This window comes from Podarcis erhardii, assembly GCF_964252035.2.
Source record: "Podarcis erhardii genome assembly, chromosome: 6".
Taxonomy (NCBI): Eukaryota; Metazoa; Chordata; class Lepidosauria; order Squamata; family Lacertidae; genus Podarcis; species Podarcis erhardii.
The window spans coordinates 95,971,990-96,101,868 of NC_138510.1; the positions used below are offsets into that span (position 1 = coordinate 95,971,990).

Genomic DNA, 129,879 nt, shown 5'->3' on the forward strand with positions numbered 1-129,879 from the left:
CACACGCCAACCGACACCAAAGATCTCATGCAAGGGTTCACCCCACTCGCCTTCCCTCTCTTGTAAGCACCTCTCAAAGGCAGTTTATTCACTTAGCAGAATCAAATGGTAAATATCTTCCAGGATTATACCACTTCATGCTGCATGTGAGCACTCGGCGTAATTACAAGATGGATCCATAGCTAGAGGCAGATTTAGAGGAGTGCAACCGGTTTGGTTGCACTGAGTGCAGAGTCTCGGGGTGGCACTGGGGGCGCCACAACTATGATTTACAATGGAGCGAGAGAGATGCAGGGGTGCCGAATTTTGGCATCCCACAGGGTGCTGCTGAAATTTGAGACCCCAAGATCTGCCACTGCCACAACACATTCATAGTCAGGACCCAAAGAGTGGCTTTAGATGTGTTCAGTGCGGTTTTTGGCACTGCTCTGTTCTTGGAACTGCAATCCCCTCTGTCCTGTGCCATCTCACAAGTTGCACTTCAAACTCCCATAGGTTTCACATGGCGGTGATGTTTGTATGTGTGTATATATTGTGTATAGATAAATAAACACCTGCCCAAACCTCCCTTAGACTTGTGATCCTGAACAACATATTTTCCCACTTGCCGCATAACAACCTGCCTATGCAGCCGTTGCCTGTTTTGGCATGTGCCCAACACACGCCAGGAGTTCTCTTAATAGGGAAAGAGACTTGCATGCTACCACATCAATTAATTTTCCATCCTGCCTTTCAGACTCAAGAAAAACCCCTCCCCACAAGGCAGCTTGTACAGCCATAAAACCTGCTAATGTTCAAAAACATAAAATAACAATAAGCAAAATAACCAAATAAGAAATAAAATGTAATGGCAATAGCACAAATGCCTAACAAAATGAAAACATGCTGTTGTAATTCTAGAGGCCATCTGGGAAAGAGCTTGGCAGGCTTGCCTGAACAAGGAAATGTCCCAAAAAAGCCCTGCCACTCTTCACCTTTTAGAAAACTGGGGGTCAGACAACTCATGGTGGTTAACGCATCACTTGCAGTTGTGCGAATCTCTTTAAAACATTATGCAGGTGTGGGAAGTATCAGGACCATCTGGGTAATAATAGTCCCTTTTCTCCACCATGCATAATATGACGGTTTGTGCGGTTATTTATTTTCTTTTTCTAAAAATAAACCACTTCAAATTGCACCCAGAAGCAAAATGGGGAACCAGTCGAAGTCTCCTTGAATCACTACAACAGGTTATCCGCAATGCATTGCAGTCAACAGTACTATGAATTGATCATTAACAATCTATCTAAATCCATCCTCTATATGTGAGTGAAACAGCAGCACAGATATTGTAGAGTGGCTTAGTGTGAGGAGCATGTATGTATGATATCTAAACATGCAAAAAATGCTGACTGACAGCCTCCCTTTCCCACTGCTGCTTGAACTCGTCTGTCTTTTCAAAATTAAAAGCGAACAGCTGCCAGGCTTCTCCTTGCTTTCTACAGGCACAATCTAAAGCTTTAAGCATAGCAGAAGCCTGTCTTATTGACACTGAACATCCACAGGGCCTAGCTGAACTGAAGACTGATTAAGCCAGGGTCACTCCTGGAACAGAGGAATCTGTTCCAGATCAAAAAGATCTGAGCGTCTCTCTCATTCACCCTGAGAAGAATTTCCCATTGGTGTGCAGGCTTTTGTGAAGCTCTTTGCAGTCAATATTGTAAGAACCTGCATTAACATAATATGAAATAACAACCTGGGGAATTTGTACTGAAGTGGTTAGTTCAAGCTCACTGCCACAGAGGAAAACACAGAGATTAGAGTTCATCTTTCCATAAAGCTGCTCTTACGCTGGGGAGAAAGCAACTTTGGCTGACAATGCTCAACAGAATAATTACTTAGCAAAGGGCTTGGTGCATAGTCTAAAAATATCACGCTAGTGGCAAAGACCACATATCTAAATGCCAGGTGTGTTCTGCATCAACAGCCAGGTTGGTTTGCCCATTGGAGAGAAGCTACAGGCATGGTGTTGATCATTTTTGCAAGGCAGTGAACAGGCCTATGATTCTCTGCCCTATGTGTAACGTAGCACAGGAGGCAATGTTCCATGTTGGCACATGATCCATGTAAACCCCATTGGCTTTTGCAAAAACAAGTCCTGCCTCTCTACCATCCTTAGAATTCTTGGAGACCTTGATCACATTTTGTATACTAGGGTGATCCTGTCAATGTTATGCACAGTATGCTATGTTTCCTCTGCACAAATGTGGGATGGGGCAGAACACAACTTGCTTAGTACAGGAACCCCCAGTTACCCACATGCCAACGACATCAACAGCAGTAACTGGTTAGGAACATAACATGCTGGGAATCTGACACAAGGAAGACTTGTGCCAGTAGATACCTTGTGTTTTTAATGCTGCTGTGATGGGCACAGACCTTGATACGTTTATTTATTTTGGCAAGGGCTGGGTTGGTGTGGCAGGTTTCGTTCACCCTCCATGCTCTGCCCCTGGTCCCTCCCGGTGGGCATATGTGCATTTGCGCACATGTGTGTCTGCATGTGCCGCAGGCGCTGGCAAAGGACACAACATTATTGTATGGTGTGCAGCCTGGTTCTAAGCCTAGGCTTCTTGCTTCCATACCAGAAGTCTTGTCCATGTTTGATTTCAGGAATTCTGGTTTCTGGGTTGGGCTGGGAGTGCGTTCTGGGGCAATGCATGGAAAAGTGAGCATGAAACCAATCCATGCTGCTAGTGTGTTACTTAGTGCTAGACTTTGGATACCCTGCCTTCCTTGACACAGTGAAACCTGTGTAGGGAACTGCATGTACAATGGTAGTGAATGCAGTGATCTGGTACCTGAGATACAAGGTTCAAGCATGCGCACTATATGAGCAGCGGCGGAGGAATCCGCTTGGGCACCTGGGGCAGCGTGCCCAGGGGTGGGGTGAGCTGCCCATAGGGGCAAGGCGCACCGTGGAGCCTCTGGGGTCCTCCTCCCTCCTCCCACTCAGCCAGTGGCGTAGCGTGGGTTGTTAGCACCCGGGGCAAGGCAAGTAATTTGCGCCCCCTAACCCGTGGATTTTAGCAGGGGGCAGAGAGCTGCGAGTGCGAGCGCGCCCCCCCCAGATGTTGCGCCCGGTGCCGCCGGCCCCCCTGCACCCCCACGCTAGGCCACTGCACTCAGCCACCATACAGCTGGGGGGAGGCAACGGGTGGACCATTTGGACAGCGTGGAGCCTCTGTGTGCCCGAGCCACTGCGTCTCTCCCACGAGAGATGTGTGTCTCGGGAGCACTGCAGGCGCAGTAGTGAGTGCCGGTCGGCATTCTGTCACCCCCCCCCCAGTGGTGACACCCAGGGAGGCTTGCACTCACCACACACCCCTTCCCTTGCCCCTATATATGAGCATGCTCCTGGCTGTTTTTTTTTTTTTTTTAATAATATTTATTAAAGATTTTCAAATATAGCAAAAAAAGAAAAACATCCAAATTTAAAACCTTATTTTCAATGGCATCTTTCCAGGACTTCCCCTCCCCTCCCCCCCCCTTGTATTCCAATTCTTTCAAATAAATTCAACGAATTCTTACCCCAAGTTTTAAAGTTATTATCATTGTCCCAATTTAAAAATATTTTCCCATCCCCTAAAATCGACCTGTTCCCTTCCACGAGTTCCCCTCTTTAGTATGCAATACAGATTAGAATAAAAAAAATAGAAAAAAGAATAAAATGTAATTTAACACCCTTTGGATTCCAAATTTCCCTCCCCCCTTTCCCGGTTGCGTTCCCAATGTCCATCAATGTCTACTGTCATCCTGGAGCTCCCACATCTAAGCCATAATCTTTCACCAGTCCACTTTGCCGTCTTTTTAATAGTCTTTGCCGTCTTTTGGTCATCTTTAATTTCGAATGTCCAATCTTGGAAGGAGTCTGTCTCAAAAGGTCCATTTTTTCCATCCAGATCTTGTTCCCACTTCCAACTTTGTCCAGTTCTTGTTATTCTTGTTGTTCTTGTTGATCTCTCTCCTTTTTTTTTTCCCCTGCTCTCCTGCACAAATGTTCTAATTCCAAAAGCTTCTAATTCCTCTGCAGAGGCTTTGTTATTCAGGAACGAAACATTACGTCAAGTCCCTTCCATTCTTCAATAGATAAATCTATTGTCTCCTTTAGTGTATAGACCTCTGTAGACAAAATAGTGTTCCATTTCTGCAGTTTCCCAGGAGATAAAAAGTCCTATTCAAATTCCATGCCAGCAATACTTGTAGTGTCCCACAGCTCCCCTAGAGGGATTGTAGTAACTCAGTTTCCTTCCTGATCACACCCAACAGTCAAAGTAACTTATTATTCCTTGTTTTAAACAATTTATATCCAATTTGTAAGAAATGTAACCAGCAAAGTCCTCGTAACAAAGTTCTCTTTTTGTTCTTCCGCTTTGACAGCTCCTTTGACAGCTGTCAAAACCTCTATTTCTCCTCTCCCGGTGCTCTCACGGCTCGCTCCCGGGGTTTGGGGGGGGTCGCATTTTAATTCACATTCCACTTTTCTCCTCCAGCCCAGTCTTGTAATTTTCCATCGCGAAATTAACGACTTTATCAAAATAAGGTTGCACTCGATCTTAGTTATCAAATCCTTTGCTTTAACTCCTCTACAACAGGGGGGAGGCTGACTTCCTTTTTGCACCTCCCCCGCTCGCTCCGAATTTTTTTTAAAAAAAATTCCCCTTTTTAATCCAAGTTCCAATTACTCACGGGTTATTCTTTTAAGTCCAAATTTTCAATGGAAGAAGCCAGCGCTCTCCATCGAATGGCATGCGGCTTCGCTCGGCAGGGAAAGCGGAGGACTCATAGCACCACCCCCCCCGTCACCCGCTCCGTAGCCTTTAAAAAGGCTCCTTCGTGGGTCGGGGGGGCGCAAACGGTGCCCATGGTTTTTAAGGGTCCCCGCGTCGCCGGCGCGGTAGGACCCAGCCCCTGCCGAGCAGGCTCCCTCCGGAGCTCGGAGGGAGTCCGCCATTCGGCGATGGCGCCAACCCGGAAGTCCCGGTTTTTACTCTATGACACACACATGCTAGCTAAAATAGTGATTTCCCTTTGCTGGTCAGTTTTGAAGCCTACATGCGACAGGGGCAGTAGGTGAATCTAGATAAAGCAGCAACCAGACATTAGACACCCCTCTCACCTCTGGCCCTGAGTTCTGCTGTGGTACAGTCCAGCAACAGTTACCTCACACAGGAACCAGCTGATGGTGTGCTTTATCTCAGTCCCATTGCAGAGCCGTGCTGAGGATTTGTGAAAATCTGGGAAAGGGGGAGAAAAACCTGCCTCTAAGCCACAGAGCACAAATTTCTCTCATACTAAAAATGCCACCGGCAATCTCCAAGAGAATCCAAAAGACCGGGAGAAAGAATTTCTCATGACTTGGAGGGTGGCAGAAAATAGAACAAATGTAGGCCAGCAAGAGGTTAAGGAATGGCTCCGCTGGAGACAACATAAGAGCAGGAAGAAGGAAATACTAATGCATCAAACTGTGTGTGATCCACTATGCGTCTCTTGCCATTAAACAGTCTTCAACAGGAAAACAAAACACAAATTGCACGATTTTGATGAAGGAAGTTGCTGCAATAATCTTGTGGCTGGCAAGCGGGGGTTGGTTGCCAAGCGATTCCAATTCCAATTCCTTTATTTGTTTCTAGTCCCAAGACCATTGCAAAACAGTATAGAAGTAACAGTACAGAAGTAAGACAAGGTAGCAGAAATAATAATGAATAATTAACCTGGGCACAAATGAGTTATAACATGAACAGTGCTGAATTTCCTTGGCCTATTGTCATAAAAATCAATGACAGGAGATTCTTTTAGGTCAGAGCGTTTTCAAGAAAGACAGAATGACACAAATCTCTTCAGAATGTTGTTGTTTTGTTGTTGTTTAGTTGTTTAAAGGTAAAGGTAAAGGTACCCCTGCCCGTACGGGGTTTAGTTGTTTAGTCATGTCCAACTCTTCATGACCCCCTGGACCAGAGCACGCCAGGCACTCCTGTCTTCCACTGCCTCCCGCAGTTTGGTCAAACTCATGGTAGTAGCTTTGAGAACACTGTCCAACCATCTCGTCCTCTGTCGTCCCCTTCTCCTTGTGCCCTCCATCTTTCCCAGCATCAGGGTCTTTTCCAGGGAGTCTTCTCTTCTCATGAGGTGGCCAAAGTCTTGGAGCCTCAGCTTCAGGATCTGTCCTTCCAGTGAGCACTCAGGGCTGATTTCCTTCAGAATGGATAGGTTTGATCTTCTTGCAGTCCGTGGGGCTCTTCAGAATACAACCATTTATTAATTAACAGGTAATAGCTAATAAGGACTTATTCACTCATTTCATTCATACATACCAGATGTCCATACCAGACCCACTAAGAAAGGTGATCAGTCCTTCTTAAGAGTCTGTTGGGCGGCTACCTCTGCAGCAGGTGAGCAACGCAACTGTGCCAGGGACTTCCCAGCCATGATATAGTTTCAGGTTCGATCCCCGTATTGTCTTGTATTGAAGGGGGTTGGACTAGATGATAGCTGTCGTCATGCTGATTCCCCAAATAGTTATGAATAGTTATTTGTCCCAACATGTCTTTTGAGAACAGTGGCTGCTGTCTGCTGGGCCAGGCACACACATTAAAAACAAAACAAAACCAGCCCAGCTCTTCCTCTGGGTCAACCCAGAGGTGACTTGTCTCAGCATGTCCTCTACATGTCCTGTGACTCATCCAAGCATCTGACACATCCTGTTGTCCATCCTATTTTGTCCATTCTATTAACTAGTTCAACAGTCCATCTTTCCTGTTTTCTTCAGAATCAAGCAGTCCCTATGCCATTCATACCATTAGGCATACTAAATATATCTTCAGTTATACCATGAGGTCACTTTTTAGGCCCTTCACTATCACACATTGTCCTGTAAAAGGGGAGGAAGTTATTAAAAAGATTAAAATGAAATAAAGCATAAGTGATGCAAATCTGAATCTAAGTATGTAAAACCAGAATATACTCGAAATTCTGTATCTCCCTGACAGCATTATCTCTTAAGAATTCCGTCTCTTCTCAATTTCTGCCTATAGAAAACACACGTTTTTCATGGCTTTATATTTCTCTTGTCCACCCAGAATATGAAACTCAACTTTCCTGAAAATCTGCCTCAGATTTCACTCTCTTGCAGGCATGGCCAAAGTCCATTTGGGGGGATTAATCCGGCCCTCTGATCAGTTTAATCTGGCCCCCACAGGCAGTTCCTTCTCCGGGTTCTAAAAAAAGGAAAAAGGTCAAGAACTTCAATCCTAAAAAAAGCTCAACACCTTTGGTTGGCCCTCATGAATGTGTTCACTTCATCAAATCTGTCCCTCTTTGAAAAAAAGTTTGGGCACCCCTGCTCTCTCGAAACATTATATAAAGGGCAGTATAGAATCCCACATGGAAGGTCTTCAGCTTGGTCTAAACCACAAGGATTTAAGGCTCTGGCATATTTCTGTACCTTCCTTCTAAGCCAGCTGAAGGTGACAGATCTAAGGAGGCTTTAGCTAAAGCCACCCTATCCCCCATTTTGTTTTTGCAATATGACTCTTACATTCATACGTTTATCAGCTTTTTGGAATTGCAATATTTCAGAAAGGGGGAGGATTTTTGTTAGATTGACACTCCAATCTACAAGTTGTACTGACCACTTGTTTTGTCTATCTGTTGCAGTTTGCCAAGTGAATAGTACCCTTTTGTTACCTGGTAGTTACACTGCCAACAGATCTCCTGCCCCCTTCCTCCTTTGTTTTGACAGATCGGGAGAGACTCGGAAGTCAAGGGCGGGCAGGCGTTGTCCAGGAGGGCCACAAGACATGGGGTTTCTCTGCTGGGCAAGGTGCAATGCCCTTATTTCACACCCTGTGAAATATAAATGTGCAGAGTTTTTTTAAAACTGGGCAACTGCACACCGCCTGCCCGTGGCGCCCGAGCCTCCCCCAATCTCCTTCCCCCTTTGTTTTGACTGATCAGGGAGGCTCGGGAGTCACGGACCGGTGGCCATTGCCCAGTTTTTTATTCCTATTTGTAGCATTTCAAAGGGCATCTGTTTAACTATCTGTTTAGGGGCAGGGTGCTGGACCAGACCATTTTTTTTAATCTGGTTCAGCAGTGACACTCTTACGAGAAGTGCTGTGCTCTTGGGGAAGTGGGTTGTTTTCCAGTCCTGGTCTTGGAACCTTGACCTCAGTACCCTCTGAAGCTGATCCTCACAAAATATTCACTCTTGGGTTGCTTCCAAACAACCCAGTTATGGAGCATCCAACCTGATTTATCTACTCAAAGTTTGCAGGTAGGTTATAAAATGTTGGCTGTTTTTTGAGGTTCATTCTTCTTGACTTGCAGGGGTGCTACACAATATTGTGTTAAGCAATTGCTACCCCATACTTCGCAGTGCATTTCTATATCACTTTTCTGACTGCCAAAAGCGAAGGAGGGTGTTGAGGTGTTGTTGTTGCACAATAGTGTGGGAAATTGCCGTCAGACATAACTATGCATGAGTGCTAGTTAGTGCATGAAGGGGTTAATACAATAGAGCTGGATTCCAGGACTCAGCTGGTTCATGCTTTCTCCTCTGATGAGGGAGGAAATGAAGCCCTCACTTCCTGTTCTGTCTCTTTCCATGTCATGGAACATGCCCAAGTGAGCTCCAAACTTAGAGCACGTGTTTGAAGCTATCTTTCCATAATTTCTATCCAAGAGTATTCTGCCTTTGTTCTTCTTGCTGCTTGGATAGATGCATGACTGTGACATTTGGAACATTTTGTAAGTAAAGCATTTTAAACTAACAGTGTGTGGTCTGTTCATTGAAAAAGGGGTAGAAATAGAGGAGCGCTGTTTTTGGATTAAATGAGATTATAGAGGTTAACAACCTATATTCCCAGCGCCATACTGCTTCTTGACTTTTATGTGTTTAAACTCTGCTACTGGGGAATCTCTCCTGCTGGAGAGTAAGTTTAGCCCAAGGGTAGGCAAACTAAGGCCCGGGGGCTGGATCAGGCCCAATCGCCTTCTAAATCTAGCCCGCAGGTGGTCCAGGAATCAGCATGTTTTTACATGAGTAGAATGTGTCCTTTTATTTAAAGTGCCTCTCTGGGTTATTTGTGGGGCCTGCCTGGTGTTTTTACATGAGCAGAATATGTGCTTTTATTTAAAATGCATCTCTGGGTTATTTGTGGGGCATAGGAATTCATTCTTTTTTTCCTTTCGAAATATAGCCTGCCCCCCCCCAAGGTCTGAGTGACAGTGGACCGGCCCCCTGATGAAAAAGTTTGCTGACCCCTGGTTTAGCCCCATGTTTTGAATCCAAACACCCAGCCGATCCTTTTGTTATTCACCCCACATGTGGGACACAGGGATCCATATTCCGCTGTCTGACCCCCGTACAAATAGCATCAAATCACTTCAATTGTGCAACCTGAACTTGCCATTATGCAGCTGAATCCCGTAAAAGAGCCTAGAAGGAGTAGGCATCAATGCATGTTCAAATATTTATCGGCCCAGGAGATTTGTTAAAAATACCCTGAGGTTAGACTACCAGATCCCTCGCAAACCATGGATTGTGCTACACTTTAAAATTCAGTGTTTAATCAGAGGGAAGACAGCTGTTCCCCTTCATCCTCTTCCTCTTCCTCACCCCACCCAGCTGCCACCTCAAGTCCTTCTGTCTACTGGCTCCTGGGTAGAAGGAGCAGAGAGAGAATAGGTGGGGTGGGGAGCTGTGTCTGCCTCCGTCTCCCAATTCAGAGGTTAATTGTAAAGGTACAGTCAGAATCTCTGCGTTGTGATCTGGCAATGCTGTGCTAAGGGTGTCTCTCCTTCTCCCTGCAGAGTCTTGAGTCAAAGGTGTTTCTTCGCATGTGGCCATCAGCCTGCCTTGGTAAGCGGCTTCTCCTCGCTTGGATGTTGGGGCAGCTGCCATCAGAGAGGCAGGGCAGAGAGCCGAAGCAAGTATAAATAGAACCACTCAAGCTTCGTAACAAGCACTTCTTAACATTCCAGTCAGGTTCTGAGACCTACAACAACAGCCGCAAAAGAGATGGGGAGGTGAAGAAATAGCAGAAACTCTCCAAGCGCTCTAGCAAGCTGTCAGCTGGCAGGTTTCTTCTATTGACAGTGCTGTCAAGACCCCCTCCTGGGAGAGAGGGGTGGCTAATCCGCCTTCCCAGCCTCTCCTCCCTCTCACTCCACAGCCTGTCAGGCGCACGGCTCAGCTAATCAGCCAGTCACTTCCCTCAAAAGTTGCTTTTGATTCCTGTCCACCTCAAGTGGGATGGAAACGTGGATGGCTAAATGGTTATGGTGCCCCTGGGCGTTGGGTTGCCAGCTCTTTTGCAGTGGCCCAGCTCCTGTGGCCTTAACAAGCAGCCTGAGTGGCGGGTGGGGATCTCTCAGAGAAGCTTTCCCACTGCTTTGCATGGCATCTGACTACATCCTACTCAGAGCAGGCCTACTGAAACTTCCCATCCCAAGAAAAGCGTCACCTGCTAAATTCCTGCATCTCAGAAATTTGTAGAGCAGGTAGACACCTTTCTGTTACAGTGAAGGGCGAAATGCCTTATGAGGAACTGGGCATGTTTAGCCTGGAGAAGAGGAGGTTAAGGGGTGATATGATAGCCATGTTCAAATATATAAAAGGATGTCACATAGAGGAGGGAGAAAGGTTGTTTTCTGCTGCTCCAGAGAAGTGGACACGGAGAAATGGATCCAAACTACAAGAAAGAAGATTCCACCTAAACATTAGGAAGAACTTCCTGACAGTAAGAGCTGTTCGACAGTGGAATTTGCTGCCAAGGAGTGTGGTGGAGTCTCCTTCTTTGGAGGTTTTTAAGCAGAGGCTTGACAACCATATGTCAGGAGTGCTCTGATGGTGTTTCCTGCTTGGCAGGGGGTTGGACTCGATGGCCCTTGTGGTCTCTTCCAACTCTATGATTCTATGATTCTATGATTTTGTTCTTCCAGACCTATCAGTGCAATGCACAGATCTTTTCCTAGGTCTCTGCACCTCATTGTGCTGAGCACAGGGAGGCTTATTTCTGAGCAAACATATACAACGCCATGTGTTTTGTAAATTTGTGTTTTGTAAACTGTCGGCAAGCACATATATTGCACATAAAATCTGTAATTAAAACATGTTTTCAGCATGAACTGATTTTGCATTAACAGCTATATATAATTCACGAGGAAAGGAAAATGTTGCTTGGGTTACCTTCAATACCATGTCGGGGGGAAATGGCGTATAACTTTTACATTTACCCATTAAACTAGCTGATGTTAAAATATGCCTTAAACATATTTTTATACATATAAACAGGTAACATCCTGTTTTGACTGCCTTGAACCCTCCCCTCTCCCTTAAAAAATACTTCCTGGATGAGGTGGCAGTCTTGCTCTGTGGTCTGTACCACTTCAGACGGTAGGAGTGCATATTACCTGTTACCTTCCCCGTTCAAAAAGAAAGAGAACATCTTGGTGCATCAAAAGCTAGAAGGTCATGGAGAAGTTGCAGAGTCTGGGGCCAGCCCTCCCATGAGGCAGACTGAAGCAGCTCCTGGGGGCAGCAGAATCCCTGAGGGCACCTCACCTGCCGAAGAAGCGAGACATGGCGGCAGGGGCTTCAGGTGAGCTCCCGTGAGAGTCCCCCGAAATCTCGTGAGATCTTGTGGGGCTTTGTGTGAGATCTTGCCGCTGTGCTGTTTCTCATTCCTCTGGTGAGATAAGTGACACTTTGGCAGGTGGGTGGGTGGAGCTGGGGGTGGCACCTTAACATTTTGCCTCAGGCAGTGAAATGGGATGGGCTGCCCTTGCCAGGCATAGTTTTACCCAGTGATTATTTTTTTTAAAAATGTGCCAGTACTCACCATGAAATTGTTACAGTGCCACATTTGTTGTCATGAATTCAGCCTACACACGAGTAGGACGTTGGGGGGAGGGGAGGTGTCAGTACTGTGTACACTTGAGTACCCCCAGGAAAAAGCACTGGTTTTACCACCTCATCTGCTGCTGGTAAGAATCAGGCCTGAGAGATGCTGCCAATCTCTGGAAGCAGGTAGACTTTTTATTCTGTGGCTCAGAGGTCAGCGTTGTTGTTTTTTAACTTCTCACAGCAGCGGTCTGACCCCAGCAGCCACCTAGTGCAATTTCTAAATAATCGCTTTTAGAGAACAGCCAAATAATGTTTGCTGAGAACGAATTGCCTGCCTTTGCTGCTTTGATATTATTTCAAAGAAATGAAGAAGCAACATTAAACGCATTCTTTGAGGAGAAGAGCCTTGCAGCCATCAGGGGGCCATCTCTAGCAGTTTCAGTAGTTACCAGTTTCTGCCTCAGTGCAGAAGTTACGTATCATTGTGTCTGTCTCTCCCCCCCCCCCCCCGAATAAGAAACAAAGCATGAAGGGTAACTTTTTACTGTACCAGCTTTTGTTAAGAATATCTTTTTTCTTGAATGGAAATAAATCCAAGCATTCCAAAGATCGCAATGGTATTTACTTTGTTGGTCACTGCAATGGCACATTCTTCCCAGCAAAATGTCCATCAGTAAATGAGGGACTGAGGCCGAGGAAGAGACAGAATTGTTTGTCTAAGGCTACTGATGGCACAATCCTGGGCACGTCTATCCAGGAGTCCCTCTGAGTTGTATGAGACGTTATCTGTAATAAGCATGTTCAGGATTGCAGCCTCAAGGACTTCATGCACCAAGTCCCTTCCACCTCTTAAATTCCATGATCCTATGAAAACCCACCATAGATAAAGATTGTGGGGATGTTTTACTTCGCCAACATGGGACATGTCAGAGAAAAATTCTCCTGCCCCCTTTCTATGAATGGGTACTGCACAAAGGTGCTGGAATGGGGCGGTTGTCCAAAAGAACTTTCCTCACGAGCCAGTGCTCCTCAAATCCTGTTTTGCTGCCCTAAAAGGCATGCAAAATTGACTCCCTGAGTCCATAATATCCCACCATAAAATTTATTCTCTGGATAGTGACGCCGACAGCAGCAGCAGCTCTGACAGTCATCAAGAGATGTATCATATCAGCTGGCAGCAGATGTTGGTGCTCTGGCTGGCTTAGCATGTTAAAACATACAGCACAAGAGCTGGGCTAAGTGGATGAATAATAACCCCCGCTGGTCAAAGCCAGCACACAGGAGCCCGCAAGCTCACAGGCAGACTTAAAAGGGTCTCCTGGATTGGCTGGGTCAGACGGCGCCCGGGGAAGGAGGATTTTTGCAGGTCATGAAGCAACTTTAAAGTTCAGACAAATTTTCCTGCACAGATTTACAGTTCCCTCTCGCAAAGGAAGGTGGGCACTCCCCACCCAGCCTTGCAATCTCGATCAGTTCTCTTCCCCTCCCCACACATGCCAAAAGTAGGGACGGGATTCAGTGGTGACAGAACACCTCTCTGTGCTTGTTTGTATTTTACAATTCGAGTTTTAGCTCAAGGTGACATACAAAGCTAAAATTGTGTTGGTGTTCAATAAAAGAACTAGGATGAAAATTTGACTGAAGTGTTGAGTTGCTTTTTTGCAGGGGGCATGTTCGGCTATTGTGCCAGCTTCAGGTTGCTCAGTTCATGAATAGCTGTATTCCACGTCTAGGATTGTTTTCCCAGCCACTACCTGGGTTCCACTTGTGTCTTAGAGACTTGCAGATGAAACTTTTCCTAACATAACATAAAGGAGAAGGAAAATTTCTGCACATCAGGCCGTTGTTAAAAGGACAAGAGCAGAATCAATGCTATCTACAGATTCTACACCAGCAGTGAGGCATCTGTGGCCTTCCAGATGTTGCTGGAGCACAGCTCTTATTGCCCATAGTAGCTGGAGATGAGAGTTGGAGTCCAACAACATCTGGATAGCTACAAGTTCCCCACCACTGATCTATCTACATCAGGGAAATGGTGTTGTCCCACCAGCCCCAACCACCATAACCAGTAGTCAGGACTGATAGGAGCCATAGTCCATCAACCTCCACAGGTTTCCCATCAACAGTCTATCTAAACCATCCTTTCTGTGGGATAACTAGTCTCATGTAGCCAACAAGCTTAAGTCTAATTAAGGCATGAAGGGGTTAATATCACAAAGTAAGCTGTCCTGCCAGGCTTAGCTATGTTCCACCTTGGGAGGAACTAGTCTTTGTCCTCCTCTCTCCCCCAGGAATCTGAGAAGCTCTGTGTGCGAAGAGGTTCTGAGCTGGTTGTTGCAGCTTAAGCCACATGGCTCTAACAGGCCATTCTTAAATTCCTATACTAATAATGTAGGAACTTTCATCATCACTTTGTAACAGCTAAGTTTAATCGCCTGTGCAACCTATTATGAAGCACATTAATTTGACCTTTGAAGGGTTTGCAAGTAAACCATTTTATAAACTTACAAAATGTGTGGCTTCTTTCAAACAGAAACTTTGGAAGGAACTTAGAAGGGAATATTTTAAAGATCTAACAGCCTATATTCCGACTCTTTACTGCTGCATATTTTGTGATTTTAAATCTCTGCTGGGATTCTCTCACCAAAAAGGACTTGCCCCAAACTTGGATCTTGGCATCCAGAAATTCTCCTTTTATGCCTGTTTTTTTTTTCCCCCTCTTCAACCAACACTTTGCTTGCGAGTATGTCTCAGCTGTATGCTTATTGATCGCGTTTCTCGAAACAGGGAACATGAAAACACTGTTTATATCTCCCAACTAAAGAAGCTGGTTTCAGGTAGCACCAGTGTGTTAAAGGGTCATGGTGCAGCCTTGCATTTTAAGATGCCGGACTTCTGAATACAGTTTAACAGCATAGCACTTATTTCTCTCTTCCATAGATTCACATTGGCCTCTTCCTGCTGTATTCAGTCAACAAAAGGAGGCTGTAAAAGTCATTCAGATGGAAAAGCATTTAGTCCAAAGCCTTTAGACAACCATTCATTTGCAACCACCTACAACTTAGAATTAGCAAAAAGCTGGGCAATTAGGGTACTTTAAGGACTTAGACTTAAGGGCCATCACAAAGCCTTCCTGTGCTTGAATTGCCACGCTCTCCGTTTTGTCCAGAAAGACATGGAAGTTGGTGCCTCTTTTCTGAAGGATAAGTCTTCCTTCTTTTTGCCTTCAAGCATGGCAACGGTGGAATACCTTCATCGTAGACTTGTGGAGCTGCAATGCTTTTGCTTTTTGATCTATCTTTAAGAAGGTAATGTCCAATGATCTTAAAGTGCTTACCATACTTACTTAACCCAACTTTTTACGTTTGATAACTTATGAGAGGTAAATTTTAAATGCAATCAAATAAAAAGGCAAAACATGTGCTTCACCTTTGCTCAACCAATGGTAGGGCTGCCTCCTTGAGATACTTTACTTTGAAGCCATTTTGTTGTAGAGCTGTAGGGCTTGATGAATGAATCTCTTTCTATTTCCTTTTCCTGTATGTTTGCCCATAAATCTGTTCTCTTCCATTTGCACATTACATTAAGCTGAAATTTTTTTTAATCTGCACCAAAACTGACATTAAATACATATACTGTGAATGAATGAATGAATGAATGAATGAATGAATGAATGATTTGGGACCTGGCTAGCTGAACAATCGTCTCCTTGAACATGATGAACCTATTTCCATGATGTGGCCATCTGAAGAGGGCCCTTTGAGGTGCAGATAACAGGAATATAAACTCACGAGTTTCTTGGCTGTCCAAAGGAGCGCTGGGCCACCTCTTCCCTGAGCCTTCAGTTGTCAGGTGAAATCTGTTCTTTGTGAACATGCTGTTCAATAGGCTGCTGGGTGATTTCTAAGCTTTTTGCTGTGTTGGCTCTGGTACTCAATTGCTTTTGTGATTTTTTCTTCTTCAGGTGGGTTGTGAGCCACTCTGAGGACTTCATTTTGGTTAGATGGCATGGGGTAAAAATTAGTTTATGAATAAATAAATCTCTGTGTACTGTGTCATTTTGCCCCTAGGGTAGGGTGTAGGGTTGTAGATATAGCTGGTGCTGTTGTGTTTTTAGGTGCTCTCTGAAAGGCTGAGGTATTCAAAATTGTTAATGACATTCTGGGTCTCTCTCTGTGTGTGCGCTGGCAGGAAACACTCAAAGCCTAGTTCTCACAGAGGCAGTAAAACCTGTGTCTCGGTTATACCACTTCAAACTGCAGGTTGAGGCTGGCATGACTGAACGTTACTCCTTGCACAAATAAGTAAATAAATCCCTCCACACAAATAGTAGGTTTATCTGGGAAATCGTTAGAACTCCCCCACCCCACCAAGATATACTAGCTCTCTATGCAAATGTCTTTTTATTGATTTGGTTTTATGAAAGAACATTCCACCACCTGAGTGCCTACCTATACTCTGAAATGGTGCAGCTCAGGGATCTTCTACTGAAGTGAGAACCTGGCAGGCGGAAGAGCCCAAATATATATATTCCACAGAGGACATTATCCTGCAATATGCACTTGGGTGGGTGCTACCACCGTATTTTGTGGGCATAAAGGTAAAGGGACCCCTGACCATTAGGTCCAGTTGTGACCGACTCTGGGGTTGCAGCGCTCATCTCGCTTTATTGGCCAAGGGAGCCGGCGTACAGCTTCTGGGTCATGTGGCCAGCATGACTAAGCCGCTTCTGGCGAACCAGAACAGTGCACAGAAACACCGTTTACCTTCCCGCCGGAGCGGTACCTATTTATCTACTTGCACTTTGACATGCTTTTGAACTGCTAGGTGGGCAGGAGCAGGGACCGAGCAAGGGGAGCTCACTCCGTCGCGGGGATTCGAACCGCCTAACTTCTGATTGGCAAGTCCTAGGCTCTGTGGTTTAACCCACAGCGCCACCCGCTCCATAAAAATACATAGGTCATCCTGTAAATAGAATTGCGTGGCCTGTTTCCCATCAGTGGTTAAAAATTTCTGCTGTGATCTTATTCATTAATTATTTTTATCTGTGACCCTGAAATATTAAAGTCAAACTGAGGGAAGAGAGTAAAAGAAACTGAAATGGGGGGGGGGTGTCTCACATTCCGCCCTGTCGCTAAAACGGCAGGTTTCTTTCCCAGCCAGAATATGGTACGCTTGCAAGGCTCCAGCATGTGTTTAAGCTAGGATCTGTCTGGCTTAGGCTCATGGGTCATGGGTAGGCAAACTAAGGCCTGGGGGCTGGATCTGGCCCAGTCGCCTTCTCAGTCTGGCCTGTGGACAGTCCAGGAATAAGTGTGTTTTACATGAGTAGAAGGTGTCCTTTTCATCTCTGGGTTATTTGTGGGGCCTGCCTGGTGTTTTCACATGAGTAGAATATGTGCTTTTATTTAAAATGCATCTCTGGGTTATTTGTGGGGCATAAGAATTCGTTCATCCCTCCCCCGCAAAAAATATAGTCCAGCCCCCCACAAGGTCTGAGGGACGGTGGACCGGCCCCCTGCTGAAAAAGTTTGCTGACCCCTGTCCTAGATGACTGGTGCAGATTTAATCTTCCTTCTGCAGCAAAAGGGACTGCTGCTTTCTGTCCCCTTAACTGGACAGATGAGTTCTTATAGTGGAAGGAGGAAAGTCGTTTCTGAGACCTTGGCCAATCAGAGTGCTTTCCAAAACCTTCCTCACAAACAACCCCAGGTGCCCTGACTGCTTAGCCTGCTTGCTGTTGCTGGACATATTTATTTTATTTCCCTACCTGGATCAATAAACGCAAGTCATCTTTCCGGCCCTCCAGTTTAATTGCAAGTGATGATTAAAGGCCTATTTGCTGAGGTTTAACTGCTTCTCCATTCAGAGTCCTTAAACCTTCACTAGGGGCCTCACGCTTCAGCTGCCATGATCTGCTAAACACACTGTCATTTACCATTGTGCTACCAAGCTAGATCACCCAGGTGGCTGCAGTAACACACGGCTTGCACCCTTGTTCTTGCACCCAACTACAGGATAGATGCACAGAACATTTAAGCTGGTCAAGCTTTTTCTGGCACAAAAATAAGTAATGGGGAAAGTATAACCTGCCCTTTGTTTTAAGCTACTGTTAAAGTAACAGCTTAAAGGGGGGAAACCCCGTATGGTTAAGTCTAAAGGCGACTATGGGGTACAGTGCTCATCTCACTTTTCAGGCCAAGGGAGCCAGCATTTGTCCACAGACAGCTTTCCGGGTCATGTGGTCAGCAGGACTAAGCCACTTCTGGTGCTGAACACTGTACACCATTTACCTTCCTGCCACAGTGGTACCTACTTATTTACTTGCACTGGTATGCTTTTGAATTGCTAGGTTGGCAGGAGCTGGAACAGAGCAACGGGAGCTCACCCCGTCATGGGGATTCGAACCACCAACCTTCTGATCGACAAGCCCCAGAGGCTCAGTGGTTTAGACCACAGCACCACCCACATCCTGTTCAAGTCATAGGGCCAGCTAGAAATAAAATCAAGGGGGAAAGAGGGGGAATTCTGTGTTACTGGAGGAAAAATGTTGCCTTAGGAGGTGCTTCTAATATTTACCCAAAGCTGCATGTGAACATAGAAAAGGACGCTGTTATTCCTCTTATACCTAGAGCTACTTGAATTCTGAATGTTTATATATGCAGAGTTAGATGTAGTACAACATTTGGATTCACACACAAATCTTCTTTCATATGTATACAGTAGGTTTATAGTCCTCATGATTTCAGGTGCATTTAAAAATACTTCTCACTATTGCACAGCTATTATCCCACATTTTGGAGGGGGATCTTAAAAAGCTGCTTATAAAGAATTTTAAAACTATATTTTTCTGCACATTTTATATCATTTACTCTAGTGGCAACGTAACTTTGTCTAGTAAAAGTGGTAAGTTACATTGTGGGTTTTTTTCCCATTTCTGAAGATGCACAGGCTGTTCTGTGGCTTAGCCAGAGCTATCTATGCTGCGATTCTGGGAGAGTGCAGAACCGCCCCCCCCCCCCCAATGTAATATTGGATACAGGATTCAGCTTCCTTGAAGTTCAGCTTAAAATTTTCAAAACAGCACATTTGTAGCCTTTATGCCTGTAAAAATGTATGTAATGCCTGCTGAAATTTCAGAAGTGCAAAGTCTATTGTAGTAAGATTTTCTGTGATTGGGCAGTTGTTTAGCTCCTTATCAACAAGTAAAAATATAATAAACAATAATGCAAATTATAGTACAAACTGCAGATAAAATTAAGCAAAATATAAGTTATGCAAATGTGTTTTATTTGCTTAATTTATACAAGTTGCAGGATTCAATTTTCTTGGAACAAAATGTCAATTAGCTGGCTGAGAAATTTTAGCGTACCTCTACTATGAGCTTATTTTATATAACATAGTACAATGGTAGCTCTGTTTTTGAACATAATCCATTCCAGAAGTCCGATCATGTTCCAAAATGTTTGAGAACCAAAAACTGAAAGCGGAAGCCTCAATATGGAAAACTCAAAATGAGAGCCGCGTTTTCTGTTCTGTTTCTGAAGCACATTCGAAAACTGAGGCATTTACTTCCAGGTTTTCGGTGTTCAAGTTCCAAAATGTTCGATTATGGAGGTGTTTGAAAACTTGAGGTACCACTGTACACAGTGGTAACTCGGGTTAAGAATTTAATTCATTCTGGAGGTCTGTTCTTAACCTGAAACTGTTCTTAACCTGAAGCACCACTTTAGCTAATGGGGCCTCCTGCTGCCACTGCACCAGAGCACAATTTCTGTTCTCATCCTGAAGCAAAGTCCTTAACCCGAGGTACTATTTCTGGGTTAGCGGAGTCTGTAACCTGAAGCGTCTGTAACCCGAGGTACCACTGTATAGGCTGTGAGGTGAACTGGAATCCAAGTAAGGGATGCACAATCTCTCTCTCTCTCTCTCTCTCTCTCTGTGTGTGTGTGTGTGTGTAAACAGTTGGTCCTGGCAAGTATTAACCACTCTCAATTCCAACCTGATAATTGCCACCTGCCCAGATTTTAACTTGCTTGAATTAATTTTAAGATGTATTTTAAATAATTGATGTCTGTTTTTATGTATATTGTGTATTATATTATGTATATATTATGTATGTATTATTATGTATATTATGTTGTTTTTATGTTGTTAGCTGCTCTGAGCCCGGCCTCGGCTGGGGAGGGCGGGATACAAATAAATTATTATTATTATTATTATTATTATTATTATTATGGTGGTGGTGGTGGTGGCAGGTTTTTTTTAAAGACAATAACCCCCAGATTCTGAATTATTATTATTATTATTATTATTATTATTATTATGGCGGCAGGTTTTTTTTAAAAGACAATAACCCCCAGATTCTGAATTAACAGAGCTCTGCTAAATTTCCTGCAGATTTGGGGTTTTTTGGTAGAATACATTTAAAGCAATGAAACTGTACCCTTCTGGTGCAAGAGTTTGAGATGCTAACTTTCACACTTTTTATCCTATGTGGGCCCAATGACTGGAAGAGATCCACAGTGTATTGAAATAATTTGTTGGAACATCATGGAGAAGATGCAGAATATGTGTGCAATAAAGCTTAGGGTTTCAAAATCAATCAATCAAACTTGGTTTAAGGGTGGGGTCCAAGGGTGAGCACGGTTTGAATTTTGCATAGTTTCTGATAGCAGGCTAAACAGAGACCATTTTGATGTATAATGTGCAGTTGAAAGCTGACACCCTGAGGCGTTAGGATTTTTTAATTATTAAGTGAAATATGAAAAATAAAAGTTATTCCACTAGTTAATATACATTTTGCATTGTCTGTCCTACATATTTTCCACGATGCTCCCACAGATTATCCTTACTGGGCAAAAGGGTACTAACTTCTATTTTAATAATAATTATTGAAATTATTATTATTAAAATTATTCTTATTCTTATTCTTATTCTTATTTTAGAGCTGTTCATTTCAATGTACCCTTGCAAAAAAAAGAAAGAAAATGGAATTTTGTATGAAGAATTTAAAGTAACGTTCTAGAGCAGTACTGCCCATCTGAAAGAAAATAAAAACAAAGAATGCATGCTCCACATGGAGTTGCAATGAAGTGAGATGATTGTGGTCCTTGCCTCGCAGCCTAATAGCCCTTGCAAGAGAGGTTCATTTCAATGACTGGCTGGTCTTATTTGATCATGGAATGTGAATTTCTTGGTAGGAACTGCTTTGATCTCTCCAGTGCAGAATATGAGCAGGGGAAGTTCAGCAGGGAATAAAGCATCTGAGCAGCTGCATAATAATTATGTATCATCTGAGTGCAAAAAGTGCTTGGTGAAAGGCAGGCAAAGGCGATTGCTTTGCCCACATTTAGAAATCAGAAAGAGTGGCACGTCCAAAAACCTTCAACGAGGAATTCCAGCCTTGGCCTAGTTTTTTAAAAAGAGATCGCCTCTGTGTGCCTACCTGAGGACTCGGAACAGAGTGGGATTATCTCTGGCTCCTTATTTTATACCCTTCTCCGGTTCCCGAGACTGGCCTTCAACCACAGTTCCTCCCACAGCCCCACTGCACCTGCCAACCGATTCCATCATCTGTGCCCCACAGACGCTTCTAGAACCCCACAAGCCTAACCTGAGCAGAGCCCCTCCTTCTGCCCCAACTCCCTAGCATATATTTGGCATTTAGTGTTATACTGGCTGGAGGTTCTGAGTTTCACAACATGCACCCCCACTATATCTAAACCAGCCACCCACATATATACACCCCTTCATTATCACCCCCCCAAAAAAAAATATGCCATAGACTTTTAAATGTCGTGGGCTGCATTCATTAGGATCAGAGTACAGTGATACCTCGGGTTACAGATGCTTCAGGTTACAGACTCCGCTAACCCAGAAACAGTACCTTGGGTTAAGAACTTTGCTTCAGGATGAGAACAGAAATCTGCGTTAAAAAAGAATGTTTATATTACAGTATAATGAGAAGGATGGAAAGGATTGTGTTGATGAACATTTTTATTGTGTAAATAATGTTGTCTTGTCTTTTCTTTTCCTCTTTTGATTTTTTTTACTTCGTATCTTTGTTATTTCTTTTTTTCTTTTCCTTTTTTTTGTTCCTTTAGAAATTTTCTATTCTCTACATAATTTTCTTTTTCTTCATATGTAAAGAGATAGCATATGTTTGTATAGATATGTAATTTTTTAATCAATAAAGAATTTAAAAAGAGAGAGAGAGAACAGAAATCGTGCGGCAGCAGTGGGAGGCCCCCCATTAGCTAAAGTGGTACCTCAGGTTAAGAACAGACCTCCAGAACTAATTAAGTTCTTAACCCAAGGTACCACTGTAGAAGCATTTCCTCCTCTCTCCTAAACACCCCTCCTGGACTCCCTTCAGATGCAAAGAGGACAGCCTTGTATAGCTTTTTGTTTTTCTCAGGATAGGGGCAGGGAAGGTGCAGTGTGAGGTGTGCCTTCTTAGGCCCCAATCTCCACCTCCATTAAAATAAGTCCAGGCAGCATGTCATGGAAGAAGTAAAATGATTGCTCTTGGCTGCACATTACGCCACTCAGGTTTGGGGTTTGATGAACTCACCTGGGCTTACTCTCTAGAGGTCAGTGCCCTGCACTGAGAGGCAGAGCCCAGGGAACAAGGAGCTCATCTATTAGTCTCACACCATTGTGCAACTTAAGGGACGCAGGTGGTGCTGTGGGTTATACCACAGAGCCTAGGACTTGCCAATCAGAAGGTCAGTGGTTTGAATCCCTGCAACGGGGTGAGCTCCCATTGCTCGGTCCCTGCTCCTGCCAACCTAGCAGTTCAAAAGCACGAAGTGCAAGTAGATAAATAGGTACCGCTCCGGCGGCAAGGTAAATGGCGTTTCCGTGCGCTGCTTTGGTTCGCCAGAAGTGGCTTAGTCATGCTGGCCACATGGCCAATAAAGCGAGATGAGCATCACAACCCCAGAGTCGGCCATGAATGGACCTAATGGTCAGGGGTCCCTTTGCCTATTGTGCAACCTGCAGTGGAGGTTTTCACACTGACTTATCCATGCAGCCCCTCAGCTTGTCTGATTTTATTTTAAAAAATGAAAATTTGGTTTGCTTAGTCATCTCAATGGAAAAATAGATATCTTGCCATGGTTCAACCAGGACTTTTAAAAATATGACTGCAGATGCTATAGCTTAATTTTTCCATTCTTGAGTTCTGATTAAATAAAACAATTCTGCACTGTGTTCATGCCTACTTGGTGCATTATTTTGTCCCAAGCAAAGGAAAGTGTGCCTACTGGAATCATCTATGATAATGTAGGTTCAAGACCCAGCCTCGCCCAGTGAAATGGCTGGGTCCATGGGCTTCTTAAGCCTTTTCTGAAGCTAATAATACAGCAACTTTGGGGTTAAGCATTTCTACAGCACTTTTGAAACTATACTGAATCCTCTTAAGATGAGAAACTGATTCAAGAAAATGATTAATTGTATTAGCCAAGCTGTGCATTGATTTGGAAAGCACACACGGCATTGCCCAGTCTTAAATTGCATCAGCCACCAGGTAAGGAGGTTTAGGGATTCAAGGGAGGCAACAGTAATGAATGCATTTTAAAACAGGCAGGGGCAGCTAACATTTCACAGCATAGTTTGGCATGGCCAATCTTAATCTGAATTGTGCCTGGAGTTCACTCATCACTAGTCCCAGAGCCTCCACAGTCAGAGCCAACCCTCACTACCTGAAAGCTGCACCTGTTCTGTGCTACTCATGGTCTCCTTTGGGAAAGGCTCGTGGTTCAGGCCCTGTTGCAATCCCCAGCATCTCCAGGCTAGGAAAGCCCCATCTGAAAGGCTGGAAAGCTTCTGCTATCAGTGCTGACAATATTGAGCCCAATCTGGGACAGGTAAACTGAAGAAGTTGCTGCGGACTACAACTCTCATCATCCGTGAGCATTGGTCTTCGTGCCTGGGGCCAATGGGAGATGCAGTAACAACATTTAGAAGGCCACAGGTTCCCCCATTCCTGTGCTAGGTGGACCAATTGGTCTGACTTTGCATAAGGCCGCTTCTTGTGTTCCTGTCTTCCGTGTCTTGTGGGCACTCAGCAAAGTGAGGTCAGGACAATGGTATTCCTCGGTGGGTTGGAGGAAAGGCGTATAAGACACTTTAGGCTTGAAAGAATTTCCATCCCAATGGAAGCTCCTTCCAGTAAGAGCTTCTGAAGCCCTTCCTCCCTCCCTCCCTCCCTCCCTCCCTTCCTTCCTTCCTTCCTTCCTTCCTTCTTCTATGCAGGAGTACTGCATTCTGCACAAATCCCTTGGAAGTTGAATGCCCTCTCAAGAGAAGACCTGATTTGGTGGGTTTTTTGGATGGTTGCAACAAGCAAGCAAGCAAGCAAGCAAGCAAACAAACACTCTCCTCTAAAATGCCATTGGGCACAAGGAACATTTAAGGGTCTTGATTATTGTCTTTTTCATAGAATCATAGAATGGTAGAGTTGGGAGGGACCCCAAGGGTCATCTAGTCCAACCCCTTGCAATGCACAAGTCTCAACTAAAGGCATCCATTACAGGTGGCTACCCAACCTCTGCTTAAAAACCTCCAAGGAAGGAGAGTCCACCACCGCCCAAGGAAGTCCATTTCATTATCAAATAGTTCTTACCATCATAAAGTTCTTCCTGATGTTTGGTCGGAATCTCCTTTCTTGTAACTTGGAAGGCACTGGTTCGAGTCCTGCTCTCCAGAGCAGGAGAAAATAAGCTTGCTCCGTCTTCCATGTGACTATCATATCTCCTCTCAGTCTCCTCTTTTCCAGGCTAAACATAAACCCAGCTCCTTCAAGGACTACTCATAAGGCTTGGTTTCCAGACCCTTGATAATCTTGGTTGCCCTCCTCTACACATGTTCCAACTTGTCAACATCCTTCTTATATTGTGGTGCCCAGAACTGGACTCAGTATTAGAAATACTTTAGCTGCTTTGTGATGGCTTTATGTTTTATTGTGTTAATTTATGTCTAAATCATATTTCTATTATTGTCACAGTCAGCCTGCCAGCTTTGATAAACAGATAGATGATAGATAGATAGATGATAGATAGATATAGATAGAGAGAGAGAGAGAGAGAGAGAGAGAGAGAGAGAGAGAGAGATGATAGATAGATGATAGATAGATAGATAGATAGATAGATAGATAGATAGATAGATAGATAGATATAGATGATAGATAGATAGATAGATAGATAGATAGATAGATATCCACTTGAAATAAAAGTTAAGAGAAATAAGTGAAGTCCCAGCTTCTCTTCCAATGGAGAAGAAAACATGAACAAGAAAACACAAACCTTGATCCACACACACATCAACACTTAAGGCTCTCCAAGTAGGGATTTACAGGAAGGTATCTAACACCCTGGGACCATCCAAAACATTTTTCCTAGGCAATCAGACTGAGCTTTGGGACAGAGGCAGACCTGTGTATGGAAAGAGCAGATCTCAGCAAGCCGGACCTGGAAGCTTTCCCAGGGGGGTCAGAGAGTATCACCTGACCCACTGTGACCTATTGTGCAAGGTAGTTTGGTACGACTGGTCTCCTGTCATTTTCCACCCACATCTGGGAGACAATGTGCAGGCTGAATCTTGTCTGACGTTGCCCACTGTGGGTTGGTTTTCTGATGCATGAAAGTTCAGCATGTAACACTGGACTATTTCAGTGCTTCAAATGGAAAAGCAAATGCAAATGCAAAGGAAAGACTTCCATGAGCTAGGATGCAACAGAAGGAGTCACAAGCATTCCAGTAAAAAACATAGCTAGTAAACATGTGAATAAATTGAGTGCGGTTCCAAGGAAGTGAAAAATATTGAAGGGGGCTGGATAGAACTTGAGTAGGGGCTCATTTTGCCACCTGGGCCACCCCTGAGCTAAAAAAACTCAGCAATGGAGTTCTTAAGAGGGTGTGAAATGCCTTACCTGGTAGTTTCCAAGAAAAAACCAGTAGCTATGAGGCTTGCTTTAATTACAATGCACCCTTTGTTTATAGGAAACTGAACGGCTGTGATGATCTATCAGGATCCTTCATGATTCCATGGCATAAACCTGGACTGTTAACACAAACATGTTCTGCAAACAGTGCAAAAACATCCCCCCCCCCGGCACTCCTAGAGAATTTTAATTGGACGCAGTACTATGTTCAATTTCATGGCAGGCAGGTGAGCTCTCCTGGGGTGTAGCTGGAACAAGCAGCAAGTGTGTATTACAACGATACAACTAGAGTGTGCAGCTGCCTGGCAAAGTCACAGCAGCGGGTCATTCTTGGCACACACACACACACTGTAGCAGCTGTGTGTACTAGAAGGGGAATAACCGGGATATGCAGCAAGAGAGCAGGTGTGTTTTCTTGTGAGATGGTTAGGTCCTCCGGCATTGGCAAAGGGAGCTGTTTAATTGCTAATCTCAGCATCTCTCAGGGATAGCTTCAACTCAGAGAAGGTGAAGTTTAGCTTGCAGGAATACAGCAGAGTGCAGAAGACAGGACAGAACAGCAGGGTTGCATTCTGGCCCCTGCTACATATTGTGGTGGTTAGGGAGTAAGACAAGCCACAGAATCAATTGGGAGTGGAGCTTGTGGGAGATTGCAGTCAAACATAAATAGGCATGAGTGCTAGTTAGTGCATGAAGGGGTTAAGACAACAGAGCTGGATTCCTAGACTCAGCTAGGTCACACTCCCTCTTCTCTGATGAGGGAGGAAGTGAAGCCTTCTCTTCCTGTTCCCTCTCCCTCTGTGTCATGTAATTGTGCCTAAATGAGCTTGCAAGCTCAGAGCATGTGTTTGAAATTATGTTTCTGTGTTGTCTATTCTATTCAATAATATTCTGCCTGTGTTCTCCTTGCTGCTGCTCGAATAAATGCATCAATCTGACATTTGGAAAATTTTGTAAGTACAGCTTTTAAAACTTAACAATGTGTGGTCTCTTCATTGCAAGAGGGGTAGAAAGAGAGGAGCACTGTTTGCAAGTGGACTAAATGGGATAAAAGGGTCAAGCAACCTATATTCCTAACACTATACTGCTGTTTGTGTTTGTGACTCTACTGCTACTCAGGGCTCTCTCCTGCTGGAGAGTGAGTTTAGCCCTGTGTTTTGAATCTAGGCATGCTGCTAATTCTTTTATTATGTACCCCACACTCATGGGTCACAGGCTTTCGTTTTAACCTCCCAAAAGACTCTCATTGGCTTTTCATATTAGGCCTGGAACATGCCATAAAAGTGTAGCTGATCAGGTGGCTGTTAGAACATTCATTTACTTGCTTTGGCAAAATGTTACCAGATGGTTGTGGATAAATTGGCAACTCTCAATGTCACCTACTACCAGAGAGGTTGCTTTGAGGCCAAAAAAAAATGCCCCCTTGATCTTCTTGGTGAAATAGTGGGATACACTGTGTGAGGTGATATTTATCTACCTCCCTTATCATTATTTTTACATTTTTCACACAGTGCCCAACATTCAGCATCAGTTCCCTGGAAAGGTAAAGTTGTGCTCCCACATTCAAATGGTGCTAGTTTACTCCAGCAACAACTTCATCTCTACTACTTTAGGGGGGAGTAAACTGACAGTTCAGAGGCGAGGTGCCTCACTGCCCAAGTTTCTGCTGGAATAAACATTTGCATGAGTGTAAATTTGCAAACACATCTACCCCATACTACATATTTATATCATATCATACTACTCCTCAAAAGATTCCATCAACCGTGTCTCGAAGATTTTTACACATCACTTGGGAAGACAGGCGAACTAATATCAGTGTACTGGAAGAAGCAAAGATCACCAGTGTTGAAGTAATGATTCTTCAACATCAACTTCGTTGGACTGGTCATGTTATGTGGATGCCTGATGATCATCTTCCAAAGCAACTACTCTATTCCGAACTTAAAAATGAAAAGCGTAATGCTGGTGGTCAACAAAAGAGGTTTAAAGACTGTCTCAAGGCAAATCTAAAAAAATGTAGTATCAACACTGACAACTGGGAAACACTGGCCTGCGAATGCTCTAGTTGGAGAACAGCCTTTACCAAAGGTGTCATGGGCTTTGAAGATATTTGAACTCAAGACGTGAGGGAGAAATGTGTTAAGAGGAAGGCATGCTTGGCAAATCCACACCGTGATCAACTCCCGCCCGGAAACCAATATCCCCACTGTGGAAGGACGTGTGGATCCAGAATTGGCCTCCACAGTCACTTACGGACTCATTGTTAAGACTGTGTTTATGGAAGACAATCTTACTTGGCTGCGAGTGATTGCCAAAGAAGAAGAGAAGAAGACATATTCCTTTGCACCCAGATGTCTTTGCACTTGCACACACACATGCCAACTATTAAAGAAGCCATTTAGTCAATTTTGATTTGTTTACTGCTTTCCCTTTTTCCCCCTCCAAAAAAACCAAACCAAACCAAAACATAACATAACAATTTCTCCCTCATCCCACCCCTTACAAAATATATTAAAACAAACGCTTGGATAAGATGTGTAACTCAGCTGGAGGAGTCAACTGAAAATGAACATCCCACTCAAATTAAAAAAAACAACGCAAAAGCAGAAATACTTTTTTTTTTAAGCCAATCAGTTAAAACCAATACATAATAAATAAACACTTGAAAGGCCAATCATCCATTGGGCTCTGAATACCCATTTAAAAACTGCCTGTGTGCCACTGGGAACACTCTTCAAAAGTGTATTTTCCCCCTGGTGAAATTAGCTTCGTGTGACAGGACCATGTGATGTGAATGGAACAGAAGAGGGTGACATGTTCCCTGGGGATGGTTGAGAGAAAGGGGCAATTTAGGCACACTTTTCATGTGCCAAACGCTACCACTCACCAGTTACTGAAAAGATCTCACCCCAAAGGGGTGGATCAGGAAACAAAGCAAAACTGTGGATCCCAGGTGGTGGTCAGGCAGCTGAAATCAGGGCTCTGCACTGTGTTCTTAAACTCATTCCTTCAAGAGGAGCAAGTTTCACTGGTGCGAGAAATGGACTTCCACTAATGTCCAAGAAAGCGTGCTTGGGGTGGCAGCTTTAGAAAGTAATGCGGAGAATGTAAAGGCGATGACATTGTTAGAAACACCCATAAAAACAATACAAAAGCAAACTGCGCCAGGGGAGGCAAGGGCCAAAGAACAGTTCTCCTAAGTGGGTGTTTTCGAAGCACTTGACAGAATCCTCGTTCAATCCTTTTGCTGCTCCTCTCTCCGTGTGTTTAAGGGCTGCTGACCAGATCACAAAGGCCAAGTCTTTAGTGCCATTCCCACAAGTTCAGCCCTCGGTCATCTCTCTCTCCCTCTCCCTTCTATGTCTCCATCTCCTGGTTCCTTCGTGGGCCTGTACATTTTCTTGCATGCTCCACAAACGCAGCCTGCAAGAAAAGCAACTGAAGCAAGACATTTGCAGCAGCAGCAGCAGCCCTGCCGTTTGGTCTCTTCTTAGCTGCTGTCGTGCCAGAGATTTGTGCCGCATCTCATCCCCAGGTTTGGTGCCACAGAGTCTGCAAACGCTGGAGTCTTCCAGGCTGGCAGCTGGCTGTCTCGCCGAAGAGCACGGCTGGCATGAAAGTAAGGCCTTTTGAAGTCTCGGCTTCTCATTCCCCAGTCCTCCCCTCCGGGAGCTACAAGGACAGCCCTGCCCCACTCCCAAGGCTAGCTGCACAATTTACCAGTCTCATACTCCACTGGGTTTGGCAATTTGGCATTGAAGGCCTGCAGGGTGGACTGGATGCGACTTACCTCGTTGTTGGCCAGCTTGAGCCTGTGCCGGAGCAAGCAAGAGAAAAGATCAAGGCGGGTTTTCCCAGGTGGAGAGAGGCGGTTTACCCGGTCCCTGATCTCAATCAGTTGCAATATAGCAGAGTCTTGAGAGCCTTGAGTATACGGATAATCCAGCTGGAGGACAAGGTCCCGAATGGCATCAGACTCAAAGGGCAAGCTGTAGCCAAAAACCTGCAAGCTATTGATCCTCATGTAGCCTAGGTTCTTGGAAGAATCCATCTCCAAAGGCTCATAAAATATGGTTTCGTTTGAGCTGTCGTTGAGAGACTTGATGCGACTCCTCAGGTAGACATGGACTGTCTCAAAGAAGGTCTTCCACTTGCTGCCTAAAGTGAGGGTCCAGTTTTGGCACTGGCCAGAGGCATCCACGTTAGTCCTTTCCCAGTCGGGAAAGCCAGTTTCATTGGTGGGCATGAACCAGCTCTCTGAGTGGCTGCCCCCAAATGGGTTGACATAGATTGCCATGACTGGCTCCAGGGTGCTGTTCTTGGTGAGACAGATCTGGAGGGAGAGGGCCAGCATGAGGTGGACCAAACCTGGCTTGTACTTGTTGCTCTTCAGGGTTACCAGCATCCTCTTCCTCCAGGAGGGGTCAAACCAGGTCCCCAGGCGCATGTCATTGCTGATGAAGATGGAGTGCACTTCAATGCGGCTGTCCCGCTTCTGCAAAAGGTACTTGAGCTCCAAGTCCTGCAAGTCAGTCTCCAAACCTATATAGTGCTCCAGGGACTCGGCCACCTCTGGGCGGCACAGTCCCAGGGTAAGCACATAGCCATAGTTGCAGGACCCACACTGGGTGGCGTTGTCCTCTGCACAGGCGGCACATCCTGGTCCTTCGCCCAAGGCACATGGGATAGTCCCCTGGCAGGAGGGCTGGTCATGGGGGCAGCTGCAGCTGCGGCTTTCTTCCACAAACGTTCCTGGCACAGAGGTCTCACTGCAATAGAGGAGGGACTGAGCATGGCTCCACCAGTAGGTCAAGGGCCTGACAGAAGAAGGCACAAAGCAGATGAAAAGTTAACTTTGCATCAACACAGCAAAGACGTGTATAATTAGTCCGAACCATTTCCCATGTTTCAATCACCCGCTAAAAAAGAAAGCAAAATCATTCTGCAGTAAACCTTAGTACTGCATAAAGTATACACACTTTCCACATAGAAAATCAGGGGGCTGGAATTCCACTTGAGAGGCATGCATGCATGTGTTCCGTAATTATGAAACCTTCTCCGCAGGTGGTAAACTGGCAAGTTGCCAGTGGCTGGTAGTGTTTGATGGAACTCAGTCACCTGAAATCCCTTTATGTAATTATGGGAGAAGCCTGCTCTAGGGATGAGAAAGAGCTGGCCCCTTTCCCCCTGCCTTTCTGTGCCGCATATAGGAAAAAGGAATCAGTCGTGATCCAAAGGAAATGATAAGTGTGAGCAGCAGGCTTTGAGCTAAAATGTCCGCATTGCACTTTTGCATAAATAAGAAACAATTACTCTTGTTAATTATTATTTTAGACTCACTAAGTTGGGGAGGAGGGTGCAGGGTGGGGTGGCCAGGATCCTGCCCTCCTGTTAAAAAAAAAAAATCAACCCTACCATTGGCAGTTGTGGCCTGGAAATCAATGAAACTGAGATATACAGCAGCTCCTGGGTTGCATAATTCAATCCCTAGTTTGGGGGCATGTCAGGGAACAGGGGAGCTGTTGGCTCCTTCAGATGGGCAGTGATGTGTGTATGAATGTGTATATGTGTATATCTATCATCTACCATCTATCTATATCTATCTGTCCTGTCTGTCTGTCTGTCTATCTATCTATCTATCTATCTATCTATCTATCTATCTATCTATCTATCATCTATCTATCTATCTATCTATCTATCTATCTATCTATCTATCATCTATCTATCATCTATCTATATGTATGTATGTATGTATGTATGCAGCTCCTTCCCAGTCTGTGTAACATGTAGAACATCACTAAGCCTCTTGGGGGCTTCAGATTCCATATCAGATTCCCATGACAGATCCTTCCCACTTGGATTCCAAAAGACAAACGACCACAATCCAAACAGAGTTTAGACATGCTTCAGCACACAGAACATAGCGGGCTGGAGGCCTTTCTATCTTTGTACTGGATTGTGCCCAAGCAAAGCTGTCCCAAAAATATACCAGACCTCTCCTTGGGAAGTCTGAAGTGAGGTTGCCTGTGGCAGCGTTTGGCCAGATTGAAGAGACGCCGGACAATCCGATGGGTCTTCTTGGAGAGCATCTTCAAGGTGCTGCCCAACTTCTGGTAGCGGTGCTGAATATCAGGATCCATTGCCCAGTACTGGGAGATGGCTGTTAAGTTCAAGAAGTGGTCCACAGGGAACTTCTTCACCAGGGACTGTAGTTCCTCTGCCAAGACATAACAGGATGTCAGCAGGAAGGATAACACTGGAAAGCAACACTCAGCCTCTGGAAAGTCATCACTCCTTTAAGAAGGTAGAGGACCAAGTGGTAAATCTTGACCTGGACTGTATTGCTTTGGGGCTCCTCCAAGGGAAAAAAATCCCTGGCACATAGCAAACTCGAGTAACAATGGAAATGGGGCAGTTTTATCATTTGATTCCAGAAGGTTGTGGAATCTCCTTCCTCTGAGGTTTTTAAGCAGAGGTTGGGTGGCCATCTGTCATGGATGCTTTAGCTGAGATTCCTGCATTGCAGGGGCTTGGACTAGATGACCATTGGGGTACCTTCCAACTCCACAATTCTATGGTTCTATGAGTCACCTAGGACTCTAATTCTTCTCTCCCTTTTCACAACAAACAGGTTGCAGACTGGGCTACAGCACAGCCCTCCTCTCCCTATCCATGCTTCTTCTAGGCAGAGACTCTTCCATGCCACACTTTGTGACATACCCGTAGTGCACTCTCTCATCAGAAGCAAAAAAGGGCTGCAGGTGGTGCCCTGGGGAGAGTAAGCCCTTAGATCATTGGTTCTCAACCTGTGGGTCCCCAGATGTTGTTGGACTACAACTCTCATTATCCCTGAGCTCTGGCCTCGCTAGCTGGGGGTGATGGGAGTTGTAGTTCAACAACATCTGGGGACCCACAGGTTGAGAAAGGCTGCCTTAGATGCCCCAAGAAAAAGATGCAGAAGGAGCTTGAGGGTGTGTGAACGACCTGGCTGTACCCTAGGGGACAATTGCAAAAATAGAGGGCTGCACCAGCATCAACCTAGACTGCAACAGGCAAAACCAGGTAGGTGTGAATGCAGTTACTTGTTGTTTCCCACTACATTTTGGTATCTGTTATTCAGAGGCAAATTATGCAGCAGTGATATATATATTCTCTGCTAACACTCCATTTGGGGAAGGACTGTGTCTTTAAACCACTATCTCACAGTGAGGATGACAGAAGTGAACGCAAGGTTGTTTCCCATTAATTGCTATTTCAGAATATTTCGTATTTTGAAATACTAGGGGGGGGGGTGATTAAATTATATAGCAAATATAGAACAGAGTGGGTAGCTCAGTCTGTAGAGCAGGAGACCCTTACCTCAGGGCTGTGGGTTCAAACCCTACTTTGAGCAAAAGAAAATTCCTACATTGCAGAGGATTGCACTAGATCACCCTCATGGTCTCTTCCAATTCTATGATTCTAGGAAAACCATTGCATTTCTCTACAATTGCTGCTCCTGTTCTGTAGAGCAACATTCCTTGTCAAGACACAACAGACACCTACTTTCTGGAAACAACTGAAGAAATTTTTGCCCCGACAGACTTTCCCAGCTGGGTGAACAGGCATCTTTTTTTGTTTCTCTCTGTGTGTCTCCCCCCCCCCCAAATATACAGTATCTGCTGTTTTCTGTTTTGTTTTCATCTGTTTTTTAAGCTCTTTGGATTGTATCTTGTATGCATAGGCTCAGAAGCTGACTGCACGTGATACACCGCACCCAACGCCACCTATAAGCTGGGCTTTGCCCATGGAGACCATCAGAGGAGACAGGAAGAGATTGCAGGCAAACACGTTGGGAGGCAAGAGCTACAGGCTGCCTCTTCTCGCGAAGCCTTGACTTATTTTGCCTCTCCTTCAGCCGCTGACAGTCCCCATGTGCACAGGATGGCAGCGTTAATCTCCAGCCATACAGCCGTGGTGAAATAACTGCTGGCTTACAACAGATTTATTAAATCTGACATCCCATATTAGATTGTAGGAAAGGAAGAATATATATATATATATGTATCACACCATCACCTTGACATTCTTTGGAAATTCAGACAGTATTGGGAAATAAATTATTGGAAAAACAATTTTTGTCGGATTAATGTTATTGAAGATGAATCCAATATTTTGTCTCTTGTTTTAGGAGCTGGGATGTCTGCATGCTTTTTATAAACTCCGTAAGTATCCTGTATTTGAGGCTATAGTATTGACTAACTTTGTTTTTAGATTAACCCATATTTACTGTGAATAAAAATGTCATCAGCCCATCCCAAACATGTGCAACTGAACTGAATATATTCTTTTTCCTCCTCTGTTATCCTTCCATCCACCTCGCTTTGCAGCTCCCTCCTGTGTTGAATTTAAGACTGTAAGCTCCAAGGGGCAGGGCCTGTCTCCCCCAACCCCCGCCATCGTTGCTCTGTAAAGCACCTCGCGAAATGATGGCACCATATAAATAATAGAAAACTAAGATACCATTTTAAAAACAAAAATAGAAATTTACAGTTCAAATGTTTTTTTTTTAAGAATTCAGCCCAGCTCCACTCATAACCCAGATTAATTTCCAAAAAAGTGTGAGGATTATGTTAATAACCAGTGCCTTTTGCAAGGCTCCACTCTTCCGTGATGGAGGGTTGTCCACTGTCTCCCTGTATGAGTTACTGTACTCCTCTTACCTCTTTCCAATCAACCTCTGTTTGTGGAAAGGAATGGCAAGTTCTTTCAGATTTTCATTTCGGCCCACAACATAGCATGGGAGGGCAAGGGAGCCATGAATCTTTTGGGTGCAAATTTCTGAGGGGGCGCAATCAGGTGCTCCCACAACAAGCTCCCTCATTGAGGCCAGAGCTGCGGGAAGCAAGCTCTGCCCAGGCTGGGCCTTTGGGGTTGGGGTGGCGCTGCTGCCTCCTCCTCCTCCTCCTCCTCATGGCCAGTGAGGGGACACCCTGGGACAGCTGGGAGGGAGGGGAGGGTGCCACTGCTGCCCACTGAAGAGGAAGCTCAGAAAGCACTGCCAGAGCCACGTGCATCGCCCAGAGTGCCTCACTGCAAAGGCAGGAGGGCGAGGCAACACAGTGGTGTTCCTGTTTTCGTGTTTCTGTGCTTTATCTCTGCTCCCAGGTTGGGATGAGTTTGCAAGGAGAGACTCCCTTGATTAGACACTGGTTGGTGAAGGGACCATTGGAGGCGGCGCAACACTTGCCCCGCCCTGGGCAACCCACACTATGCCACTTATTTCAGCCCCATAGTACCATTGAATCACATACTCAGTAATTAGAAGAACAAGGATTGCTACTTTAGAATTCACCGTTTCCATGAAAATGTTAGCCTTGCAAAATCACAGATTGCAGCCTCTACTCCTCCTTGCCAGCATTGGCTGGCAGGACCTCCCCACTTTGTTTCCCCAGCTATCACTAAGATTTTGGCTTCTATTGAGTTTCTTTCTTACTTTCTTTTCATTTTTTATAGCTTTCCTGTCATCTGTCAGGCCTCAAAATGCTGCAAGCCCTGAAGGAGCAAGTAAAATTCTTTTAGAACAGAGGGAAGTGGAACTCTGCTCCAGCTATTGCCAATTAGCTGCACTTTTACTGCCTCTCTCCTGCCTTTACCTGATGACTGTGCCATCACTTTCTTGGGAGCTGCAGAAGTCTTGCATTCACCCAGTACAACCAGTGCCTTCCCCTGCCTTCTGTCCTCCACCTCTCCACCCTCCCCAGATCCTTAGTGGTGGGGGTGAAGAAGGGCTTCCTTGGTGCCCCCTTCATTTGTTGTTGTTTAGTCGTGTCCGACTCTTTGTGACCCCATGGACCAGAGCACGCCAGGCACTCCTGTCTTCCACTGCCTCCTGCAGTTTGGTCAAACTCATGCTGGTAGCTTCGAGAACACTATCCAAACATCTTGTCTTCTGTCATCCCCTTCTCCTTGTGCCCTCCATCTTTCCCAACATCAGGGTCTTTTCCAGGGAGTCTTCTCTTCTCATGAGGTGGCCAAAGTATTGGAGCCTCAGCTTCAGGATTTGTCCTTCCAGTGAGCACTCAGGGCTGATTTCCTTCAGAATGGAGAGGTTTGATCTTCTTGCAGTCCATGGGACTCTCAAGAGTCTCCTCCAGCACCATAATTCAAAAGCATCCATTCTTCGGCGATCAGCCTTCTTGATGGTCCAGCTCTCACTTCCATACATCACTACTGGCCCCCTCCATATCTCCCACCAAAATAAGGGCTGAAAACTTCTCAGCCTCAAAAAGCCTGCTGAAAAGCACACACACAAAAAAGACTTTTGTGCTCCACACAAAGTGACAGCAGATTTGTCAGGAAAAACTGGAGGAAGCCCAATGAGTAACAGCAGCTGGAGGAACAGTTACCATCTTTCTCCAATTTGCTCACCTAAGAGCTTAACTAGTGACATGAGAGCTATGAAAGGACCGGGGGTGGGGGTGGGGGCCTAAAAATCCAACAAAATAGCTTCAAACGTTCAGCAGTAGCTGCAGGAACAAAGGGGTGATGAAACACTCCTGTCAGCCAATAGTGTTTTCCCCGCAGACTTTCTTCATGATTTCAGCTACCTTTAAAGCACTTTTTTTTACTGAAAATTATATCAGCAGATGAGTCTTCTTCTTCTTCTTCTTCTTCTTCTTCTTCTTCTTCTTCTATTATTAAAATAATTGCTTTGCATGTGAATTTATCTATTTATTTGCCTTGATAAGGTTCATACTTATCTTCTGATCAATTTGGTTTTATAATACACCGATTTAGTGGTTATATGTTTAAGCTGTTCTCAGCAGCTGTTTTACTTGTAGTATGATCATGAACATTTTGTTTTTCCTAACTGACCATGCTGGAAATATGCAGAATTAACCTGGGGACTGGAAAAGATCTATTTGTACTGAACACATTGATGACACATTTGAATTAGCCCCACGACTCTAAAAAATAATGCTGTGTCTACCTTCTTCTAACATAAAAGTTTAGGAAAAGCCACTGCTGTTAAATTACTTAAGGAAGCCCTCAGAGCCCCAGAACTGCCACTCTCCCTCAGGTTCAGCTGGTCGACCGCCAGATGTCAATAACCATCAATGGTCAAGCACTTCCTAGCTGGCTCTTTTTACAAACTATAGGTTCTGGTTTCCAACTGAGTTTAAAGGAGGTTCCCAAAATTGCTTCCAGTTCCTCCTGCTGTCTTTCTCCCTTTCTAGACGTTTATCTTCAAGCTTAGCTCCATCACCACACACTCAGCCAATCTTTGCCTCCCCACATTTTCCTAGTCTTCTCTGGTTCACTTAGTAAATTTGCCTGCCCTTCTTGTGGTTGTTGCAGTGGCTGGCATCTCACAAGACCTGCCTTCACTGCTTCCTTCGTCTTCCGGCTGATCTGCATTATCTGCCAGGCTGTCACAAGAGAGGTGCAACAGTGAATGGCTGCTTGCCTCAGTCACCTGTCATCCTCCTTCCTTGCTGAGTCAACTGGATGTGGCCAATCATCCACCCATCGTCCCGTTCCCCATGAGACCCACGTTTCCCAAACTCACCTGATTCCCGAAACTGTTGGTTGTGGTTCTCCCAAACTCCCTGGATCTGAAAAAGGCTCTGTTCCATAGCCTGGATGTCAGCCTCGGGGCAGTTGCATTGTGGGAAACCAAACCCACAGTAACACCAGCAGTCATTCTCTCGGCATATCAGCTCCCCCTCCGAATTGCAGGTGATGTAGCTCAAGGCAGCAGCCACAAAGCGTTCACGCAAGTACTCGGGCAGCAGGGCTTGCAGGCCTGCGAAAAGTAGGCAGAGACATTACAGGCCTCAGCTCAGCCATATCTGCATTAAGGAAAAACAGGTACTATAGAAACTTAGGAGCCACCTCCTAGGGGCCGAGGGGGTGTTGACCCCCCAATAAAATATTTGAGGGGCCCTCCCAAAGGTGATGGGCACTGCCATTCAAATGGTGTGCTTGCACCGCATCATGTGATTGATTATGTGGGGCGGGGCTTACCTGGGCCCCCACAATATTTTATTCAAGTTGGCACCCCGTATGGAAACCGAAGAGCTACACTCACTTCCCTAGCAGATTTTTTCGACCTATGGAACACCCTATGGAACAATGGCTTCTTTCATGATATCTGCCCTTTAGATGTTGCAAAAGAACATAACTCCATTGATTTGTGAGTTTTATCTGTTTGTGCGTATACTGAAAAGTCCCACACCTGCACATGCTTAAAGTGAGTCAGCTGGAGACTGAGGATAAGCCCTGGTGACTGTGCAGACATCAAAAGAAGGTGAAACAAGGGAGGACTCTGACTTCCACAGCAGAGCAGCAGATGGTCCCAGGGGCAGGCAAGCTCCAGCTTCTCTGGCTAAAATGGACCTCATGGAAAAGTACTGGACATGGCCTCTGTCTGAATATGCTATCTTCAGCAAGATTTAGACAAAACTAGACCAGTTGCCTCACAGAACATTGCATGGGTAATATACAAAATTTACTGGAGACAACACATATTAACAAAATGATGTACTTCATGTCTTTGGTCCATGATTCTACAGCATCCATTAGTGTGTTTGTTTTTAAAAAGCACTGAATGGATGATATTCCAAACTTCTTGTTGATTCTTATTGATTATGGATTTTCTCCACATCTTCATAAAAATATGCAGAATCCTCAGTATTTAACCCCAATTTACCCCTGTAACATACACAAGCACTGTGTGTTCTTCAATGAAAGAACACACACATTCAAATAACTTTGTTTCTGTGTATGTGGTGCAGTCATATGACTCACCCAGGTGGTCGGCAGGCCTGCAAGAGTTTGCATGATCCAGCTCTTGACTTAAAGGCGCATCCTCTGATTGATTCTGAGTGTGATCAGAGCTGAAGGTAAGTTACAGATATAAATGAAGGGATCCCTATGCAGAATCTGCCTTGGGCCAGGAAACAGTTCCAGCCATGGCAGCTGGGCTTAAGCCTTCAACTCAGGGTGCAGAGTGATCTAACTCAGTTCCCGTTTTGAGGCCTTCTGCCATGGAAAGGAGGTGAAGATTGTGAGCCAGGAGCAAGCAAGACTAATGCATTTTAACTTAGGATTGCTATTTCCACCTTGTGAGCAAGTTAGAAGATGAGTCCAGTTAGTGTCCAGTGGATAATGTGGATGCAATTCCAGGCAGGTGGAAGGAGAAAAATCCTTACCGAGAAGTTGAACTTTGTTCTCAGGGCTCTGGACAAGAACAGAGCTCACAGAATCCAGGTTGTCGTAGTTACTGCAGCCAAGCGGCCCCGTTCTGGTTTCAGTGACCTAAGCAATGGAAGAGGGCAGCTTTACCATAAACAACTGAAATGCAAAGATAAAAGGACCTTTGCCCATCCTTAACATACCTGCTCTGAACATTAGATTGAATTGTGTGCATATGTTTTGATGACAGAATTTGGTGCTAGTAACGCCAAGGTTGCAAGGTTGCGGTACCCATATGGGACAGCTGCTGAAGGAGCTGGACTAGACAGTCCTCATGGTCCCTTCCAACTCTACAATTCTACCATTCTACCTGGAAAGTAGAGCCCTTTCCCAATGTTCTCTTCGACCCTCACCCTCCCAAAAGGCTGGTTTTCTCCCAGTGGAGAAATACCCCATGTATTTTCAAGATCCTCTATTGCTCTGCTCACATTCACACCACCCCCTCCTCACAACTGCATTTGTTTTGGTCCTTAAACAAAAACCCTCCATTCAAATCCTCCAAGAAAGAGTGTGTGTGTGTGTGTGTGTGTGTGTGTGTGTGTGTGTTAACTATGAGCGTTAGCGTGACTTCAGCCTAGCCACCTCACATTTTAGTAGTCATCTCTAAAGCCACAAACAATGGGGTGAACAGAGAGGCAGAGATAGAAACTCGTTCCAAGAAGGCGAAAGTGTGTATCTCCACGTGCACAAGACTTAAGCTCCTGATGGAGGGAAATCATGCAATCTTTAGAAGTGTGTATCTGAAGAAGTGTGCATGCACACGAAAGCTCATACCAAGAACTGACTTAGTTGGTCTTTAAGGTGCTACTGGAAGGAATTTGTTTTGTTTAGAAGCTTAGCCAGGGATATTTTGAAACTACTATTTAGGCTGGCTTGCCGGAAGCTGGGGTTAAGCCAGGCATAATTGCTTGTATACATTGACTTGCATTTTTGTATGGTTTGAGTTTCGTATGGTTTGAGCCATTTTGCACACAGAAGCGGTCCTACGACAAAGCATGGAAGCAGATTTTGTGTGCCGTTAAGGCCAGCAGAGTGAGAGACAGAGAGATATGTGCCACTGGGCACAATCCACCAGGATTGTCTCCTGTGCACGTCTCATCAAAATGAATGGGAGAAGCACAAGAAGAGAGTGGTTTCTTGCACAGCTCATGTTTGTTTCAATTGAGCCTCGCAGGCAAAACATGGCTGGTGGATGGGACCCATGTTCAACCAGCGGGGGAGGGGGGGGAAGAGGACATTTGGATTTTCTACGCTGGACATTGAAACCTCATGAGCTGGCCCTGTTTACACTGAATCACCCTCAACATCCTCAAACTGTGGGTGGGTGTATAAACACAGAAATCCAACAAAAAGTGACATTAAATGCGACAAAACAGAGAGAGAGAGAGAGAGAGAGAGAGAGAGAGAGAGAGAGAGAGCGCTTTGAAACAGTAAAACTTGAGCCAAGCACTCCAGGCTTATGAGAATGCAAGAGGCCACTTTGCTTCTAAAAAGGAGGAATAATTGTGCAGTAATTGGCTTGCTGATGGAGAACAGTCCTGCCTCTAGCCACCGCCCCCCCATGAAAGCTCACCATCATTAGCATGGCCGATTTCCCACAAATAGCACAAAGGCGCCAATTGTGGTCTGACTCCCTGCTTGCTGCCCCTCCTGTTTCCTTGGCGGGGGGGCGGGGAGTGGAATGGGAGAGGGGAAGGCTGACTAAAGCGATAGGTTTATAATTGCAGAGCTGGGTCTCAGGGATGGCAGCCTTGCTTAAGCAACCTGCAAATTAAAATCCAGGCATATGTGATGGGGCGGGTGGGCAGGCAGGCAGGCAGGGGGAGAGTGGCTAAGGGGGGGGGGGATAAAAGCAGAGTTGTTGCACAAAATGAAATGGAACAGGAAAACAAGCGTCTTTTCTGGTCTGAGTCTGACTGTTGCAGTACATTGTTGGAGGGAGCTGGGGGATTGGAATCCTGCCCCCCCCCCCAAAAGGAAAAGAAAATCAGTTAGTGGGGCTGGGAAAGGGATTTCTTGACTTTGGCTCTGGGGTGCAGTCTTGGGTGAGGATGATCAGTAAGTGCCCTAGCAGGGTCAAACAACTGCTGACCCCTGCCCTTTGGGCTCCCCCCCATACGTTTTGCACATCTCCAAGCCCTGCTGATCTCTCCATCTCATAGGAAGATGGTGCCATTTTGGTTACATAATGATCTGCACTCAAAGAATGAGGTCATGATTAGGATGTGGGAGACTTCCCATTTTCCAATATCCTGCCACACTGTCATGCGACGGAGGAACCAAATCTGGAATGGGATGACACAGAAAGGAGCAGGCTTGAATGCTCCTCTATAGAATCATAGAATCATAGAGTTGGAAGAGACCACAAGGGCCATCGAGTCCAACCCCCTGCCAAGCAGGAAACACCATCAGAGCACTCCTGACATATGGTTGCCAAGCCTCTGCTTAAAGACCTCCAAAGAAGGAGACTCCACCACACTCCTTGGCAGCAAATTCCACTGTCGAACAGCTCTTACTGTCAGGAAGTTCTTCCTAATGTTTAGGTGGAATCTTTTTTCTTGTAGTTTGGAGCCATTGCTCCGTGTCCGCTTCTCTGGAGCAGCAGAAAACAACCTTTCTCCCTCCTCTATGTGACATCCTTTTATATATTTGAACATGGCTACCATATCACCCCCTTAACCTCCTCTTCTCCAGGCTAAACATACCCAGCTCCCTTAGCCGTTCCTCATAAGGCATCGTTTCCAGGCCTCTGGACACGTTCCAGTTTGTCAGTGTCCTTCTTGAACTGTGGTGCCCAGAACTGGACACAGTACTCCAGGTGAGGTCTCACCAGAGCAGAATACAGTGGCACTATACCTGGGATCAACAGGGGCAGGAGGTGTGCTAAGCACCTACAACCCCATTACCTTCCTCCGTTTAATGGGGACAATTTCACAGCAAGAATGAAACCTGCTCCATCCCTCATACAAGACGACGTGTCCTGATGGATGTGGATCCTTCGAAAGCGTGAGATGGTTTTTCTGTGAATCCTCCAAGGGTCCCTTGTGGTATGTATCTTGCTTATCCCACGCACAGTAAACCACCCTCAACAACAACAAAAAGGACATTCTGTATACTGTGTTTACTGTGATATAAGTAATAACCAGTTCCAAACCTCCTCTCTATTATACTCACAGCCCATACTCATATCTTGGAATGCAATACTCTACCCCCCACCCCACCCCCCCACAAGCAAACACACACACACACCCCAACCTGCAGTTCCAATTTCAAGCAGCAAAAATAGGACAGAAAGGCAATTTTTCAGTGATCGGTTGTGAGAAGACCTCTGAAGGCAGCCCTGTTTAGGAAAGCTTTTAATGTTTGACGGACTATTGTATTTTAATATTTTGTTGGAAGCCAACCAGAGTGGCTGGGGAAACCCAGCCAGATGGGCGGGGTATAAATAATAAATTATTATTATTATTATTATTATTATTATTATTATTATTATTATTAATGTCAGCTGTGCAGTTTCTTTTCCTTCTTTTCCTCAGACCTCCTCTGCAGTGGCCTCCCATCAGAGCATTTGGGGTGTGGAGGAATGACGGCTACCGCACAAGCTCCCCTGCATTTAACAGCAAGAGTTGCCATCTCCCCCACTCCCCAGGAAGCAAACTACCTCATGATTGAGTTTCATTCTGAGAAATGACAGGCACTGAGCCCTGGGACAAGAGCCAGTGCTACCACCATTTTTGGCCACAGCGGCTGCCGCCCATAACAAACCCCCTCAAGTGCAAAATTTTGCTCCCTGCAAATCACCCCTGTTACAAGTCCTAAGTTTAGCCAAAACTTCTCAAGCAAGACCAGTCCAAGATGGTGTGCATGAGGGGGAGGAGCAAACATGGGCCCCTCCCACTCATTCCCAGTAACAGCAGAGGCCTCTTCATGTGGAACCTTAATCTGAGCAATATCCTCCCTCTTTCGAAGATGTTTTAAAATGTTTCTAATGTTGGTTCCTCTGTTTTGTTTTTTGTCGGGTTGATGTTGTTTAAATGCTTAGTTGGGGTTGGCGGTTATTTTAATTTGGGTATAACTGTGAACTGTTTATTATTGTTATTGTTATTATGGGTTTCTATTGATTTATTGGTTTGTTTGTTGGTTGTATGGGATATTTTGTTTTTTAATATTTGATGCTTTGTTGTGGGGTTTTTATATGTTGTAAGCTGCCCACAGTGGCTGGGGAAACCCAGCAAGATGGGCGGGATATAAATTTAAAAGTATTATTAAATTATTATTAAAGAAGAGGAAGAATCAGATGAATTGGGCAGCTGCATAGGGGGCCTATGTACCGACACGTAGCAATGCATCATAGTTATCACTGCTAAATTTACACCTTCACATATAAATTAGCACATGCATGTTTTATGCAAATCTGTGGCCTATTCTGCTCTCTCTCTCTTCCCCCTGATGCTGAAGTGGTGACCCAATCAAGGCCTAGATTGCAGCAACACGCTCTACACAGAGATGCCTTGGAAGCCAACGGCTTCATGTGCTACGGAACATCCCCCTGCCTTTTGGCTCGCCTCCAGGGTTACCTTGATGGCAGCTGTTGCTATCTGGATGTGATGGAGGCGCCGCAGAGTGCTCTCCCGGTCAATGAAGTACGAGGCTGCCAGCTGGTGCAGGGTTTCCAAGGAGACGGTGGCATTGCTCCCACCACTTCCTGCCAGGCCGCCGGCTTCCGCTTTCCGACTGAGCTTGCGCTTGTCCACAAAAATGGTCAGGGACTCTTCTCCTGCAAAGGCATGAGGCACAGTGTTTAGTGAGCTGCACATCAGGACTCAGATGCTCTGGGCTCAGTGTCCCTTTTGGGTGACTGTCCAATCACCAGCTTAACGAAGGGACAAAACGCACATCTCACAGGAGAGCTTCAACCAGAGCCAGATCCCTGGGAAATGTTGAAAAGTTGACTACCATCCCATCATGATCACACCTTGCCTCTCCTTGTCTGTTATGTGAGGCTCGCGGCTTTGTTTTCCGGCAGACTCGCTTCACCCACAATCTCCCAAAAGCTAATTCGCTCCCCCTGGCTCAAGTCCTTCAATGGTCACCAGTCCATACCTGGAGTCCACAGGTGGGCAAATACCTTTAGCAGGTGAGTCAAAGACTAGCACAGAGGCAATACTGGTAGGGTATGATCTGGAGGTCAATAGCCTGCCGGTGATTTATGGAGTCCCTGTGAGCATATCTGAACATCTGTATGTATTCCTGGACTCAGAACTGCTTCTGAAGAAGCAGCTTAGAGTTGTTAAGAGCACAGTTTCCCATCTTGAGCTAATGTCCCAACCACCCCTGGGTTAGACAGATCAGACCTTGCTTCAATAATCCATTACCTCTTCTCTAATCCAGTCCTGGTTTGACAACTGCAATGTACACTAGATGCGGCTGCCCTGGATGGTAATGTTGAATCTTCAACTGGAGCAGAATGGTATTGTCTATCCCCCAACAAGTGTTGAGTATTAAGTCCATGCTCAACCTGTTCTGTGCCAGTTACACTGGTCACCAATTGGTTCCCACGCCCAGTTTGATTTAAAGCCTTGCATAGCCTGAGATCTTCCTACCTGAAGGACCATCTCTACTTTATACAACCCACTCACCAACTGGGAGCTAATCAGCAGGCCTTACTAATTGTGCTGTCCTTGTGACGGGTCCAGACAGGGAGAGCCAAGAGATGAACTTTCACTGATCATTCCCAAACTCTAGAACCTTCTCCCTAAAGAGGTTAAGAGAACTACCTCTTTATTTATTTTCACACTTCTTGTACCAGGCTTTTGAATTTGTCTGTCTGTTTGAAATCACTTTGAGCTATGGGATAAAGGTAAAGGTAAAGGGACCCCTGACCATTAGGTCCAGTTGTGGCCAACTCTGGGGTTGCGGCGCTCATCTCGCTTTATTGGCCGAGGGAGCCGGCGTACAGCTTCCGGGTCATGTGACCAGCATGACTAAGCCGCTTCTGGCGAACCAGAGCAGTGCACGGAAACGCCGTTTATCTTCCCGCCAGAGTGGTACCTATTTATCTACTTGCACTTTGACATGCTTTCAAACTGCTAGGATGGCAGGAGCAGGGACCGAGCAACGGGAGCTCACCCCGTCACGGGGATTCAAACCGCCGACCTTCTGATCGGCAAGTCCTAGGCTCTGTGCTTTAACCCACAACGCCACCTGCATTCCTTCGGATAGAAATGTTTTAATAAATTAATAAACCTGGTGTCCTCCCTCAACTATATGGGTAGTTTTGGCAGAGGAACACGGCAAATCCAGAAGCTCTGTATCAGGGACTGGCATCTGATTGGCTCCTTGCTTGACACCTGACTCTCCAGATCAAGAGGATTCTAGACTGTTCCAGCAGTGTTCTATAAATATAGATAGCTCAGTCAGTAGAGCATGAGACTCTTAATCTCTGAGTTGTGGGTTTGAACCCTACACTTGGCAAAAAGATTCATGCACTGTAGGGGGTTGGATTAGATGACCCTTGTGATCGCTTCCAACTCTAGGCTTGCCATCCCTTCCTTTGACCAGTCCCCTTGGTGGCACTGGGCAGAATGAACCAACTCCTGATCCACACAATTCCTGAGCCCCATAATGCTTGTTGGTGCCCATACGTCAAGCTTTATAAAGCACCCTGGGTGTCTTCTATGGAAGGTCCATTTAAGCCAACTCTCATTGAATAAATTAACAATGATTATGATTGTTGCTATGATTGTGATTTATATACTGCCCTTCATTAGAAGATCTCAGGACAGTTCACAAGAGAAAAATACAAGATAAAAAAAACCAAATAATTAAAACAAAAACAACAAAACTATAGCCCCCCTCCCACAAACACATTTAAAACTGAGGATATCCTCCTGCCTCTGGGAAATTTCTATACACACACACACACAATCAGATCCATTTATAACTTGAACATGCTAATTTTATATATGGATGTCAACAGCAGTTCCACAGTGGACTTTTAATAGACCTACAGAAGATCAAAACACAGAAAACGCATGTTCAGACTAAGGAGGGGAGAGGAAAAAGCAGCCTTGGCAAGTGAGGAGGTATTATTTAAGCCAATTGGTCACTAGCACAGCAAAATGTCACTAATTGTCTTTAGCTGTCTGGCAAGCTTGTTTTGTTGCTATTAGTAGACATGACTTATGGATTTCTAAAAATCCATACCGCTACTTTAAGCCCTGCCTTGAACTACAGCTTTAATCAATAATAACAAAGTCTTCATGCCAATTTGTATTAGTGTGAGAACTTTGTTGCCAGATTCTGGGGAAAGGGCGATTCAGCGGACCCCAACGCCCCACGTGAGGTTCTCAAAGTTGCTCGGTGTGACAAGAGGCGTGGGGAGACACATGGGAAGACTGAGAAGGGTGCAGGTGGCTTCAGCAAAGAGAGACAGCCCACCATAACACCACGAAGAGCCAGGATGGTACAGCTCAGCCATGGAGCTCCCTCACCTTTGGCAATGTGCCTTCTCTCAGCCGACCCCAGTGCAGGATTGTTATGGGAAGGATGGGAGGGCTGTACAAAAACAGAACAGACTAAGCAGCTCCTGTGACTGCCCATTGTGGCTTTTCTCATGGTAAGTAAACATTTCATCTGCTTTGGACCACAGTCTTGTGCTTGGTCTGATGGAGACTTAGTGGTGGGAAGACCTGGTCCTTGGGCTTGTGGAATCTGTGCTGTCCCACAGAGCCAAGTGTGGGATGTAAACACAGGAGCAGTCAATGACAACATTCCTAGAGTGTACATGTTAGAACATGGGGAGGGATGTCTGTCTAGCAAGCAGGTAAACTTCCTGGGGACGGACTTCCTCTGCATGTGACCAGAGGTGGGTGTGGCCTCACCTGTGCAGGTAAATGATAAAAGCACAGGGCAGGCAGCCATATCTCTCTCTCATCTTCATCTTCTGAAGGAGCAACATGCCCTCTTGGCTTTCAGCCAAGAGAGGACAGTACTATCTTCCTATAAGATAGATTCTAAGTGTATGTAACCTTTTTAAAGCTGTCTGCCTTCTGGGATCATATTGTGAACAGAACGTGAGTAAACTCTTTTATACTTTTATAAAGACTGTGTCACCAGAGTAATTATTATAGAGGTTCTAGCGAACCTGTGCAGACGTTACCGTTGCGAACTTAAAGGGGAATGTCTATAAACTCTGCTGATATTTTGGGAACTTGTTAGCACAAGTTGGATTAGGATATAATCTCACAATATATCCTCTCCTGCATCCCAGAACATTCCCACAGAGCCGAGGGGGCCTCTTTGTAATCTGCCTGTGCTGGTGCACACAATGCACTGGGGATCAAGCTTACCAGACAAAGTGCCTCTCACCCCACCAAGATCGTCGGATGAGGCCAACCCGGCAATGCTGCGACCTGCAGAGGCTCACTGCAGCGCTTCTCAAAGGATGTGGCAGGAAGATTCAAGAACAATCCAATATTATAGTTCACAAAGGATTCATGTTGTTATGTAGCTGCATTATTTTATACTTTCCGGATGCCTCGTGATGATATTTTAAGTAGTTGTGTTTTATGCTATAAATCAAGGGCTGCTAGGAGTTGTTTCTTTTTGTTTTCAAGTGTATTTTTTATCAATTAAAAATTTGGTCTGGTGTGAGCCAATTTTTATTCCAAAAGTGTGGCCCAGAGAACTTTTTTTGAGAACTACTGCCTTCCTGTGGAACTGCCTGGGCTCCAAATGCAATTTCAGTACTTGAAGAAAACACATTCGTGGAGGCCTTTCCTGTCCTTGTAGGGCCAGTTAGATTTTATTTCCTTTTAGCTTCCTACCATTGACTTAATTTGAGTATTATTATTATTATTATTATTATTATTATTATTATTATTTACTATTATTACTATTATATTATTATTTTATATATACTATTATTATTATTTTATTTTTATTATTTTATTATTTTATTTTATTATATATTATTATTTTTATTATTTTATTATTTTATTATTATTATTAATAATAATAATAATACACCACTTGGCTATTATGTATCAGTTGGATTTTATTTCCTTTTAGATTCCTACCATTGATTTAATTTGAGTTTTATTATTATTTTTATTATTTTTATTATTTTTATTATTATTTTATTATTACTATATTATTATTATTATTATTATTATTTACTATTATTACTATTATATTATTATTTTATATATACTATTATTATCTTATTTTTATTATTTTATTATTTTATTTTATTATATATTATTATTTTATTATTTTATTATTTTATTATTTTATTATTACTATTATTATTATTATTAATACACCACTTGACTATTATGTATGAAAAATGGTATATAGATTTTAATAAGCAAAACAAAATACGACCAGCGGTAGCGAGTGCAGGATGGGGCGGGGCACCCACCAAAGCCAGGATGGCAGTGATCCATGCCCACCTCTGTGACTAAGAAGTCATGGAGTGGCTCTTGAGTGTGAGGAGCCTGGGTTTTCCCCATGCCAGGCCAGTTTTATCCACCTTTGCACTTTTCCATTCAGCATGGTCTCCCCACTGAGTGCCCATAAATATATGTGCATAGAAATCAGTAGTACCCAGAAGCTGTGCTAAAGTGTAGGGCTCTTCCCCTACCTGCTGCCCTAGAGATATTTCAGACTTCACCTTCCCTAAGCTTCGGTCTAGGCTGGCTTTGGTAGTTGTGGTCCAAAACATATGGAGGGCACAACTTTGCAAAAGGGCCGTCTTGACCTTTGTGTAAAAGACTCTGGAGTCAATGTTTGTTTCCGTCAGGCTTTGAAATGTGTGGCTGCTTCTCCATGCCAGTTCTGCCTTGAGCTGAAAATACGTGTGTGGCCATAATGCTTGGGCTGGGAAGAGGAATTTGAACAATTTGAACCCTGTTGTATAAGTAGTATAGGGATGTGGGTGGCGCTGTGGGTAAAAGCCTCAGGGCCTAGGACTTGCCGATCGAAAGGTCGGCGGTTCAAATCCCCGCGGCGGGGTGCGCTCCCGTTGCTTGGTCCCAGCGCCTGCCAACCTAGCAGTTCGAAAGCACGCCTGGGTGCAAGTAGATAAATAGGGACCGCTTACTGGCGGGAAGGTAAACGGCGTTTCCGTGCGCTGCGCTGGCTCGCCAGATGCAGCTTCGTCACGCTGGCCACGTGACCCGGAAGTGTCTCCGGACAGCGCTGGCCCCCGGCCTCTTAAGTGAGATGGGCGCACAACCCTAGAGTCGGACATGACTGGCCCGTACGGGCAGGGGTACCTTTACCTTTACTGTATAAGTAGTACTATTGGTTGCTGAGCTGTGGTGCCAGCACAGAGGCCTCCTATGAGGTTCAGCCTGATCTTTCTTTTTCTTATTCCCTTTGCTGACGAAGCTTCGAAGAGTTGCCTGTGACACACTCATGGCACTGCTGCCTGTGGGCTGTGTGTCAGTCTGCTGAGATGTGGCACTATGATGACCAGGGAGCAGGTGATGTAGTATGACTGTAACTGTTGTCAGGGGAAGATGCCATGACTTGGAGGGTCGCAAAACTATCGTCGTAGACTCTGTTCAAGAGGGTTGTGGGCATTACCAGCAGGCACACTGCTTGCAGTTTGATGGTTGCCATTGTATGGCCAACTGTGCACTGGGTGCCAGCCTAGGCTCTGGCACAGCAAGGACATTTTGTACAATGGATACAATAGAATCAAACTGCCTGGCTGTAATCCTTTGCACACTTTCTTGGGAATAACCTACCCCCCTCCCCACTGTATAATGGGACCCGCTTCCAAGTAAAGATACAGTTCATAGGACTGTAAGGCTGCACATCTATGGATAGTTACTTGGAAGTAAGCCCCACTGAACTCAATTCAACTTAATTCTGCGTACACATGATGAGGAGCTTTTGTTCCCACGTTGACATTCTGCAATCTCACAACCGATACACACCTTGAGCTCCTTGAAGAGGAAGAGTGGGACATAAATTAAATAATTGAATAAATTAATAAAACTGTTACGGTAGTACAGAGACATTGGTGTGCCTGGAACACATTTTTTTATATAAAAACACAACACTTTTAATTCAGGTACTCGGCCGATGTGGCTGAAGACTATAGTTTTTGAATTTAAGAGAGAAAACACATGGGAAGAAAGGGGACCGTTCACCTCCAAGTGTGGCAGAGAGCAGGAAATGGGTCCCGTATTTTTTAATCAGGTTCTCGGTGATCTGCTGGAGGCTGGGCCGACGCCCCAGAAGGCGAATGTTGCGGATGAATTCTGGAGCCAGGGGCAGAGGCAAGCTGAAGAAATCTTTCCTTTCCAATGCCAAATTATTCACCTTCCAGCGAGCAAATTCTCTGGAGGAGAAAGCCAAGAAAACAGTAATGGCAAAGTAAGCACAATTACAACTGTATCCAGGATCCAGGCCTGGTTTGTTTTAATATAAAAAAGGAGCACGTTTCCAGCACCTAGGAATAAGGGGATAAAGGACCCTCTGAAGATAGCTCAAATACAGACTGTCTATTGTGAGTTAAGTATACACATGGGGAGGGGGGGTCAACAGGGGCGAGGATACTAGTTCCACTTCCATTACCACTCCAACCATCCTCACAAGTTGGAGGGTGACGTCCCAAAGTGGGGAGCCTCCTATGCATATGGGGGCTCCTTGGCACAATTCGGAACCCTGATTTTCCAGGCTTCTAAAACACACAAGGCGCCACCAGGAGTATAAGAGGCTCCCTGCTTGAGACGCTCACCCTCCAACTCAGGGGCGGACTGTCCTGTTTCGATGCCTGAGGCAAAACAGGGGCTGCCTCCCCACTGCCTTACTGGGGTTGTGTGACTTTGGCCCCCAGTGGGAGGTCTGTGAAATCTTGCCAGAACCCAGAAGCTACAGCCACTGATCCTTGCTTCCCCAGTGGCAACAGTGGTAGGGTTGCAGGAGAAGTGAGAAGGGGTGGTGATATATTCAAGAGTCTCACAAGATCTCACCAGAAGCCACTGCTTCTCCTTGCTCCTCTGGCTGCAGGGTGGCACCGCCCCTTGGGATTCCACCCCACCCCCCAAGATGGCTGCCTCAGCCCACCTCAGGCCAGTCCTGCTCCAAGTGAGACTGGGAGAGGGATCGAGACCAAGTTGCACACTAGTCTCTACGGTCCACCTCTTCCTTCATCGATTTCCCTACCACAAAGACAGAAAGCCTGAAGTACTAGAGAATTCTGCACAATGTTCTAAGTGTTCTGGGTTTCTGTATGAATCCAATCTTAAGCACAGGCCTTGCAGTGTGAAGATTGTAGGCTTAACTTAAAATGTTCCAGAGCGGGAAGTGAGACAGAGACACTGAAAAGCTGTTCTGAATCAAATGAATCATACGGAGCTAGATGGACCAAGTATAAGGCAGCTTCTTATGCTAATACTCCTCACCACACCCTTGGATGTATGATGCTTCCAAGATGGGATCCAACTCACACAAACATGTAATACCAATTCACACACTTTACTTACCTGACAGTACAGACATCTCCGGAAAACAATGATAAACAACAGCAACTGAAAATATTACATGCAAAGTGCTCTGAAAACCAGGGGTTTACAGAAAACACCCTGAAAAAAATGCAATTAAGACTACAGACCTAAGTATACTTACTAGGGATTAAGTCCCATTGAGCTCAATTAGACTTTTCTGCATAAACATAGAGCCACACTCTAAATTATTTTCTGTTTTCCTTTCCTCCCCCCCCCCTTCCCTCAAAATTCCTCATCTGCTCCCCCTGAGCAAAAACCTCCAAATTCACCTGGATATTTAAATTTTGCAGCTATTATCATTTTCCCCACTGCGTGGAGAGTTGCTTCACCAGCCCAAACAGGACATGCAATGCTGGTAAGAGGCAGAAGATAACATTCACAATAACAGTTCAACTGAGAACCTGCAATTGTGTTTTTGGTGGGCTTTAGGTAAAGATGTATGGAACACCACTACCAATAAATTTCCTTAGTCTTACTGAAACATCCTTATTGCTTCTTTAGAAATTCCTTGGATGTTTTGCCTAAGCAGGAACCCCCAAATTCCCATCAATATTTTTGTTTCAGACAAATGTGATGGCAACTCTGTTGAAGACTTCATTTTCGTGCCTAGTACCTTGACAGCAACGCTGATTGCTACAACCAGAAATGAGTGATGCCAGCAGCTTGTGGAAACACATAGTGGCACTAGGCCAAGAGTGCTGGAGGAATTCAGTTCACATCAGTTTGATCCTATTCCTTCAAGGAATATTTCTCATCCATACCCCATCTGTATGAACCAGCTTTCCAGATGGATAGGACATTAGAGAGATTTATACAAGGCAGTCTATACACCACAGTAAACACTGGCAATCTGTAGATCTGATAAAGTGCCCCAAATTATAAAAGGAGGTAAAGGGCATATATTTGCACGGCTACTCTTTTCCTTCCCCCAAGGCAGGATAAAATAGGCTAGCAAGCAAAACCACTTAAGAGTAACAACAAGACGACTTTACACATCTGCTTCGTCCTATGTTACGGTTGTCAAGCTAAACCACGACAACATTGGCTTGCCTTTTAAAGGGTTTGATGCAACTACAGAGGTGATGCTCTGGATACTGCTTTGCTTCCATCAGTCCCGCCTGGCATGGCCAATGGGCAGGGATTGTGGGAAACATAGTTGAACAACACCTAGAGGGGCAAAGTTTCCCCATCCCTGCTCTCTTGGGTTCTTACAGGAAGAAAAGAATGGCTAGAGACCATGGGATTTGCTATTTCCTCTGCCTATTGATTCAGCTGAGGAGACAATGGAAACTGCAAATTCCATGCTGCCTGGTGGGAAATTAGGCTCTTGAACAAGCTCAGGAACATAATTTACAGTGAAGGAGAAACTGAAAGGCTTCCTGCATTTTAGTGATGCCTCTCTGCTGCTAGTTACTCCTACCCCATCTGAAAGGAACCATTTTTGTCTTGGAGAGGGGGGTGGGGAAACTGGCAGGGGAAGAATGTGTAGTCCTCTATTTGCCAGGTTCATAATTGTATCTACTTCTGCCATTATCAATAGAGTTCCATTTGAGTCTGGTCATTGCATGAAACCCGACTATGTGGATTTCCATCACCACCAACCCCTTGCCAAGTCCCAAGAAGCCAACCTGACAAAATCTCCTCTCCTTTAAAAGCCCAGCGGCCCTGCTGCCCTTTTTGCATGTTGACACCTTAAGGGACGCGGGTGGCGCTGTGGGTTAAACCACAGAGCCTATGACTTGCCGATCAGAAGGTCAGCGGTTCGAATCCCCCCGACGGGGTGAGCTCCCGTTGCTCGGTCCTTGCTCCTGCCCTAGCAGTTCAAAAGTACGTTGAAGTGCAAGTAGATAAATAGGTACTGCTCGGGCGGGAAGGTAAACGGCATTTCCGTGCTCTGGTTCACCAGAAGCGGCTTAGTCATGCTGGCCACATGACCCGGAAGCTGTACGCCGGCTCCCTCGGCCAATAAAGCGAGATGAGCGCCGCAACCCCAGAGTCGGTCACGACTGGACCTAATGGTCAGGGGTCCCTTTACCTTTACCTTACCACCGTGACTGGAGTTGTATCTTCCTTCACACTAGAACTTGGCTTACAAAGAAAGGCCCCCATTTATGAAACAGCTTTTACACTAAGAGCCATTTCTGAGTTTAGTTTTAAGTCTTTCTGTGTGCAAAATATAGGCTTTACTCCAGATGATTCACTTTAAATTCTGGCTATTTACTTCAGTTTGACCTTGGGGCAATCTCTCTCTCTCTCTCAGTCTGACCTGTCTCACAAGATTGCACTGAGATTGGGGAGACAGAGGCGTGCCTTGCGTATGGCACCTTGAGGGAAGAACGGTGAGGCAAAAATGTAATTAACAAAAAGCAGTACCTGTATTGGGCCACCTATCAGGCCATTCTTTGTATTGAGATCTCGGCCAAAGATAAACGTGTTGACACTCAGCAATTTTATACATATCAGTTTAACATCTGCTGCCTGTGGAACAAGTCATGAGCTACGTGCCAACCAGACCTCCACTTAAGAGGCCTCACATATTCTTCACACTATGATGGCTGGCATGGAGATGATTTCAGCAGCCTGCTGTGTCCCCTAACAATGCCGCTGTAAACAATGATCGGCCAATTTCATTCTAATCTTGACAATTTCACTGTAATTAAAACCAGGCTGTGGCTTGCAAACACTTTAATTAAGTCTGATTGGGAAAGATGGAGGAGAAGCAAGGGAGTATAGCGCATGGCTGGCAAGCCAGCAATAGCACAGAGTTCTAAGACTTCTGAGCATGCCACCCGCGCAGCTGCCAAACTAAGTTTTAAGCCAGGCTAAATGTGGAGTGGAGCAGAGTTTAGGCTCAAATGACAGTTGCGAGATTGCAAACCCTAAGCCAGTTTCTCCAAACTCCTGGTAGTTGAGGAACATGTTTTACTTAATTATAACTGAATGCACAATTCACTCTTCAACCTGGAAAACTTATTTCTAAAATGCTAAGAATAAAAATTAAATCCCACCAATTTTGGTTTCTGTTCAAGCCACTGAGATTCGTCCTGGGCACAAACTTTGTGCAGATTGCAGTTCTTCTGCATTGTTGCATCTCCAGTCTGCTCACACACAATGCAGAAGGTGGGTTTATTTATTTTTCATACAACATAGTTTGATAATTACTACCACGTGGCAGTGGCAGCAACAAAAAGAGCATATCTTTTAACCAATACAATCTACCGTATTTTTCGCACCACAGGACACAGTTTTTCCGTCTTAAAAACTAAGGGGAAAAGTCTGTGCGTCCTATGGAGCGAATGCAGGGGGGGAGGCAGGCAGGAAAAGCCCCCAAGAGCCACACACAAGCTTCGTGCGGCTCTTGCGGGCTTTTCCCCAGGAGGGAGAAGGGACTGACGCGGTCAGTCAGTCCCTTCTCCCTCCTCTAGAAAAGCCTTGCGCAATCTCTCCAGCCGCGGGAGGCTACGCAAGGCTAAAGAGGAAGCCCGGGCAGCGAGCGCGATCCATCCTGCTCGCTGCCCGGGCTTCCTCTTTTGCCTAGCACACCTCTCCAGCCGCGGGAGGCTGCACAAGGCTAAAGAAGCCAACTTTTTAAAAATCTCTCTATCTCTACCTCTTTTTCTTTTTTCGTCCTTTCTCCACCCCCTTATTTTCCTCTGGATCAGTGTTTTAATCTAGATTAACGTTTTAGTTTGGAGGGGGGGAATATTATAAAAAAGGAAACTTTGCAGCTTTTATTTTAGTATACAATAAAAACAGATTAAACAAAACACAAGAGAAGGAACTAGCATAGAAGAAGAAGAGAAAAGGGAAAGAGGGAGGATACAAAGCCATTTACCAGAGGTAGATCTTAACCCTTGCCTCACCTGGGAGCTTCTCTGGGCAGGAATTCCCTCAGCTTAAGTGGGGTGAGGGAAGAGTGGCAGGTAGGGGGGTACCTACCTAGACAGTGAAGCCACATGTCTCTCCAATGAAAATTGGGAGTGGGCATTGTGTGAAGTGGCTGTGGATCTCCTGCCGCAGAAGTGTAGGACTGTATAGAGTTGGGAGGGCCACCCGAGGGTCATCTAGCCCAGCCCCCTCACAATGTAGGAATCACAGCTAAAGAACGCCAGGCAGATGGTCCCCCAACCGCTGCTTAAAAGCCTCCAGTGGTGGATACCCCCAACAACTTCCGAGGTCACAGAATTGCAGGGTTGGAAGGGAACCCCAGGAGTCATCTAGTCCAGCCCCGGTGGACAGCGGGCCCGATCCATCCCGTTGTGCAAGGCTAAAGATGCTGCTCAAGGCTAAAGAGGAAGCGCGCAGCCTGTCCATTGCTCTTTGGGGCTGGGGGGGGGAATAATATTTTTTTCCTTGATTTCCCCCTCTAAAAACTAGGTGCGTCCTGTGGTCCGGTGCGTCCAATAGAGCGAAAAATACGGTATTCGGTGAATCTCGCAGCAGAGCTCTTTTTAAGTCTTAAACTGGCTGGTGCAGGCCAGGGTTGCATCATTGACAAAGGTCCAGTCAATATCCTGCTATGAAAAGTCTCTGCCATTTTGAACCCATGCCAGTACAGTGGGTTTATCTATTTGCTCATTTTCACTAAATATCCTTCAGGGCAACTTACATTTTTTTTTTTTTAAGTGCATTAGAATAAAACCCTCAAAAATCCTATTAAAATCCTTTTAAATATAGATTGGGAAATAGTGGAGAGATCTGATGGATTTATTATTATAATTTTGCTGCTGTTACCCATCCTGTGAGATGGAATCTAAATCTAAATAGATAAACACATCTATTTATGTATGTCACTGAATGTACAAAGTTTAGTGGTTATTGACATTCACATGGGAATGCTAACCAGCTGCAGATTAATCTGTTTCCCCCACTTTTGGATACACAATAAAACACTGACAATGACGTTTAGATGACTCTCAACATTCACTGATTTAAATGTTGTGCTTCCATTCCTCTTTTGAGTGCTTTGCATGATAACCAATAAGAAACACACAGGAGGAGGTTGGGCTGGTGGGCTGGTGTTCAGAGACCCAAAGGGTGCTCATCAATGGTTCCTCTTCATCCTGGAGAAGAGTGACTAGTGGGGTGCCACAGGGTTCTGTCTTGGGCCCGGTCTTATTCAACATCTTTATCAACGACTTGGATGATGGACTCAAGGGCATCCTGATCAAATTTGCAGATGACACCAAACTGGGAGGGGTGGCTAACACCCCAGAGGACAGGATCACACTTCAAAACGACCTTGACAGATTAGAGAACTGGGCCAAAACAAACAAGATGAATTTTAATAGGGAGAAATGTAAAGTATTGCACTTGGGCAAAAAAAATGAGAGGCACAAATACAAGATGGGTGACACCTGGCTTGAGAGCAGTACATGTGAAAAGGATCTAGGAGTCTTGGTTGACCACAAACTTGACATGAGCCAACAGTGTGACGCGGCAGCTAAAAAAGCCAATGCAATTCTGGGCTGCATCAATAGGAGTATTGCATATAGATCAAGGGAAGTAATAGTGCCACTGTATTCTGCTCTGGTCAGACCTCACCTGGAGTACTGTGTCCAGTTCTGGGCACCACAGTTCAAGAAGGACACGGACAAACTGGAACGTGTCCAGAGGATGGCAACCAAAATGGTCAAAGGCCTGGAAACGATGTCTTATGAAGAACGGCTAAGGGAGCTGGGCATGTTTAGCCTGGAGAAGAGGAGGTTAAGGGGTGATATGATAGCCATGTTCAAATATATAAAAGGATGTCACATAGAGGAGGGAGAAAGGTTGTTTTCTGCTGCTCCAGAGAAGCGGACACGGAGCAATGGTTCCAAACTACAAGAAAGAAGATTCCACCTAAACATTAGGAAGAACTTCCTGACAGTAAGAGCTGTTCGACAGTGGAATTTGCTGCCAAGGAGTGTGGTGGAGTCTCCTTCTTTGGAGGTCTTTAAGCAGAGGCTTGACAACCATATGTCAGGAGTGCTCTGATGGTGTTTCCTGCTTGGCAGGGGGTTGGACTCGATGGCCCTTGTGGTCTCTTCCAACTCTAGGATTCTAGGATTCTAGGATTCTATGACATTATGGCTGGGTACACATTATCATCTTCTTTGGCTCCAGTGTGCTCCCACTCCTGCTGTTTTGAGCCATTTAAACATTGTGTTAGCTACAATACATATCTATCTTGAAAAATATATGCAGGTCCTGCTATCCCAACACTTGTTAGAAGGTATAAACACTGACAATTGGGAAACACTGGTCTGCGAGTACTCCAACTGGAGAACAGCCTTTACCAAAGGTGTCATGGACTTTGAAGATGCTTGAACTCAGGACAAAAGGAAAAAACGTGCTAAAAGGAAGGCACACTTGGCAAACCCTCACCATGATCAATTCCCGCCTGGAAACCTATGTCCCCACTGTGGAAGAACGTATGGATCCAGAATTGGCCTCCACAGTCACTTACAGACTAACTGTTAAGACCGTGTTCATGGAAGACAATCTTGCCTGGCCACGCGTGATCGCCAAAGAGGAAGAAGAAGCTTGTCTAACGAACTATTTCCTGAGAATGCTCTGTGTTCAGATAGAGAGACCCGTGTGTACTGCTGTTTAATGCATTTGCCTGAAACCAGCTTCCATCCCATTGAAAACATGAGCCTCATTCACTTCACAGCGAAGCTGAAGCTGTGTGTGTTTCAGACAGTCATTGGGCATGTGCAGGTGGCAGGTTCAAGAGGAGGAGTTGGTTGCAGGTGTAGGGAAACCAAACAGGTAATGTGCATTGTGTGGAGATATCCCCACCCCCTTTTGCATGTGTACAACAACATGCCAATGTGACCGCTGGCATATACATAACCTATAATCCCAGATACCGTGGGAGGGGGCTGGTACCTTCCTGCCCTGCCCTTGAACTTCTCAAAACAACAGAGCCAGGGATGGAAAAAGATTCTGGGCTAGGCAAGGCCTCAGCTGGATCCAACAAGACTCTTGGGTGTTAATACGTCAGTTCTGACATCTCCATAGAAAGTTGCCAAAGCTGTGCCCAACCCTAGTGTAACGCCTTTGTTCCCAACTCCTGGAAACACTCACTGCTGAACAAGCCACTAGGAAAACTGTGGCGGGAAAGAGAGATAAATGAGATCATCAAAAAGTAGCAGAGTTGGTCTGAGTTAAGTATTGCATTGCTCTGTCAAAAGACTGTGGCAAAGGTTAAGAAAGGGAGGAATCTGCAGTGGCTAAGGCTGGCCTAAGTTCATCTGTGCTTCTGTCTCACTGAAACAAACAAAAACCCCACTCACAAAGAGTTAGCAGCCTGCCTGCTGCAGAGGAACAGAAAGATTAAGGCCACTCTAGTCCCACAGGGTTGACACTTCCTGCCCCATTTCTGTCACCAGAAACCTCTCAAGAGAGGCTGTGGGTGTCCCACAGCAGAAAGGGTGTGTGTGTGAAGGTAGAGAAGGTGCGGGGAGAACCCAACTCTCTCAAGGCCAGGGCTTAAGAGAACAGACCTAGCTCAGGCACTGGCGCCAGTGATGCTGTTGTTGTTGTCAGACGCACTGCCTTTCAGCATCTCTTCCCTCCCTGTGTGCATTCATTTCCCCAAGCCACATCCTGGCTATTAGGGTTTTCGTAAGCTGGGGAGTGGCCAAACACACCATTCTTTCAGGAATAATCAGGTGGGCTTTGGTGATGCTCATTAAAGTGAGGAATTGACAGGGCTGATTAGAACAAGGCAGCTTGTGAGCAAGAACCGTAAAAAACTGCCAGGCTCAGAACTCCGCAGAAACTCGTCCATCATGACTTGCGATGCCCCCGTGCCTCTACCTTCCCACTGGCTAGAAATCTGCAAATGATGCCAAATCACATCAACCTACACAAACAAGAGCAGCAGAGCGGGGTAGGCTGGTAGCAAAACTTGAGCAGGGCAAATAAAGTGCCCTTTAGGGAAGTTGACAAATACAAAAAACAAAACAAAAAAAAAACCAACATGATTGAGTGTGGCTGAATCAATGGCCTCCTCATTAGCTCATGTGGGTTGCCCAGTAAGTGTACGGCCAAGAACACAGTAACCCAGACCCAAGAGGGGCCTAAAACAAAATGTTGCAGCGTGTCTTCTCCCCTAAAAAGAGTGCTCTGAGAAGGGAGGGTTTCAGCCATTCCCTGGAAGCAGAGTATTCCAATTTCCTCTATTTATCCTTCTCTCTCTCACACACACACATTCTGTTTTTTCTTTTCTAGTTATCATTCAATATTCTGTAACTATTAAACATGCTCAGTCCTTATTAGCCAGGGGGTTTTTTTGGGGGTGGGGGAGGCTGCTTCCTGGATAGTTTTTTTTTGGGGGGGGGGATTCGTTTTGCACTGCAAACATTGCTGCTCCCCCAGTCATGCTGATTCTTGCCTCCAGTCAGCGGCGTAGCGTGGGTTATCAGCACCTGGGGCAAGGCAAGTAATTTGCGCCCCTAACCCCTAACCTGCTGCCGCTGCCAGCTTCTTCTTGCTGCTGCCTGGGTTGGGCTATTTATGGTAAGGTAGCCACGGTGGCGGCGGGGGGTCCGTGTCAGGTGATCTGAGGCGAGTTGCCGCTGCCGCTGCCGCCCAAACGACGCCGCTTGCCCGGAGGAGGGCGGCAGAGGAGCGAGGAAAATGCAACATGGCCCAGCAGCGGCAGCAGCGGCGGCGGCGGCGGCGGGGCTGTGAGGAGGGGCTGCCTGGCGCGCCCTTCGCGGCCCTGATGCGCGGGGACCGCGGCGAGCGCTGAGAGCCGCTGCCTGCCGGACGCCTTCAGCCCGGATGCGCGCACAGCTTGTTGGTTCCGCGAGGCATGGGGCTCTGCTACAGCCTGCGCCCGAGGCTCTTCGGCGACTCCGGAGGCGGCGAGCGTGCCCCCCCAGATGTTGCGCCCGGTGCGGCCGGCCCCCCCTGCACCCCCCACGCTACGCCACTGCCTCCAGTTGTAACTTCCCCAAGTTCACCACCACATGGAGAGATAGGAACATAAAAGCACCAACAGAGGCAGCTGATACATGTAGCGTCACCAAATTTATTTACTCCTTCCAGGGACAGACCATGCTGAAGGAGGCCACTACCTTATGACTGAATATGCCATGGAGTGGTTGAATGTCAGGATACTCTGTTGCGAGGTCTACTGCCGTCCAACTTGCAGGCGGTGATTTTCTGCACGGGGGGGGGGGGAGAGACTTTTGTGTCCATGGAGTAGGGTTACCAGCCATCCCCATTTCCCGGGGACAGTCCCCGGATTTGCAAATAAGTCCCCGGATATCATCTAATGTCCCCGGGAAACGCAGCAGCGGCAGTCTCAGCAGCAGGTGGCTCTGGCTGGCTGCTTGGAAGTCCCCATATGATGGTGGTGAGGGGCTCTAAGATGCAGCTTCTGGGCTGCCTCCATCTTCTCTGACCCCAGCAACTAAGCTGTGAAGGGAGGCTTCACGCTGCCTATCAGCGCAGCCTCCAAACTCCTACTTGCGTGCAAGCAGGAGGGGGCAGGGATCTCTCAGTTAGGCAATGGGAAGCCTCACTTCCCAGCTGAGGGATCCCAGCCCCCTCCTGCTTGCACACAAGTAGGAATGGGATTGGGGCTGCTCCCATGGGAAGGGAGGAATCGCGCTGCCTGAGTCTCACCAGCACCGCTGCTCTCGGCCCTCCTTCTCCACCTTCCATACCTGACCCACTGCACACCACTTCCCCACCACCACCACCAAAGAACCAACAACATGAGCCCAGGCTCATGAAGAAAGGAGATAGAAACCTTGGAGGAAGGGGAAACGTGGTGGTTGAGGTCAAGGTGGCAGCCGCCCCTCTGCCACCGCCATCGCTGCAGCATCAACGAACATGTTTGTTTGTTTGTATTTATTTATTTATTGTGTTCCCGGGATTCACTGAAAAAAAAATCTGGTAACCTTACCATGGAGGCTCCTCTCATTTTTAGGACTCTGAACCATTTGGAAGGTGACAGAACCTAAAACCAAGTGATGACATGCCCATCCCTGCTGCTGCTTTCACACATATTTTCTTTATTATTCTTACAACTTTTGCTACTTTATTTACACATCACCTTATATCTGAAGGGCTCAAGGAGACTTACATATAGCAAACAAATATTAAAAACAAATATTAAAAACGTAACTCCTGGAGAGGGCTTTAGTCTACGCATTATGCGAATCCACCAACCCCAGATGTCAAATCTTTATTGCTTAGCCAAAGGCCACCATCAGTCATATAACAATGCAATGGAAAAGGCGGGACACACCTCAAAATAGGATTAAAACATATGAATAGCACAACCCACTGCGATATCCAATATATATCCAATATATATCCAATATATTTTACATGATGATAGCCTTAACTTTCATTATGAAAGCAACAGGTTCTTGCCAGTTTGTAATTAGCCCAACACTTTAACAACAGAATTGACAAGTCCTCCTACTACAGGAATTCTTCATCTGCCCTTCATTATTCTAAATCATGCAGGCAGTCAATCACATGGGATTCTACCCATTCTTTTTTAATAGGCAAAACTACAACTAGAAAACTAGCTAGGTCATATACAATCCTCCTACAGGTCTGGTGGTTAATAATAATAATAATAATAATAATAATAATATTACCCCGCCCATCTGGCTCGATTTCCCCAGCCACTCTGGGCAGCTTACAGCATATTTTGAAACATAATAAAACACCAGACATTAAAAACTTCCCGATACAGGGCTGCCTTCAGATGTCTTCTAAAAGTCAGATAGTTGTTTATTTCCTTGACATCTGAAGGGAGGGTGTTCCACAGGGTGGGTACCACTACCGAGAAGGCCCTCTGCCTGGTCCCCTGTAATTTCACTTCTCGCAGTGAGGGAACCAGTGGAAGACCCTCGGAGGAGGACCTCAGTGTCTGGGCTGAGTGATTGGGGTGGAGACACTCCTTCAGCCATACTGGGTCGAGGGCATTTAGAGCTTTAAAGTTTGGCACCAGCACTTTGAATTGTGCTCAGAAATGCACTGGAAGCCGATGAAGATCCTTTAGGACTGGTGTTATATGGTTCTGGTGGCCACTCCCTGGCACCAGTCTAGCTGCCACATTCTGGATTAGTTGTGGTTTCTGAGTCACTTTCAAAGGTAGCCTCATGTAGAGTGTTTGAAATTATCGTTCCACAGATGCGCCAAAAAAGATAAGAGATAGGTCAAAGCCGATCGCCCTACCACACCCTTTCAAGGTTGGCCAGAGCCATGATACCACCCTCCCAACACTGGAGACATTTCATCTTATCTAGATAGGGCTGGAGTGGAGCAGAGCAGAGCAGATGGCACGAGGTTGGCTCTCTAGCTCTGCCCCACCACACCAGGCATCACTCACTAAAATGATCTGGACAGAGAATCAATGATTCTGCCATTTTACACGCTGTCCAGGGACTTCTAGTTCTTCTGACTGTTGGTGCAATTATTTTTATTATTACCATCAGTGCAGAGAAAAGCAGAGTGGTGTGGCATACCAAGCCCCAACCACCATCTCAGGACCATTCAGTATTGTCAGGGAACTGCCATCGGAGCCAAGGGTGGAGGTAAGGCTCCCCAATGACACCGGAGAGGGAACCAGCAAGGAGAGAGGGAGAGCTTCCGCTGGGGAAGGAAATCAGCGTGACGCCAGGAAGAAAGGGGAGGCTGAGAGGGCTTCGGAGGGAGGGCTCCGAGACTCTTCCAGCGAGACCAGCGGGGAGAGCACAGGACCTCCGCTTGGCACGCCCACTCTGCGCAGAAAGCTTCCGCGCAGGGAGGCGAGGCGGAGACTTGGCGTCAAAGAACTTTTATGTTGGAAGAAGTTCAGGAAACGCCCACTGACGGATTCTGCCAGTGATTGAGACAGCCACGGTGTAAGGGCTGTCCAGCCAGGGAAAAGTTTTAGCCAGACAACCCAGCCTGGAGCAGTTTGCGGCTTACGCACAAGCAACCCCAATTCCCATTACAAGTATGCTTCCCCTCAATGAGGTAATACACTGAGACAATCCCCGGCCACTGCTGCTGCTTGTCTTGGATGCCAGAAAACGGCAGGTTCCCTTCTCTCTTCAGCTTGTGGGGATTGATCTTGGCACTTGCTTCCCCCCAGAGGAGAGAAGGGAGCTTCTGGGACAAGTCCCCAACCACCATCCATCTTGGCAGCCAGCTCCCTTCTAGCTGCAAGGCAGTCACAGCACAGGGAACCGATTCCATGCCTCACCTGGTTAACAGGGCAATGCCACTTGGCTCAGACTCAGATGCTTACAGAAATACAAAAATATCAGCTTCCTCCTGATTAATAGTGCTTGAGAGCTGATGTAGTGTACTAGCTGAGCAACAATAGCAATGAATCTGGGTGCTTGTGGTTTCCATCTTGCCTTGCCAGGAACTCACAAGGTTCCTTAGGCAAGCCACCCTCTCAGCTTATCCAACTGCAATATGGGGTTAATAATATGATTCTACGCAGGTGGCACTGTGGTCTAAACCACTGAGCCTAAGGCTTGCCGATTGGAAGGTCGGTAGTTCGAATCCCCGTGACGGGGTGAGCTCCCGTTGCTCGGTCCCTGCTCCTGCCAACCTAGCAGTTCGAAAGCATGTCAAAGTGCAAGTAGATAAAGAGGTACTACTCTGGCGGGAAGGTAAACGGCGTTTCTGTCACTGCTCTGTTTTCGCCAGAAGCGGCTTAGTCATGCTGGCCACATGACCCGGAGTAAGGCCGGCTCCCTCGGCCTATAGAGAGAAATGAGCACACAACCCCAGAGTCATCTGCAACTGGACCTAACGGTCTGGGGTACCTTTACCTTTACCTTACAAGGCTATTGTAGGGATTACAACAAGATATGTGAAATGCTTTGTGCGCTCAAAGGTGAAATATAAATACTGTTATTATTAAGTAGACAGGCTTATGCTTGTCTTTGCCTCACTGCTGTGGCTAATGCCCTCCACTGACTTCTTTATTTCCATTTAACTTATAACTCCTGTTCCAAGAAAACGGCCCTGTAACTAAAGTTAAAATGGAAACCAATATTTCTCCAAATCTGAAGCTTCCCATACATGAAATTGCAGTATTTAGAAGCAGGGTATTTTTAAAGCACCAAACTGGGCTCTTGCCGCAAGGCACTGACAGCCTCACAGGTCTGCTGTGAGGATGAAACATAGATACAGGGCAATTTGCCTTGAGCTTTTGACATAATATGGAAAGACATTTATAGAGAACAAAGCTTGTGCAATTTGAAAAGGTTGAGTGTTAAACATTTTTGAATCCTGATCAACAGTAATTACCAAACCTGAATTATCCTTTTCTTGTTTGTCCAAACCCAGGCTTACGGTTTCTGTCCCCGAGACAAACTACGAGAAATATACCAAGAACTAATCTTAGTTAGAGCTTGTGATTTTTCTGAAGTGCTATACATTCTAGGTCAGGCTTCATCAAACTCGGCCCTCCAGATGCTGTGAGACTACAGTTCCCATCATCCCGGACCAATGGTCTTGCTAGCTAGGGATCATGGGAGTTGTAGGCCAAAAACATCTGGAGGGCTGAGTTTGAGGAAGCCTGTTCTAGGTGGTGGGGCCTTTGGAGACTGTCAGTTGGTGCAGATTTCAACTGCTGGTTGGCGCTGAGCTACTGGAATATATTACACCTAAAATGGTACCAACTGCATTGGCTGCCATTGCCATTGCTGGTTATAACCTGAATGGTAGGAGACCAGCCACCTGACCCAAACCCACCAACCCACCATGAGTCTGTTCCTTGAGTTTGGCATTGGAGGGCTTGTTTATGTGCCCACTGGTAAAGACAATCCGGTTGATGTGTACTCATAAAATAGTCTTCTCAGCAGTGGCTCCACAGTTTTGGAAGTAGTTCCTTCTGAGATTTGGCAGGCTTCATCCCTGCCAAAGTTTAAGAGGACCTTGGGACTCCCCTCCCCTTTGATGGCTTTTAGGGGTTAATGTATATCGGAGTTTTAATACTGAAGTAGTTATGGAATGTCTATTTCATTATAAATGTTAATCCTGCTGTGATTTTAAATAGTGTTGCAAGTTTGTAGCTAAATAAATAAATACCCTGGAATTATCTTCCCATGGAAGCAAATTCAAAATGGAAACTTCTGATCTGGGAAAACCATCTAAACTGGAACAGCTTCAGTGCCTCCCAGTTTCATCCACAGCCAGTGGCGTAGCGTGGGGGGTGCAGGGGGGGCCGGCCGCACCGGGCGCAACATCTGGGGGTTAGGGTTAGGGGGCGCAAATTACTTGCCTTGCCCCGGGTGCTGACAACCCACGCTACGCCACTGTCCACAGCCCTGTCTCCTTTCCCTAAACAGAACAGTGCCAGAGTCTGGCACAAAAATAATAATCACAGTTGCCATTTCCTCCAAATACCCAAAGCAGTATCTTAACTGCACATTTAATTTATCTCCCTGTAAATCTTTATTTTATTAGCAGTCCTGGCTTCCTTACAGAAAGAAGTTCTACAAGAGATGAAAAATTAATCATTGAGATCTTTTCTCTTGGAGTATCAAGAGATGCACTATATTGGGAGGTGGTACTGTATCAATTGTGTGGTTATCATCTAGTGGAGGAACAAGGAATCTTTTTGAACAGGTCAACTCAAAGGAAATGTGAACTTCCAGTCTGAGCCTCTGTAGGATGATGGCAGACTGAGCTTTTGTGGATGATTTAGTGTGCTTCCAAGAGAAATGAATTCTTATTTAAGATCTTCTAGTCACATCAGCCACAGTTAACCTCTGGACAATTTTTTTGGCTTAGGCCAGGCATGTCCAAATCCTAAAAAAAGAAAAGCTCAACAACTTTGGTTGGCCCTCACACATGTTCACTTCATCAAATCTGGCCCTCTTTGAGAAAAGTTTGGGCACCCCTGGCTTAGGCACTTCAATTCAGAGACCATTCCAAAAATCCTATTTTGAATCGTGGCTATCCTAATATCACATCAGCCAAATTTGAAGTTTCTTCTTTAGAAAGTTCTGAATGTTCTGAATAGAAACACTTGCACTTTGCCTTTCGGTTACGCAAATAAATGTTTGCAATGCCGCATGCCTAACTATTGGCATTTGCAACAAGACGTACCAAGCTGTGAAAGGAAACCTATAACTGCAGGGCAAAGGACAAGGGACACTCAAGGCTGGTCGATTCATGCTGGCAAACATATTCAACCCTCATTTCAACTGTTTACCCAGTTTGGAGCTCCAGTCCATCACTGCAGACATTATATGTTCTGCAAATACACCAACAGGGTGCGTTCCTTCAACAACCCAGGTGCCCACCAGTGTGTATCATTTTAAAAAATTTGGAGCCACACTTGAGTAGCTTATGCTATCAAGGGAAAACCCTAGGGATCTGGCCCACCAAACCACTGTTTCAGTGGCCCAACAGCCACTGGTAGAATCAGGCAGAATCAGGCCCAAGACATTTTGGCACCTGAGGTGGACCACAAAATGGTGTACCACCCCCCACCCCCGGAAGAAGATACTACTGTATTTAATAAGTTAATGTAGGTTGTTAAATTTATTTATTTATTGAGCAATAATTATATACCACTTAATTAAAAACAACAACCCTCTAACAAAAAATAACCCCCCAAAAACCTCAACAGAAAATACCAATGAAATAAAACTTTATAAACAAGGCGACATAATCAAATTATCAAAATGTAGATAAAACCAACACTTTCACAAACGAATATAGATAATAAAATTACATATTGCGGTAGGCTTGCCTAAATAAATTTTTTTAAGCAGGCGCTGAAAACAGGGTAATGACATCACCTGCTTAATAAATGACTCAATGGCGAAGAGGACCAAACAAGCACTAATAACGATTTAATACCGGCAATATTCTCAAAAGAGAAGTTAGATTTATATAGGGCTAATTTTGATATGGTAAATCTCATGTGCAGCCAGGACAACTGCGTTGCTGCTATCTTGCGCCTCTGTTATATTTGGTCCAGCCAGTCTCTCTCCTCCTGCAGTTCAGGCTGTGAATGCCTGTTCAATACCCCTTTGTAAGAATCTTAAATCAGTTTGTTCAAATGGAAGTGTCCACAAAAAGATCCTTATTTTATGTTTTATTTATCATTACATTTCTGTTACTGCTGTTACTAATAGTACTTTGGCGCAAACTTTTCTGTTGTCATTGTATTTTAGGGTCCTGACGGAAGTAGCTTGCACTGAAAACAGCCACCACAATTAAGAGCACAGAGAGGTGACAGGCACGAGAATAAAAGTGAATTTTTAAATTCCTCCTTGGAGGGAGCACAGCTGACAGCTCCCCTGTCACCAACGGAATTGTCAATCTAAAATGATTGCTTTTCCAATCTAATTTTGATGGCTGGATAGTTCCGTTGCAGCTTGCCAAAATGAGAAAGTCAAGTGAGTAAGCAAGCAAACTACCACAACCCGTTGTTGTTGTTGTTGTTTTATTAAAACAAACAAAAGCAAACCAACTGAACCACTGATCCTGCCTCGTACAACCGGCTTTGCTCATTTTCTCCGAGAACAGCCACTGAAATATTTATGACAATCTTTCCTAGTGACATCGCCATGAAGTCTATTCAAGCCAATCCCCGAAATGTTGACAATCAAGCTGTAGCCCAGCAACTCTTTATGCCAGTTCTGAGTCTGATAAACAGCATTCCAAATGGGGGCAATTCATGGGTTACACTTTAAGCCTCCCCCAGCCCATGCATTGTGTTTTGTTTTGTTCTCACAGGGCTTCAAAGATCACCCCTCCTTTCCCCAGTGGCAGTGGTTCTCATACTGTCAGATGAACCTCCCTAGCGGGATATCGTCTCTAGAGCAGGGGTATGGACCCCTTTCCCGAGGGCCACAGTGCCTTCTGGGCAGCTTTCCAAGGGCCACATGCTGTCAGGGGCAAAAGCAGGCAGGGCAATGGATGTAAACTTGACCACCGTACAGTCTCACACCCCTCTCCATCCTCCCTCTAGGCAAGCAAAGGGCACAATCAGAGTTCACATTATGACCAGGCTGAGGCATTCAGAGTGCGAAACTGGAAAAATGAGGGTGTGTGGCCTGGGGAGATTTATTCAGGCCAGATTCAGATGCCTGGAGGGTCAGATTTAGCCCCCCGCCCCCGGGCCTGAATTTCCCCAACCACGCTGTAGTGCAGACTTTCTCAAACTTGGTTCCTCTAATGTTGCTGAACTACAACTCCCATCATCCCTAGATAGCAGGGATGGGTAAAGCTACTGTAGAATATTGTGTGCACACAATACTCCAGGGAGGGATAAGATCCTGAAGCTGGTAGTACGCTCCTTTCCCACCAGCAAAGACAATAAGGGGACCCATACAGATACAGAATGGATTTATAGAAGTGACAACATCTCCATTGTCCCATTAACTGAGGAAACAGCTACAGCTTTGTTAAGGTGGTTCCCTATGGATGGTTTTAAGACGGGGCAACAAGATTGTATTCCGTTCCTCTCCTAAGGCTAGTGTCGAGCTGAGTATCTCAATTTCACAGCAGCAGGTGTATGAGCATTGGAGGCAACCATCTTTGCAAGCTCATCTATAGAGAATCTGGTGCTGAGAAGGGGTGTGAGTAGAGCAAGTTTAGAAGGGGACCCTGAGTTCAAAAGGTTTGAGAAACACCTCCTCTATACAGGTTCATGGCCAAAAGTCAGAAGCAAAATGCAAACCCAATCCAGATTTAAGGAAGTGCCCGCTTATCAATATGAACGATACGCATCTGAAACCATACTGAGATGGAATAATTAAAGGTTAACTTCTGTTGGCCTTCAGTTCTGTGGCTGAGTTGCCATAATGGTTCGGTTTGGTCTGAGCCAACCTTTTTCCTGGATCCAAAGAAAGGGGCATATTGCTGCTGCTGCTGCTGCCTAGCAACATAATATCATGCTATCCAGGACAGGCTTTGCCTCTGGGCAATTGCTGCTGACTTATCCCTTCCAGCAAAAATCTCCACTAAACCGCAGCGTAGTTAGGAATGGGTAGATTTGCCCATTGTACACATTTTGTCTAATGCACACATATTTAAAAACAATTTTCCCCCTACTAGAATGCATTTTTGTATGTTAGTTCCCCTGCCATGCACTATTGTAAGTACTCTTCCCAAATATGTACGCTTTTCTAGGCATTACAGGGTTGGAGAACCTCATCACACAATTCAGAGAAGTGTGGCTTTTCAAGGATTGCTGCATTTCAATTTGTGATTGGTTTGGGATATGCAAGTTAAGCAGATTTGCATTAAAATGTGAACATATTTCTCCATCATCCCTAAATGTATTGAAGTAACCAGCCCATAGATGTGAGGACAAGGTGAGGACATAAGCCTAGATGATGGGAAAGGAGTAGAAGTTGAGAACTTGATTGTCCCTCTGTTATAGTTCACAGGGAGACGAGCATCTGATCTCCTTCAGGGCCAGCTTCACACATTTTGGTACCTGGCAGAATATCCAAAGGGCACACTTCCCTCCCACAAAGTAGCACAGGGCAAAATCTCCTCCTAACTTTAGTGAACCAGAGATCCTTCTTTGAGTCCTGCCTGCATCAATGGTACGTTCTGTGGTGACCCAAGGCAGTGTCTTCTTCTTCTGTCACTGTGTCCCAATTGTGAACTCCCTTCAGATTGTTCCTCTCATTACCAGCTTTTCATTGCCCCCCTCCCAAAAAAAACCCCTTTGCCTTGTTTTGTTAGGAGTTTGTTTAGGGGCGAGCTGAGATTGTGTTTGTTTAATCTAAATGTGATGAAATATTGTACTGGTTTGCTGTCTCCTGCCCTGAAATCCTCTTGGGATGAAGCTTGGTCTAGAAATACTCAATCCATTTCTATATACCATAGAGTCCGGCGTATTAGGCGACTGGGCGTATTAGACGACCCCCCAAACTGGCAGCTGCAATTTGGGGGTTCGTCTTATAAGCCCAGTCACCTAATTCTCTGGGCAGCTCCACGCTGGGAGAAAGCTGCCCCTGCTGCTGCTTCAGAGCCGCAGCAGCAGCTCCGTATAAGACGACCCCCGACTTTTAAACCTCTTTTCCGGGGTTAAAAAGTCGTCTTATACGCCGCAATCTACGGTAACCCCTTTCAGTCCATAAGGTGAGATGTGCTGGTGATGGAACTGATCGAAAAAATCCCGGCCCGTCTCTTTGGCTTACCTGTAGATCCTGTACCTGGTGGCGAAACCCTGCCGAAAGCGCTCCATGAAGTCAACATACTCTGGGGCTCGGTGAAATGGTCCTCGGTCAGTGAGTAGCCAGTCCAGTGGCACTTGGCTGGAGGAGGCTGTGGAGGCATGCTGTTCGTGTGGGGTGGCAACAGCTGCAGCCAGCCCCCAGCACCCCAGAGTCAGGACCAATACTGAGGACACCCATGGGACCATCAGCCAGAGCCCGTTAAACGGAGCACTGCGCTGCCACCTCATGCTTCTCCTGCTCGGTTGGCTTCTTCATTCTCTCACCACTCCTTCCCTCTCGGCGCTCCTTCAGGATTTCCTGCACTGAGAAGGCACAAGGAAAAGAAAAAGGGTCATGACTTATCCAAACAAGGTGCTGAGCAATGCCTAGGGCACGGCTGCACAACCTCGGGACCCACCAAGCTGAACGCTTGCAGCTTGTCTTTCGGAAGGGTCAGTCCCCTTTATATTAAACAACACGGGGTCCAACCAGTACATTGAAGTCTGCCACCTGAGGAGGGCAGATGGGAGCCAACCTTCACACCCATTCAAAAGCGGACTGGCACATGCCCACTGCTGAAACAGCCATCCAGGGGCAGCGAGTGGCAGCACCGCTGGGTCAGATCCATGAGGGGCCTTTGAAGTTCCTAGGGGCACCAGGCCTGATTGACTAAAGCACACAGATCCCAAGTGGAGTGCTTACTTGCCCTCATGGTCTCCATGCTGCAAGTGCAGTGGTGCCTCGCAAGACGAAATGAATCAGTTCCGCGAGTCTCTTCGTCTTGCGGTTTCTTCGTCTTGCGAAGCACGGCTATTAGCGGATTAGCGCTATTAGCGGTTTAGCGGCTATTAGCGGCTTAGCGGCTTGGCGGCTATTAGCGGCTTAGAAAAAGGGGGGAAAGGGAAAGAACTCGCAAGAACTCGCAAGACGTTTCGTCTTGTGAAGCAAGCCCATAGGGAAATTCGTCTTGCGAAGCACCTCAAAAGACGGAAAACTCTTTCGTCTAGCGAGTTTTTCGTCTTGCGAGCCATTCGTCTTGCGGGGCACCACTGTGCTTTGTACGTTTGTTGTTCATCCGGGGCCATCTGGGGTAAAAAGATAGGTTAGAAGCAAAGTGCCAATGCTCCTATGCTTTTTCCCCTAAGGGGGTTCAGGTGCTACAGCTGAGAGAGAGCTGCAGTGAATGTATGAAGTTGTCTTATACTGAGCCAGCCCCCTGGTCCATCTAGCCTCACCTGTTCCAACTTTCTCCAAGACAATGGGACCTTTGAGTCCTGTATGGCCAGCCCCTCCAAGAGACTGCAGGTCTCCAAGGATTTCAGCAAGAGTCGTCCCAGCCTGGTGCCTGAGATTCTTTAACTGGAATTACCAGAGAATGAACTTCCACATGCAAACCAAGTTATCTGCTACTCATCTGCATCATCTCCATATAAGTATCCCAGGCTAGACACCTGAGGCAATGCTCACTCAGGTCATAGCAAGCACTTAGCACTTGCACAGCGAAGCTCGAAGCATCATTACACTTCCCATACATTTAACTCAGTCATCTGTATAATTTAGGCTGACAACTGACCAGGTGTGCGGCCTGGCCTGGCCTCTTGCCTTTTAAGAAATGGGCAAGTGCAGTTTTTCAAAGCATGGGAGATGGCTTTTAGGACTTTCAAGATGTTCCCTCCTCTGAATGCCATCATACCAGCTGTTCTTAAAGGCACAGCTACAGCAGCTTCTTCAAACAGCTCACAACTCTAGTGGTTGTTTGAAAATTAGCAGCCCAGCTTCTAATAGGCCTATAGCACAAGCCAGGGGTCGGCAACCTAAGGCCCATGGGCCACAAGCGGCCCATAGGGGTCGTTTAACCGGCCCATGGATCCCCGCCGCCTGCTCAGGGACCCCTGCCGCCTGCTCAGTCGGCTCCCGTGTGCCATGCTAAACTGGCGTGGAGCAGAGCGGGGACCGCCTTCCGCAATGCTGGCTGGCTTCCCATTGGCTGCAAGAAGCTCCTGCAGCCAATGGGAAGCTGTGCACGCCTCCTCCAGGCTGGAAATAGTGTTTGCGCATGCACTCCGGCCCACCGCGGTGTGTGCAGGACCGTGAACGGGCTCAAGCCACGAAAACTTTGCCGACCCCTGGGATAAGCCAATATTATAACTCAGAACGGACCCATTGACACTCAACGGCATGACTAGCTTGTGTCCATTAATTCTGTTAGGTCTACCCTGAGTATGATTTGGTTGGTACCAATCCATTGCAGGTATGTGGGCTGAGATGCCCCCAGCCACCTGGTAGTCTCAAGTCTTGCTTATCCTGACACAGCAACAGAACCACTGCATTTCTCAAACAACCCCCATATTTATCCAGCATTTATCCGTCACAAGCGGCTTCTCTTCCTCTTCTGGGGCAGAGTCCTCTCTACCTGCCAGCCATCTGTCACTTAGTTATGCCCCACTTGTTCTGCAAGAGGGCACCTGCCTTGCCCCCACCTCCCTTAGCACCAGCCTTTTTAAAAATAAAATACTGTCAACCCCAATTCTGCGCATCACGCGCCCTGCAAAAGCGAAGGGCTTATTTCTTTTGTTCTAAGGCCTCAGTTGCTGAGGAAATGAAATGCTGATTGACAGCAACGGGAATAATTTGTCAGGATCACAGCGCCAGTTGCCAAACCAGCTAGACAAATAAAATAAATAAATCCCAGACAGACAAAGCAAACAAACACAATATAAACAAACAGCTGAAAGAGCATCTCTCACTCCCAGTCTGGGGCAGCATTTCCCTGCCCCCTGCAGAATTCAGCTCCTATTTCAGAACTAAAATAGATGTGTAGATTATTTCAAGGAGGCTGGTGTGATAGCAACTTTGCTTCACATATAAATCTCATCCCGGTTGTAGATGAGAAGCATTTTGAAAATCTGCTCACAGGAGTCTTTAGTTCCGAGTCTGTGTGTGATTCTGTTCTTTTCTCAAAGTACAAACATTTTGCTTTCCCACCCACTCCAGATGAAACAAGAGCAAGAATAGAATGAATTCTGGGACCTTTACCACCATCACTGCTACTATTCATTTATTTATATGCACCATCAATATGCAGAGTGCATAGGCAGAGTAAGATTGGGGGTGGGAATAGTCCCTTGCTTTGGTAGCTTAAAATCTGAACGGAACTCTCTACTCAGGTGACAGGCTAGCAATCTCAAGGTGTACTCCACCCCTGATGCCCTTCAAAAAAAGGGCTATAACTTTGTCACATCTGTTGTTTCTTTGCTTGCGAGAAGACCTGCACCAGAAGCTGGTACTTCCAGGAGGCTGGGGAAGAGACTTACCATCATTACCCTCCCCGACATTTGCCTTTTGCTGCTGTCAGTCTCCTCAGGAGTAGGGATTTGGGAGCCAGCTGTATGTCATCTTCAAGCCCTCCCCTCTGAACTGCATTTAAGCCAGACTCCTTGGAGTGCAGCAAGGCCAGCACCACAGACTTTATTGTTGGTTAACACTTGTTTAGCTTTCGGTTCTTAAGCCTACACTTATTCATTTGGGGAGGGGGCAATATTGAATTGATTCTGTGTTTGCCAAATTGTTGATTTTTTCCTGTATTTATTTCCCCACTGGGGAGAGGCGCTGCAGTGATACTGTATGTGGGGCAGGAGCAGAAGTTGCCCTGGAGACGTTCTCCTACCCTGGCATACAAGTGGCACACAGAGCCCATGACTGGTGGGCCCTGAATGCTGTTACCATGTGGTGTGTTTTCTTTGCAGGGTGTGTTTTGCCACCCTCCTTTTCTTTCTTTTCTTTTCTTTTTTGAAGATAATCTTTATTGATTTTATGATTACATACTATACATATACACTTTACATTTACATTTACATTTACATTTACTCTGAGTTCACTTCCTGCCTTCCTTCTTCTGGCTCTTTTATGTCGTCTCTAAGTTTTTCCACATTGTCTTTATCGATTTTGTATATTGTTGTTCTTCTTTCAACATTATCCATACAGTGTCTATATACAAATAAATATTTCTGTATATACATGTCTTAAATGTAAAGGTAAAGGGACCCCTGACCATTAGGTCCAGTTGTGAACGACTCTGGGGATGTGGCGCTCATCTCGCTTTATTGGCTGAGGGAGCCAGGTCATGTTGCCAGCATGACTAAGCCTCTTCTGGTGAACCAGAGCAGTGCATGGAAATGCCGTTTGCCTTCCCGCCAGAGTGGTACCTATTTATCTACTTGCACTTTGACGTGCTTTCAAACTGCTAGACTGGCAGGAGCAGGGACTGAGCAATGGGCGCTCACCCCGTCGCGGGGATTCAAACTGCTGACCTTCTGATCGGCAAGTCCTAGGCTCTGCGGTTTAACCCACAGCACCACCCGCGTCCCTATGCACATGAGATTTACCATATCAAAATTAGCCCTATATAAACCTAACTCTGACTTCTGAGAATATTGCCGGTCTTATATCGTTATTACTGCTGGTTGGTCCCTCTTCGCCATTGAGTCATTTATTCAGCAGGTGATGTCATTACCCCGTTTTCAGCGCCTGCTTAAAAAAATTTATTTAGGCAAGCCTACCGCGATATGTAATTTTATTATCTATATTCATTTGTAAAAGTGTTGGTTTTATCTATATTTTGATAATTTGATTATGTCGTCTTGTTTATAAAGTTTTATTTCATTGGTATTTTCTGATGAGGTTTTTTAGGGGTTATTTTTTGTTAGAGGGTTGTTGTTTTTAATTAAGTGGTATATAATTATTGCTCAATAAATAAATACATTTAACACATTAACTTATTAAATACAGTAGTATACAGCTTCTTCCAGGGGTGGTTTAACCCACAGCACCACCAGCGTCCCTATACATGTCTTATTGTTTGTCTATATTCATTTACAGATACAATTAGTTACCTTGATTATATTTTACATTTTAATTCATACTGTCATTAACATCCAATAAAGTTGCATGTTAATAAAGTCCAATAAATGAGGTTTATTTCCATTCTACTGAATTCACTATTTCACCTTATCCTATCCTACCTTATCCTTTTCTGGGCTGGATGTGTGTCTAGGACGTCATGGAGTTGTACCAGAATAGCAGCAGCATAGCTGCCACTCCATCCTGGTTTAATTAGTACGCAGGCTTGCTTTGGGGAAAAGTAGCAGGAGAAAAACAACAACACAATTTCTTGTTAAGAACACGGGATAAATGGAAAGGAAGAACGAGATTGAGCAAATCCCTGCATATTAAAACAAAAGCTGCTGCAAGTATTGGCACAAAAGCCGGAGGGGGCCGGGGCAGCTGCCTTGAGAGGTTTCTCAGTCCGGAATCAGTGGCTAGCAAGCTGTACATCAGAAAAAGGTCTCAAACTCTAGACCAGGGATGGAGAACAATGTTGTCGGACTACTGCTCCCATCATCCATGACCGTTGACTTTGCTGAGTGGGGCTGATGAGAGTCAGAGTCCAACCACACCCAGCGAGAGGCCCACTGGCTCTCTATCCCTGGTCCAAACAGTTTGAAGCTGTTAGGAACCAGTTTAGTCAGCTGACAAGTTAAGAAGGAAGGCCTGGCAGTTCTTTGCTGCTCAGGAGAAAAGAGAGGCTTGGTTTCCCCCCCACACACACACCCCCCAACGGCTGCCTCACCTTCACTTTTGATCAGATTAGCGGTTTCATCAAGCCACATTTGTTCGAGTGCAGAACTGTAATCTCTGTCATGGAAGATTTCTGTCCAAATAGGGAATGAACGCTACAGAAAATTTCGGTCATTGAGAAAGTACATCATAATGTGTCAGGAGATATTAATGAGAAAAGGTTTATCAGGGCCTTCCTGCAGGTATAAACCATCATGTTTTTGAGTATTTAATAAAAAATTAACTAGTTTTTAAAAATCTGTTCTGATTCGTTACCTGTTATTTTTAAAATTCAGAATGTCCATTCTGTTTTGGGATTTTTTTTAATGTTTCAAACTGGGAGCTAAGGAAGACACTAAATCAAGACCAGGTAGTGATGGGCAATTTTATTTTAAAAAATGTAGTTGGTCCATTTAATTCTGTTATTACAACTTCATTTGTTTGGTTATTAAATTCATTGCGATCCATCATATGTGTTGCTCTATGATTATGTACTGTAATTCATTCTCTTTGTTCATTATTTTTGTTTCCTGCTTTTTATCAGTGCAAGACCCGAGTGCTCTTCCACGGCCAGTAATTCCTGCTACTATTAAAGAAATGCATGCCAAAGTTGTAAAATAGTTCCAAATACTATACATTAATTCATTGCTCACTCAGAACTCATTCAGTAAGTTTGCTGAGGCCCTCAGATTTTTATGAGCATCATCTGTTTTAACTGACTGTTGCTTTTTTAGTTCATTGTTTTCAATCTGCTGTTAGTGCATTAATTTGTATGATGATGATGATGATTTATTTATTGTACTATTTTGTTTCTTGTTACTCTGCTAGCCCCGCTGTTGAAGGTGAAGGATAGAAATAAATAAACAATACTATTAAATTCTGACCCACCTACATGCACACCACTGGGCAAATGTTATTGTAAAACGATGTTTTTCCCATTCCATTTTATTCAACAGGAAGGGGGGGGGAGAGAATCAAGGCGCTTTAACGAAAATTGACTCTTGCTCCCCAGTGGAATATTATTTAGTTTTACCCAGCCATGTTGCTTCAGCAAAGAAGTATTTCAGTCAGCTCTAATTGATTCACATGCTGTATTCTGGCTTTCAAACAGCCCACTAACCTTTATGGGCTCCTTGGTTGAAGCAGGCCCCCCACAGAGCAAGAAGCATCACCCCGGAGGGGAGCAAGCAGAGCTCTGCCAGAAGAGTAAATGCAAAACCTGCAAACAGGGTCTCCATCACCACCTTCCCTAATAAACCGCTCAAAGTGCGAGAAACAAGACACTTCAATCACAGCATGTGGCTTGCCATTCTAATGCAAATATAGCAAATGCAGCGCACTTTCCAACGCTTGGTTGGCAGACTATTACTATAAGGGTGGACTTGGGGTACATACAAGCCAACAATGATCTGTGCAGCAGCCTTGTTGTGAATGAGTGCGCACAAAACCTTCCCCTGTAGGTAACAGAGAAATCCATTATGCAAGTCCTTTCCCTGCCTTGCCTGAAGGCAGGAGCTGATTTTCCCACCACCCCACCACCCCCAGGAACTCCCTTTGTCCTGAGGATGGCACTGATTTGGCCATAGTCAGAGGGGGGAGGGCTGCAGTTGAGGAGAGCCTGGTACAGTACTGGAATTTGGGGTGGGGAAGGGGTGGGGAGCTGCTGAACACAGGGCCGTCTGACCCATAGAGGCTAGTGGCACAGGGTGCCAGGGCCCAAGTTCTGGAGGGCGCCAGGGAAGAGGCGGAGGCTGGACGCGGTGCCTCCCGGCATCAGCTCGCCGCCCTCGCCCACCTCCGCCATGCTGCGCCGAAACAGCGCCACGCCCGGAGCCTCTATCTGCCGTGGCCACCGCGGCAGGAAGCGGCCAGCTGAGCTGGGAGGCGCCGCATCCAGCCTCTGCCTCTTCCCCGCCAGAGGAGCCGCCCTCCAACCGCTGCCCGCCTCTTCCAGCCCTGCCGGCAGTACCGTCCTCCCTAAAAAACTCTGGGAAACGGGAGGGTGGGTGGGCGCCAGAAGGAGCTTTGCACCATGGCACCGGATATGCTTAAGAAGGCCCTGGCTGCAGAGAATTCCATCGCAGGTTAGGAAGAGCTGTTTCTTAACCCCTACTTGACTCACACAGGAGCAGAGTCGGGGGGCAGGCACAAGAGTGCTGGGACTTCCATGCAAAACATGGCTCCTCTTTAAATAAATAAATAAATAAATAAATAAATGCCAGCCAAGATGCCCCGGAACTGGGTCGAACTATGAGGAAGTGGGTGGAAAACAGTTGCCGGAACACTAGGTATTATTTCCATATGTTGCATTAACTTTGCACTTGAGTCATGCACAGTATGTATGGCAGGCTGATCCTGGAGCCAATTCTCTTGCTGGCTGTGCAGCATAGCCCTGATCCAAAAGCCCACAGAAAAATGTCAGTCCTTGGCTCCCATGAAGCTCTAATAATACATTTTGGATGTGACTGGTAGCAGTCCTGCTGTTCTCTTATAAAGGACCTTAAATGGCTCTGCTAGCGCATGCTGTTCATGACCTCCCTCCACCCCACTCCTCCTGCCATTTCAGTCCTGGGCTCTACTAATGCATGTCAATCAGCACTTTCAATGCACTCCCTGCTATTTCATTTCTGGATCCCCACCTGGCTCTTCCGCCGAATCTCCATCAAAGCCTTCCTTACCCCTTGCTGCTCCTTCTCTTCCTACACACATACAACATGGCCATTGCCACCGGGTGTTATTACTGGCCCCACCTATCCCTGCTGCGAGTCTCCTCCTGACCACACAGCCAACACACCTTAACCTTGACCCGCCACATGCTGGCTAGTCCAGCTCCAGCCAAGTACAGGATGAGAGGAACTATTTCACTTAAAACACAGCTTAGGGAGGAATTTCTAAGGCTGTTTCAAAATGGGGCTCGCACTCACACACAGCCAATAATTGAGGCCAGCCAGCACCAGGTGGGCCACGAACCAGGCTGCATGTATTCCATTCGGCTATGGCATGGGTAGGTAAACTAGGCCCAGGAGCTGGATCCGGGCCAATCGCCTTCTAAATCTGGCCTGCAGACGGTCCGGGAATCAGCGTAGAACGTGTACGTTTATTTAAAATGCATCTCTGGGTTATTTGCGGGGCATAGAAATTCATTCATTCCCCCCCCCCCATATAGTCCGGCCCCCCACAAGGGGACAGTGGACCAGTCCCCTGCTTAAAAAGTTTGCTGACCTCTGTGCTATGGCCTCAGGGTACAAATGCCAAATGGGACATGAAGGACAGAAGTTGAGATTCCGGAAATCTCAGCTTTCATTAAATATTTTTCTAGCATTCAATCAGGGAAGAGGTATGAGTAGGCTAAATACTTTACAGCAGGGTTAGCCAAAGTAGTAGTAGTAGTAGTAATAATACAGTGGTACCTCGCAAGACGAAATTAATTCGTTCTGCGAGTTTTTTTGTCTTGCGATTTTTTCGTCTTGCGAAGCACGGATTTTGGAAAAGCTTCAAAAATCACCAAAGTCTTCAAAAACCTCAAAAAAGGCTACCACACCGCGTGCTATGAGTTGCTCCTCGAAGTCAAGTCGCAACTGCACCCCCTGAATGCACGGTTTCAAGAAAAAGGAAACAAACTTGCAAGACAAAGGAAACAAACTTGCAAGACGTTTTCGTCTTGCGAAGCAAGCCCATAGGGAAATTCGTCTTGCGAAGCAACTCAAAAAACGAAAAACTCTTTCGTCTTGCGAGTTTTTCGTCTTACGAGGCATTCGTCTTACAAGGTACCACTGTATATTATTTATATGCCACCCATCTGGCTGGGTTTCCCCAGCCACTCTGGGCGGCTTCCAACACAATATTAAAATACAGTAATGCCTCAAACATTAAAAGCTTCCCTAAACAGGGCTGCCTTCAGATGTCTTCTAAAAGTCAGATAGTTGTTTATTTCCTTGACATCTGCTGGGAGGGCGTTACACAGGGCGGGCGCCACTACTGAGAAGACCTGGTTCCCTGTAACTTGGCTTCTCACAGGGAGGGAACCGCCAGAAGGCCCTCGGCGCTGGACCTCAGCGTCCGGGCAGAATGATGGGGGTGGAGACGCTTCTTCAGGTATACTGGGCCAAGGCCGTTTAGGGCTTTAAAGGCTAGCACGAACACTTTGAATTGTGCTCGGAAACGTACTGGGAGCCAATGTTTCAAGACCGGTGTAGGGCCTTCCAGGTGTCTTGGGCTCCAACTCAAAGCATTTCCCCTATCATTATTGGCCAAGCTGGCTTCAAATATAAACAGAGTAGCAGGGGGAGAGGGGGAGGGTTAAAAAAATTCCTCGTGGGTTGTCCTTCGCCTTATTAAACCACCTTTCCCAACTTACTCCCCACAGAAGAATCTACGCGTGGGTGCGAAAACAGATGGTGAGGGAGATTTTTAATTGTAAAAAACGGCTGCAGGGGAAGGGTTAAGCAAGCTAGCAAGCATACACACATATGCACCATCTTTCTGGCCAAATCTTTCATGGGCTGTGTTAAAAAGTTAAACAAACACAAAAACAGTTGGGAGACTCTCCACATCACTTCCAGCTCCCTCCTTAAATGCTGTTCAGCCCAGCCTGCTGAGAGAGGATGGATACAAGAGGCCTGTAGCGCTTTGCCCCGTTCCTCCGCGTATGGCTGTTTCTGTCAAGCGCAAACTGCTGCCTTTTTCTTTCTTCCTTAAAAAGTCCATGCCTAGGGACCCTTTTTTTCATTAAGAGCCTGTCACCTGTGTGCTGCCACCAGAATGCCGCCTTGCGCTCCGGGCACCAAACCCATGCTGCCACCGCCAGGGAACCACTTTCTGGCAGAGACAGCTCATTCCAAGCTGAAACTTTGCCCTGCTGTTTTTCCTGCTGCTGCCGCTGCCTCCGCGCATGCAAACAGGGAACGGCTCTCACCTCCTGTGGGCCCTGGCGCAATGAACTCCCCTGGGGACTCTGAGGCAGCCGAACGGAAAATGTGACAAACAATTCAACACAGCAGTGATCATCTCTCCCCCGAGGGCCCTGCAGCACCGGCCACCGAGGAGAAAAGGAAATAAACTCACAAGCTGCACAATCCTGGCAGCTGACAACTGGGCTTCCATAGGGTGGTGCTCTGGACCAGACCTTTGCAGGTCCAGTAGAAAAGCCAAAGGTTTGCCACCTCTTTATGGAGAGCTGGGTGGGTGGGCTTGGGGCTCAATCATGTTCTGACATCAAATAATCACAGCAGGGCAATGGTGAGCATTTTATAATAATAATAATAATAATAATAATAATAATAATAATAATAATAATAATACTATTTTAAAAATATTTTTAAAAGGGGGTGTTCTGGAAGGCACAGTGGGATACCTATGGGAACTATAAATTTGAATTCTGAATTTATTGTTATTCATGTTTTATACTGTATTTTATGCTGTTTTTTGTTGCATCAATTAAGAGTTTTAAATTTGTTGTTAGCCACCCTGAGCCCAGTTTTCTGAACCAGGAAGGACGGGGTATAAATAAAAAATTATTTTTTATTTTTTAAAAAAACTTTTTTAAAAAATTAAAATGAGGGGGGCAGAGTGAGATCTTGGGGGTCTACAAAAACCCTTTGGTGCCATGACATTGCAGCAGAAGACCCACAAAGACAGTTAAACAGCAACAGCCATTTTTCCTGAGTGGGTATGGACAACCCAATTCACTTCATTTCAGCTATAAGGAAAGCCTGTTACAGTTGCTAGACAATCTCAAAAGGCTCAGATTTTATTTAAATTTCAGCTCAGAGCGATTAATGGTCTCCCTCATAAACTCAGTGAGATTTCACTCTGTCTTTTAAGCCCCACAATTCCAATGTGCAAATCTTTCGTGCACAGAAGTTGAACCCGGCTTGCAATTTTAAGTGCAAAATGGAGCTTCCCGATCAGCATCTCCGTAATTACCAGCAGGCACAGATGAAAGGATTGCGCTATTCCTAGGTTTGACCTCACAGCCCTCCAAGGGATTTAAAACACATTTTCCTTTCCTTTGGAGAAGAGTCTTCTCTATCTTAGCCTCAAGTCGCCTCTTTAGTGAGCACAAGGGCTGTTGGAATGAGAGGGTAAGAGAACGTGTCTTATTCCTATAATTCAGGCATCCTTCCTTGGGCTGACAGTTCCCCTGAAACAAGGAGGAAGGGCTGTGAGCCTTCCCAGGTTGTGTTGTTGTCATTTAGTCATGTCCGACTCTTCGTGACCCCATGGACCAGAGCACTCCAGGCACTCCTGTCTGCCTCCCAGAATTTCATCAAATTCATGTTCGTAGCTTCGAGAGCACTGTCCAACCATCTTGTCCTCTGTCGTCCCCTTCTCCTTGTGCCCTCCATCTTTCTCAACATCAGGGTCTTTTCCAGAGAGTCTTCTCATGAGGTGGCCAAAGTATTGGAGCCTCAGCTTCAGGATCTGTCCTTCCAGTGAGCACTCAGGGCTGATTTCCTTCAGAATGGATAAGTTTGATCTTCTTGCAGTCCATGGGACTCTCAAGAGTCTCCTCCAGCAACATACTTCAAAAGCATCAATTCTTCGGCGATCAGCCTTCTTTATGGTCCAGCTCTCACTTCCATACATCACTACTGGGAAAACCATAGCTTTAACAATACGGTAACAATGTGTTGTTACTCAAACCATTAAAACACACTCATACTCGGGCAAGAAACACTATATGGGCCATTGGATTTATACTGGGACATCAGCACGCCTTTCCATTTTATTTATTAGTTGTTTTGTTATGCTTCTCCAATGTTTCCACATTTCTGCCATCTGGAGGGGCATTCTTGTGCTACTGTGCAACAAAAACTACTGCTGATACAAATGAAATGGAAATGTATAGCCACCCGAATAGCCTCAACACCACAAATCATGATATATGATCCATAGAAAGGGTGTGCAGAGCAGCCCCAACTTAACAAAAGACGTATCTTCATATTAACTGCTAGTATAGTTCCAGCTTTTCCTGACACCTTCCAGAAGCTCCATCGCTTAGGACCCCTCTCAGCTAGCTAGTTCCTCCAGAGGATGACGGTTCAGGGTATATGGTTGCCAGAGGCACAGCCCCACTCTTATGGCTGGTGCCTCTTAGGGCAGGCAGTGGGAACTTGTAGGCTGGAGCAAAGCTCACTGGGGGTACAGCACTCATTGGGATCAGCACCTGGTGGGGCAGAGGACAAATACTGGCTCTGCCTGGTTGTTCAGAGAAAAAGCTTTACTAACATGAGGACAAAGCAAAAACAGAAGCCCTCAAACCAAGGAGAGAAGAGCATGCCAGTGTGTTGCAGTGGTTAAGAGAGGTAGACTCGTAATCTGGTGAACCGCGTTCGCATCTCCGCTCCTCCACATGCAGCTGCTGGGTGAACCTTGGGCTAGTCACACTTCTCTGAAGTCTCTTAGCCTCACTCGCCTCACAGAGTGTTTGTTGTGGGGGAGGAAGGGAAAGGAGATTGTTGGCCACTTTGAGACACCTTTGGGTAGTGATAAAGCGGGATATCAAATCCAAGCTCTTCTTCTCTTCTATGGCTCCAGCCTTCAACCTGAGATTTTAGCTCTGCCCTTGAAGGCTAAAACTTTGAAACTTCAGGCTGAACTCTCATGACCTGTCCATGCTACCTGAATACCAACTCATGAAGCCAAGGGTTGGGTGGAGTGAGCCAGGGAGCGAAAGGCCAAAGTGGAGAGTAATAATTTCCATCAGTTTTGTGATTCCTCAGGGGTCAAAAAAGGGAGAGTTTGCTGTTGCTTGCCAAAGTAGGGCCAAAGCACCACCCCGGGAACATCAGGGGTTGAGATGCTGCTCCATCACATCTAGGGACTGGTTCATGGGCTGTGGAAGCTGACGGAATCCACCAAATGGCGCCTCAGAGCTACTGGAGCTGGGTAGGGTTGTTGTCTCATCTCCCTACTAGAAGTTAGCACCAGCTCTGTTTGAGCAGAGAAATGACTTCATCAGGTCTGGATGGGACTGAAAGAAGTCCTGCTTGCATATTGCTTGGGAGAGGCAAATGTTTCTCCGCCCTGCCCTGCCCCCCCCCACTTCTGCTTCCATGGACAGATGGTATTAATGGGGATAGTGGCCTTGATGGCTCAAGGCAGGGCTGGGAAACTTTTCTGAACACAAGGACCACCTTTCTTTGTGGGCCTTTCTTGGGGGGGGGGCTGCATGCCAGGGATTGGCAGAATCTATGTTTCAGCCATGCAGAAGCAAGAGGTTCCTACACGGGTATCTCTTCACACATTCCGGCCAGGTTAAGGACCCAAGGAGGGTGCAGAGGAGGGTCACTATGAGTTGTGGCTTGGGGGAGTCCTGCATTTGTTCCCCAGACCAAAGGTTCACCCCACTGTTCTTAAGAGATGGCCCCACAACTACCTGTTCCAGCTGCTTTTTCTCTTTGCCCAACTGATGCTTAAAGAACAAGTAGTAATAATACTAATAATTACTAATAATTAATAATCATTTATTATTTATACCCTGCCCATCTGGGAAACTTGGTAGCAACCCTACAGAGACCGACAACCAGAGCGTGTAAGATTTAGAAGTGAGAATTATTTCCAATTAAGCTATAGGATTAACTTTGCTTTTCATTACTTATAGTTTTGTCTTACTCTTATGCCTCGTACAGCACATTATACTCCAGCCTCATTATTTTTGCATCATTAACATTTATTATTTTAATCTCCCCCCATTTGTCTCCATTGTATATTTTGCACGGGCGATTGCTCATATTCATGAACATCCCCATCAGAATGTTACAGTTCTTGCATTTTCCTTACAGAGTGACCATCCTTCCTATCATTATTTTCAGTCTAATATGTATCTGCTGCCATCTTAATTGTAACCGGGACCTAGGACCAGGAAGGAGCTACCGCAATCTATTTCATTTAAAGGGATGATTTACAACCCAGTGAACAATTTGATCATCTGGCCATTGATTTTGGCAACCTAATGGGAAGTTGAAAATCTGGTCCTAAGGAAGAAAAATTGGGCTTTTGTTCAGGAGTCTGTTGATGATAACTATTTATAACTTGGCTGGACAATTTGCCTAGGCATAAAGCCTAGTCATAGATATTTTCAGACATTTAAATCCTTTAACACTTGTGTGTTGCCAAGAACACAGTATAAACTACATGTATGTGGACTAGAAACAGGCTACTTGCTTAATATGCAAACAGCCTGCTGAGATGATTTGAACAGGTCACTGGCAAGAGTTGAATGTTGTTGTTTTTAGCTTATAGAACTTCCTTGCAAAAGGAGGAAAAACAGATAAAAGGGGGAAGAAGTGCAGGCTAGCAATTTGATGCCTGGACATCATGCATAAGCTCCCATAGTCAGCCCCACGGATTGTCTGCAGGGCTGATCCAAGACATTTCTGCACTAGAGGCAAACCACCTAATTCCGCCCCCATCCCTGGCCAGCGAAGGACTGAGTGAAGATTTACATCAGGAACAAGGGGGGAGTGGAAATAAAAGGCCACTGGGGGTGTGTGTGAATCATGCCAGGAGGGTGCAGAGGCCATGAGACCCGAGAGGGCAGCTCCCACCATTTAGGTTTGCTTTTGTCATGTAGAGCTGGACCATAAAAAAGGCTGGTCGCCGAAGAATTGATGCTTTTGAATTATGGTGCTGGAGGAGACTGGACTGGAGTCCCATGGACTGCAAGAAAACCAAACCTATCCATTCTTAAAGAAATCAGCCCTGAGTGCTCACTGGAAGGACAGATCCTGAAGCTGAGGTTCCAATACTTTGGCCACCTCATGAGAAGAGAAGACTCCCTGGAAAAGACCCTGATGTTGGGAAAGATGGAGGGCACAAGGAGAAGGGGACGACAAGAGGACGAGACGGTGGGACAGTGTTCTCGAAGCTACCAGCATGAGTCTGACCAAACTGCGGGAGGCAGTGGAAGACAGTAGTGCCTGGCGTGCTCTGGTCCATGGGATCACGAAGAGTCAGACACGACTAAATGACTAAACAACAACAACAAGCTCTTGTGCCTGTGGCAAACTGCTCCTGAATCTGAGGGTTTCAAAAGCAATTTGTGATATGGGATATCCCTTTATGGGATAGAAAAAAATAATAATAAAATCCACTAAAGAAGCACAAGCACCCCATGGGAAGTATCTCTTTGGATCCAGGCCCCCAGGAAAAGGACACGAATGTCTGCATCCAGAAAAGACTCCCAATTCGATACCCTCCCCCAGAATCTAAAACTAAGGGATAAATGTTCCTGACCAATGGAATCTAGAAAACATTATGAAAGTCGGGGGGGGGGAATGATTCCAAAATGCTTTACTTAAAGCCCCTCATGCACAAAGGACTCAAAAGCATATAAAACTAGATTGCTTACAATCCCAAATATTTTAACACATTAAGAACATTTTGTCAAATAATTAGTATGGCCTTAAATAGTGAGTAGTAAGTCTAGTTTTCAGGTGTTTCATTCAACCTAGTTGACATCTTCAGTGGCCTAAACATTGGAAATACTCAAGGAAACTTTCAGGTTCTGCTGTTGAAAACTGAAGTTTGCACTGCTGATAAAGACGGCTCCGACTCACAAGTTACTAGCTAGGTATCTGACCACTGTGGAATCTAAAGCAGTTGCCCTGATTCATAGAATCATAGAATCCTAGAGTTGGAAGAGACCACAAGGGCTATCGAGTCCAACCCCCTGCCAAGCAGGAAACACCATCAGAGCACTCCTGACATATTCATCCTCTCCTTGCCCACTACCAGTATTCTTTTTTTTAAAAAAAATAATAATATTTATTCCAGTTTTAAAGGTTACAAAAAGAAAACACTAAATTACACAAGAAAAAACAAAACAATACATCACAATAGATACATACAGACAAGAAAAAGAAAAAGAAAAAAACAACACAGAAAAATGCCAACAAATAAGAAAAAAAAAAAAACAAGTCAAACCTTCCCATAACTTATTTTTCATCTGCTTGTTTCCTTGACCTCCTCACACCTCCCTTTTTTGTATTCTAGTTCAATTAGATATTTCAGCAAATCCTTTCCATCTTTGTTTTTATCCTAATAATTTATCTTAACATACTGTAATTTTACATTCTCTTCTTTCACCAATTAACAATCCATTTTTACTTAATATCATTTCTGCTAAAACCACATAACTTCATTCCAACATCCTTCTAACATTCCTTAATTTTACAATGTTTCTGTAAATAAACTTTAAATTTCTTCCAATCTTCTTCCACCAACTCTTCTCCTTGGTCTCGGATTCTGCCAGTCATTTCCGCCAGTTCCATATAGTCCATCACCTTCATCTGCCATTCTTCCCGGGTGGGTAAATCTTGTGTCTTGCCCACTACCAGTATTCAGAGTTTACAGCAGCTGTAATTATTCAATGCAGTCTGGCCTCCTGACCTCACTAAGCCTTTGAGCTACCAAGTACCTAGCTTTTCATCTACATCTTGAAAATATGCAATATTATTCCATAGTGAACCCAGAATAATACAGTATTCATTTTAATCCCTTTATTTTAATGTGATGTTTCACATTTTTGCCCCTGTCCGGGTTGCAACCATGGCCAGTACTGTCCCACTCTTATTATACTACTGCTAGCAATAAAGTCTAGTTAAATCTGAGGTTTTCACGAAACCTGGTACCTTGGAAATCCAGTCGCTTTAAGAGGTTAAACTGAGCATTCAAAATTACTAATGGCCTTTATAAATGTTGCTTTTAAACTGCTGCAATTCATCCCATGGCTTTTGACAATTACTTGCCCAAGGCTCTGCCTGTACCTGTTTAAATTCGCCATTTGTACGTTGGGAGCATTAAGCCTAAAGTGCCTGAAGTGTTATCTTGAGTTGCAGGAGTGTGTTGGTGTGCACCAGCACATGGTTGGTGGCGGGGGTGGGCTGGGATGTAATCAGAAAGGTAAAGCACATGCAAAAAGTACAGACAGAGATGGCTACATTCCTAACATTGGCAACCCACAAAGGTTGTTGGTGATAACACAGACATTCTGGCATCAGTAAGCAAATGAATACTGTATTCCCCCAGGCTTGCAACCTCCAATGCTTTGCAATACCAGCCCCCCATCAGCTCCACACACATGGCACCAGGTTGGGGCAGCCTGGCTGGCAGAAGTTTTCCACGATTTCAGACAGGAGCCTCTTCCCACCCCAACCTGGAAATTCGAGGGGCTGAACCAGAAGCATTTTGCATGCACATATTCGCTGAGCTACATCCCTTCCCCCAGAGGTCCTGCCCCATCCTTGCCACCTGGTATCTTGGAGATGCTACCGGTTGAGCCGAGGATCTTTGGCACACAAGCCATGAGCTCTGTTGCTCAGCTGTGGCCCCTGTCCCCCTCTGTGCAAGGATCAATGCAGAGAAAGCTGTTGGCACGCTGGCATGAAATCCATGCACAGCTGTACAAAGAAAACTCCAAGGCGCTGTTGGGTCTGGTTTCTCCATGCAATAGCATCCCTGAACACTGCCCTAGAACAGGGGGAGCAGACAAGACAGAGGACTAAGACTCTTTTGCATGGCAAAAGGCTTCTTGTGGTGTCCCACAATGATAAAGGCAAAACAGTTGTTGCTTTTAATTACATTTATGTACCACCTTTGTCTTCCGAGGATCTCAAGGTGGTGTCCATGGTTCTCCTTCTCCCCATTTCATCCTCACAACAATCCTGTGATTTAGGCTAAGCTAAGCAATTGTCTGATGTTTGCTGGCGGGGTTAATACACACACACATATGCATGAGAGAGAGAGAGGGGGGGGGAGAGTACTATTTATATTTCATTTAACAGTAAAAACCATTACGCTGTTTTCTGTTAATCCTTGTGCTATTCATAGCATTCCTGTTCTTTCTTTGTGTTTGCTAGATTGAATGGTTATTTTTTCTGAGCTCTGGCATTATCAGAGTCATTGTTTTTGAGGCTGAAATATATTTTGCCACACAACCTGTCATGATAGAAGGAAGCAAGGGGTTCATTGAAATCTGCATGGAGCGAAATGCTTCCAGGAAAAAGCAGCAAAAAATTAAAAACCAGAGCAGCAGCTATCTTTGACATCAGATGCAGAAGTTGCACATGAAAACAACAACACTGTACATTTCACACTTCAACCTCTCATAGCATCTATCTGTAAAGTTTCCAGAAGCAGACATTATCCAATCAAAGAGCTTTCATGAGTGGTTAGGTTCTCTAATGGGTCAGACCCGCGTAGTTGTGATGTCCACACAACTAGGGCGCATTCATGCATGGCTGTGACATTATGTCCAAAAGCCAAATATAGATGCAACTTTGAAGTGTGCAATCACTCATTACTGTAATGTACATTTTGAAAACTGTGTTCACTGTAAGTTAAATTGAGCAACAACAGCCACATATTATTATTATTATTTTACAATGCTGAACATGGCAGAATTAGCAGCAGAGATCAGCTAAAACTGTGCTGAGAACCAGATCCACAGTCTCCCATTCAGCCCCGATTTAAACAACACATAATGACACAGCACAGGATATATAACTAAATCAAGCAGTGATGAAAGTAAAATTGCTATCTGCTGCTTCTTGGCAAGACACTTGGGTCTGTGTTCCTCCGCCTCTAGGGCTTCCCACTTCTTGCCAAGTCCACTGTGTGCTTCCTCCCTCCGTCCCGCTGCTGCTCTTTGAAATCCAGGGAAACCTTTCTGGCATGGCAGAGGAGTTGGTGACCTCATATTCAGACCACAGGTGGGCATTCTTCCTCAGCATCACCTACATTTTGGGCCGATGCTCACTAAGGTTTGGCTATTAAAAAAAAACCAACCACATGAAATGCTGTTACCATACATTGCCCTGCTATGAATATCTCTACCTCTCTGTCACACACACACACAGATCTATTTTCTGCCTGGCTTAAAACGTGCCCTTTTTGAGGACCAAGATAAAAGCCTCCTTTGTTTGACTGGAGCCCCCATTAAAGCCCTCTTCCCCATCCATTTTACCAGTCCACCCCCCCCCTTTCTCCACACAAAGAGGAGATGCATACAGTGTATACAGGCTTTTGGAAAACAGCCAGCCAGCCAGCACCTCAAAATTGCAATTTTTATTTATAGATCTTAGAACTGCTTGGCTGGTGGTAACACTTGCTTGGCAGCTCATTAACGGCACAGTTCAGCTTTTCAAAGCCTGGAATACAGGTGGGTAGGGTGGCAAGACACATCCCTGATGAGGAGAGCTAAAAATGACTGCCGCTCTGGCTCCCAGGGTGCAGGGTCCTGCCAGCTTGCTCAGCCCCTTAAGGCCAGACTAGACAGGACAACAGTTACACAAAAGCAAGTAACATGCATGTTCTCTGATGTAAAAAGGCTGCCGCAAGGCAGTTGGCCATGTTGCCTTTTTAAGCTTTCAAATTCTGAAAATTCTAAAAAAGTTGTGACATGACTTGGGAATTCAAAAGATATTTTGGTTAGATTAATGTAATTTAGTTTTGCTTGGTAAGCAAAATGTGTGTAAAGGGGACCCCTGACCATTAGGTCCAGTCGCGGACGACTCTGAGGTTGCAGCGCTCATCTCGCTTTATTGGCCGAGGGAGCTGGCGTACAGCTTCTGGGTCATGTGGCCAGCAGGACTAAGCCACTTCTGGCGAACCAGAGCAGCGCACGGAAACACCATTTACCTTCCCGCCGGAGCGGTACCTATTTATCTACTTGCACTTGACGTGCTTTCAAACTGCTAGGTTGGCAGGAGCAGGGACCGAGCAACGGGAGCTCACCCCACTGCAGGGATTCGAACCGCTGACCTTCTGATTAGCAAGCCCTAGGCTCTGTGGTTTAGACCACAGCACCACCTGCATCATTTGCGACATAGTAGTGATGTAGTGATGATGTATCAATAATGCTGCTCTAAGTGGATTCTGGGGGAAAGAGGGAAGTTTTAAAAGAGGATGTCACCCCATGCTCGGGGTTCCTACTCCTGTGTGGACCTGTCATGCAACAATAAAGAGAATGCTCTCATGGGCGGGTTTGGCGTATGTAGGCTTCCCATCAGCTCAACAACTCTGGCTCCCCCCAAAACTATGACATAAAGTCAAACCATTTTTGCAGGCAAAAAAAGAAAAAAATCACTGGGGGGGGTGACAATAAATTTTCCGCACCGGGTACCACCTGACCTTACTTTGCCACTGCATGGTCTACTGACCGCTGTTTGACTCCAAATCTCTTGGCTGGAGTTTCCTTCTTTTACTGACCACATAGACCCACGGGGGAGGTTGCACAGACCATATTTAACTTGAACGATGGTGCCTGGAGGCAGGGAACTCACATTTTGCATAACCAGGAACAAATGCAGTCCTAGAGACTTCCAACGCCACCTTTGTCATAGGGGAATGTTGTAGTTAAGTCTCCCACACCAGGAAATGGTAGCTATCCTATTCCAAAGGACATAGAATGGTTAAGATTAAAACATATGATTTTTAAAAAATTAATTGGGAGGGGGGTACAAGGAAAAAGTTTGCCCCCTGCAACAATTCCAGGACAAAATCACCACCACTTGGCTTTATGTCTGTATGCGTATATCACTGGAAAGTGTTTAGAGCATTCCATGTGCATTATCATTGCATAACCTTGTAAGGTAGGGCGATCTTATTATTATCCCCATTTTGCAAATCGGAGCTGTGAGAGAATGATTTCCCAGAGGCCAGCGAGAGGCCGCCTACTGGGTTATGGCAGAGCCAAGGTTTTGAGCAAGGGGATTTCTTACATCCATCTCTGTCTCTCAGCCACTACAAAGCACCAGCTTGAAAAGCAGTTGGTTTGACATCCTTGTTCAAAGTAGTGACGCGCAATCCTTCCAACACACTTCAGGCATTTCCTAGTCCTACAGAAACTCATTTTGCTTCCCTGAAATTCCCCTGAATCTTTTGCACAGTCTGTGTCACTGGAGCAGATTTAGGCAAGGCATTTCCTCTGCTGAGCTCTACCACCACAGAGGCCCCTTCTATACTTGCTGAAGCTGCAGGTGAAAGAGCGTGTAAAGCCTCAGTATTGGGCATTGGGCCATAGCTGTCAACTTACAGATTTGAAAATAATGGACCAGCAGCCTCGAAAATAAGGAATCAGCAGCCAAAATAAGGGATTTTCCAAGGACAGGTATGTTCAACTTATGAGCCCCACCGAGCCAAAGGCAGAAAGCCCAGCCAGCAGCCAAACGAAGCCTCAAGCGGTGGTTCCCACTGTGCAGCAACCTGGCAAAGGGGATGCAGCAAGGAAAACCACCGTCACCTCTCTGCTGGGAAGCGCTGAGCAAAGGCAAGTCCCCAGGCAACGCGGCTGATTTGATCGGCACAAGTCATACAAGCTCCACCCCCCAGTCATTCTTAGACTCCTTATTGGGTGAGCAACGCAACACAGTTGGAGCCTCCCTCCTCCCTGGCCGGCGGGGAGGGAGAGGAGCTGCTTCCTTTGAAACCCGGGAAATTTACGGGATATCATCAATCCGGGACAGCAGCGGGACATGGTGCTGGGATAAGGGAGTTTCCCGCTAAATAAGGGATGGTTGACAGCTATGCATTGGGCATTACAGGGGTGGAATGGCAGCGATGGGTCCAAAGCTAGAATCTTTCCTGGAGCGGACGAGACAAAACAGGATAAATTAATAATAACTACCCCAGACTTTCCTCCCTGACAAGTGGTTTTGGATGTAGCTCCATTCTGCCCCACTGCTCCTGGTCTGGGGTCTGAAAGATCATTGCAGTGCTCTAAAAAGCAACAACTCCAAATTGGCATTGCACAACTGAATCGTCATACCACATCTGCTATCCCACTAAATGCAGTGATTTGCCTTCTTTTGACCAGCAAAAATACAGGCAGGACCAGCAAACCTTGTTGGTAGAACTACCCAATTTCACCTCTTTCCATCAGCTTTCTCACAGGGCCATGGGCCAGCGGCAGCTGATGAACCCAGAGGCTATGGGGCAAAAAGCCAAGCAGCTGGTGGAAGGCAAAACCAGGGGTAGCGAGAGGTGAAGATAATGGCAGGTGCTAAGTAGAGCACCGCAAGATTGCAATCCTATTCACATTCATGTGAGAGGAAGCTCCACAGTGGGACTAGCTCGCAAGTAAAGCACAAAGGACCATGGTCAGGCCACATGGATGCAGACTCCAAGCAGGAAGAGAGTGTGTAAATATTTGAAAGGGGAGAAAGAGGAGAGGGCATTGGGCTCTGGGGCCGACAGGGGTGATGGAGCTCCCATGGCTTCAGACCTCTGGGCTGACAAGACTACTGTGATGACACCAACTCTCCCTCTTAATGCGCTTAAGAGGCACCCTGTGTGCTTAGGCCCCTCTGCACACAAGGCAGGCTAAATTCCCACTGTTTAGGCATATGACCATTCTTCTCTCTGCCAAAACACATACATGCAAACAAACAAATAAATACCGCACTTACTCCAATACAATGTGAACTTTTTTAGCCAATTTACATCATGAAAATTAGCGTGCGCGTTAGATTTAGTGGCACCAGCAAATGCTTTTTTTGTTTCAAGGTTCTGAAAATTGAGGTGCGCGTTAGATTTGATGGTGCATTAGATTTGCGTAAATACGGTCAATATGTGGGTTCCACTTACCCTTCGAGCACAATGCCCCTTTACTGGACAATATGCACCTGTTGGCAGTCCCTATCGAGAGCATCACATTCCTGTCCCTCTTTCTCAAGTCACCCAACCATATGCAACTCTGCCCCTTCTGCTTTCAATACGGTAAGAATCAAGTGCACTGCAGAGAGCTCAAAACATTTCATGTTCACTGCCTTCCTTACAACGACCTTGCAAAGTAGGCAGCATTATTGCGCTCATATTGCAGGTGGGGAACTGAGAATCCCCAAGGCTTTCCCAAGGCCATCCAATGAGTTCATATAACACCGGTCTTGAAAGACCTACATTGGCTCCCAGTACGTTTCCGAGCACAATTCAAAGTGTTGGTGCTGACCTTTAAAGCCCTAAACAGCCTCGGTCCAGTATACCTGAAGGAGCGTCTCCACCCCCATCATTCTGCCCGGACGCTGAGGTCCAGCGCCGAGGGCCTTCTGGCGGTTCCCTCATTGCGAGAAGCAAAGCTACAGGGAACCAGGCAGAGGGCCTTCTCGGTAGTGGCGCCCGCCCTGTGGAACGCCCTTCCAGCAGATGTCAAAGCGATAAACAACTACCTGACATTCAGAAGACATCTTAAGGCAGCCCTGTTCAGGGAAGTTTTTAACGTGTGATATTTTACTGTCTTTTTGGTTTCTATGGAAGCCGCCCAGAGTGGCTGGGGAGGCCCAGCCAGATGGGCGGGGTATAAATAATAAATTATTATTATTATTATTATTATTATTATTATTATTATTATTATTATTGTGGCGCAGGTGAAATGTGGAACAAGCACCAGCAGACTCACAACTCAGGTCCATCCAGATGACACATCAACTCTCACGCCGCTCTGAGTCACTTTCAGACCCAGTGAGTCCCAATCCCAGTTACAAAAGAAATCTGTCTGCTAATGATTTTTGTTTCATTTCAGACTAATAGGAAGCAGCGGGGATGGGGTAGCAGAAATTAGAGGTTAAAAAAACCCTGATCTGGTCTTTTTCTCCTGCGGCTAATGCAGGATTGGTCCCCAAGCGCTGCTTTCACTTGTCCAGTTCTAAACGACTGTAGCAACAGGGATTCGTCTGCTTCCCCAGGGAGCTAATTCCACGGTCTAGTGGCTTGGACTGCTAGGAAATGGTTCCTGATAGCCATTTTATGCATTTCCTTTCCTTAATTTCAGCCTATTAGTATGGTTTTTAGAGTGTCCCCGTTTTCCCCAGACTCCAGCCCAGATTCTTGGAGCTGTAATTTGGCCTCCTCAAGTCGAAATTAAAGAATGAAGAGCAGTATCTAGATTCTGTCACTGTACTATTTCTAATACATATATTTTTATCCTCTTTTATATAAATCCTCTATTTCCTGTTCACCCAGCTGCACTTTCTCCCTTGTCACAGCACGACGCCCATCTGTTCTCCTAGAAATAGGCTTCAGATATTTCCGACATCATGTTGGATGCTGCTTGGTCACTTGAGAATCCAGCAGACAAGAAGAGAACAGCAAACACTGGCCCGCCCTGCCTCCCGTCCCCAGGAGGTATGGCCATCTCTGCAAAGGGGAGCCTGAAAGGCAAAGGAGGAGGGTGCCAAATCCAACAGATGGCACGTAAGCTGCAGCCTGCTAGAGAGAGCTCCCCGATGGCTAGCTGAGGAACAATCAAGGACCAGGCAGAAAAGGATGAGTTGAGGAAGAGCAGGATCAGGTGGGGAGGCAGGGGAAGGACCCATAGCCCAGTGGTAATAGCATATGCATTGCACGCACATGGTCCCACATTTCATCTCTGGGGGGAAGAAGCTCTGGTCGAACAACTGGAGAACTTCTCTGAATGCGGGAGAGGCGACGATACTGCAGGGTGCTGGGAACGTTCTCCCACACCAGAGCCTTTTCATGCAAATTACCTGGGAGTGGAACAACAAGGGAAGGCCCCACATAACATTTAATATATCCTGCTACTAACATCACAAGTAACTTCTATTCAGCAGCAAATGTCCTTTCTAATGCCAATTGAAAGATCCCTATTTTCAGGCTCAGCTGAGGCATTAATGACGAGTAGCCTCTGATTTGCAACATGAATGGCCTCTTTAAATGGCACACCCACACCCACCCGCAATATCAGACGAGCTTCCTAAATGGTTCCATGCTGAAATGAATCTCAGGGCAGGGGCCAAGGCTTTTTTCTGATAAAACAATGATGGGAGTTCACTCATCTCCTGCGCATTGTCAAGCTTGGCTCACAGGTTAGGTGAATTAATGTTTGCTTCCTCAGGGTCTCCCCATCTCTCATTTGCACAGCCTGGATGCCCAGGATCTGAACCTATAAGCCAAAAAGTCTTCCAACATTTTTAATCGGGGGGGGGGGGGAATATTGGGAGGCTGTAAATTTAAATCAAGGAATGGTAGGAGAGGAACTACTTACCGTAACCTTTCCCCCCCTCCTGCTATCTGTCTACTCAATATCTCCTCTCTCATAAGCTGTATTCCCAGAGACAGCGGGTGATGCTGTGGGTTAAACCGCAGAGCCTAGGGCTTGCCGATCAGAAGGTCGGCAGTTCGAATCCCCGCCATGGGGTGAGCTCCCGTTGCTCGGTCCCTGCTCCTGCCAACCTAGCAGTTCGAAAGCACATCAAAGTGCAAGTAGATAAACAGGTACCACTCGAGTGGGAAGGTAAATGGTGTTTCTGGGCACTGCTCTGGTTCACCAGAAGCAGCTTAGACATGTTGGCCACATGACCCGGAAGCTGTACGCCGGCTCCCTCAGCCAGTAAAGCAAGATGAGCGCTGCAACCCCAGGGACATCCGTGACTGAACCTAACCATCAGGGGTCCTTTTACCTTTACCTTAAGTGAGTTTGACAGCAAAACAGTGAGAGGGGCAAACATCGGCTCCTGCGCCACCCCTCCACTGAACCTGGCGTCTCCTCTAAGCTGCATTTAAGTTCAAAACAAAACAAAACAGAAAGTCGTCCAGAAACTTTTCACAGGTCTAACTTGACCCTGAAAACTAGGCCTCTGTCGTGTTGCTATACCTCACGCCGACATGTTTCTTGCCTCTCTAAAGGCAGTGCAACTCCCAATACACCATCTGCAGTGCAGGCAGCTGGAAGAACATGGCCAGAGAGCAGGCAAAGTGTGTGAGATGTGGGAAATGGGACCACATGTCCACCGCAAAGCAGCCACTCCCAACAAAGCAAGTTCTGTGAAGATGCCTTCAAGGTCCAACACCAGTCCCCCCACTCAGAGCATTCGGCAAAGTGACACCTTCCCCCTGTGGCTGTGTTTCCCGATCCCGCAACGAATTCTACGGAGAAGGCTGCTCGAAAGAAAAACAAAAGGCAGAAAGTAGCCACTGCAGTCCAATGAAGTTTCACTTAAGGAAGCTGAAGGTGGTAAAAAATAGCCTATGGCAGTACCCTCGCCCACTTCACACGTCTTTGGATTTTTATGGGCTGTTTGGACTGTATTTAACAAAGACACTGAGGAGCAGAGCAACTTCCACTCATGCAATGGAACTTTTCCTTCCTTTGAACACCCCACCCTTTGCTCTCAGGGTCCCACCAATGCTCCAAAGCAGATTTGAGGTTTGTGTGGAGTCACATACATACATACATACATACATACATAATTTTATTTTTGTGTTGCCTTTCCATAGTTCAAACCATGCTCAAGGGGGCTTACAACATGAAAAAATACTTAATTACAACATAAGCAGTCATAAACAAGAAATAAAACATCAAAAAACATCAAAAAATACACAGATCAAACGATTTCCACATAAAGCATAAGCTCTAAAATAAAGATACAAAAACTAATAATTTCAATTAACAGCAGCAATCCCCCCCCCCAAACAATACCCCATCCCAAGAGTCTGTTCAGCAGCCTCAGCTTTTGTAGCTGGAGTCAGTCTGGGCCCCGCCCTCCCAGGCCAGATGAAAAAAGCCTGCAGGGCAGGGAGAAGGCCTTTCAGGACTCACAGCCAAGATGTGGGAGGGGAAAGGACGTTTCATAGCGAAAGTGGAAGTTGCTGCACTAATGCAATGACTTTGTTGGATCCAGCCCTTCATATTTTGGAACTTTTGTCCACAGTGGGTGGGAAACACATTACAGAAAACCTTTGTCCATATGTTTCTTATAAGAAGCAGAATCCCAAATGGAGGACAATAAATATTGTATGGATGACCAAGTCCCAGATGATGCATTCAGCACTTTGGAGGGCTGAATGAAACAATACATCTTCCGTCAGCATGGTGCAATTTACACTGCCATGATGCTTACGCTGTTTTGATGCCAGATAAGGAATTTCCCTTGACACGGGGAAATCAGAGCCCAAATTTGTATAAGCGGGAAAACATCATTTTCCTACAAGCCCTTTGGGGGGGGGGGTTGAAGCTCTTATGTGCAGTTCTAGCTTAAAGGAGGAAGGCTGGTGCTATAAAGTCCTTTGATGACCTCCTTTTGTCCTACTGATGTGGCAAATGGCTGGACTACTAATAATTTGCCTGGATAAGGTGTCAACTATACCCATGACAAGGAGAGATGAGCTGCAGCTAGGATTTGGGCTTTTACAATTGTTGCTTGGAGGCATTTATCTGCAGCTACTGGTGGGTTTTAGCATAATGGAAATCCTGTGCTCATTTCATATGACAATACAAACGTATTTTGTATTTCATATCCAGTACATCTGATGACATTTGGAGAAAGAAGAAGCAAATAGATTAGACTGCTAGAAATGAAATCACCCATCAGTTGCATGGCCAACACATAATGACCATTGAGACATGTTTTTTAGTACTGTGGAGACCTAAGAGCAGGTTCAGTGGGCTGTGTTGCAGGATTCTATAAGAATCCTGAACCTAGCCTGGTAGCAGATGGGAAGCCAGGGCAGGTCTTTTAAAACTGGATGTCATGTGCAGACAGCAGTCTATTCCCATCACCACTCTAGTAGCTTAGCATTCTGCACTAGCTGAAGCTTCCAGACCAGACCCAAGGGCAGCTCCACATTTAAATATTGCCATTTAAATACTGAATATATCTACAAGTGGATCTTTGCACTTTGCTCCACTCTTTTTTAAAAAAAATAAAAATTGGGCCCTTTGCCTCCTAAAACCAGGCTTGTTTTCTCCAGTACAGTTGTAGACCACCAGCACCATCCGGTTAAGAAAACAAAGCCAAGAATGTGTCCTTCTACATGGGTTTGGCAATGACAGGTTGTGATACTTGCAAGGTCCTCATGGCAGCCACAAAGTCCTGACTCACCCCTGTTAAAGCAATCATGGCATTAATATTGAGGTCCCGCCATTCCCCTAGGGGTGGTACATCAACAGAATCCCATATCTGACTACACAACAAAAGATAAAACCTTCAAAAATGGAAACCAACCAGATAGATGAAATGCCAGCACCACCTTCTCCAGGGACTGGAACAATGATGGTACCAGAAGCTGGCTTACTCCATGTGATTCAGGATTCCAGCATTTTCAAACTCTGTGGGAAAGAGGGCCTCCAATTCCACACATGGCCCAACTTGAGTTCAGAAAAGAGACAAGGTTGAAGAACGCAGCAGCGGGGGAACAATAAAAGAACCTCATTGCTGGCTTGGTTGGGCTTTAAGGTGAAAAATATCTGGATTAGAATGTCAAATTGCTGAATCCTGCAGACCTGAATCATCAAGTCCTTTCAAGCTGTGTGCTTTCTTCCTACCCGGCAGCTGCTAATTAACTCCCAGCTTCAGGAAATATATCCTGAAGCTGCGATATATATATATATATATATATATATATATATATATATATATATATATTACACGCACACATTGGGTTGTGTGTTGTCAGCCAAATAATCAAAATGAAATCACTCCGGAGGCAGTGGGAGAGAAAACACCAATATTAGAGACTGGTTGTGGTAGGCAAATAGACTCAAAAGGGGCTCACACATCACATGCACACCTACCCCCCTCTCGAGCTTCCAGCTGAGCATCCCAGCAGGGGCCCGAGAACACTTTCAACACAGGCTGTATTACCCAAGTACAAAGCCCTGAATCGACCCTGAAGAATGCACTTCCGCATTCTCTTTGAATGAGGTTTCATTTGAATATGCAGCAACCCTCTGACAAAGGGTTTGCCTCAGCAACTTTTGGATTCATTTAAAGCTGCCTTAGCAACTGTAACTCGGGCCAAAAATCAAAGCAGGCTGTTTGTTTCCACGTTCTTTTGTTTTGCAAGCAAAAGTGGGATACACCGACTCTCAGGACCCACAATGACAGATCCTTCGGGATTTGCAGGAAGTGGGGTGTTTTCAACCTCACAGGTAGGATGGCCAGATGTGAAGACATGATTGTTGTTGGACTCGACCCCCCAACAGCCAGCTGTCAGGGATGATGGAAGTTTTAATCCAACAGGTTCTCCATGCCTCCTGCAGACAAAGGAAAACTTGCGGGCTTCCCCCAGACATCTGGCTGTCTATAGTGAGAACAGGGTTTTGGACCAGACAGGCCTTTGGCCAGATCCAACGGGGCTCTTTATATGTTCTTTCTCACGAGTGCAGTGGCTGCCATTTCCCCACCTCACAGATACGTTTAATTGATCTTTTAATTGGTGCTGAAACACTTTCCTTTCAGCCTTTTTTAAAAAAAACAAAAACTGAAATACCACTTAAATGAAGGTGTTATATCACTGTGATGCATGTTATTTTAATGCATTGCACTGCTACAGCACTATAACACTCTTAAATGACAGCCAAAAAAGCCATTCCTAGTCACTGCAATTTCAGCAGTGTAGTTAATATTGGTGAGCAGAAAGATCAAGTCCCTAGCTCAGGGAAGCCATGCAAATATATTGCGTTTAATTTTTCAAGCCAGATGTTATAGTTCCACAGGTGTGGACCATTATCCTGAACCTTCCTCATATCTAGTTTATTTCCTGGGGGTGGGGGTAGGAATATATCGGCTGACAGCTCCACACACAAATTCTTGTGCAAGCTTGCCAGAAAGGGGTGGGTGTGCCTGTGGAAACTATTGTGCAAGCTAATGCTGGTGAGAGCAATGGAAGAAGCAGGTGGCATCTTGTATTCCTAAAAGCAAAGTCATCTGAGATTCTTGGGTGTTCAGGACCATGAGGTGGAAAGCACAAAAGTGCAAGGGCAAAACAAGGATCTAGAAGAAAATGTGGAATGCTGCTGCTATCCAATGGAGGGGAGTGCCAGTCTTCTTGTCCCTGCCCAGATCAAACAAGCAGGTCAGCTGCCCCTCCGCCCATGATTACCTGTCTGCAGCTCTAGCTGAGGCCAGGTGGCACTGACCACACTATCTGAACCTGGCTGTTCCTCCATCACTGGGTCCACCCACCAATGTTGCGAAAATACTAAAATGACGCTAATGTGTGTAAGTAATGCAAGAGAACAATCCGGAAATCTCATCTGTCTTTTTAACAGCTCCGTGGCAGTGAAAAGTGGTACAGCAACGGCTTCTCCCATTCTGCATTTCCTTCCACCTTCTGGAAAAGGTAAAAAGGTAAAGGACCCCTGACCGTTAGGTCCGGTTGCAGGCAACTCTGGGGTTGCGGCGCTCATCTTGCTTAACTGGCCGAGATGTTTGTCCGCTGACAGTTTTTCCAGGTCATGTGGCTAGCATGACTAAGGCACTTCTGGCAAACCAGAGCAGCGCACAGAAATGCCATTTACCTTCCCGCTGGAGTGGTACCTATTTATCTACTTGAACTTTGGCATGCTTTCGAACTGCTAGGTTGTCAGGAGCTGGGACTGAGCAACGGGAGCTCACCCCGTCACAGGGATTCGAACCGCCGACCTTCCGATCGGCAAGCCCTGGGCTCTGTGGTTTAGACCACAGCACCACCCACATCCCAGTCTGGAACAGGTAGGACTCTTCTTTTGGCAGCATAGCAAGCATAAGAAGCAGGACCAGAAGGTCCAACTGCCACTTACCTTAACTAGTTCCAGTGCGATGGAAGAGTTTGCCATTGCTGCCAGTCACATTAGGGCAGCCATGACACTGTGCCCTACTTATCAGAGGACAGTCCTTCATTCGAAAGGCTGTCAGGCCCAAGTTCAATTTAAAGGACCACCAGGAGGCAGAACCAGCAAGGGGGGAATGACCTTGAAGTTGTCCATTGGTACTTAGCACTTGAACAACAGACTGAGCAGGCACTCAGGTCAACTGGACCCAGCCTCTCCCACTAGAGGTGAGATGTATTCTATTTCTATTCAATTTATGGTGGTTGTTTCTAAATTTGCATATGTGCTTGTGAATTGGCATATACAAACCTCGGGCAAATCTGTGCCTTCTTTTTTGCGATGTGTAAGTGACAACCCTCTAGTCCCCTTTCTGCCCCAGGAACTGTGCCTCACCCTCAGTAAAACCCTCCCATCCCACTTTGCTTCTGCAGATAGGACAGTGACCACAGGGCGGGAGAGCTATAGCACCTCGAAAGAAACACAGTAGAAGTGAATGGGGCTTCACTTGCCAGCTGTACAGTGATGGTTTGTCTGGGGTGAAGGGACTAAGCCAGGAGGGAATAGCAAAACTACCTTCTCTTGCAGCAGTGCTGTTAAATGGAACAGGCGTGACTTCTGAGTTGCAACTTGGCAATTCTAGAGATAGGCTGGAAAAATGAGACTCCAGAAGCCAGACCTTTCTTGCCTCAAGGGGCACAAGAGCAGTTGTTCCACAGTGCCTGTGGCGGTATAAATTCACCTTGCTGCAATAAAGTTAATGGCACGCACTGCGCTTCCCTTCTTTTTGCAAGCTGGGTTTCCAGTCCATTGCATGTCCAACAAGGTGTCTGGCCCCTGGTTAAAGTATTCTTAATTGACTACAGAAGCTGATTCAGGAAATGGATGTAGCATGACAAAAATCAATGCTAATCGCCCTGACAATTAGCTAATGCCTTAATAATTGGAAATCCAGGCAGTGCCTTGGTATACTGTACATCTCCAGGGATATCGGTGCTATCACCTTCAGAAAGGAAGCAGGATCATACCTAGCCTTTGGAAAATTAGAGCTTAGAACTGCCTGCTAATTTTAAAAGGGGCACCCAGGATAATAACTGGAAGGAATTTTAAGGTTAGCAAAAAGAGTTCTGACTTGTCCACTTAAATTTATGAAGGAGGAACAGCAGTCTTCCCCTGTGCTGAAATGGCCTCCAAAGCTAGCCTTAAGATAAAGAAAAAAGTTGAGGAGAACTTGAAGATTCCTTACCCAAAACATTTTGGTGACTCGTGGAGAAACCGAAATTGCACACAGACCCTACACACCATAACTTGAGAGGTACAGCCCACCAGAATGCTGTACAAGGATAAGATAGATTGCACCCTATTCAGAGTTGTCTTCCACTTGACCACCTTTAATGGCCTCCCTGTCTTGCCTCATGAAAAAGGCTTGTGTAGGAGAACTCCCCCAGAGGGAATTCAGCGACTTTGGCACAAAGCGATCCCATGTGGCAGAGATCCGCACGGAACAAGGCAACTGCAAGGACAGGGCCAAACTGCCTGTCTGGGAATGATGTGAGAAAGAAGAACCCACCTGATTGGCCCCCCACGTTTGCCACGTAAGGTAAATATGGAATCATGAAAACATTGCCATGGCTACGACCACCTAACAGAAGTTCATTTTATACTACTACAGTCATACCTCTGAAGCTCAACATCAAAAAAACGAAGATCATGGCCACTGGTCCCATCACCTCCTGGCAAATAGAAGGGGGAGAAATGGAGGTGAGAGATTTTACTTTCTTGGGCTCCATGATCACTGCAGATGGTGACAGCAGTCACAAGATTAAAAGACACCTGCTCCTTGGGAGAAAGGCGATGACAAACCTAGACAGCATCTTAAAAAGCAGAGACATCACCTTGCCAACAAAGGTCCGTATAGTTCAAGCTGTGGTTTTCCCAGTAGTGATGTATGGAAGTGAGAGCTGGACCATAAACAAGGCTGATCGCCGAAGAATTGATGCTTTTGAATTCTGGTGCTGGAGGAGACTCTTGAGAGTCCCATGGACTGCAAGAAGATCAAACGTATCTATTCTTAAGGAAATCAGGCCTGAGTGCTCACTGGAAGGACAGATCCTGAAGCTGAGGCTCCAATACTTTGGCCACCTCATGAGAAGAGAAGACTCCCTGGAGAAGACCCTGATGTTGGGAAAGATGGAGGGCACAAGGAGAAGGGGACGACAGAGGACGAGATGGTTGGACACTGTTCTCAAAGCTACCAGCATGAGTTTGACCAAACTGCGGGAGGCAGTGGAAGACAGGAGTGCCTGGCATGCTCTGGTCCAGGGGGTCACGAAGAGTTGGACATGACTAAACGACTAAACAACAACAAGTCATACCTCTACTTACGTATCCCTCTGGATACGGAATCTTCGGGTTACGACCACACGTGCATGCACAGAAGTGCTCAATCGTGCTGCGCGCATGCGCGGAAGCGCGCCTCTATTAATGTTATTTTTGGGGTGCGAACGGACCCCTGGAACAAATGAAGTTCGTATCCAGAGGGTCCGCTGTATTAGGTTCTGCTGTTTAAAATTGACCGCAGTTATGAAGGGGGTTGATGGAGAGAAAGAAATTGTTGACAGGATGCATGAACTGTGGATTAACCAGCCTCATATAACCAACATGCTTAAGTCTAATTAATGCATGAAGGGGTTAAAACCATAGAGCAAACTGTCCTGCCAAGCTTAGCTCACCTTGGAGGGATTAGATAATCAAACTTCTGTTCCCTCCAGCTGTCAGAGAAGCTCAGTGTGTGTGGAGTCCTGAGCAAGTTGCTCCATGCCTCTTACGAGTTACTCTTGAGTTCCTATACCAATAATTTAGAAACTTTCACAACTGTAACTATGCCAAGTTTTACTGCCTGCACAACGTTTTTTGAGTGCTGTATGGAAAAGCAGATGAATCTAACCTTCAAAGAGTTGGTAAGTCTACCATTCTTAACTTACTAAACAAATGGTCTTTTTCTATGCTAAGGGAAGAAGGAAGATTTGGAAGTGACAACAGCATATTTTCAAGGTTTAACAGCCCATGTTTCCATGCTTTACTTTGCTGCATGTTTTGTGATTTTAAATCTCTCCTGGGGTTCTCTCATCTAACAGTACTTGCCCCAAACTTGGATCTTGGCATCCACAACTGCTCCTTTTATACCTATTTCTTCATTGCCACCAACAGGAACTGGGCAAATTACATCCAGAAGGCATTTATCCTCCTCATTTCACCTGCTAGAAGAGCCTCCCTCCATCAGCATTCATGCAGCTTCCCCCCCCCCCACTGCTGTTTCACCAACAGCAGTACTGTGTCTCCTCCTCCCTGGGCACCTCTTCACCCCCCTATTTTGGGCTGGGTGTTCATCAGTATGCAGATGATACCCAGCTCTACCTCTCTTTTAAATCAGAACCAGTGAAGGCGGTGAAGGTCCTGTGTGAGTGTCTGGAGGCGGTTGGAGGATGGATGGCGGCTAACAGATTGAGGTTGAATCCTGACAAGACAGAAGTACTGTTTTTGGGGGACAGGAGGCGGGCAGGTGTGGAGGATTCCCTGGTCCTGAATGGGGTAACTGTGCCCCTGAAGGACCAGGTGCGTAGCCTGGGAGTCATTTTCGACTCACAGCTGTCCATGGAGGCACAGGTCAAATCTGTGTCCAGGGCAGCAGTTTACCAGCTCCATCTGGTACGTAGGCTGAGACCCTATCTGCCTGCGGACTGTCTCGCCAGAGTGGTGCATGCTTTGGTTATCTCCCGCTTGGACTACTGCAATGCACTCTACGTGGGGCTACCTTTGAAGGTGACTCGGAAACTACAACTAATCCAGAATGCGGCAGCTAGACTGGTGACTGGGAGCGGCCGCCGAGACCATATAACACTGGTCTTGAAAGACCTACATTGGCTCCCAGTACGTTTCCGAGCACAATTCAAAGTGTTGGTGCTGACCTTTAAAGCCCTAAACGGCCTCGGTCCAGTATACCTGAAGGAGCGTCTCCACCCCCATCATTCTGCCCGGACGCTGAGGTCCAGCGCCGAGGGCCTTCTGGCGGTTCCCTCATTGCGAGAAGCAAAGCTACAGGGAACCAGGCAGAGGGCCTTCTCGGTAGTGGCGCCCGCCCTGTGGAACGCCCTTCCAGCAGATGTCAAAGCGATAAACAACTACCTGACATTCAGAAGACATCTTAAGGCAGCCCTGTTCAGGGAAGTTTTTAACGTGTGATATTTTACTGTCTTTTTGGTTTCTATGGAAGCCACCCAGAGTGGCTGGGGAGGCCCAGCCAGATGGGCGGGGTATAAATAATAAATTATTATTATTATTATTATTATTTTAAAGCTCTCAAAAAACCCCAAGAACAATTACAAAAAGTAAATGTGGCCATGCTGGCCCATAAGAAAAAATCCAAAACACATATTAGAGGAAGGCACAAGTTCTTCATAACTCCTAAATAGGTTAGATGGTTAAAACAAAACAAAAAAAGGCCAGGAGGAGAGGAGGGGGAAAAGGCTATTGTTCAAGCAATCTTTCCCTGCATCTGGTAAGATTCTTAGACAGAGGTAGGAGTCATTCAAATGAGACCCTTTCAGGTGCTTTGCAGGATTCAGCTTGCACCAAGGCTTCCTGCAAAGGAGAAGGGGTATAATGGCTGGACCCCCATCCCTGCAAACACCAAAGCTAGCTGTTACTGAATTCTACCTCCATCCTTAGGTGAAACACACAGGTTATTTTGGTTGGCAGAGAACAGGAATAAAAGTGCAAACAGGCAGTCCTCATATAAACAGAGGGAGAGATTACCGTATTTTTTGCTCTATAAGACTCACTTTTTCCCTCCTAAAAGTAAGGGGAAATGTGTGTGCATCTTATGGAACGAATGCAGGCTGCGCAGCTATCCCAGAAGCCAGAACAGCAAGAGGGATTGCTGCTTTCACTGCATATTTTTCACTTCATTTTTTTTTTTCTTGTTTTCCTCCTCCAAAAACTAGGTGCGTCTTATGGTCTGGTGTGTCTTATAGAGCGGAAAATACAGTACTTTTAGGTACCGGCAGTATGTTAGGTTGAAAGAAAAAAGTCAATGGAAGTCCAATTGAGTAGCTCTCCTTAGAGGCCTCCATGCTCCTTCTGAGAATCAAGTCCCATCTTCTGGAAATACAACATCCACTTCCTCCAATTTAGGATCCTGCCACACATATTGAATATATGTAATTGGTTATTTGAAAAATCCTGCCAGCTGCTGCTATCAAATATCATGCAGCTCTGGTTTTCTCTTCCTCCAGTGGTTGAATGTACTTAACTGTGCAGGTCAGTGAGAAGGCCACAACAAGGCTGGGTCTTCCTGGCTTGCTGCTGTCCTTGAGTGTCTGAGCGAAAACACGCTACGTGAGCTCGCATTATTTAAATAGAACTCTTGACCCATGACACTGTCTGTGGCGCCCAGTTTGTACTCATATCCAGGTTGCAGCCAAGCACACCTGAGCCATGTGACCCCACCATGGTTGCACTACCAAGCCATTTGGTTCTTCATGGGTTAATTCAGGAGGTAGAAGTAGGGTTGTCACTAAAACAGTGCGAACACTCTTTCCACCAAAGCACTTATCAGACACAGCACAAGCTATGCAAAGGCTGATAGTAAAACATTGTGGATGCACAATGGAAGAAGATGAGGCCATCTCCTTAGGCTTTTTCAGTTGCAAGGAGAGCTTGTTTCATAAATGGTTAGTGGGTGCTTCAGTGTTTGCAGGACACACCCTACCTGTGCCTTTGCGAGATTGGGGGGATACGGGTGTTGGGTAGACAAGAAAAAGCTAAACACTTTGAATTCAGCCAGCCAAGCTCTAGATCTGCATTTCTGCAGTTGAGTAAGTTAACCTTCAAATTATTTTATTTTGCAGTCAGCTAGCAAAGAGTCATGGAGGGACTCCATGCAACTGAGTGGTGTAAAATGGGGTCTACTTGGAGGGGAGTCTCAGCACTAGAAACGGGACCCAACAGAAAGTCCAGAAAATGAAACCTGGTACAATATAGCAGCTAAGAAACTGGGCTATGAATTAAGGCAGCCTCAGTTTGAAATGGATTTCTGCAATGAACTTATTCAATGGCCTTAAGCAAGCCACTCAGTTTGCCCCAAAGCCATTTGGGATTGAGAAAACCCACCTCCATTGCAAGTAGGTTATGTAAGTTGTGCAAGGTATATGAAGCACTTTGTATATTGTAAAGAGCTACACAAACGCTATGAATGGTTATGATGATGATATCACTGTCTCGAGTTCTAGTGTCCTAGGACTCGTATAAAATTGCCATGTCTAATTTTAAGAAGCCTCATTTTAAGAAAGGATGCATAGAATGGGAGAAGGTAAAGGACTGGGAGAAGACTGCTGTTTGTCTAAGGCTAAAGACTGGCTTCAGCAACCTACCCACCCACTTCAGGTTTCTGCTTCTTCCAGAAGAAACCATTTCTCAGCAAACTCCTAACAGAAAAACATGCTTAGACACAGCAAGAGCGCACAGACTGAGAGGGAAGGCTGGCCCCTGCTGGTCGACAAAAGGCATGGCATCATGCGCCTTGCTCCAGCTTTTCCAAGGATTGTTCCTGAGACCCAACTAAGCTCGCAAGAATTGTTAGGATTACTGTGCACAGCTCACGGCTTTGAGCAATGCATTCGCCCTGTAATGTGGTAGAATATATTCATCAGAGCAGCACTTAGGTATTATTAAAGGCAAGACAATGGCTACACATTGGCTACAGCTCTTTAAGCAGCAGAAACTCCAGAATCCAATGGGTTTGGAAAGTTTGGTTATTCTATTTGTTAAAATGGAATGTAAATCCCCAAAATTCTGCAACTGGAATTAACTGAAGAAGCTACAGTAGTGTAACGGATAGAGAGCCGGAACAGGAAGGGCCTGAGTTCAAATCCTGATGCTGCCACAAAGCTCACTGCATGGACTTGGGCAAGCCCCTTTCTCTCAGCCTAACCTGCCTCACAGGGCTGCTGCAACGGTCAAATGGTTTCAGCTCGTCCATGTCACCCTGGCTACCTTGGCAGAATAGGAGCCAAGTCCATGACACCAAGGTCCCTTCAGTCCCCCCCAATAAAATATTTGTGGGGTGCCCCCCAAAGTTGATGGGCATTGCCATTCAAATGGTGTGCATGTGCCATGTCTTGGGATCAATTATTTGAGGTGGGGTTTACCTGCCCCCCATATTTTGCTTGGAAGAAGAAACGGGAGACCAAGTTCCACCCTGTCTTAGTCCTTGCCTCCCTTTGTAATTCTGCGCATCTCTACTCTGATATCCTTGGCTAACCAACTGTTGTCCCTTTGTAGCAGAACGCTGCCTGTTCCCCACAGTTGCCTCCTCTGCAAAGAACTCATTCTCTGGGCATGATGAGGTGCCCCTCCCCCCTCCAAACCCCATCTTTATCACTAGGCCTTTGGTTTAATTCCTTAATCTTCCTCTCCAACTGTAATTAAGCTTAAATCCCTGTAACTGCATTTGCTCACATTTATCCTTTCATCTTCTTGCCTCTCCTACTCCCTCAGCGTCCATTTTAGATTGCGGGTTCTGTGGAGGCAGGGACCGGTCCATTTCTTTATTGCTTACGAAGCTCTGTAATGTGTCATGCAGATTGATGGGCACTATATAAATATAACCATCAAGATGATGCAAATCTACGCTCTTCATTCCGTTGTTGAATTTTATTGCAAGGTGTTCAATCCCAGGCATCTCCAGGTAGCTCTGGAAAAGACTCAGGCCCTGGAGGACCCCTGAAAGTCACCCACAAAGCTTTCCCAGGAAGCTCCCCCAAAGACTTAAGGATCAAAATAGGGTTGCAAGGTCCAAAAGAGGACAGGCTGTTGCTGCACCCTAATACTTGTGTAAAAGGGAATTCCAGAAAGTGCATTTTGCCGTGTAAGCTATACATGCTGAAATTATGTCTTCTATGCAAGTATCAAGACAGAGCCTGTCCTTTTTCACACCTGGCCACCTTTTCTCATGCCTCGGTTCCTCTTTGTAGAACAGGAACAGCACTGCAGGAATTGACATTGCAGGATTGATGGGCGGCTATGAACACTTTTGTGAGGATAAGTTCCACAGAGCTCAGTGGCTGCATTCATCAAGTCAAACTGTGGTTTAGTGTGAACACCTATATTCGTCAGGGAGAAGACTGAAGATTCTTCTAGCTAAGCCAAGGTTTGGCTTTGTGTGTTGTCTGAATCCCAATATTGCGGTTAAACTCTGTCCTGCTTGAACACAATCTGTAGCTTCTAGCTTTGGATGACAGACACTTCTGAGCTAAACTGGGAAGCAGCAAAGCAGCTCCAGTCTTCTTTCTGGAAGTCAGCCCCAGTGAGGCTGACCATCAGCGCTGGTTCTAGGGTGGTGGTGCATGAGGTCCCCCCCCCCACAGGACGCTAAGCTAAGGGGGTGAAAAATTGAAATATGCATTTGGGGGTGCCAATTTTTGGCCTCACACATATTAAGAGAGATTGCCAAAGTCCACCCCTGCTGACCTTAATGGGCAAACCAAACCAGTGTAACTTACTTTGGAGGAAGCATGCATAACACTGGGCTGCACATGACAGAGAAGTTCTGCCCCCCAGCTCTTGAGACTTAAGATGTGGTACACACGTGTAGCTTGAAAAGCTGGGAAGGCTGTTCCCTACACCACTGCAATCTTACGTTGCTCAACAGACATGAAGGAGGGGGCAGAGATGTCTTTCCCTGATGCCCATTAACTCTTGTTTCCCTGAATCAAAATTCATTTCACTGAAGCTGCTCTCTGCCAATGCGTAATGGCTGCCTAAAATGTACACCACTCATCTAATAGCTTTCTATGCTTCCTCTTGTCCCACTGCTTCCCCCCATGGAAAACCGCTCCTTAGCACTTAATCAGAGCAAATGGCCCTCCAAGTTTTCCTTGGATTGAAGTGTGTTCCAATCTAGAAGCGAGTGGGAATGCCTTGAAGAATGTTTAAAGGAAGATGGCATGAAGGTGAACTGGCAAGTAGAATGAGCCTATGACCAGCAGTAGAGAAGACGAGGTAAGTGATGGGAAGGAATGAAGAAGGATGGTAAAGGAAAAGAGATGTAGCAAAATAAGGAAGGTGAAAGGGGATGTCAGTGAAGGATAGGTTGGGAAGTCCATATAAGCTTATGACAAAATGATGAATGCATGTAAAATATAATCCAAAAAAGGTGTAAATTAAAAAAAGAAAATGTTTGTTCCAATCTATCGCGAAGGAGTGGGTCAAGTGGAAAACTTGCTCAGACCTGTCCTTTGTAAGCATGAGACAAGCAGAAGTGTGGACCAGCCCTTAGTTGTGGCTTCCATTTTCTAACTGATGGAAGGTGGCTGAGCACATCAAACAGGAGTATTTCTCAAGAAGCTACAGGATGCTGATGGATCATGTCTGGTATCACGCAGCTTCACAGGCCAACAATGGGAGTATGCTGCAGCCTGAGTAAGCAGTAATGTAAACACAGCTTTAGGGATGCAGTGGGCCACAGAGATGTAAGTGCTGTCTTTCCGGAAGAGAGGGAAAGTGGTGGGGTGGAGAGAGAGAGAGAGGTTATACGCATGCAGTCATCATGCCAAGGATGAACTGAGCAGCAGCATCTGATCCTAGAAAGCCCAGGGAACCCTGAACTCCCCAGGCCTTGCCGTGGCTCTTGTTTGCGTGCCTGGGAGCAGCGGGCCTCCTGACACCTCCCCCAAGGGGACAGAAAGCTCCACAGCGAATTACTGGTCCCTCCTGAGAGAGGATAGGAAGGAGTTGGATGACGCAGGAAACTCATTTATTTTGCCCTCTGGCAATGCTCCGTAAACATCTTGTTTTGAAGGCGACGGAGCCTTTCCGAGCTGCCTCTTCCAAAAGAAAAATGCCAGTTCATTTAAATACCAGCAGCCTGAGCGCAAAGGAATAATGTTAAGGCTGCTGGGCCTTGCCTCTTCCCTGCCAACAGAGTAGCATGCACTTCTAATGCCAACGCATTAAATCCAGCACCTGAGCACATGCAGTTACATCAACACCCTAAGCATTCACGGTAAGTATTTCTAAGCTCCCTTCTTCTAAGGACTTCAGGTGGGAGAGTCAAGTGTGGCTGACCCAGGTTCAAAACCCCACTTAGCCATGAAGCTAATCTTGGACTGGTCATGGTCCCTCCAGCTACCCAACCTCACAGGGTTGTTGTGAGCATAAAGTGGCGCAGGGAGAACTGTGTCCACTGCCTCGAGCTCATCGGAGAAAAGGGAGGGTATAAATGGAATGAATAAATAAACGAGTGGTTTCCCTGCCTGCTATTTTATCTACGCAACAACCCTTCAAGGAGGGTTGGGAAGAGAGATGATGCAAGTAAACATTTGAACCAGAGCTTCCCGCCACTTCCTTCTCGCTCCCTCTCATCTGGGAAGGGGTTCCTTTTGGAGAAAGCAAAGGAGATCACTTTTGTTCCCCTTTCTCTCTTGAGACCCCGTGTGATTCCTGAAGAGCACCACTATTTCTAGTCAACTCAGTGACCCCCCAGCCCACTTGCAGATATAGAGACCCCACAGCAGAACCCCGAAGAACAACACAATGCTAGCAACTTACCCTCACAAAATGTTAAGAAGGCATTCCCTAAAAGGGAGAAAATTGGGGCAAAGAGTGGTTTTCCAAAGATGAGTACCAGAGACTATGGGCAGTTTAAAAGCATGGCCATGGTGCACATAGGATGAGAAAAAAGAGGCAGTGCAAACAGGTGGAGAAAAGAGGGGATTTACTCCAGAGGGGGAGGCAGGGAGCACATGTTCCCATTGTTGGCATCCTATATTACAGAACAACTACAGTTTGTAGGGAGTCTCTGTTTTGTCTGCCTCAAAGCTAAACTTTTGTATGATTTCTCCTGTCCCAGCTGAATAAACTAATGCAATAAACAGAGTTGTTTGCCACCTGCATTATCTCACAAGCTTTGTTCACTATCTAGTGAATGACCCAGAATATGGATTCTCCAAAGATTGAATGTTGATTAGCAGAAATCCAGTTCCTTGACCTCAAACTTGCACTGATTTTTATTTATTTTTTAAGTTTACAACAAGGCCAGAAAACCTTTTTTTAGCCTGAGAATGACATTCCGTCATGGATAACGTCCTGGAGGGGCATAGACCAGTGTTGGGCCAAGCCAAATTGTGGACACAGCAAGAAATATAACTCTTATCTTTGTAGAGCAGGTTGCATTCCAGCTGTACGAAAACCAGGTGTTTCTGCAGAGGCCCTTTTGAGGAAGGGTCTTAGCTCAGTGGTGGAGCATCTGCCTAGAGAGACTCCTGCCTGAACCCCCAGCCACTCTGGGCAGCTTCCAGCAGAATATTAAAATACAATGATTCATCCAGTATTAAAAGCTTCCCCAAACAAGTCTGCCTTCAGATGTCTTTTAAAAGTCTGATAGTTGTTCATTTCTTTGACATCTGATGGGAGGGCGTTCCACAGGGCGGGTGCCACTACCAAGAAGGCCCTCTGCCTGGTTCCCTGTAACTTCACTTCTTGCAGTGAGGGAACCGCCAGAAGGCCCTCAGCACTGGACCTCAGTGTCCGGGCAGAATGATGGGGGTGGAGACGCTCCTTCAGATATACTGGGCCAGACACAATAGGCAATACTGAGCTAAAAGGACTGATTGTGCAAGGCAGCTTCCTATGTTGCCCCAGGCCCCTATGAACAGGTAACTCCATCCTGGCAAATGAGGCATGTTGTCATCACAGTTCAAAGACCCCAATTTAGCCAAGCAAAAGCCTTAAAAAGCTCCAGGGTTCAAGGTCCAGGGGCCACTTAAGTTCATAATTACATTCCAACTGTACAACACTTGACTATCCAGATTCTACATAGATTTCTACCCCTTTGTGCTCTTTGCTGGAAGATGTCAAAGATATGGGATTCAAAACAAAGCATAAATAAAGCGACCCCATGTAAAATTGGCAGTTGCACTTACTGTACATCTGACTGATTAATATCATTTCTATTAATTGCAGAACCCGAGTTCTCTTGATGCATAATTTGACTGGGAGGTGGAAGGGAGTGCAATACGAACAGCCAGGTCTGTAGGCCAGTATTTTAATGATCTGCACATTTAAGCTCCTCTTTAACACTGTCCATTTTTTCGGTGTTCATGCGATGGAAACACAATCCACAAGGGAGTTCTCCTGCACAAGCTCCATTGTCCTGAGTGAGAATTACCTTGCATTGCTCCCATTCTGTTCGAGGAGAACTGTGCAGTAGAATTTCCACGTGGCTTGAGCTCCAAGTCTGTAATACAATATGTGTGTGTGTGTGTGTGTGTGTGTGTGTGTGTGTGTGTGTGTGTGACAATCTAGCAGCAGCATATTATTATTATTGACATTTTGGGCTGTCATTGTCAACCTGATTATGACTTTTAGACACCCTTGTACTATTATTATCCAGATTGCACCTTTCACAGCTGAGAAGCCCAGACTATTTAAGACTGACAAGAGACTGATGCTTACAAAAAGAGACATGTGCACACACTACATTTTGCCAGAGGTACTACTGAAGGTGTGGGCATACCCTACCCCACCCTGATGCTTCAGACCACAATCACCTATATCTCTTATCTACCCGTTAAGTCACAAGTGCTATAATGAATTAAATGGTCCTATATACTGACTGCTTATTCATCTTTGAATGTATCCAAAACAAAGCCTTTGGATCTTGCTGAATGTGGCTCCCCACCTCTTGAAATCCAAAACTGGCATCCATCTGGTCCCTGTACCCGGAGAAGAGTAAGCACACTTTGGTGTAGTAATTCAGTAGACCTAAGCCATAAACTGCCAGGGAACAATTTGTGCACTTTTTCATAGATTACAGATAGCTGAAGACTATTTATTTCTCAATTCAAACTGTATACAAACTGTATACATGCTATACGCTTATATCTTGGGGAAAATATTTTTGGAGTGTGTAAGAAGGTCCATCCTTCAGTGCCCCACTGTTTTGGAAGAGCCCCCATTAAATATATGCGTCTCTCCTTATTGGAGATACAGCAAGCGCCTTTCTTTGTAGGCAACTGTTGCATTTCCACATCTGGAGTGCCTGAATCGTCCAATCAGGCCCAATGCAAGACTGTGTCAGAATAGCCAACGCCCCAACAGAGGCTGCCATTGTAAAGGAACAGTGAACCAATCAGAGATGCAGCAGGCAGCTTAACTTGAGAAGGAGAATTTGTATGGGAATGAATAACTATGGGGAAATAGGAATTTTGGCAGGTGCTATATGTCATGCAAGGATGAGAGGAGCCTTTCCACCCAGGGCCCTCTGTTCTACAAGGTTCTCAAGGTGTGGTGGTCCTCCTCCTCTTGCTTCTAACGCTGTGATGCAGAGGTCTGAATGCTCTTGCAACAGTCCTGAGAATCCCGGCTTAATTTTATAAAAATGAAAATAGAAAATTAGCTTTCCTTGTTGCACCAAGGTCAAATGTGGCCCTTGGAACCAAACAAGTCCAACTGATGGTAACACCAGGCTCCAGTCCATCTATCTGGCAGATGAGACATTTGTCCCAGGTGCAGCATCAGCCAGCAGTTTTCAAGCCAGCATGTGAGGAACAGCAGTCAGAAACTGTCCAAGAGAAAGAGCCAGAGGGGGAATATCTGTGTTTGAGGATGGGTGATTGAAAAAGAAGGGGTGCATCACACAACATTACAAAGACCACAGGCCTGTGTAGTTTGGGAAAGGAGGGCACCTACCCTCAGATAAATCAATGCTTTGGGGGCACAAGACCAGATTCAACAATGTATAAGGAATTCTCTGTCAAACTGGCAGGCTTTATTACTGTCTGTAAATGTTACATCGTCTCCAAAGCCATCATGGAAGCAGAGAAAACCACAAGAGAGTGGTCAGCTTTACTCTACCACACACAAAAAGTGTGTGTGATGAATAATCACATATGCTGCACTGTTTCAAGCTGTAGGTCCATCCATCCTCAACTGCAAAGTGGCTAGTTATTTTTTATTTTATTTTATTTATTAAATTTGTGTAGTGTCCTTCATCCGTAGATCTCAGGGAGGTTTACAGCATAAAAATACAAGATAAATACACAAAATGCATAATATAAACTAGAATAAAAAGAAAAAAAACACAAACCAACATCCCCTACCCCCCCCGGCCCCTGCTATTAAGGAACAGGGAAGAATTAAACAACTGATTTGGTCTTGGCAGAATTGGATGTGTACCCATTTCTCTCATGCCCTGACTATTTTTTTGCAATATGAATACTTCAGTTATTTAGAGGGATTTGCCAACACCTGCAATACCTATATACAAGGATACGATTTATTTCACCAAAAAGATAAACCGAAATCCTTGCTGAAAGTTTGTGCCTATATGAAGCCTGGCATTAAACACCCCATACCTGATAACAGGCAGAACTGGTTTAATATCTGGTTTCCATCGCATATTGTTTTCCCCACCCCACTCTTTGCCTTTAACTCTAGATACACAATAGACTGAAGTTCAACACCTCCACCTGCATCTCCATGCTGAAAAACATCACCTGTTGAATATCTGCCTTATAGCTCATGCATGTTCAAAAGCTCTGGCGAGGGGGGGGGCAGGGACAAAACAGGAACAAGACTTACTGCACTGTCTGCCACTCTCATATACTTTCGGCTAGGGAAAGAAGCAGGCAGCCAAAATTTCTCCCTGACATCATCTGCCATCTTCTCTCCTCCCACTTCTCAGCTACGGGGCGTATTTGAACTCTTTGCCCTCCCTCCACCTGCAACAGCACAGGAGAGCTTTACAGCCACCCACCTCTCCTCGTTCCATTAAGCTCATACTTAACAGAATGCCTGGTCTGAAGGGAGGCAAAACAACCACCCCACCCCACTGCAAGCACTTATGCTTAACAATAGCCTAATGAATTAATTGAAAATGCCCACTGGAGCTGACTAAACCCATGTCATTATGTGTACTTTACTCTCATTTTACATTTATCCCCTCCAAAAGCAGAAGGATGCAAGCCACGTCCCTATTAAGCGAACACCAGGGCTCTGGGTTTAACAAAATGTGACCACTTCACACATTTTTTTAGATATACACCTTAGTGTGCTGTCAAGTATTTATATCATCCAGGTGTACTCATCAGGGAAGGGTTATTAGCCTCGTCTTCTTATTAAGTGTACACTTGGTGGCAAGCCCAGGTATGCCTAGTCTACATAATGTGTGAAAGGATCCTTACATTACATGAAATAAGAGCTGCTGATCTGGTACTGAGCAAACCAATTAAGAAAGGAACTTGCATGGAGTCCAGCGGCAAGCCCTGCCAAACACCATATGAATATCCACTTTAAAACGGGTATTTCCCTGTAACCCACAAAGCTTGTATTCACATTGCCATGCCAACAACTTGAGCTTCTTTTTAAACAGACACAAAACAACTGATTTAAAACAAGAAAAAACCCTTCCATGTTCAGAATTTTAACAGCAAGACTTTATTGCTCTCTTATTCTCTGCCGACAACCAGAGAGGGCTAATGTGCAATGTTGGGTGTAAATTTAGTATGGGCAATAAAATATATACATTTCATCCAACTTGCTTATCAACTATGCTCAGTGCTAGCCTGCAGAATGAATGGTTATCGATGGTCTCCACAACTGTGGCTTTCAGGAGGTGACTGTTCTCAGGACAGAGACCCAGGATTTCCTCAGAACAGGGCGTCTGATCTTTTGGCATGGTGGAGGAGGGATACAAAAGATGGTTAAATCTGTAGAATCCAAGTGGTTTTACTTCCTTAGCAGAAAAGAAGGGGAGATTTCTTATTCTAACTGAAAGCAGATATTTTGGTGGATCCTATTTTGTCAGCAAAGATCACTGCAAGGTGGGTGAGCTGATGGGGAAGGAAGATTCTGTCTTCTGAACTGAACTGGGAAGGGCTGATTTACATGGTATCTTAATACTGGGGAAGGAGATGGAATTAGCAGCCCTGGAACTTAGAATGTAGAACTCATGAATTGCATGTTGCCACATGTTCAAGGGCTAACAACCAACCTTTCTGCCACTGCCCCTTCTGAGAGGGGGAAAAAAGTTAATTTCATTTGGCCAAACTTCCATTACAATTTGTTTGGGAGCTATAAAAATGGCCAAAACCCTCACCACAACCGAAGATGCTAGGGCTCAAGATTCACCTGGAAGCATGTCCCACCCTCAGGTCCTGACAGGTCCTAACCCATCATGGGGGGGGGGAGATGGAGGCTGCAGCTACCTGGCCTGGTAATGGACATTCACGCTGCTCATGCTCACAAGCGCTCATGATTACAGGTGCCAGGACTGAGCCTTCACATCTGGCTCTGAGCTCCTAGCGAAACTAAGTGCTTGCAAGCTCCTTTCTTCCCTATGGCAAATAGGAATCAATCTTAGAATGGGGCTGGGGTGGATCCCCCCGCCCCCCCCAACACACAGATTCCCTGCCTGCTTCCACCCCCACCTCCAATGGAAAACGTGCCCTGCAGACACAGACCTGGCTGGGAATGGGTGCCAGCTAACCGGGAGCGGCAATTAAGCGTGGACTCGATCCGCCGGCATGTCCCCCATCCTCCGCAGCCAACTGCGGCCCGATCCCTACCAAGGCCGGATCCCCAGCCTCTCCGGGAGCACTCGGACCACGCAGGTGCTGCTGCGCAAGAGCCCTGCCAGCTGCCCCCCCCCTTGCTGGGGGCACCATCCCTGGGACTCCAAGACAGACGGGTGCGCCATCCCTAGACACCCCACGCTGCCCGCCCCGACAGTCTGCGGTGCCCAGGTGGCTTCCTCTGTCCCGCGCATTAGGTGCCCCCCGCCCCCGTGCCCTCTTTGCAGTGGCGTAGCGTGGGTTGTCAGCACCCGGGGCAAGGCAAGTAATTTGCGCCCCCTAACCTGTGGATTTGCGCCCCCTAACCTGTGGATTTGCGCCCCCTAACCCGTAGATTTGCGCCCCCTAACCCTAACCCCCAGATGTTGCGCCCGGTGCGCCCACCCCCCTGCACCCCCCCACGCTACGCCACTGCCTCTTTGCCCCCCGCCCGACCCAGCCCGCGCAGCCCCGGCGAAGGAGAGTTCGCAGGAACTTTGGAGACTTACCCCGCAGCGCGGAAGGCGGCGGAGAGGCGCAACTCCACGTCGCAATCCAGAGAGGCCGCCGACAGCGGGATCCGGGCGCCGCCGCCGCCGCCTGGCTCGCCTCCTCCTCCTCCTCACAGCCTTCCGGGAGAAGTTGGGCGCGACGGGCGGAGGCATCGAGGGCGGCCCGGGGCAGCTGCCCCGCGAGGTCCTGGCCGGCGCAGGCTCCGCCGGGCCGCCGCGCGGGCGCTGCCCGTCCGCATCCCGGGCGGCGCGGCTCCCGCGGAGCGTGGGGGTTGCCTGCGGCGGAGAGCGGGAGAGCCGGGCGGGCGGGCGGGCGGGGACGGCGGAGCTGGGGCGGAGTGGCGGGGCTGCCGGCGCCTGCCTGCCTGCCTGCCTGGGCTCCCTACCTGCTGCTTCCCTTCGGGCTCCGCGGGGAGAAGAAGGCGGCGCCCGGCAAGCGGCAAGCCCCGGCCCCGCGGCGCGCCGCCGCCCCCCCGCCCATGCTGGGGCTCCGAGCGCGGCCGCGGCTCTTCCCGGACGCCGCCTCGGAGCGCCTCACCTGCCGGCTCCCTGGCGGAAAGTGGCTGCCGGAGCACAAGGCGGCCGGCCTCCCTCCGCCGCCGCCCGCCTCGCTTGGAGGGATGCGGCTCTCGCAGCCAATGGGGTCCTCGCTCGGGCTCCCGGCGCAGCCCTGATTGGCCCGGGAGCCTCGCACCGGGCGGGGCGGAAGGGGGGGGGTTGGCCGTGGGTCTCTCTCTCGAGCTGCGGCTCGGCTGCCCCTTCTTGCCTGGCGCGGCGGAGAAGAACTTCTCGCTGCTGCCGCCGCCGCCTTGTTTTGGAGCCAAGAGCTGCTCCGGCTGGGATAGGGCCGGCGACGGAAGGGTTAAGTCTCGCCGGGCTGGACCGCAGAGGGATCAGAGAGCGGGGGGAGGTTGGGGGGTGCGGGGGGTCCCCTGCTCTGTCCGCCCCTCCCGCTGCTGCTGCTGCTCCTGAAATACCGAAACAGATTTGGCTTGGGAAAGGAGCCCGCCGTCGAGAGCAGAGCAGAGAGCAAACGCGAAGCCTCAGCCAGACGGATCTTTGCAGGCGGGAGGAAAGCGAGGGCCAGGCGTCGAGAAACTGCTAAAAACCTCGAGCTCTCCAGGGAGAAAGAAGGGCATCGCTCGCTGGTCGGGGCTGTATTTTTTTTAATTTATTTTTAGGAGGGTGTTCCAGATGCAGCCTTGCTCTGGTTTGCAAGGGGCAGCCTACAATCAGGGAATGCAAGCACCCGAGAGAGAGAGAGCAGCGAAATGTAGCCCAAAGTACTGTGGACTCCCATTGGGAGCAGTGGCGTACGTGGGGGGTGCAGGGGGGGTCGGCCGCACCGGGCGCAACATCTGGGGGTTAGGGTTAGGGGGCGCAAATTACTTGCCTTGCCCCGGGTGCTGACAACCCACGCTACGCCACTGATTGGGAGAAGTTTGAGCACGTGCCTAACTCTCCCATAGACATTAACGGGGCTTAAACTGGGTTCAAGTCGTCTGGACATGCCCACGGCACCTAACACAAATCCATGCTTCTCATCCTTCAGCGCACACATTCAGATGCTACCCTTTCCAATACCTTTGTACATATACTTTCTGGTCGCACGTGTTCTAAAATCACAGGTCCACAAAAGCACTACATTAAATATACCTCACCACCACTTGTTGTGTGTAATATCAGGCAAGTCAGTTCTTGTGGCAGTTTCTTTCCTGGGGTAAAATCCCTCCCCCCCCAAAAAAAAAACCCTCAACAATTTCAACGCTAAAAAAGCTCAGCAACTTCAATCCTTTCACTTCATCAAATCTGGCCCTCTTTGAAAAAAGTTTTGACACCACTAAACCTCATGTGGGTCTCCTTGATTCTGGTGTAGCACAGTAGCCAAATGGCTGAGGTGTGTGATTTGGTTCAAATCTGCCATGAGTTTATCAGCTGGTGTTAGGCATGCTACTTGTTTGCAATATAAAAACATTTTCCAAGATCCCAGGATTGCAAATATGACCCTTGCAGGGGGCTGGACTAGGAGGCCCTTCGGATCCTTTCTAACTCTATGATTCTACAATTCCTTAATTTGCAGTATGGGGTCTACCCTACAGGGTTGTTGTTGTTCTTTTAAAAGGTTTTTATTAACAATTTCAACATAACAAATTATCAAAACATATCATATTCATTATTTCCCCCCTTTCCCCCCCTTCAAACCCTCCCCCCCCAGAGACTTCCCTCAGCTCCCCTCTCTGATTTCTCAGCACATATTATTCTCCGCATGTTATAAAATTATACATATCCTTACATTATCTATCTACCATGTTACCAACTAATAAATTTGTGTATGTTTATTCAAAACCTGCCAAGGAGTCCAATCATTTTGTTGTCTTTTTAGATAAATTGTAAAAAGCTCCCATTCTTCCTTAAATTCAAAGTTGCCCTTGTCCCGCAGTTTGTACGCAATTTAGCCAGCTCTGTGTAGCTCATCATTTTTTCTTGCCACTGTTCTTTCGTTGGGATTTCCTCATACTTCCACCCTTGTGCTATCAAGACTCTTGCCGCTGTTGGAGGATACATAAATAAGTTCTTTGTTTTTCTTGGCGGGTCTTGTCCTACCCTACAGGCTTGTTGAGTCTGTGACATAATACGTGTGAAGTGTTTTGAATGCTCTAAAAAGCACTGTGCAAAACTAAGTGTTAAATATTTAGCTCCTACAATTGGCCATTCGGCAGAGCACGAGACTCTTAATCTCAGGGTGGCGGGTTTGAGCCCTATGTTGGGCAAAAGATTCCTGCTTTGCAGGGGTGGACTAGATGACCCTAGTGGTCCCTTCCAACTCTATGATTCTATGATTCTTGTAATCTTGGGTCAGTGGTTGTGTGCAGTAGGAGAGTGCGGTTTAATGGATCCAGGAGACTGATGGAACAGTCTTAACAAAGTTGCCAAGTATCTCCTTTGCCAGAGATATTTCAAAGTAAAAAAGCCCACAATGACTAGGAAATAGAGTCTCCTCCAGAAGGCGAAAAGGGACACAAAAAGGGACACAGTCTTTCTCCTGTGAAGGCTGAAAAATAGGAACTTTGCAGGTGGCAAGGGGCGGGGGGGGGGGACACCAACAGCTCTTTAGTTGGGGAGAATCATAAGCCCTTTTTATGGCAGAGGAAGAGAACTTTCACTAGTGGGAAAACGTAGCCTCTTTCCCGAATCAGTATTTCCTACATTAATTCAATCCTTTAATTTTTGAAGGGTATTTTCAAGGCTATGGTTGCCTGCGCTTCTGAAAACTCAGAATCCTGTGGGGAGAGAGGAACCGTACCAAGCCGGGAGAGGCCTGGTGGCAGAAATGGGTACATTATATGCTAGCTTATGCAAATGTAGAATACCCAAGATTACTTTAGAAGCTGTTTATTCAGACTTTGTTTATTTGAGATTATTGTGCTTGTATCCCAGCCTCCCTCCAAAGAACCCAGAACTTCACGCAATGGTTCATATATCTCCCCCCACCATGCACACACAACAGCCCTGTGAGGTAGGCTCAGTGAGGGGAAGGGGGAGTAGCAGGACTATGGTCAGGTCAACCAGTGATTTGGGCATGGGTCTCTCTGACCCAAGCCACACAGTGGGCAAGGTTCAGCCTCAGCCTCATCGCCACCCTCTTTCTTTGTTCTTGCTGCAACCTCTAAGTCCACCAAGACAAGAGAAGTCAGCTTCAAAGCAGTGGCTCAGTTATTGGGGGGAAATATACACTTCAGAATATGGATCGTGGCACCTCTAAATTGTGGTTTGCAACCCTTCAGCACCAATGGCCATGATTTCAATTTTGAGAGAGCGCATGGGTGCCAGTCACGGTACGATTGTCATGGAAATCATGTCACAACACAACATGGATGCTGTCGAGGGCATTGCGTAACACAAAACTAGTGAGAGTGCTATCATGGTGAAGCTATCCTCATAATTATATTTCCATACTATAGAAGGCTTAACACAAGTTCCTGGATTTCTGCCTGCCATGCAGCTGTTAAAGACACAATAAACCTCTTTCCTTCAATGCCAACTCTAAAACAAAGCCTAGGCTGCCATCCTGTACCCACTTACCTGGGAGTAAGCCTCATTAAACACAAATAAACTTACTTTAAAGTAGATGTGTGTACCATTGTAATGTATGTTAACTATATGGTGAATTCTTAATGTGTTCTGCACAGCAGGAGACATGCCTAAGTTCTTTGCAAAGTTTTCACACTTTCATGGGTATGGGGGTCTTTAAAATCCACCTACACTTACTTACTGCATAATAGTAGTATTTACAGAAATAACTCCTAAGGGTGTTCTTTATCCCAGATGAACCCACCACAGGAAGGATGAATCCTGGTTGCTAGGGGAAAAGAAAGAGCAAACTAAGGAGATTCCAGAGATGGGGAAATAAGTTAGAAGCAATAGGAATCTAAGTTGGGGAGCACTAAGGGGGGTTAGGAGACAGAAGTTCTTTAGGGCTCCAGGGACCCCTATTGCCTGGTCTTCAAATGCCTAGGTACCCAAGGAAGGTCTTCAGGGGCACCAGATTGGGGACTAGAGAGACTTGAGCTGCTTCCTGAGCAGTCATATTTCGGGGTGGGATTCAGTTAAAGGTAAAGGGACCCCTGACCATTAGGTCTAGTCGTGGCCGACTCTGGGGTTGAGGCGGTCATCTCGCTTTATTGGCCGAGGGAGCCGGTGTACAGCTTCCAGGCCATGTGGCCAGCATGACTAAGCCACTTCTGGCGAACCAGAGCAGCGCACGGAAACGCCATTTACCTTCCCGCTGGAGTGGTACCTATTTATCTACTTGCACTGGCATGCTTTCGAACTGCTAAGTTGGCAGGAGTGGGACCGAGGAATGGGAGCTCACCCCGTCACGGGGATTTGAACTGCCAACCTTCTGATTGGCAAGCCCTAGGCTCTGTGGTTTAGACCACAGTGCATACCAGCAAATTCAGGTTGCCCACTTGGAGCAAACACCTGCCCTGCCCCCCCATTGGATTTTTTGTGATGGGAAAATACTTTGGAAAGTGTGGGATAGCTCTTGTTTGATACAACACCATAAAACTTTCCTGCACACAAATCAGAACAGTCGCTCGGTGAACAGATTGTATGGAAGCAGGCCTTGCATCTTAAAAATAATAGCTGTCATAGGAGCCAACTCCCAGGGGCCGTGGGGACTTTGGTTCCCACAATAAAACATTTGAGGGGGCCGGGCCCCCACATAGTTGATGGGCATTCCCATTCAAATGTTGTGTGTGCACTGCATCATGTGATTGATTATGTGGGGTGGGCCTTACCTGGGCACCCCTATTATTAAAGTTGGCACCCCTGACATCTATAGTTCTATAGTGCCAGAACTCCACCCCACCCTCCAAATGGATACAGACCTAAATAAATGCTCCCTTGTTCCCCATTGTTGGTCACTAGCAGATAATGAAGGGGCTATTGCTGCATCTTTCAGATAAAGAGCATGATAACAACATTTTCCTGTAGATGTGAGAGAAGAGCCCCTCGGTGTTGTTATTTTAGGGTCAGTTAACAACTGAAAGGCCTTGGGCCAAGTTTGGCCTCCTGGGAAGCAATATTTGGCTCCTCAAGTTGTCAACCTAAAGGCAAAAGGCATAAGGGGACATTCTGTAGCAACAGAATTGCTGTCAGAATGCATTAGGGTGGGAAGGCATTGAGACCCTGCCTATCAGTGACGTAGCATGGGTTGTCAGCACCCAGGGCAAGGCAAGTAATTTGCGCCCCCTAACCCGTGGATTTTAGTAGGGGCAGAGAGCTGCTAGTGCAAGCGCCCCCCCCAGATGTTGCGCCCGGTGCGGCTGGCCCCCCCTGCACCCCCCACACTACGCCACTGCTGCCTATTACCCCTCATTCTCTTCTCAAAGGCTGGTAAAACACCATCACAGCCCCGGTCTTAGAATGTCAAAAATGGCACAACAAAATCTCCCTGTTTCCCCCTTTCTTTCTCAAATATAAGAGGAAGAAGAAGCTAAGATATCAACTTGAGCAGAGGGAGGTGAGAAGAGCGCTTTGATTCTGCCTGGGAAGCAAAGGACAGTGGTGAAGATTAAGGCTTTGGAAGGTCTGGGAACAGAAACGATTCGGAGATTTAGGGGACATCAAAGAATTAAACATTAGGATTAGCCAAGTGGCTCATGGGAACCAGATGTTCAGAATGTAAGGGAAAGGACAAAAAGTTTTGGCTACATGCTCTGTTTTTCCTTTCTTCCCCACACCTCCTCCTTTTGCTTCTGACCTTGACTTCTTACAAAGCAAAGCTGCCCACTGATATAAACAGAAATCTGTAAACTGTGGGGAGTTTTGGGTTGTTGGTTGTTGGCTTTTGTTTTGTTTTTTTTAAAAAAAGTAGGAAATTCAGGGTTAGTTGGTAGTTTTTGGATTTGAAAATGGGAAAGGGAGGGCCAGGACATACGCTTTGAGACCTATTTCCAAATACCGTATTTTTTGCTCTATAAGACTCACTTTTTCCCTCCTAAAAAGTAAGGGGAAATGTGTGTGCATCTTATGGAGCGAATGCAGGCTGCGCAGCTATCCCAGAAGCCAGAACAGCAAGAGGAATTGCTGCTTTCACTGCGCAGCGATCCCTCTTGCTGTTCTGGCTTCTGGGATTCAGAATATTTTTTTTCTTGTTTTCCTCCTTCAAAAACTAGGTGTGTCTTGTGGTCTGGTGCGTCTTATAGAGCGAAAAATACGGTACATATGCGAAGGCGTCCAACATGCTACTGAGGATCACTGCAGATGGTGACAGCAGCCATGAAATTAAAAGACGCCTGCTTCTTGGGAGAAAAGCAATGACAAACCTAGAAAGCATCTTAAAAAGCAGAGTCATCACCCTGCCAACAAAGGTCCGTATAGTAAAAGCCATGGTTTTCCCAGTAGTGATGTACGGAAGTGAGAGCTGGACCATAAAGAAGGCTGATCGCCGAAGAATGGATGCTTTTGAATTATGGTGCTGGAGGAGACTCTTGAGAGTCCCATAGACTGCAAGAAGATCAAACGTATCTATTCTTAAGGAAATCAGGCCTGAGTGCTCACTGGAAGGACTGATCCTGAAGCTGAGGCTCCAATACTTTGGCCACCTCATGAGAAGAGAAGACTCCCTGGAAAAGACCCTGATGTTGGGAAAGATGGAGGGCACAAGGAGAAGGGGATGACAGAGGATGAGATGGTTGGATAGTGTTCTCCAAGCTACCAGCATGAGTTTGACCAAACTGCGGGAGGCAGTGGAACACAGGAGTGCCTGGTGTGCTCTGGTCCATGGGGTCACGAAGAGTCGGACACGACTAAACGACTAAACAACAACAAGATTAGTCTATACAAGTGTGGGAACGAAGCAGTGATGAAAGAGGGCAGACCACACAGCTCTTGCCAGTTGCTGGGCAATTCACATCCACATCCCTCTCTGAGCTTAGAATACCTAGTAACACTTCAGGGAGTGCCAGGGGGAAAGAGATCAGTCAATTTAATGGGGGGAAGTTATCCATTATCTGAATAACTGGGAGGTTCCCCTAGACCAAGACCAAAGCGGCAATGTGAGGTGACTGTCTCAGGTGGCAGGATCCACACGGGCAGCAGAGCCGGATTGAGATCTTGATTCCCCTTCTTCTCTGGTGAGGAACATGGAGTGGGTGACACCATTTTGTGGTTCTCCTCAGGTGCCCTGCCCTCGACTCCTTTACTAGGGCCTAGAGGAGCTCTGGGTGATGTGGAACCCAAGCCCCACACGGTCAATATCATACATCTTTGGGGAATGGGAGCAGAACTTTCTGGTCCAACCTAAGGTGAGATTTACTTTTCCTTTAACTTGCAATGCGTGAGGCTTTATGTATGGAAGATAATTCTATTAGCTACCACTAACCTTGAGAGCTAAATGGAACTTCCATGCTCAAGAGCCACACACCGCGGAACTCTAGGAAATAGCAACAGGGAGAAATCTACACCTCAAAATCTAAATTTCAAAAGCTGGCCAGATCCCAAATTCATAAGAAATGTTGACTCTTATTTTGCACCCCATCCCCTAATGAAACAGATCCAGCAATTCTTAAATTACATGTAGACAAGGTGTCAGTCACAGTGGCAGGCCTTGTTGGCTCTCACCAATTCAGATAGCAGTAATTAATTTATAACATAGATGCTTCTGGAGGGTAAAAGTAAAGACAGAAAGAAAGGATGCGTCAGGAAATAACTTTTTCTTTATGACAACAGTTGAACAGGCATTCTTCATCCTCCTGTGCCTACAAGGGCTTCTCCTTACTTGGTGAAGAAAATGACTAATGTAGCAGAGTTGATGACCTTGGCTATGTTGACACCTCCAGGCTGAGTACAGGGGATGACCAATTGTTAAGAGAGCATCTTCTGCCTATTGAGCCAGAGTTGCTTGTTGACCTTGGTGCAGGCACAGTTCTGTCTGAATTGTTTAATTGTAGCCTCGGTGTTTTAAAGGCACCTGAAGAATGACCCAATACACAATGCCTGATGCATTAACCTTCCTCATACATAGAACAATTGATAACCTCTTTGTTATCTTCATTGCTCACCAGTTTGCCTACATCCTTCTTAAGAATTATGTATGTGGCTCCTGTCTTCCTGACCATTTACTGCACTGGCCAGGGCTGATGGGGTTGTGGGCTATAGGCTGTGTGTGTGTGTGCGCGCACACACACACACACATGGTGGGAAGAGCCTGGTTGTTGTAATGTATTCTTTCATTTCTTACGATTATTCTGTTATTGTAATTAAATTATCTCTTCGGTTTCTGCCAATATATGGGAGAGTTCTGTCCAAGGGGTGCTCTGGTGGTTCTACACACCAGCCAGGCTTGCCCATATCTTGGGTCTAGAATCTGACAGTTGCTGGGGGAGCTGTCCAGATGTGCACACTTATTGGTCTGTGTTCTGGGGTGGACACCTTGCTTGTGTTTTCTGGGTCTGAGTGCTTGGGGAACATACCGCCTGTCAGGGAACTGCCATCGGAGCCAAGGGTGGTGGTAAGGCTCCCCAATGATGCTGGAGAGGGAACCAGCAAGGAGAGAGGGAGAGCTTCCGCTGGGGAAGGAAATAGACGTGACGCCAGGGAGAAAGAGGGAGCTTCGGGAGCTTCGGAGGAAAGGCTCCGAGACTGTTCCAGCGAGACCAGCGGGGAGAGCACAGGACCTCCCCTTGGGACGCCCACTCTGCGCAGAAAGCTTCCGCGCAGGGAAGCTAGGCGACGAGTTGGTGTCAAAGAACTTTTATGTTGGAGGAAATTCAGGAAACGCCCACTGACGGATTCTGCCAGTGATTGAGACAGCCACGGAGTACTGACTGTCCAGCCAGGGGAAAGTTTTAACCAAGCTACTCAGCTTGGAGCAGTTTGCGCCTTACGCACAAGCAACCCCAAACCCCATTACACCGCCCCACTAGCATTGGCTGCAAGCACCCCATGGCCATTTTGCTTCTTAATGATTTTATGTTGTGTCTTTGTAAGGTTCTCTTTCAATGTGTGCTTTTTTGTCCTGATGATCTCTTTAGACATACTGTACATGTTATATGAATATATATAATATTCTGAGAACTGCTTTGAGCACAAAGTATTTGTGGAAAATGCAGTATATAAATAAACTGAGTTTGCCCATGTAATCAAAAATCGAACAATTATTCTGAACGTTATCTAGCTTGTGCCATATTGCAAACAAAGAAAGTGGGCAGACACTTACAGCAAATCCATCCCAAAAAATCATGGAACATCAAATGAGAATAACAAGTAATGCTATAGCGCATCAGAGTTTTGCACTGTTTGAAAAGCAGTATTTAATATAGTTGTTTTAAGTGGCGCTGTGGTCTAAACCACTGAGCCTCTTGAGCTTGCTGATCAGAAGGATGGCAGTTCAAATCCATGAGATTGGGTGAGCTCCCGTTTCTCTGTCCCAGTGCCTGCCAACCTAACAGTTCGAAAGCATGCCAGTGCAAGTAGATAAATAGGTACCACTGTGGTAGGAAGGTAAATGGTGTTTCTGTGCACTCTGGTTTCCATTACGGTGTTCCGTTGCTCCAGAAGTGGTTTAGTCCTGCTGGCCACATGACCTGGAAATCTGTCTGCGGACAAACGCCTGTTCCCTCGGCCTGAAACGAGATGAGCACTGCAACCCCATATTCGCCTTTGACTGGACTTAACCGTCCAGGGGTCCTTTACTTTTACCTTTAAGTTATTAAGGTAAGTTATTACCTATAAGTTATTAAACTATAAAGCCCTTTGCAGCCTTAAGCCACCACACCCTAGATCATTACCACAGTAATAGTCAGCACTCTGAATTGTGTTTAAAAGCTAAAATGCAGTCAGTGCAGTTGTGCTGAAACAAGTGTGCTAAGTTCTGGACTCTCAGCTCCAGCAAGCACACAAGCAGCTTCTGAATTATCGTCAAAGGCAGATTGCAATAATCCAACCTGGAGCCTACCAAAGAATGCAGAAATCTGACTGGGACATCATTGTGGAGCTGCAGCTGGTTTTGCACCATCTTTTATTTATATATTTCAATTTAATTTACAGTATATCTCTCCTCCTAACAGGTCAGAGTGAATCAGACTGAAACATAAAGAGATTGGGGATGGGGTGGGAAATAAATTGGTGTGTTAATTTGCTTAGAATAAAACCTAGAAACTTAATTTTCATTTCTAACCCTAGACATTTTTGCACCTGAAGCAAAAAGTTGAAAAGATCCTCTCTTTGATATTCACTGGAGCTTTTAAAATTATTATTTTAAAGCACGTACAGACTGAACTCAAGAAAATACTGTGCCCTGTGAAACTTGATGCATGAAATGTTGGTTTCA

General features: G+C 46.0%; 1 protein-coding gene across 1 annotated transcript; it reads right to left on the reverse strand.

The window, feature by feature from the left end:
* Window positions 1–28,235: 28,235 nt before the first annotated feature.
* Window positions 28,236–116,577, reverse strand: BRINP2 (BMP/retinoic acid inducible neural specific 2). The gene is made up of 8 exons (XM_081865152.1): window positions 116,558–116,577; window positions 70,738–71,078; window positions 50,243–50,433; window positions 43,655–43,854; window positions 39,035–39,140; window positions 37,390–37,626; window positions 31,833–32,055; window positions 28,236–30,655 (listed from the first exon to the last, which is right to left on the reverse strand). The coding sequence occupies exons 2-8, from the start codon at window positions 71,001–71,003 to the stop codon at window positions 29,542–29,544; spliced, it is 2,337 nt and encodes a 778-aa protein (XP_081721278.1). The 5' UTR covers window positions 71,004–71,078; window positions 116,558–116,577; the 3' UTR covers window positions 28,236–29,541.
* Window positions 116,578–129,879: the final 13,302 nt, after the last annotated feature.

What these genes read in the sequence shown, in the direction of transcription:
- BRINP2 (XM_081865152.1), bottom strand. Translation starts at nt 71,003, where the DNA reads ATGAGGTGGCAGCGCAGTGCTCCGTTTAACGGGCTCTGGCTGATGGTC. An exon ending in TAGCAACAGCTGCCATCAAG is followed by an intron (nt 39,141 to 43,654) that starts GTAACCCTGGAG and finishes TCCATTGCTTAG; the next exon opens with GTCACTGAAACCAGAACGGG. An exon ending in GAACAAAGTTCAACTTCTCG is followed by an intron (nt 37,627 to 39,034) that starts GTAAGGATTTTT and finishes TACTTTTCGCAG; the next exon opens with GCCTGCAAGCCCTGCTGCCC.